Source organism: Phaenicophaeus curvirostris, chromosome Z (genome assembly GCF_032191515.1).
Source record: "Phaenicophaeus curvirostris isolate KB17595 chromosome Z, BPBGC_Pcur_1.0, whole genome shotgun sequence".
NCBI lineage: Eukaryota > Metazoa > Chordata > Aves > Cuculiformes > Cuculidae > Phaenicophaeus > Phaenicophaeus curvirostris.
The window spans coordinates 51,538,989-51,677,381 of record NC_091431.1 but is presented as its reverse complement, the minus strand read 5'-3'; the positions used below and the strand labels follow the sequence as shown (position 1 = coordinate 51,677,381).

General features: G+C 39.6%; 1 protein-coding gene across 2 annotated transcripts; it reads left to right on the top strand.

The window, feature by feature from the left end:
• The first annotated feature begins 18,067 nt into the window (after nucleotides 1-18,067).
• LHFPL2 (LHFPL tetraspan subfamily member 2) lies at nucleotides 18,068-137,908 on the top strand. Of its 2 annotated transcripts, XM_069880744.1 has the most exons (4): nucleotides 18,068-18,203; nucleotides 78,883-78,935; nucleotides 121,963-122,754; nucleotides 137,130-137,908. In XM_069880744.1, exons 3-4 carry the CDS (start codon nucleotides 122,325-122,327, stop codon nucleotides 137,384-137,386), a joined length of 687 nt encoding a protein of 228 aa, XP_069736845.1. In that variant the 5' UTR covers nucleotides 18,068-18,203; nucleotides 78,883-78,935; nucleotides 121,963-122,324; the 3' UTR covers nucleotides 137,387-137,908. The 2 variants fall into 2 exon arrangements, with proteins under 2 accessions (XP_069736845.1, XP_069736846.1); XM_069880745.1 differs by lacking the exons at nucleotides 18,068-18,203; nucleotides 78,883-78,935 and adding an exon at nucleotides 121,706-121,763.
• Nucleotides 137,909-138,393: the final 485 nt, after the last annotated feature.

The following is a 138,393-nucleotide window of genomic DNA, read 5'->3' as shown; positions in this document are numbered from 1 at the left end:
TATAATTATTATCTTCTAGAATAGAGAATACTCTAAAAAATGGGGGCATTTTCATACAGAAAGGGAAGGTTTTATATGCAATGTTTATTCTATTTATAGCACTAAAGAAAATTGCTAGCAGCCATTTTTCTCTCTGTAAAGACTGACTGTAAGTTTAAGAGGCAAGTCTAATTATTAACCCACTAATATTATTGAGGATTTTTTCTCTATTCAATGAATTATGAATTTTATGTTTAACTTGTGACATAAAATATGTATGAACACAATTCAAACCACAAATCCAAACAAAGTGAGTTTCTACTTTATTTAAGTTTGCTGTACTTTTAAGTATCATATTTCAGGTCTTTGGTTCTAAATATCAAGATGAAATTACTCAATGCAATAGCATCTGTTTTTTTCAGAAGCAGTGATAATGCTGAAACCCTGCTACAGCAATGTTGTTCAACAGCCATTCTTTCTCCTATCCTATAGGAATGTGTTTGCAAGCATAATGAGCTACTAGCAAAAGCTGAGTTTTTAGTAGCAATTACTATCTATGCTTTTATATAATGTAATGAAATTTGTATGATGATACATTCTAATAAAATAATATCCTTTTTTTAATGTATGTGCTGCTTTTATCCATAGTTTATTTTCATTTTGCTTTGCGTAAATGTGCTGCTGATATGCATTAGAATAAAAGAAAATGTTTTAGGAACACATGGTTTCATCCTAAACATTAGACAGATTGTAAATGATTATAATACACTGATAATCATCAGCACTCCAGATGTAGCAGAAGTCTGGTGCCGTTTAGCTCCATATCTCTCAGCCCAAAATTCACATGCAACTACAGTGTCCCCAAAGTGTCATTTCCTTTCACTGCTGTCTTAGGAGCTGCTTACTGCCTAGATCCCTCTGTATTGTCAGCGTGTAAGTCAGAGGAATTCCACTCAAAACCATAGCTTCAAGTAAATGCAGTGTTCATGAGAGATCTTTGCCCAGGAGCTGCACTCAAAAGAGTCTTCATTCATTAATGATCAGTTATCATCTGCCTGTCTTAGTTGCCTGTATGACAAGAGGGAGAGAGCAGAATATTGTAATAGACACAGGGCTGTGCCAAAACCAGTGCCCTTTGAAAAAAAATTGTTCAGGCTATTGGTCACGCAAGATAAGTGTAGTCGGGATTCCAATTGTTTTATGAACTGGCTCGGTCCAGTTGTAAAGTGGAATTAAGGAATTCCACTTATAATGTAAACTGGAATCATATTCTCAGTTTGGGGAAAACTCTGATTCTTGTCTGCTGATTGAGTTATATTTGTTGAATCATGGGCTTATTTTTACAATAATCGGAAGATGTGATGTGCCAGTGACTGTTATCCTAGGTCACTCTTGGAAGAAGAGAAACTTACTCTCTCAGTTTTTCTAATATATGCCTATTACACTTTAATCTATGCATACTAAACTGTTATTTAATGTTATTTTAGTTTTTAATGGTGTGTTTATCTTTAAAATAAATGTTAGCTAGATATGACTCCAAAGAAAGATATCAAACATACATTATTCATTTACTGCTAGAACTTCAGTTTCAAAACAGACTTGCTAATATTAGGAACTATAATTATTACAATTTACTGTCTTGAAAATGTTACAATCTTGATTTCGTCATCCTTCTTCTCAAAAACCTGGAAATTAAAGAAGGTTTTTTTTTTTATTGACATCAAATGATAGCTATAAACCCTAGAAAGAAAAAAATATGTTTAAGGTAGAATTTTATTTTGGTAGATCCATAATAAAGCCCATACAGACAGAAAGCCCAGAAAATCTAGCAGATTTCTTTTTTTTTAAAATGGCCCATATTTGGCTTTACGTTACTACTTAGAAATCAAGTTCCAAAAAGCCATAACAGTGGCTCCTGTTATTTTCCTTAGGGTCTGAGCAAGGAAATACAATGTTTTCTGGTCAGCTGTAGGAATTCTACATTGTAATCTGACATTTTTCATTCCTCTCCTCTCAAAGGCAGCAAACCAAAAAATTAAAGGCAGAACAGATTTTCAAGTCATGTAGCATTTGCAAATCATCATGCACCTTTAATGATTTGTTGGCACATACAAACTGAAAGCTTCATGACCTGGCTTTTCTCTTGTCAGTTCCTGCTCTCATCACATCATCTAGTTATGCACTTCACTGAGATCATGCTTTTGCATTCTCTGATTTCAGCCCTATTGTTCCAAACTCTTAGGGAATAGTAAGAGCCATAGAAGAGCCAAGATCTTCATGTTAGTAGGCTGATGCAGCTCTGTGCTAGCCAACTGAGCTATGCTAGTTTATACCAATAAGTACTATGCAGTTACAGAAAGATATTAGTCTTTTTTTTCTCTATTTTTTTATTTCTGGCCTCTAGCAAGCATGTGGCATTGGCATGCTTTGCATACTTATGTAGCAGTAACAATTGGATATTTTCATGCTCAGAGTGAGTAACTCAGTTCTAGTCAGTCTATAATTTCTTTCTGACAGGCTTGTTATTTCTCTGCTGATGATATGGTGATGGTCAAAGCCAGCTATACAATTTAAAAACATTTTTTTTTTTGTCTGAGCACAGTATGGTTCCTCAAACATACTTCTGCCCTAACAGCACGTAAACCTGCTCATTTGATGATGACTGGCTGCAGTTTGTAGAACGTAGTTGTAGATAGAGTGAGCACATTGCTGTACAGTTTTACTCGTTACGATTTCTGTTTATTCTTTCTGTGATGGATATATGTTTTTACCAAGGTCATTGCAAAGTCTGTGGACCCTGAACTAAGAAAATTATCCACTTGTTTTGTCTGCTTGTTCTCATTTAGGATTTGTTCAAGATCATGCTGGTGTCAGCATGCCCTCTGCCTTCATTGGAAGACCTCAGTGCTATTTGAAAAAAAATTCAGATTATTTGCAATGAAAGACTTATCAAGCATGACATGTGCTGCAAACTCAGTTTGAACTGTTTAAATTGCTGTAGGACTTCTTTGTAGTGGGAAGAAATGTAGTAAGAAGAGCAATATTAGGAAATCTCTGGTTGCTGTTCTTTATGCTTTCAATATATGTGCTACACTCTATCCATATATGTTGAATTTATGCATCCTTAGTTACTTCTGTGACTAATCTGTTAGAGCTCCTTTTGAAGAGACATTGATTTTTTGAACATTTCTTAAAGGTGTGGTACTTGCTGGACTTGCATAAGGAGTTCTGAGAATTCCACTCCTGCAGCTAGTGCAAATTTCTTGGGAAATCATAGCAAGGATTTGGTGAATTCTTGCACCTTGAGTTTGATTACATCCCTACAGTTGACACCTTTGGTATATGAGATTTGGCTTGGATCCATGCCCAAACAGTGACAGGGGCTGTTTGTGTAAGTTAGCAAAATAAAAGCCTTCACATTTCTGTATGTTGACTATAAGGAGGTTGCAACAGTAAATTCCAACACAATGGTTTTAAGGTAATTGTAAATGATGTGGGCGTTGTTCATTGCCACACTTATCAGTGAATGTTGTACAGCTGAAATTTATGCATTGCCTACAAAGCAGAGAGGGATTTAGGAGAGAATGCATTGGCGATTACTACACCCTATTCTTAACAGGTCCACCTTTCTGTACCACCTTCTGAAATCAGCTAGTGGGAGGAAGAACACTGGCAATAGTATAACAAAGTGCAGTCTCAGGGTCTGCACTCTGTTAATTAGGAGCCTGAGACTCATGGTTAATGGTGTTCCCTTATGTTTTGCTAGTTTCTTGCTTGTGAGAAAAGATCACATAAAGCTAAATTATTTTAAAATAACTATTGATATTAATTAATGCTTTTTTAAAAAATGAAGTTATTTGTAAATTTGTTACCAACAAATTAAGAATAAAACTCTCATCATGATGTTATTCAACTAAATCAGATGAACATAACTTCACTTAACTATTCTAACTACTCCTTTTTCCCATACTGTGGTTTTATTTTTTTCAAACTTCAAAGTCTCCAAATTCCTCCTGATTGATGCACTGATACTTTAAAAATGTCTTTCTTGTGTACTGCAATCAGACAAGTGCTAATCCCCTTGAGGAATCTGGCAGGGCTGTGGGAATCTTCCAGCCATAATTGTATCTCTATCACAAATGTGATGATATTGTCAGCTTCAGCTGAGTTGACAGAATGTCCTGTTGTTGTTAAGGGTGGATTACACCAGCTTTCTCTATTGACTCGTGAGTCTAAGGGTCACTCATTTATGCATTCTTCGCTGGTAGGAGTTTTTTTGGTGGGGGACTGTTCTGGAAGATGTTGGAGATTCAAATGCCTGCTGTATTTAAACAAAGAGAGACTAATCAGAAAAAAAAAAAAGGAAAAGCCAACAGGAAATCCTAATTATAGAGTTAAAGTAAAATTACTAGAGGAAAAATAGATGGTCAATTATAATCAGAGAAACTGAATTTTAATGGGGTGCTAATGGGGTAAAAAAAAAGACATGTTTCATTTTTATTAGTTTGAACGTTAAGAGAAAAATAAAGCAATATAAAGATGCTGAATGTAGTTCCACTTCCTTTACAATTGTGTCTTTGATTTACTTTTTCAATTGTTTACAAGGTATTTTAGCTGAACACTTTAATATGCTTGTTGTTCTTTAACAGTTTCTAAGTGCAGAATAATTCCATTGCAAACTAGTTCTTGCAGCAAGGATGTTGCAGATGATTCATTAAATGTGTAACCTCAAATTTATTCAGTTTTTGGATCTCTGCCTAAAGATGTGACTATCATTTGTTCAAATTCTGGCATGGACTATCCATTGCTCTGGTGATCGTAACAAGTTTTCCCCAAGTACAGAGAAAAACTTTGATTTTAATTCTCGTAAGTTACTCTACAATTCTTCTTTCTATATATTTACGAAAGAAAAATGGGACATGCCCCTCATTCAAATGAACTAGTAGACCTGTGAATTGTAAACTACTTATTCACTGGATTTTGTTTTCTATGGCTATGACCAGTTTATGAAGAAATACTGTTTGCTGATTGTTTGTTTGTTTGTTCATTTGTTTTAAAGAGTGAATGGTTAATCTATGCTGATTATAATAGCACTAATGGAGGTTCAGGGCCATTATAATTCTTTAATTAAATTGAAAGACAAGAGAGAAAAAGGATTCATACTTCTTTTACCGTATGAACTCTATCCGGGCTCCTGGAGGTCCACTTGGCCTGCAATCAGTTTCAGAAAGACCATGATTTGGCTTCAAATCACGTATTTCAGTTGAAAACCGATAGGCAAAGGCACAAGAGTAACTTGTTAGGACTAGTGACTGTCACAAAAAACACGAATCCATGAGTGGCATACAGACAGTAAGTACAGGATATACATAAAAGTATCTGCTGTACCCTTAGTTTAGGGGTTTGTTAGTTTGTTGCTGTTATATGATTGGGAAACCATGTGCACTTTTCCATATGAGGCTGGTTTCTTTGTTTGCCGTTCCAAACCCAGAATGTAGATTCTCTATTTTAACAGTGGCTTTAATCTTAATTTTCACTGTTTAGTACTTGGTCTCAAACTGCTGCTTGGAACCATTTCTTAATGATGTTGAACCATCTCCTGTCTTCCCGCAGTGCTCAAATGACGTGTACTAAGTAAGTCCATGCCCTGCTGTGAATTCTCAGATAAACCAGGATTTTTCCCATTATTGGAGCAAAGGGGTCTAATTCTTCTTAGTTTACTAAATTATACTTCTAATTTTCTTCCTTTGGAATTTCTCCAAGTGCTTGTTCAAGGATTGTAACCAAATATGACTCCTAGGAAGGATCATTTACTGAATTAGTTTTCATGTTGGTACAACTTCCGCTTACCTGTCATTCAGTGACTTTGCACTATCACTTTCTTGTGTAACCATCCCCCAAGTATAAAATAAGAAAAGACTAGGAAAGAACTTAACAGAAATAGTACTAGCTGAAATTTTTAATTTTTCTGAAACTAACTTCCCTACCAAACCCAAGTATTTTAAAGGTTTCAGTGGGATAGTTAGCCAGGTTTATTACTGTGTGGTGGCCAGAGTAGTATTATTTTGTGAACTACAGCTGATGTTACGTATAATTATTGAATTTAGCTATGATGCCAAGTCCTAAAGTGCAGTTAATAGCTAAGTAAAATTACTAGACAATGAAACTGCAGTTTCTATTATTTTGGCTTTGCATGTCAAAATTTTCTTTATTCACTAAATGTCTTTAGGAATGTTTTGGTAGGGCAGAAAAAGCAATGCACTAGCAACTCTGCAACTTACTCCTAGAATCATAGAATCACTAGATTGGAAAGGACCCACTAGATAAGTGGCTTTTTTTCCTTTATAATTGGTCTCTTGCTTTCTCTTTCCTCTTGAGTTTATTAGCCCTATGATTGTCATCAATAACAATGTTTACTTTTAATCAGTTGTGGTATTTTAATTCTCATTTCTTTTTTTTTTACCTTATTATTACCAATGATTACAGTGTCCTCGCAATATCTGTACCAACTGCAGCTACGTGGACATACTGGGTTTCCAAGCCTTGATTCCACCTTATATGTTCAAATAATGAAAGCAGGAATTTCTAGGACTAATCATGGTAGTGTTTCATTAATGTTATCTCCAGCTAAGCAATTTCATTTCTGTTTTAATGTAGCTCTTTCATCACTTTTTGAGAAGCTAATTTTATTCTTACAGAGATGGAAAACATAAAAATGAAATTTAAATTTTTCTACTTACACACAAAATAGTTGAAGATATTGTGTGACTTGACAGAATCACAGAATCACAAGATTAGAAAAGACCCACAGGATCATTGAGTGCAGCCATTTCTATCAACCACTAACCCATGCCCCTCAGCACCTCGTCCACCCGTGCCTTAAACACCTCCAGGGAAGGTGATTCAACCCCCTCCCTGGGCAGCCTGTTCCAGTGCCCAATGACCCTTTCTGTGAAAAATTATTTCCTAATGTCCAGCCTAAATCTCCCCTGGTAGAGCTTGAGGCCATTCCCTTTTGTCCTGTCCCCTGTCACTTGGGAGAAGAGGCCAGCACCCTCCTCTCTACAACCTCCTTTCAGGTAGTTGTAGAGAGCAATGAGGTCTCCCCTCAGCCTCCTCTTCTCCAGGCTAAACAACCCCAGCTCTCTCAGCTGTTCCTCATAAGGCCTGTTCTCTAGCCCCTTCACTAGCTTCGTTGCTTTTTTCTGGACTCACTCCAGAGCCTCAACATCCTTCTTGTGGTGAGGGGCCCAGAACTGAACACAGGATTCGAGGAGCGGTCTCACCAGTGCCGAGTACAGAGGGAGAATAACCTCCCTGGACCTGCTGGTCACACCGTTTCTGATACAAGCCAAGATGCCATTGGCCTTCTTGGCCACCTGGGCACACTGCTGGCTCATGTTCAGTTGCTGTCAACCAACACCCCCAGGTCCTTCTCCTCCAGGCAGCTTTCTAGCCTGACTTCTCCTAGTCTGTAGCACTGCACAGGGTTGTTGTGCCCCAAGTGCAGGACCCAGCATTTGGCCTTGTTAAACCTCATGCCATTGGACTCTGCCCAGTGGTCCAGCCTGTTCAGATCCCTTTGCAGAGCCTCCCTACCCTCCAGCAGATCAACACTTCCACCCAGCTTAGTGTCATCCGCAGACTTGCTAAGGGTGCCCTCAATGCCTTCATCGAGGTCATTGATAAAGACATTGAACAGGGCTGGACCCAGCACTGAGCCCTGGAGACACCACTTGTCACTGGCCTCCAGCTGGAGTTAACTCCATTTCCCACCACTCTCTGGGCCCGGCCATCCAACCAGTTTTCCACCCAGGAGAGTGTGCGCCTGTCCAGGCCAGAGGCTGACAGTTTCCTAGCAGAATGCTGTGAGAAACTGTGTCAAAGGCTTTACTGAAGTCCAGGAAGATACATCCACAGCCTTTCCCTCATCCAGCAGCCGAGTCACTTTGTCATAGAAGGCGATCAGGTTAGTTTGGCAAGACTTGGCAGCACTCACTTAGCATGTGACAGAATCTGAGAGATATAAAAGGCTGTCTTAGTGCTTCTAAGTGTGTGATCCAAGAGATCTTGAATTAACTGTCTTTAACAGGGATCGCTATTACAGGAACAAGTTTTATACTGCAGAGCGATAAGGTCTCCCTTCAGCCTCCTTTTCTCTAGACAGAACAGCCCTACTTCCCTCAGCCGCTCCTCGTAAGGCTTATATTCAAGACTTCACCAGCTTAGTTGCCCTTCTTTGGAGGAGCTCCGTCCTCTCAATGTCTTTCTTATACTGAGGGTCCCAAAACTGAATACAGTATTCGAGATGCAACCTCACCAGTGAAGCCTGCATCAAAGATCCCAGCAAACAGGGTACAAGGGTAGTGAGAAATATGTATTATGTCATAGAAAAGTATAGCAACCTATGGTCAAGTAGCCTCAACCTTCAGACCAGCAAAAGCTCATGTTTAGGTCTCAGCTACTTATACCAAGGCAATACCCTATTAAGCAAAGTGATAGATTCGGCTTCCAGTGAATAATTGGAGAGACAATGGTCTCTACTGGGAAATGCCATAAAATGCTAATTACCGGGCTTCTTCAGCAGGATTTTCTCAGTCACTGAACTTGTTTTTGAAGTTTGTTTTAGCCAGCAATCTGGTAAGTGCAATTTATTGCTAAAATAGAGTAAGCTCAATTACATGAAATTTAAAACCAAATACTCAATGAATGTTTTCTGGCTTAATAATAAATACAAAGTATTATTCAGTTTAAATATAAAGTTGAAGTATTACTTTACAAAAAATGCCATTTTTAGATGAAAAGGCAGTTCAAAGACACTTTATGCAGCACTATGCTTTCTGTGAAAACAAAGTTTCATGTTATAAAAAAAATAAGAGCTTATTGCATCCACTTGACTTTACATTGTTCAAACAAACAAACAAACAAACAAGAATTCCATTACTTTGTCATTAAAAGCTTCAGGTACCAAAACCATTATAAGTGCATTGACACAAATTTGGAATTCTTTTTCTAGAATCCTGCTCAGGCTTTCTGAACAATTTCTGAAGTTACATGATTTCTTCAAACTTATATAAAAGTAGCAAGTAATTTTCTAGTTTTAAGCAAATGGTTGCTCACTCTTCCAACTTTATTCATTATGTGCTTCCTGAAAGTGTCTAATACTTAGGCTATCTTAAATTTAGTGTTCTATGCTGCACTGCACAATGAAGTCTTCTCATTTCAAGAGCTTTTTCATTTTTAAAGTATCAAGTGTAAAACCCTTTGTAAGTCTTATATTATATTTTCTGTTAAAATTCAGAACACATGGCCATGTCCCAGGCAAGTTAATAGTGTGATACCATGTATTTGCCCCGTTGCCAGGAAATTGCTACATAATTTTAACTTTTAGTCCTTAATTGTGCTTAGTGATTGACAGAGAAAAGCCTCCTGGTGTGAGCTGGTGCTGGAGTGAGTAAACAGGTCTTATCAAAAGTAAAGGATCCAAGGATCCATCATTTTCCCGATGACTTTGCAAATGTTTTCATTTTAGCAAGATTCAGGTTCTTCCAGGTTGTATAGACTGTATTTGATCCTCCACATTAAGGAATCACCTGTTGTGTGCCCTCAGGCTGCTTGGGACATCTGAATCTCTTTAATCTGACGCTTGTCAGATTAGTACTCTAGTTAGGCCATAAACATGAACATGATGTAGCCCCACAGGATGTGAAGGATAAATGAATTGTATTGCAGACTTTTTTTCTGAGACAGTTACTCTAACCTGTAACATTATTTTCAATTAATATTTGATGAGTGTTGCAGGTATTTTGCAGCTGGAACTATCTCAAGGTCAGCTTTCAAAATTATGTATTATGTGCTAAATGCCTTCTGGAAAAATGACATACACTCTCTTAAGAAAGATGACTTGTACAATATGTCCTCCAAAGGCTATTTTTTGAATCTTGAATATATTGGAATAGTTTGTAGCAAGATCCAAGCAGATGGAAAAAGAGTTACTTCTTGGGAAGCTCAAATTTAAGCACAGAACAATTCTTTATGCAATTTTTTTTTCCAGAGTTTTGGTTTAAACCAGAATATATAATGTTGACAAAAGTGCTGGCTTTACAGTTAATAAGCTCAAAACCAGAAAGTGAATACTTCTGAGGGAAAAACAAGGATCAAGGTAAAAGCGTTATTCGAGACAGTATAGCTTACCACATACATATTTAAATGAGAATGCCATCCTTCTTTTACACAGTCTGGAAATAAAAAGCTGATAGATAGAGCCTGTTATGCAATTTCATTTTGGAACCGAATGTGATAATTTCATATTATCTGTATTTAGAAGCAGGGAGGTTTCCAATGCATTGTGATAAGAGCAGAAAAGGAAAACAGAGCGAAACTAGAGCAACATGAGATAAGAAAGGGAAAAGATGTTGTAAGGTACTGTATTACACTGGCTGACCAGTAAAGAAGAAGGTAGACTACTAATTTGGATATCTGGGCTGGAAGGTATCACTATATGTTTTGTAAAACAGTTTTAATGGTGTGCAAGGTGTGGAAATCAGAGAGTCTACTGGACAAACAAAACAAAGAAGGGCAATCAAACAAAAAAACAGAGTGCATCATCGTTTTTTCCTCCTTTTCCGTTCTGGGAATGCCAGAGTCCTGAGCATCCAGATAAGCATAAAATATGCTAGGAATCCACTTTGTGTTCTGGAATGTGGGGAACGTGTGGAAATTAGCTCAAAACCAGCACAAACTACCAGTGGGAGCAGTCAGCACCTGTAACTGCTCTGATTTGTGCTGCTCTAGGTCTCACTGACACTCCACATGGAGCTTAGAAAGCCTTTGTAGAATCACAGTTTAGCTCTTCCCTTGGCAGGATTGCTCAATGGGATGCCCAGTTTAATTCTGAAAAAAATGTTTCAATCTGTTATTCTAGAGCTGGGGTTATGGAGTAAGAAGACCTTTTCACTGAACTTCTTTTGGTATTTTAGGTGAATCTTCCCAATTCTTTGGCAATTTCTTCACGTTTTAAGTTGCCTTGAAGAACTTGGCAGTGTTATAATCTTTGAGGTTTTCCTATCATCTAATGATGTTAGCTTTGATGAATGAAAAATATTAAGCAATATAATTTCAAGAAATAGTGCTAGACTATTGTTTTTATAATTTGTAACATAGCCAGTACGACTGTAGGGTATTTTGGAAAAAGTCCTAGAAAATGCTTAATTCATGATAAATAAGCAAATAGTTGACGAACATATTTGAGTTGCTTTTTTCAACTGGATATATGAGTTAATAAAGTAATTTCAGATATTATATGCATGATATCCTGCTCAGGATCATTAAATCATTTGACTGTATATGTTTTCTCCTAGCACTCCTTAGGGCATGACAAGAGATTTTAAGACATTTGAGGATAAATAGATTAGCATGGCCGGATATTAGTGGCGGAATTTCAATAGATGAGTGTCAAATTTAAAACCAGCCTTTTTAAGTATTTATACCTTATGAATGTCTCGGTCTGTTCAGTAGAAAGGATACTGCTAATTTAAATTCCCATGAACTACTGCCTCAAAGTGCACTTAAAAATATTCTCTATCCTAGAGCCCCAGATTATGGGAAAGGAGATGAAACAGCTGTTATTGCCTTTGTGTCAGGCAACGTTTATTTGGCTAGACAGCTTTTTTTCATACATCTTAGAATAATATGTATTTCAAAAATACAGATTAGACACAGCGATAAATCTGGATCCCTTCAGTGAGCCTGAGTGTCTGCGTTCAATTACAGCCTTCTTAAAAAACAGTGGTGGATTCCTGCTTGTACCACACTGGCTGAGTCCCAAATTAGTTTAACAATTACTGTCCCCAAGACACCGAGCTTGTTTCAGAGCTGGAATTTCAGACCTCAGAATACTTAACCAGGGTCAACAGACATCTCTTGATGCTCACTGAAGTCCTTTGTCTCTTCTTATGGTGCCTTTTTTAAATGTCTCAGTCTATGAGACACTCTCTTTTAACTGACCTTGTTTCTTCAATTTCTTTTTATTTTTCTGAAAGCATGCTGCTGCCTTGCATTGGTCTGCATGTCTGGAGAAGTGTTCTCTTCATCACTTTCCCATCAAAGCTCTATGCAGCTCTGTCTTTTGTCCTCCTTACTTGCTCCTAGTATCAAAATAACCTGCATGCTACAAAACTAACTTTCCTGAGTCGCCCTAGACTTCTTTATCCTGCAGAGACAAGAGTCTCAAGATATCTCTCTGGATACTTTGGAATTAAGTCATCTGTTCAGCTTCAGTATGGTTGAAGACAGCTCCTCACCTTTCCTTCCAAAACTTCCTCCCGTTGCCTCTCTTACTGTAGACATCTCCAAGCTTTCTGCCATTCAGCACTCATCTCACCCTAGGTCCTCACAAGCAGACAGTCTAGATATTGTAAAATGCTCACATAAACTTTAATTTGGGTCTGAACTATAAAATTGTTTTTCTCTGAACTTGACAGATTCAATATGATACTGCTATTATCCACTCAGGATGCTGCTGCACACTTTTATATTATCTGCTAGAAAAGGTGCCAATTTTCAATGTCCTTTTCAGCTTTACCACAAACTTTTCTCATCTCTCATTTTCTACCAAAATGTTCATTGTATTACAAACAATCCATGACAGTCTTTTGGAACTTTTTTTCCTTTTTTTGCCAAAAACATTGATCAGCTGTTGTTATTGCTATTTAGTTCTGCTTGTCTATGTCTAGGCATCGGGGTTTTGGCTAATTTGCCTGGAGTGTAAGATGTTTCTGGCAGGGACACGCTCATTTTAGTCTGTATTTACAGTATAGTGACCATGTACCGTGGTCATAGCCATGACCAATGTTTCTACACTGGAGGAATGAACTACTGTAAAATTAGGTGTCATAATTAAAAGCTTATGGGAACTGAGATTTCTGAGGCTGTGAACAAAACTAAACATTGTAAGAGAAAGATACAATTTCTTGGAGATATATCTCAGCTGATGTTCTACATCTTGCTTTTCTTTAAAGTAGAAGAACAAATAAACCAAAATAAAATAATGCCCTCACTCAATTCCCTCTGACTCCTTAGTTCTTCCAGGGTCAAGTCTTCTCTTTAGTGTATTTCCCACCATTATCTGTCTCATTAATGTCTCTCTTTACATATTCATTGGAGTTCTTAAGAAATGTTCCGATTTTAATGTTTTTTTCCCAACATTATGTTTCTCCAATTAAATTCTTCCCTGTGTGTTTCTGTAGTCAGCCCATTCATTTCAACAGAATATTGAAGTCTATTCCAATCTGCCGCAGTGAGAAGGTTTTGGAACAGCAGCCACTTAAAAACAAAACCCAACAACCCCACCCCCACCCCAAACCCTCCAAAACCCCCCCAAAAAACCAAAAAAAAAACCCAGACAGGAAAGTAAATGCAATCAGGGAATAAATCTAATATGAATATATCTGAACGTTATAAAGTTGAGATTGACTTGCTGTTTAGTCTAACCACTTCTTCTAATTACAGCATGTGTACATGATACTCCCTTTGTTAATTTTCAGCTTTTTGTAGACACTATATAGACATTTTTGTATCTTCTCCAGTATTTTTAATAGTTTCCAGTGACTATTCACAGACTAAGCGGGAGCTTAATTTTGAGCCAAATAATGTCTGTTCTGCTTTCCAACCTATATGTTATTTGGTAGTTATTTAGATGTCGTAGCCTCTTTGGTTGTACTTTCTGCTATCCTGTTTTGTCTTCCCTGTCTATATTCTATTCTTATAATCTTCAGAGAATGTTTTCTGGGCCACATCCAAGGCTGTATTTGCTCAGGTGAACTCCAGGAAATTTCAGGGTAAAGCAATCCTTCTAACAGTCTATGGAGAATTTAAATAGCGCAATCAAAATGATATTGGGTGTTACTATCTGGGGTTGTAAGTAAACCAGTGTTTAAGGGAGGAAAACTGCCTAAATGAAGGGAATACATAGGAAGATCTGTGACCAAGAGGAAAAAACATTACATCATCTTTTCCATCTCATGTATTACTTAATCTAAAGTGTGCTTGTTGGACATCTCAGTTTCCTGTTTGGATAGTGTGTATGTGCTGAGTTCTGCTGATGAGTTGTTTGTTTGTGCAGTTGGCAAGATAAAAATATTTAGAGCTGCACATCAAAGCCCATAACGTAATTAGTTAGCATTAAAACCTTGCTACTTCGATAGAAGGAAATAACAAGTTCCTCACACCCATTCCAGATAAATAAGCATTCCAAATTAAGAAAATTATATGCCATGCTTGGATCTATCAGGGTCCCAATCCTTGGCCTTCTGGGCCAAAATCAGGAGATGTCAGAGTGCTGCTTCCTATCTCCTGATAAAAACTGCATGCTTGTGATTGTTTTTCTAACCCGCAGACTCATTGAGCCCCACAGCCTGATGCACCCAGCTTGCCACACAAGTTTCTGCATCCAGGGTAGAATCATACAATCATAGAATCATCAAGTTGGAAAAGACCTCTTGGATCATCAAGTCCAACCATTCCTATCTGTCCCTGACCACCTCATCCACCCATCTTTTAAACACCTCCAGGGATGGTGACTCAACCACCTCCCTGGGCAGCCTGTTCCAGAGTCCCATGACCCTTTCCATGAAAATTTTTTTTCTGATATCTAGTCTGGACCTCCCCTGCCACAGCTTGAGGTCATTTCCCCTTGTCCTGTTCCCTGTTACATGTGAGAAGAGACCAGCACCCTCCTCTCTACAACCTCCTTTCAGGTAGTTGTAGAGAGCAATGAGGTCTCCCCTCAGCCTCTTCTTCTCAAGGCTAAACAACTGCTCCTCGTAAGACTTGTTCTCCAGCCCCTTCACCAGCTTCATTGCTCTTCTCTGGACTCGCTCCAGAGCCTCAACATCTTTCTTGTGGTGAGGAGCCCAGAACTGAACACAGGATTCGAGGAGCGGTCTCACCAGTGCAGAATAACCTCCCTGGACCTGCTGGTCACACCGTTTCTGATACAAGCCAAGATGCCATTGGCCTTCTTGGCCACCTGGGCACACTGCTGGCTCATGTTCAGTCGGCTGTCAACCAACACGCCCAGGTCCCTCTCCTCCAGGCAGCTTTCCAGCCACTCTTCTCCTAGTCTGTAGCCCTGCACAGGGTTGTTGTGCCCCAAGTGCAGGACCCGGCATTTGGCCTTGTTAAACCTCATCCCACTGGTCTCAGTCCAGTGGTCCAGCCTGTTCAGATCCCTTTGCAGAGCCTCCCTACCCTCCAGCAGATCGACACTTCCACCCAGATTAGTGTCGTCCGCAAACTTGCTAAGGGTGCACTCGATGCCTTCATCCAGGTCATTGATAAAGACATTGAACAGGGCTGGACCCAGCACTGAGCTCTGGGGAACCCCACTAGTAACTGGCCTCCAGCTGGAGTTAACTCCATTTCCCACCACTCTCTGGGCCCGGCCATCCGACCAGTTTTCCACCCAGGAGAGTGTGCGCCTGTCCAGGCCAGAGGCTGACAGTTTCCGAAGCAGAATGCTGTGAGAAACTGTGTCAAAGGCTTTACTGAAGTCCAGGAAGATACATCCACAGCCTTTCCCTTGTCCCTTAGGCAGGTCACCTTGTCAGAGAAGGTGATCAGTGGGTACTGTGGTGCAAAGTAACTAGCAGTCTGTTCTGAGGATCAGACAGCACCTGATGGGGTCCAACTACCTGATAGCCGAAATTAAACTGTTTTAAGCAATGGTTGCCTTTTATATTACAGGCAATACTGTGAATCTGTAAACAATTTATTAAAAACTTTGCCTTAGTGTTCTGTGGGCTATCGTTTTCTTATTATGCAGTGTCATCATTCCTATTAGTAATTACTTTATCCAATTGCTAAGCCTGTACTTAATAGCAGGACTGTGTAACTGTTCCTGCTGTGTAGTTTTAAATAGCAAGCAATTTTTAAACAGTTAATGGAGGAGGAAGAAGAGTGTTCTGCTGCCACTGGGTCTACTGCCACAGACACCTTCACAACATCACTCCTTATTTTGTCAGTTAATTGCAGTGAGACTTAAATGTGATTTGGATACACAAGGGTGTCTATGTTTAGAAGCAAAGTCCATAAAGGAATATAGCAGGGATGCATTAATAATTAATTTCCTTTTGTTTTAAGTAAGCTTTATTGAATCAATAGGCACTTCACTTAATTTTCTTAGGAGTTAATTGATGATCTGTGAGAATACTGATCTTTGCTACAAGAATACTTGCAATATAGGTTTTACGCTTTCTAGTTTCATGTTATTGATGGACTGTCATGATTCTAACACATCCGTTTGAAAGGGTGTGGCACATATATCTTTTTGGAATATCTGTGATCTGAAAGTCATAGAGCCACGTGTTATGAAGACTAGCTCAAACTACACTCAAAAATTGGAATGCAGAAGTTGTTATAACTTTTTGAAAATGAATGTCCATTACATTAGTTTTGTATTATCAAGGAACACTGTGACTGCTCTATTTGTGTGAAGTCTCTAGGGTTAAAATATTCTTTAAAGAGAGGTTTATTTTTGGACAGGCCTATTGAGTTGGCCCCTATTGTATGTTAAAAGTGGCTGCTCCTGGAGGTCACAGAGAGTTCAGCTTTACAAAGACACCCTTATTTTGTAGAAAAATGAATTTTCAGAGTCTTTCACAGGAACAAACAAAAATGCCTCTAATAAAACTTTTTTTGAATGTTTCATTTGATGACTTGTCCAGAAAGAAAGGGGAAAAGTAACATAAGGATACAAGTTTGTACAATAATCAGAGATGAAAGCATATGCTCTCTTCTTATTTAGTGTAGACAACTATAAACTAATGTTTCTGTCATTGGCATATGATTGGTGGAGGGAGTTTGTGCTTGTTTCTTACTTTTAAACTTACATGCTTAGGAAAACATTAACTGACTTTTGATTTTCTGAGCAGCACACACTAATTAAAAAGGTACAGATCCAGCAACTGGACCCAACCAGGTGGAATGTGCCCTTGCTCGGTTGAAGACTGTGGAATCCTGGGAAGTGAGCAGGGGTAATTCAGTGCAAGCAAATGCAATGTTGGTGGAAGATACCACTCTGATAGCTCTGAAAAGAGAACTTACAGGACTAAATAGTCAGTTGGTAAACTGCCCTCCCAGGACAGGAGGAGGACTGTTTTAGCTGCAGCAAAGCAAGTTTTGCATTGGTGTCGCAGTTCATTTATGCCTTTGAGATACCCAGGATGATTTAATTTATTTACCCATTTAGTGGCTGGTTTTGTCTACTGCAACAGCCAGTTCCAGTCTAGCAAGCGAAGATGACAATGAGAAAAGCTGTACGAAGTTAGACACCTGTGATGCACTTGCAATGACCAGTGTATTACATGAGGGCACAAGAGCAGGGAACAGCAGAAGCACATGGGAGACATGACCAAGCCTAAACAACAATTTTCTCCGTGGATGCTCTAAATGAGTATTGCTGCCTGTAGACACGTATGTGCCCAGGGAAGCTGTGGCTGCCCCATCCCTGGAGGTGTTCAGGGCCAGGTTGGATGGGGCCTCGGGCAGCCTGGGCTGGTGGGAGGTGTTCCTGCCCAGGGCAGGGGAGTTGGAGCTGGATGATCTTTAAGGTCCCTTCCAACTCAAACTGGTCTAAGGTTCGATGCGCTTAGCATCAGACAGCTTGAGACACTTCAAAATTTACAAAATTCTGGGAGAGTCTGGGCCGTCATGGAGCTGCTTTGAAATCGGAAGAGTGTTACCTAGGATTTTAAAGGAGGAGCGGTGGGAAACCGTTTGTTCTGAGGGGGAAAAATGTTTCGAAAACAGAAGCTTTGCGGATACTTTTTGATACGTTTTCTTGCCACGGAAGCAGTGTGAGTACTGTCCCAGCTCTTTGCAGAAGGTCCCGAGGAAGAGGAACGTTTGGAAGCGGCAGGAGCCGCCGTTCTCCATCCCCGCTCCCCGGGCGGGAGGCGAGGGAAGCGCGGCGGCTCGGGGCTCGGACCCTGCGGCTCCGCTCGGCTCCGCTCTCCGCCGCGGGGGTCGCGCACCGGGGCCGGCGGAGCGGGGACGTCAGCGCGGAGGGGCCGGTCCCGGCCCTCCCCGCCCCTCCCTCCGGCTGGGGGCGGCCGGGCCGGGGCTGGCCGGGATCCCGACCCGCCTCCCTCGGTGCATGGTCGCGGCGGGAGCGGGGGAGGGCGAGCCCGGTGGGGCGCGGGCCGGAGGCGGCGGGAGCGGCGGAGGTGAGCGGCGGCGGGGGCGGGCGGCCGACCTCCCATTCATTGCTCGCCCGGGGCCGGGCTGCGGATCCCCCGGGCCGGGGCCGGGAGGCAGCGCGGCGGACGGGGCTGCGGCGCCGGCCAGAGCCGCCCCGCGAGGGTCGGGGCGCCCGCGGACCTGAGCGCGCCTTCCCGGCGGGGCTGCCCCTGCCTCCTTGTCCTCCCTCTCCCTGCCTCGTAGCCCCCTCTCCCTGCCTCCGTGTCCCCTCTCCCTTGCTCCTTGTCCCCCCCACACCCTCCCCCGGCTACTTGTCACCCCCTCTCTGGCTCCTTGTCCCTCACCCAGTCCCTGGCTCCTTGTCCCACCCCCCCCCTCCCCGTCCCTGCCTCCGTGTCCCCTCTCCCTGCCTCCTTTTCTCCCCCCTCCCTTGCTCCTTGTCCCCCCTACCCCCCCCCCCCGGCTACTTGTCACCCCCTCCCTGGCTACTTGTCCCTCACCCAGTCCCTGGCTCCTTGTCCCACCCGCCCCCCTCCCCGTCCCTGCCTCCGTGTCCCCTCTCCCTGCCTCCTTTTCTCCCCCCTCCCTTGCTCCTTGTCCCCCCTACCCCCCCCCCCCCGGCTACTTGTCACCCCCTCCCTGGCTACTTGTCCCCCACCCAGTCCCTGGTTCCTTGTACCACCCCCCCCCCCCCCCCCGCCCGGTCCCTGATTCCTTGTTCCGGCCCCCACCCCGCCGTCTACTTCTGTGTCCCCCCCCCCCCGGCTCCTTGTACCCCTTCCTCCCTCCCTCCCTTGCTCCTTATCCGCCCCCCCCGGCTCCTTGTCCCCCCAGCCCCGGTCCCTGGCTCCTTGTCCCCCCCGTCCCTGCCTCGTCCCCGCTCCCTCTGCCCCCCTCCCCGCCTCCTTTGCCCCCTCCCCCTCCCCGTGGTCCCGCGGGCAGCCCGGGGCGGGCGGCTCCCGGCGGGAGGAGGCGGGCGCTGCGGAGCCGCCGCGCTCCGTCCCGTCCCGTGTGTGCGGGAGGCGTCCCGCGCAGCGGGGCGGGGTTGGCGGGGTCGGCTCCGCGCGGGGCTGCGGCACCTGCGCGCTCCCCGCCGGCGGCGGGGCAGAGCCGTGCGGCGTGTTGCTCCTTCCCTCGCCTGCCTGCGCCCAGCCCTTGAGGTTCTGCTCCTTAGGGCCCTTCAGGAAAGGGCAAAAGTGTCCGGCACGACTCGGCAGCGAAGCTTTGTTGGCCTCGCTGCGGGAGAGTAGCGGTAACGCGCTGCTGAGGTCGGGTCCCATAATTCAGAATTTGCGGGTGCGTTGGAGCGACGTCCAATAAAACCTGTGCCCGGAGAAGTGCTGCTGCCCGTCCCGCGCGGCAGAGCAGCCTGGTGGCTCCATCGTAGCGAGTTTACGCCGAGCCAGAAGTGTGCAGACGAGATGCTGTGAGCGTGCGTGTCTTGATGAGAGATGTGTTATTAGCAATAGCTGAGAGAAATTAAAGAGCTGTAGCTGACCTCATCTGGAAGAAAATATTATATGTTAATTAAAAGGTTTGGCTTTCTTAGGGGAACATTCCCAGGCACCGTTACAGATACCGTAGCAAAGATGTCTGGGTCCTGCAGTGGGCTCGGGCTGTGCAGGATCACACCTGCGGAGAGACCTGGCGTTTTCAGGGGGGTCACAGAAAACTTTAATCATGGAAACCTTGTAGAGCTGTAACTCATTGAGGCCTAAATACATACAGTGCACAAAGACTGGCTTATTCCAAAAATATACAAAAATATAATCGACATTAATTTCTGGCACTGATCTTGGAGTATTTTCCCCATGTCCACCCATTGGTAGGTGCAGGATGCAGACAGACTGTCAGTCTGCTCTGTTAGTGCAGTTGTTGATGAGAGGATTTTGTCTGAGGCAGTTTCATGGGACAATGCCTTGATTTTCATTATGTGTACTAGTTGCAGCCACTCCAGCTTTAATCACATTGCTGTTTTCTTCACAAGTTATCTCAGTTTGAGTCATGGAGTGGGTTTAATCAGTGTATAAGAAATTGCTCACTTTATCCTTTTTTTTTTTTTTTTTTTAGTTAATCATTGTTTTTTATTAACCATTATGGGAAATGCTTGTGTGATGATATACCTGTGTGTCAGGCAAGCAACAGTATTGTGTCGTTTGCTTTTAAGAATGTAAATTACTGGGACAGCATTTCTGTATAAGAATGTTATAGTCCTTTTTTACTTTTATCTATTTAACTGAAACTTATTCCTCCACGTCTTCTAAGTCACTCTTTGTTGCGTGGGGCTGGTGAATTTGTATCAGGAATACTGCCAGCAAAGACTGAAAGGAAGCCAGTAATTGCTCTCCTCCTTTTTCACATTCTAGCTTGTAGCTGTGAAAATTGCTTGTGGTGTTCTGTGATACAGTAGGACAATGACGTATTAAGTGCTCTGTGCTACCGCATCAGCAGAACCCAGCTGGACTGCAAGTGACAATATAGCTGGCACGAGGCAAGAAACCCTGTTTTGCACACAGTGTACATTATTTTTAAAATAACAATCACATGAAAAACAAGAATTCATTATTGTTTGGAGTGTGTAAATAACATAATTATTACTCATCAAAATCTGTATTTCCAGAACCTTCTCCTTTGTTAGGCATTCAGTGCCAGTTGGAGGGCTCTCCAGTAAAAGAGAAGCAGTGGTTGTGACGCTGGGACATGTTGAACACGCGATGGCGGCTCCTAGCTGATGTAAGCTGCTTACCCATTGTAGGCAGCAACCAGTTTCTAGGGATTTCACCTTCAGCATCTTAAGGCCAACTTATTAAAAGAGGAGAGGAAAAAACCTGCTCATGTAGGAATAGTCCCCCACCCAAGTGATTGGGCTTCCCTCTCACCAGGCAACAGTCCCAGAGCAGTTTGGTGAAGCTCAGAGTGAGGATAAGGGTGGCTGCTCTGCTGTCCATAACTCCTCGCTTCCCACACTCCTGTGCAATCGTGCAAAGGCTCAAGCAACACGCAGCTCCTCTTGCTGTTTGACCCTTTGCACCATCCAGCCTGTGGGAAGGAGTGCAAGGAACGAATTCTGAACTGCTGACGGCTTTTGGGAATGAGAGAATCCATTTTGTGTCACCATTTCTTTCTTCCCTGTGAACAGGGACTTTCTGCACCATCTCATTTGCCACTTTCCTCTCTGCCTCCCTTTCCGCAACAACAGTTCCCATTTCTCTGTGTTCTGCCTAGGGGATAAATCATTTGGGGTGTCAGCATTTTGAACTCACTTGGGAACAAGGTGGTGTGCAGCTGGAAGGTATTACTGTTTCTCAGAGCCCTTTACTTGATGCAGAGACAATTGCTGATGCGATTATAGCTGACAGGTCTGGTAAAGTGTTGCCAAAGACTTTTGCTTAGATTATTTCTCCCTTCTGGGTTTTCGGCTTTCATAAAAATCGCAGAATTCTCACAGGTTGTGGTGCCTAAATTTTTCCATGGAAATATGGAACTAACAGGGTGAACTCTTCCAAAAATTCATCATCCTACATACAGATGAACTGGAATTAAGCTGAATACAGGATCCTTGTATAGCCTAGACAAAAAGCTGGTTTTGCTATCACATGTCTTTTAGAATAGCTGGGGAGGTATGGTCAGATATTCTGAAAGCTGTGTAGGCAACAGTTCTATTATTTTATTTATTTTTTTTTAACTGTCTTCTAAGTAAAGCAAATAGTTTCAGTCATTTTCACATAATGTTATTGAAAGTAGTTAATGCATTTGAAAGTATTTTACTGCTGATCTGAGATCTTAAATTTTTTTATTGCCTTTGTTTCTCCGTATGTTTAGACTTTAGGAGGTCTGACCTAAACCTCATTTAAGCATTTCAACACCAGCTAATTAGAGAATAATCAATTTTCCTATAAGTGTTTTCCTGGAAGATAATTTTGTGGAAGGTAATTCCAAAGAAAACAAAATTAAAAAATAAAAAAAATAATTAAATTATAAATTTCCTGCAGAAGAAAGCAAATGGTTGCAAATATGACCCATCTGTATCAGTGGATCAGGAATAAATCTGCAATTCTGGACGCAGGGAATACATTTAGCGGTTGAGTTGGTTTATCTTTTCCATGACCAAGCACAAATAAATCATAGCAAATGATATTTAGAGACTATTGTGCTGTTCACATATTCAATAGGATCCAGTTTCTTGATTCAGTATGTGCAATAAAAAATATAAAAGAAATCACCATCTGTTGCTAAGGATTAATTTTTCCAGTTTTCCTTGTCTTCTGGTCTTCGTAATCATGCTGTGTTTCTCTGCCTGGATCAGTGCTGTGAAGTTAGATGTGAGCTCTTCAAAGGAGAGTACAGAAAGTTTAAAACATAGCTGCATGAACAGAGTGCTGCAGTGATATTTGTTCCTTAAAACATTTCGTATTCATTTAATTGTTGTTGGTTAGGGTTTTCTTTGAGGGTTTTTGGGAGGCCCATGGTGAAAGCATGGAAACTAAACAACGAATCATGAAGTTGAAATACTTCAGAAAGAGCGAAACAAGGTCTTGAAGAAAGTGCTGTGTTGTAGCTAGTGAGAGGACTATAATAAATGAACCTAGGCACAAAAAGAAGCCGTGCTTTAAGCTGATTTTTAGATCTTTTTATTTTCACTTTTGTACAGCTTCTAGTGCTTAGGAAGAATTAACAAAATAGTATTGCTGGAGCAGCTGTACAGCCTCCATGGTCTTTGATGTCAGTGGTCCATTTCAAATTACTTCGTCTTAATACTGCCTTATTATCTTAAAGACTGTGGAGATGTTGCTAGATTCATATTTTATACATGGCATCTAACATCTTACTGGTGAAAATGTCTTAGGTTTGAACTAGCTTTTAGAGTTTGCTAATTGACCTTCATGTTTGCTAATATCTGACGCTGCAGATGTTGTGTGTATTTTCATGCATCCTGGATGACAATTCCCCAATAACGGTATTAATGCTGTCACTCTGTTCCAGATGAAGAACAGTAAGTTTTGTAGATAAAATCATATAATAACCTTTAATATTACAATTGATATTTATTTTTGCTGTATTTTTGTCGGCCTTTTCTTCTTGCAAGATTCTGTTTGGTCCCAAATAGGTTCTTCTGTTACGGTGCTTTAGGAAAAATTTTGTAAGTATATTGCTAATAGAAATGGTTAACATGATAATTGCAGCAACTATAACCTGGGCCTGGTCTGAACTGTATGTTGCACTGGTTTACTAAAAGCAGTACAGTTTTTAAACCAGCTTCATTTAAGCAATGTGGCATCTCAGGGGGACTGAGACTTTGAGTAGCTATGACAGACCTTTCTTAGTTCATCTTCCAGCATAATCCCTTAAACCTGCTTGGAAAGAATCACCTGTGATGTGGGAATATAAATTCAGTCTCTGTATTTGATCTTCTGTTCAGATTGCAGGTAGGGTGCCGGTTGGTTACATCTGTGTTTGTAGATTTTGCAATAGTGTTCACTGGGAGATTATCTGAAAGCTAAATCGTTTACATAGGTCAGTGAATTGCAGCTTGCAAGGCTTATGTCTGGGATCATTGCAAACAAATTTTTCAGAGTTTTCATTTAACTTTCATTTGTCAAAACCTAACCTCATCACTGAAGTGCGTGGTGGTTCTAATGCACTGGTTTTACATGCTGGCAAATTCATTTGAGAGAAACTTTATTTTAATGGTTGCATACTCTTGTTTTGTCTCTGTGTGTGTGTGTGCATTGCTTTGGTATGTCCTGTGCAAATAGAAATTTTGTGGAGGGAAATCTGTAACAGAAAAAGTTCTCATACATAGGGGTGGTGGGTTTTCCCCCCCCGAAATGTTAAATAAGTGATATATATGCAGTGGTGTAAATATAGTTGCTATTGCTGCAGTAGAATGCCTGTAAAAGAGACAGGGCTGCAGGTATGAAAACAACTTGTAACATGTCTAGAGTTCTCTAAAGCAAGATTTTTATGGAATTTCACAAGAGAGTTCTTAGTTTGCAAAGAGAAGGGCAGCATCTTTCTGCACATCTGTTTAGTGCTGATGAGTAGTAGGTATTGAATTATGCTTGTAGTAAAAAGAGGCGTGAGTATCTCAAGCAAATGCTAGAGCTCTCTCAGCCTTCTATGGAGCTCACTTATTGCACAAAATAAGGCAGTAAGTGTATGTGGTCATCGTGACAATTTTAGCAGTTGCAACTATTCAAAACAGACACCTGATAAAACCTGAGCATTGTTCTGCCTGCACAGGAAAGTCTGAATTATTTAAAGAGAAAAGTTTAGAAAAGTTTAGAATTAAGTTCTAGTCTAAATATGGAACATACATAGATTTTACACATTGAAATCAGTTGTACGTATGCTAATTTTAAATTCAGTCATATTTGTGGATTTTTTTTCTATGCTTTTAGAAAATTGTTTTAACTTGTTCAAAATTAAGTGGTGGGCCAACTTTGACATGATAGTGGAATTATGGTTTTATGCTCAGTAGAAAATTCCATGTAATGTTATGTCACTTCTTTCTGTGTTGATTTTTCTCAGGAGAGCGTTGCTCTGGGATGAGTTACCTTTCAAAATTTTCTTTAAGCTACTGATAGACATACTGCATGACACCAGGCACCAAAGATTTTCCACAGGCAATGCAGCTGAATGCTGTGCTGAGATTCTAGATAATTTAGCAGAGGTATCCAGTTTGCAGAAATGTGCATGAGGTCTGTGTTGTGCATACATATTTATTCAGTCATTGGTCATGATCATGACTGATTAAAATCAATGCAATTACCTACAACCAGTCTTTATATCTAAGTGACCCAGACCACGTTCCATGACAGCCCTGACCTAGCCTTTCTTCACAGCCATATTTGGAGTACAGAAGGATGTAGCTTTTCTTGAGCTTGCTCAAGGCAAGAATGGTACATGTTAACATGAAAGGGTGAAAGTCCTGTCTAAAATAGACAATGTTCTGCTTAATTTGTACTTGACCAACCTATATAAGAGGAATTTACCTAGTATTTCTGTTGTGCTTTGCGTGCATTGCACAGTAGATGTGCAATCTGTTTTTTTTGGAGTACATCACAAGTGTTCTACATTTCCATATACACTATACTCTGCATAGTATGCATGTTTACAACATGGAGATGTCTGGGGAAGGTCATACTTTCAGCACAATTTCTCTAGCTCTTGGTTGCTAGTCTTCCTTTCTTTCTGCAGGTTTCTTGGAACTGGGTGGGGAGAGGGTCTGGGTGAATAGTTTATGTATGAGCAGGTTGGTTGTAACCTCATTTTTTCCAAGGCAGCCCTGTAATAACACCCCCCCCCCCCTTTTTTTTTAATCACCAAGAAGAAGAGGTTTCCTCAGACCATAAAAAGACCAAACTGAAAGAGGATTTGCAAAATCACCTAGTCCATTCATCTACCTTAGGTTAGGTTCACCCATATCTGTCATCTATGACTTGTTCTGTGGAACTCAAGAGTCTCCCTTACATCACCATGCCCATGAGAAGATTTTCTTGTTGCATTATCCAGTTCACACCTTTCGTAATAGAGTTTAACACTGTAACTAATTATCTTGCATTCAGGGAAGGAAACGTAGAGGAGAGCAAAAATTTTAGGACAAAGTATTTTGCTTGTTGTACAAATGATTTAAATTAGCCATATGTATTGAAGGATCTGTGGAAAGGAAAATTCACCAGGCTTCTGGTAGTCCTGTGGACTGGGAAAAGCAATTCATGCTGATGCTAATACTCGGAGGGAAACCTCCTTTCTCCTTGAATCTTTCCATTGATTTACTGGTGTGGGAGGTAATTATTTTCACAAGAAACTCTTGGCCTCTATCCTTGTCTACTCTTTTAATATTAGTACTCGTTCATTGTATAATCAAAGCCCATTGAAAAATGCACTTTCAGTGGTAGTAACTGTAGTTTAGAAAATATGAGTTTCATGTGGAGGGGGAAAACAGAAAGGTCAGACGCCGGCAGAATTAAATGTCCATAAGAAGGCAAGTTAGTAAAGAATATTGGAGAAAAAAAAGTTCAGGGAATGTAACAGCACAGTAGCAAAACTCAGTGCTTATTTTCTTTTCTGTTCATGTTGGAAGAAATTGATGGAGGTTTCTGCATATGAATTCTTTTTTATGGGAGACTTATTAGAGGGTCAATTTCAAATTGAAATGGTAGCAGGAGAGAGGAGAATTGACAAAAGTGAACAAGAACAAATTGCTACATTTGCATGTGCTAAGAAATTACATAACTGCTAAATGTGCTGTTAATGGATGAAAGTGGTAAATGCATGACAGTTTTAGTGGGATTCCAGGGAAGATTTGGGAACTGCAGAGCAGCATGCTGGCCATCTGTAATATGCAGGTGTACCAAGAAATACAAAGAGTGGACACCTGCATAAATATGAAGTAATGCAAAAGAGATAATATGATATCTTTTTTAAGGGGAAATAATGCCTCATAAATGTGGAATCATATAGATGACGGAGATCAAGTTTTATTTTTAGGGCTTCTAAGATTTCAGAAAGGCTCTTAAGGAAGGCAAGCTACTGTGTGGGGAGAAGTAAAGCTTCTTGCATGGATAAGAAAACAGAAGGATGAGGGTAGATGTAAACAGTTTGTGGTCACAATGGAAGGAAGTTACCAGTGGAGATGCAGATGGATCTGTTGTAGTACCTCTGCTGTGCATTTGTTAATACATGATTCAGAAGAAAGGATTATGGAGTTTCCATGTGCTGTTTTATTATTCAGGGTGGTAAACACCTGCAGAAATACTTCATAAGGCCAAGTAACTAGGCAATAAAGCAGTATATGCAACTCAGTGCTGAATTAAAACTGATGAAATAGCACAGGGTAGGGACAGCAGACCTACCTGTGCTTGTTTTGTTGATGGCCTGTGAACTGACTTGGATACAAGAAAGGTCCTAGGTTTAAAATGGTTCTGCAAGTGTGTCACAGTCAAAAAGCAAACTGTATGTTAGAAATCTGGAGCTTTATAATTCTTTCTTAAAGGAATCGAGCACAAATTCACCATTTGTGTGGATGGTGTACTCTCATTTTGAATGCTGTGTTCATTTCTGGACAAGCATAGGGTCCAAGAGAGCTGGGAAAGACCCCAAGAAGTGCTGCAAGGACAATCATAGGTGTGTATCACCTTCCATCCAAAGAAAAGTTAAGTTGGCAAGGAGTTAAGTTGGGGATGCGGTGCTGGTTTTAGAAAAACATGAACAGTATGGTGAAAATGATAGGCATCATTTGTTCATTGTCTCTCCCAGTATAAGAATTAATGAGCATGGAAATGAAACTAGCAGGTGTTGGGTTCCTAACAGCAAAAAGAGGACTTTTGTTTCAGACACACATTGTTAAGCTGTGCAACTCCACAAGATGTGGTAGATACTGAAAATTTATACTGCTTCAAAGGGAGACAGGGCAAAATGAATGGAAGAAGTTGTCTGTAGGGGATTATTAAATGCATAAGCATGACCTCTGGCTTTGGAAGTCCCTGAGATGCAAATTATTGGAGACTGGAGAGTATTTGGGGAAAGTATGACTACACACTTACACTATTCTTATCCTCTTTCCCAGACATCTACTTTTGCCTGCTCTTGGAAATGGGAGTACTGGATAGAAGATCTGTTCTGGCATAATTTTGGATTTGTCCTTCTAAATTCTAAAAACTCAAGATACATTTTTGTGTGAGTTAGCAGCTGAGGGTAATATCTGTGAATCTTGTACTTTGTAGACTGAAAGCCTCTTATTCATTTTTCTTATAATTTAAGACAGAAGTACATTTTTAACAAAACACAAAAATTACCATGAACATTTGTCTGTCTCCTGCCAGTTGGCATCAACTGCAAATTATGTTTCATTTCAGTCATGCTAAGCTGCCAGATGAGATAATACATATTGTCTCGTTCAGGGAATCTAAGCAGCTATGTCTGTAATCCTAACTTGGTTTTTCTGATTTATTTTCTCCTATATATCTGTGAAATCGTATTTAATATGTAAGTTTTTTGTTTCTCTGCCCTTCTCCCTTCTATACAGATACATTTTAACTGCTGTCATGAACACAAAATATGTGAGATTCCCTACAGTTAGATAAAAGTCTGAAAGCATTTAGATCCCTGATTCAGACAGAGCAGTATAGAGGGAAGGGGTTTCTGTGTTACTTATTATTCTACAGACAGTGATTTACCAACTCCATTTAGAGTTTTGATTCAATAGTAGATCTTTAGGGCACCCAAGAGCAGATAAAAAATGCACAAGCAAACACCTCACATAAACATGCCTTGTCAGTCCAAATTTTGATATTAACTTTGTAGTAGTAGGATTTCTGCTCTGTCAGATATTGTCCATCTCTCTACAATTCTGACAATGCCAGACTAGGTCTTGTCCATCCTTCTTCAGCTGGAGTGCAGTTGGCATGAATGCAGCAACCTGCACTCTGCCAGACTTGACAGAAATATGTTTGTGTCTGCACCCGCTTGGGGGTGAATGTGTATTGCCTGGTGATCATACCAGATGGTAATGTACCAGTTGGCAATCTGGCATTAATGAAGACAGAGCCATGTGTTGCACATGCATTCTTTATTTTTTTTGTCATGTATAAATATATTTAACATGCTTTCACTGAGTTTTTCCAAAGTGGCTGTGAGGGTTCAATTCACAGTGCCTTTCACTCCAGACTGTATCTGCAGGTTTCTTCATGTCTTGCCATCTAAATGTTTCCTCTATTCTTGTAATACCAAATTAAAAAAAAATACCCTCCTCTTCTTTGTGGTCTGAGGCATGGGAGAAAGTAACATTGCTCGGTGGTGGAAAGCCTGTGCAGTGACTATACTGCTGCAGTGGGCTTTTTTGTGCCAGATATTGGACCACTCTGTATTACCAGTGGTTGAGCTCCCAGGTCACCCTGTGCTGCTGCAGTGGAGGCTGGATTAAAGAGGCAAGGATTATCCAGATATTGGGAAGTTCCTTCCTGAGCCTTTGCAGTGTGTTCTTCTGTTGCTGAAGTAGACTGATCGTATTGAAACTACAACTGAAGTGGGCTTCATTGAAGTGTACGGCTATGGAAGTGGGGAAGTAAAGGCAGCATCTGGGTTTGTGTAGGTGAGACTATTGAAGTTTGTTGTAAGTAACTGAGGGTGCTGTTTTGTTATTGTTGGGATGTTTAAATACAGTAGCTGCTTTGACCTCTGCACATTAATGAGTGAACATTAATTAATGTTACTACAGCAGAGTTGTTTTGTGACTACTTTAAGAATAAACTCTAGGAAAACCCAGAAGAATTCTCATATTCAAATATCATCTGGTACCTGCAAATATTTGAATTGATGATGTATTTGCATATAACATACAATTCTCTTTTCTGAACATCTGTTAATGCTGTGCCAAATGCAATTAGGCATAGTCAACAGCATCGCAGCTGGGTATTTCAGAAGTGATAAAGGAAGATAAGTTTTCTGTTTAGACAGGAAAGTTGTCCAGCTCTTCTGTTGAACTAAAACACCTCTACTGTATGTACAGGGGAAGGCTTGCCCGTGTCAATAGCTGATTATACTGAGAGGTTTGCCAGGTAACATAAACCTGCTGTTTAGATATCTAACAGTTTGCCTTTTAGCTGAAGAACAGTGCAAGGTTCTTCGTCAGAGAATTAGGGAATATATCTGAGGGGCTTATATTTCAGATACAATCTGTGAAACAGTTCAGAGAATTGCTTTTTAATGTTTTTTTTTTCTCCATTTAGCCTTTTGCTATTAAGTTATACTGAAAAAAATAAAGAAAAGGAAAATGGCCTTATGTCTAGCAGTGAATCAATTGATCACTGACCTCAGACATAGGAGAATCACTATCATAGATACTAAGATTTTATGTAACCAGACTGTAGGAAAAAACTGTTAAATGCTTTTTATGGAGATGAGCTTATGGAAAGGAGATCATTAATTAAATGAAGTCTTTACTACTATGCTTTCCTCCTGCAATTATACTGATGAAACTTAAGAGCATAGTAGTAGGAGTAATAATAATAATAGTAAGACGTTTGTTAAAGTTGTCAGGCAGTATTTTATTTTTCTTTCTGTATTGTACTATTCCTAAAGATGTCAGAAATTCCCTCAAATGCACAAGATGTTCTAACATTATAAACAGTAATGCAATAACCAATTGACAGATCTTCCATTTGAAGTTTTTTATTCTGTATTCTTATCTATGGCTATAGAGTTCTTTGCCAAGGGCCAGTCTGCATTTGCAGGCACTGATGTTTATGTCTTCACTTCGGTTCATGCTCACTCTTGTGACTAAATAGAATATATTGGTTTTTTGAGTACTTTTTTTTTCCAGTGAGGATGAAGAGTTCAGATTTGCATCAAACAAGCTGGATAAACTGGAAAACAAATGTGTCTCTTTCCACTGTGCATTCCTGTACTGGAAATACTGAACAAAACCAGACACTGATCATAATCAATGTTGTTGTTTCTTACTTGTGGTTTTCTCTGTCTGATAATGTGAAAGGTCATTTATAAGCAGCGGTTAATCGAAATCCAGTGCATCAGACCTGCATCTATCCGTTTGGGCTGAGGCATCATTCATCAGCTGAGGGAGCAATAGATGTGTGGCCATCTTTGCAAACACTTATATTAAGACTCCACATGATCTCTAAAATTCTCAGACATTGCAGCGTATTTTGGGAAGATGTTTGTCTGATAGATGAAGAATAGGCAATTACAGTCCCATTGAGTGGTATGGCAAAACATTTTGCAGTCAAGGGGGGGAATAAAACTAGCCATAACTTTTTTTCTTTTTTTTTTTTGTGGGCTGACTTAGGCTGTTATGAGCCCCTCCTCAGTCAAGTTCTCAAAAACATAGAGTTTATTTCCCAGTTCTTTTTTAGAAAGAAGTGTTTTGGTTTTAATGTTAGTTTCCCATGGTTTCCTGCAATGCCTCAGAAGCTCAAAACATCATTATCTCCTTATTCAGAGAGGAAGAAGGTACGGTCAAGTGTTCTCCTTTTTTTTGTTCTAAATGAACTGTAATTGATAAGAACAGCTAGAAACATTACGTGAAATGGTAACAAATAAGCACTGGTTCCTTATTTGTAGACTTCTTGAAGAGAAATTATAGAAAGAAATCATAGAACAACCTGAGTTGGAAGGGGCTCACAAGAATCATCTACTCCAACTTCTATCCCTGCACAAGACAACTCCGGTATTCATACCATGTGTCTGAGGATGTTGTCCAAATGCCTTTTGAATATTGTCAGGCTTGGCACCATGACTGCTTTCCTGGGGAACCTGTTCTAGTGCTCCACCACACTTTGGGTGAAGAACCTTTTCCTAATATTCAACCTAAACCTCCTGTGGCATGTCTTCCTGCCATTCCGGCATGCAGGGCATTGTTCCCATAAAGAAAGGAGCGGGCAGAAGGTCTAAGTGACGATGCAATGGTGGATGCGAGGGCTTAACAGATGGACTCCAAAATCTGGACTCCTCCTGGCAAAACGTGCAGATCTTTCCTTTCTCCTCAACAGCTTTCAGTGAGCTTCCTTGCTTAGAGCAAGGAGTGGTCTGTTGTCTTTGGATCCCAACAGGCATCTCAATTTTGCTTCTGAGAAGCAAACAGTGTACCTCTTAATCTGTGTTTATCTCATTACCAGATGATAGAAATCGTCTGCTGCTCTTGCAGAGAAACTAATGTCCTGTTTAAAAAATAATAAATATGTCCACCTATCATTTCTGTCTGCTGTTCATAACTACCGACTTCCTAAAATGTCTTTGCTGTACACAACTGTTCTGGTTTTGCATATAACTCTAAATTATTTTACCTTGCATGAGTTATATGTCCAGGTAGCTCTGAATTTAACTAGTTCACATTAAGTGTTTCTTTTATTTAAAATATGTGTTGCTGTTACTCCATTATTGTTTGAGTAATGTAGTAATAGTCTTTGTTTATGAACCAAGGGAGGAATCAAAATTGCTTCTCAGCATTGTCCTTAGTGAGTAGAAGCTGATTGATGTTTTAAGCTTTGAATCTTAATTTTTCCATGCATGCTTTTTTTAGGTTTTGTGTGTGTATGAGTATTCATTTGATTGAGATAAATATTCAAAGGGGAAAACTACTATATATGGCTATAGTCGGCCTGAACCTGAATACGCAGCAGAAGCTTGATTTTTTTTTTTTGTTTTTCCTTTTTTTTTTCTATGAAGTTTGCACGCTCTCACAGTGCAATAAATGATTCAGTTGTTGGTCCTTGTGCCTGGATTATGGCTGTGGGGAAAGCCAAGCTTTTGAATGGCTCCTATTTAATCTATTTTGTTTTGAAGACAGGATACATTTGGCAGACATACTTAACCTGTCAGCCAGCTAGAAGAGAGGCAACCATTGAATGAAAAATTTCATATTCCTTCTCCTGTAATTTAACATGATAAGGAAGTAGTTGGCTTTCCCTTTTGCGTGGAGATTTGGATGTTTGTAACTTGTAGGCTGGCACAAGATGATCTGTTCCCTGTTCCTGTGGTTGCTGAATGTGGGTTAGAGAGTTCTGCAGTTCTGAAAGCTTTTACACCTTGAAATTTAAAAAAAAAAATTAAATGGTCAATGGGAGACTGTCGGGTTGGAATTATTTGGTGTTGCAAACCAGCGTAGAGACTTGTAACTATTCCAGCATCCTCACATGCCACTGGGTTAGTCAGTCTGGCTATGGTAGTAGTTCTTGAGGTGTTGATAACCATTTGGTGAATGTCTGTCTCTGCTTTTCTAGCCATATGTAAGTGATCCGAGTATTGCCCTGAGTGGGTTAGTTCATCATTACTATATGTGACTTTCTGGAGGGAGTGTGTGGTCCAAGAGACCTCACAGATTTCCTGGACATGGCCCACACTGTAGTTGCATCTGTTGTTTATTATATCCTTTCAGAAACAGAAGATAAACTAGTTTCCCTAATGGTTCTGGGTTTTTTTTTCCTCATATGTTTAAATGAGTTTCTGCATGTAGAGGGAAGTTATCTTGGCTCCCTTTCACTTATTTGTCTGTTTACTAATGTTTTTGCTCAGCTGGAAGATTTACCACCTACACATTAGTTTTGCTCCAGCACATGGTAGGTAGCTATTTAAATATGTGAACACTTAAATTAAGGAACACATGCAGTGTCTGGAAAGTATTCTAAAAGCAAATGGCTGTGTTTCATTTTTTTTTGATACTTAATATTTATAATAATGTGATTCCTTGTTACATAGTTAACTTCTGAAATGTTAACTTTTGAGTCTGCTGTACACACAGATTCCTAATTTTGTTTGAAAGCATGTGAAAAAAGTGTTATTTGACCATGATTAACATGACTTCATAAATAATTTTTTAGAAGTCACATTTTACTCTGGTGGAGAACTAATACATTATTTCTCAGGACAGGACTCTGTTAAGAAAATACAGGCAGAAATAGACATCATCCTATAATCCCTCATTCGGCATCAAGCCTCCCAGATTAAATACCAGCAGGAAAAACACTATACTGAGTTTTATCTTGAAAAATGTTGTTTAATACTATGCAGCTATGCAGTTTGAACTAAAAAGCAAATGGATCTGAGCAACCTAAAGCCTGCTAATATTAAAAGAAATGGGAAATACATAGGATGCAGATTTGACATAGTAATGAAAAAAAGGTCTGTTCCAATTGCCTGCAAAATATTGCATAGACCAAGAAAGGGTGGAATGAAAAAATGTTTGTTGCCTGTTTTATAGCACACCTCTCTGTCCTGGGGTATGTTTACATTTGTTCAAATTGCAGGCAGCTTAAGGTACCTCTTATGAAAAGATGTTGATAGAATCAAAGAAATTAAGAAGAAGGTGTCAAAAGGATCAAAGGGTTGGTGAGATGATTTATGAGGAAAACAATACTATTTTTAATGGCTTTGTTAAATAGCGGTGAAATGAGGTCAAAGAAGCAAGGTGATAATAAGATGAAATGAAGAAAATGTGGCCTGTGTGTCAGTCTTAGTTTGTATATTGAAATAATTTTCTCTGGAACTGTTTCCCATCAAATACCAAAAATTGCATTAGCCAGATATGATAAAATTAAATAGGATGCTTCATTAAGAAAGCAATGCTGTAAGGGTTAGTCTTGCATTGACCTGAACTGAGCAGACTGTCTGTTCCCTGTCTTCAGTTTCTAAGAACAGTTTGGGGGTGGGTTTTTGTTTTGTTTTTAAAATGAACTTTAGCTTCATTTGTGCTAATGTTCACTAATTCTTGAACTTCAGTTAGAAGTTGTGACGGAAATTGGATTTTGACCTTAATGTACAGAACCTGGAGGATCACTGCAATACTTACATACGTAGGTTTGTCGTTAACCATTCTACTCTCTATCTGTGGGATTTTTTTTCCTTTTTGTGCCTTTAAACCAGCATTTTTTTCCATTATTTTTTTCCCTTTTATGATTTTCTTTTTGTTTTCTTTATTAATGTGGTTGTGTCTGTCATTCTTATCTCTGCTCTTTCTTGAGGCCCTTCAGTCTTGAGCAGAGAGAGGGCATTGAGCTGGATGAATTGCAAACTGTATCCTGCCTCTGTCTCACCCAAGAGGAGTCCACAGTCTCACCAGGCAGCAGGACTGAGTTCTTGTCCACTGTGGATGTGTGGCCATGTGAACAGAGGGCACTGTGTACCTCTTATGTTAACTGGGACTTATATATTTTGATTGTATGAGGATATATACATAGAGTTGTTTACAACAAGAGCTGTATGTCTTGCAGTAACTGTTGCATTTCATTGAACATTCAGCAGGTGTAGCCATGCAATTCTTTTTATTAAAGCAAGCTCATTTGAAGTCACTGTTATCTTAAAAACATGGATAAATACTGGGGACTTTCATATTTCGGATAGGGACGGTAACAGCTGGTAGAAGAGCTGCAATGATGTGAAGAGGTGGTTTATAAAACCTATTATTAGAAGCTTTTAAATGTAACCAACAGACAATGAAGGGACGGGTGGATGAGATGCTGAGGGGCATGGTTTAGTATTTGATAGGAATGGTTGGACTCGATGATCTGATGGGTCTTTTCCAACCTGATGATTCTATGATTCTATGAATGAGGTTAAACAAAACAGGGAGATATGACCTCTGCTTTAAAAAACAGGGAAATCTTAATGCAGGTTATAAACAGGAGGAACAGGTGAGCTACTTTGATTCCCTTTCCAGTTTCTTGCACCTAAATGAATTAATAAGTACTGCTCACAACATGCTTTTCAGATAACACAGGGACCAACTCCATCTGAGTCACACATTCTGTTGTTTCCTGAAGAGGTGGGATGTGGCTCATTGCCAGGAAGTATGGTTTATTAAATTAATTATCTATGGTAAATGCAAATTTTGAAGTGTGAGGCACTTGCATACTTCACCGTTTTAGACAGCTGTATTCTGGCATGGCTGCTACTGGAAAAGTGCTTCTAAGAAACCTCAGTATTTTGAAATACAACAGAGGGATATTGTTGTGTGATGCATTGTATCAGCTGGTCTTTCATTTATAGCTACAGATTTTTTTTTAACATAATTATATAAGAAAATTTCGGTAAATTTGTAAAACACTTTTGGTTTTTTTCTAAAGCAGACTCTAATACTATCTTCGTTTTCCTCCTATAAATAGTTGAAAATGCAAAATTAGACTTGAAACTGGAGCTCCCTTTGGTTTGACAGAAACAGTGCAGCAGATATTTGAGCCATCTTGGCTCATTGCTGTTAGTTTGTAGATAAAATGTCAAGTGTTGATTTTTGTATTGAAAACTTGCCTGTTAAAGGGAGCCTCTTTTCTTTCAGCTGATATTAGCATGCTTTCTTCGAAAGAGTGGATGTTTACTTTAGTACCTTGTCTTATTTTACCTCCTTCCCCTGCCATTTCCTTAGAGCCTATACTTATTTTACCTTTAGTCAATTGGTAAAGCTTATGTTGAGCGTTTGAGAATGAAATAATAATAATGAAAGGAGATAATAATGCAGATAATAAGTGCAGATAGTAATGAAAGGAGATAGATGTTATGTGAAAGATCTATTACTATTATCAAGGAAGCACACACTGACCTATGTGTTGTGTACACTAATATATTTCCCTTGCGCTCTTTATGTATGTGGTGTACATTCATATACTTTGAGTGTATGGTGCCATTTTGTGGCAATTTTGGTTGGGTTTTCACATCTAGATTTCATTAGTCTCCTCTACTTGATGGAGAACTCTTGAAATTTTATTCTTTTTCCATCCTGAAATACAAAGTTACCTTTAGGAATGTGATCAGTGAACAAGAAATTGTCATCCTTACATCCATACTACTTCTTGTGGATACATCACAATTTTGTTACCTTTATTTTCGTTGTTGGGCTGACTCTTAGAGGACAGTTCTAGACTGCATGTCAGCAGGTTTGGAGAGGGGATCCACTAGAGGGTGGTGGTCATGTGGTACCAAGTGGACAAGGCCTTAAAGCTTCCAAACATTTAATGACCACTTCCATGCTGAAGCTGGGAGTCATGTTGAATCTGTTGTATCAGCTTTTAATCTCAGAACGGCCAAGGGGAAAGCTAACACTCATCTTTTGTCTGTTGCTTTAAATCATTTTCCGAAAGCTGCCATGCCTTTCGAGATAGATACAGTTTGGGAAGTGTTTGATTTTGCTCAGAAGAAGCTGGAGTTGATTGTACTGCCCTAGCTGAGGTCAGGTTTTCTGAGTACTTTGTGAATAGGAATTTTCCTCTGTGCAACTGGGCTGGAAAATAAATTTTCTACCACTAACAGAAACATAATTCTATTTATTTATGTATTTGGTTAGTTAGTTATTACAGCATTGAAGATACAAATTCCAATTCCTAAAACACAGTAAGACTAGGTAATAGTTACACCATGAATTGTCTATGATAACCTTTCAGGTGCTTTTGGGAGAACTGTAGTTGTTAGAGTCATAGGACACAGTTGCCATTTTGGGGCTTAAAAAACCACAACAAAAGTAGGAACCAGAGTATGTTAAATAATGCTGTGAGCATTGTGTGAGCTTCTTTTTCTCTTCTGGAGTGATTACTAATTAATATTGCCTGGAGCTTCTCTTTTTAAGGCCATTATGTAAATACTGAGTTCATGTTGAGAGTATGGGGTCTTTTTACAGTTGTTTCAGAATCTTACTAGCATTTAAAAGATGTAGTCTTCCTTTATAAAACTCTGCTTACTAACTATGGGAATATTGCAGCATCAATTGTAACAGGAACTGCTGCTGGAAGTTTTAATAACTAGAAACGGCCATAGACAGCCTTTAGCTTTATATTTGTATGTTAAGTTTACTCAAATCTGTTGGTCTAAAATGAAACAAAACTACTTTTTCGTAAAAGTGTTCAAAGACAGACTACCCCCCGGCAGTCTCCAGCTGTTGAATGCAGCTATATGTGGATTTCTAGTTTTAAGAGATTCTCAGAGTAGCTCTTTGACAACCACTACATGCAACTCAGAATGCTTCCCAGTGCCATCCATAAATACTAGATCTCTGCTCATTTCTAGGACACACCCTGTATCTGTATTAGGTTCCAAATATACAAAAATAACGTTTTGGTTTTCACACTAATCCTTTATGTTTTCATTTATTAGCATGGGATAATAATCAGTGTTCTCAGAACTTAGTCTTGTCCTTTTTCACCTCACAGGTGACTTGAGTCTTTGGACAAAGAAGAGAAGCCAGCTACAAATCTTACTTAAAAGAAACCAAGACTCTGCCCCATCGATGTGATTGTCCTGATCACGTTGCTCAGAGCTGCTGAGTTTATTCTATGAAGAGCAAATCAAACTGCAACTTTATTGTTGATGCATTATTCAAGAGGAATGGTGTAACCATAAATGAGAGTGTAAAACCAGTAAGGATTTTATAGCTAGTGGTGTTCAGTATTTGGAAGAGACACTGGAGCAGTTTTCACAGGTTTATAACAAAACAGATTCCAGCCCAGTAACACCAGCCATTAAACAGCATCCTTTAAAATCACCAAGGCCAAAGAAAGTGCATGCAGAATATTTGGAAAAGCTGAGCAGTGAGTTCTTTTCTCTGTTAATGCTATTTATTATACACCCCATCCTCATCATGTCTCCCTCCAGTTTATTTTATGCTTTTTTTTTCTTCGATTCTGGAGAAGTTTCAGAGACTAGAATATGACATAAGTGTTTTGTCTCTAGTTTATTAGATTACGCATGATGACTTAATGCTGTATAATGTAGACTTGTGAGCTGTATCTGGGTTTTGTTATGGATGCAGGGAAGGAAAAGTTAGGAAGGCAGCTGGGTGTACAGATGGGTGGGTGGATTATGCTGTCAGCCTGGAACAGTCAGATTGCTGTTGCTGCATAAAGAAAGTAAGAACAGATTGATAGTGGGCAGTGGTACACACGAAATGGTCACTTGCTGCCATCACCAGCAGCTTCAGCCTGATGCTCTGCTTCACAGTGTGGTAGGCAGCAGTATTTTGCTTCTTAAGCAGTAGGTGCTACCTGAAAACTGTATTCTGCATCCTCCTGGGGAAAGGTACTGGGTGGGCTGGATGGAGATTCTGGAAAAGCCAATCTTTAGGGTAGGACATTGTGCCACTTATCATGGAATTGGATTATTAGGAGCTGGAAGAAGTGTATAAAACTAATACTAACTGGTATGGGTTTGAGGAGAATTTATCTGATAAAAGTAACTTGATAATGTTTTTACATGAAGTGAGAAGTTCAGTTGATGGATAACTATGGCTTATGTCAAGTATTTAACCTTTCAACACCCATATTTGTTCATGAGGTAGAACAAGGCAAAATCAAAGCATCTACTTTGTCTTGGCTAAATGACAGGTGCCTAGTATCACTGTAAACATGAAGTTGTCGTCGTGAAGCTGGGTTTGGAGATAAACTGCTGGTTCTTCATTAATCTTTTTATCGGTAACGTAAAACAAAAATCACATTACCCCTGCCAGCCTCTGAAGAGTCACAAAATCAGAGCTTACAAGGCCTGAAATGATCCCAGTGGTCAGGCAGCCTGATTTCTTTGGCAATGGAGGCATTAGGATATTTCTGAGTTAGTTCTTGTTTGAGCATCCCATGCAAATGTAAAAATCACAAGTGATGGAAAAATCATTTTTTTCCCCATCAATGACATACTACAATTAGTGTGATGGCAAACAACAAAGAGACAGTAATGTCAATATGTTGGTAAGCCAAGTGTGGTTAATGGCAATTCTGAAGTCAAAGTCATCCTGATAGGGAACATGAATAACTTCCCTGGGCATGTCCGGTGTGAAGTGTGGCAACTCTGAATAGAGAGTTGCAGCAGATAATCAGCTCAACATGACCTCTGAACATAGCAGTAGGCCTGGAAAGGACTGTTGTGATTCCTGGGTGTTAAAAATAAGATGCTCTGCCTTGGAATTGAGGTTATACTATATATTTGGCACTGGTACAACTGCTCCTGGAATACTCTGCTAATATCCATGAATCATGGATGATGTTGACTGTCACCAGAGAAGAGCCAGAGAAATCTATAGTGGACTGGGAACTTTGCCCTGTAGTGTATTTATTTGGTTTAGGGTGTCAGTAAGAAAGTTATGGGCAATTCTAGAATCTAGATTACACTTATTTCCTCATGAAAAATAAACTGTAATTCAACACTGAATTATTTCAGGGATGTCATATGGCTTGCATTACATTGCAGTCCTTTCTAGCTCTATAAAGTATGAATCTATTTCATTTGCTGGTTATAAGATTGGCTATATTTCTAGCTATGTCTATTTTTACAGAGTCCATCAGACAAAACCATGGTTTTTATGTCAGATTCTGCGCTAAACTGTGTGCCATACAGTACTTATGAACATTGAAGTCCTTTAAGGTGTTGCACTTTGAGGACTCTAGAAAAAATCCTGCCTGAAAAAAAAAAAAAGTTAGCAGTGATTGAAATTGGCTGAGCTGCAGCACTTCTTTCATGCCAGCTGGGATAACCACTGCACCTCTGGCTGCACTTTCTACCCTGGTGAGCATGTTCAGCATAGTCCTTCCTGCAGTGCAGTCATCTACATTTTGGTGTGGTATTGCCATGTTCAGCTGGCCTGATGAACCCCACTAGAGCTTATCTTGGCAGCAACCTGTGGCCTAGAATTTTTCCCTCTCTTAAGTTTGAATGCTTTTTTTGATACTTCTCTTGTATGAAATGATACATCCTTGAAGACCTGAATGTAATTGATAGGCTTTGAAAATAGCATTTTTAGTGCATTTTGTATTTTTACTCTATAATCATCAAGCAAGGTCTGTTTTTCATGTTATGATTTCCCAGTCTGAGCGTGCAATGACTTTCACCTAATAAGAAAACGAATGAGTAGTCAGAGGTTTCTTTCAATTAACTGAACTGCCTTCAGGATGATAATTAAAATGAGTCATACATGTAAAAGGAACCTTTCTCTCCCTTGACTCATTTTTCTTCCATAAATTTGTTTTCAGAATGGCTTGCTTTAAAATTTTGCCAGAAATTGATATGCCAGTATATTAAGTCATAAAAGTGCTGGGTACAATTTCAAAGGAGCTCTGTGTACCAGCCCCATGTAGAGCTGAAAAATTCAGCACCTGATTCACATTACCTGAGCTTAGAGCCTGCAATGTTTGTAGAGAAAGTAGCCAGAACCAGAGATCTCCAAGGGAATGGTGAGACTTACAGAGTTAGCCTGTGAAAAGGGTTGCTCATCTCCTGCCTACCTTTGGAGCACAGGTAGTTAGCTGGCATGTGTACTTGTCATCTCTACCAAAATGGGATCGTCTCCCAAGGACATGTAGGTTATAAAAGATATACCCTGCTCCATAGTCTCACAGTGTGTTGGCTTAAGAGATAATACTGCCACCTTCCTTTGCCTGCTAGTTCGAGTTCTTGCACTAAAACTGGATGACCTGTATTCAGATCTCTCTGCAGTCTGGGTGGCCTATGAGTGGTCACCACCCCCAAGCTGTGTGTCCTCACCACCAAGATACAGAACTGTCTGAGGGAGAGGAGTTGGAGGATTTACCCCTCTTATTGAATCTGACACACCCATGTTAAGAAAAAGAGAGCCAGGAGGAAGGAGAAAATGGTTGAAGAAACCTGGTTCTCTGTGTCTTTTTAGCTGGTACGTGTAGTGGGAAGTGGGGTGTTACAGTTCCTGGTCCCTTTCCTTAGGAGCATGATTCGACTTAGGTGACTTCTTAAATATATGAACAATATAAAATGTCCAAAGAGTCTGTGGAGTGTAAAGAATCACACCCATCTCATGATTTAATCAGAATTTTGGATTGTTTTCTGTAACTGGTGATGAAAGCAGGTGTTGGGCTTCTGGTACATACAGTTCCACATAAGAGGAGTGCCCATATTTTGGCACTGGTGAAAGAAAATTTCCAGCTCAACAATGAGCTGTGTGCTGAGCTGTCAGTGCCGTGGGGTAGGTGGGCATGCTGTCTGCTGCCTCATTGTCTCATTAGACTTGTATTTCAGAAGCTAACTTCCTCCCAGCTCTGATTTTAGGTGCCAGCATAAGCAATTTGATGTTAGCTTTACACACCTAATTACAAGCTGTTTGACACACAGTATCACCATAAAATGGGAATTACATGGTATTTGCTAGTATATTTTGGAAGTATGTGATGTGTTGTAGCCTTTGTTTACCACTGTGAGACATTCCTCATATTCACAGCTTGATTATTTCCAAGGAGCTTGATTATTTCCATGGCGCCAGTAAAAATCAGTGGAAGATGTACTGCTCCCTATCCCTGACTGCTTTTTATCATAGATCAAAGTCAAGTAATTTGGTTTTCTTAAATGTGCTAGGAATAAAGGTAAAATTAATCTATTCTCAAGCGTATCTTTTACTTTTGGTGCTTGCTTAAGAGTGTTTCCTTGGAGCTCTGGTAACGTACGTTAGTTTTTCTGAAAAGATTGTCACAAATGGATTCTTTTTTTTTTTAAATTGTTTTGTTTTCTAAAGATTTGTAATCCTTTTGTGAAGAAATATAAGAAAAGTCTGCTCTCTCTGCTAGTTGAGAAAATGAGGTTTATCCAGCAATTGACTTCAAAACTTTCACCAGGTAAATTTTTCAGAGATTTTTTTTTTCTGTTAGGTAAGATTGTGAAGGATTTGATTGAGAAAATTGGTGTAAATTAGTTTTTCTGATCATCAAGAGTCAGAAATAGCATTCAGACCATCAGGTTCCTAGTTATAATTAAGTAAATGTTAAAAAAGTTACTTCTTGTGTTAATATTGCCACTTGCTTGTGGCTGTTGTATATATTTCCACATCAAACAAAACGGGCTGCAAATAGGTTTCTTAGGGCTAACTGGTTTATACTTCTGCAGACTGAAAATGTTAATGTTTAAACACATGGAATCAAGGGGTTAACTTCTCTTCAAGTGATTCTTCAGAGTGGTTAAATATTTTGCTAATTAAGAAGCATTAGATTTTATCTGGCCCTCCAGAATGGAGTGGAGATTGTTAAAGCTTGGTCACTTATAAGCCACACTTGCTGGAAAAAGCTAATGTTTGTTAGACTGAATTCTTGTGTTTAAGAGTCCTTTTTTCTGAATTACAATGGGATATACTTTTATTTTATATTGTTGCCAGAGTGTGTTGTGGTTTTGTGGGTTTTTTTTTTGTTTTGGTTTGGTTTTTTCTTTTCTTTCCTCCAAAACATTGAAAGTAAAGTACTTATAAGTTATTGGTGCAGTTAACTAAAGGTCCATGGAGCTTTGCTTGCTAGAGATGCAAATGACAGATACAGAGACACAGAAATACATATGTGTTGGAAGTCCATTAATTTGATTGAAAACCAGCTCTTTTGTGGGTGGATTTAAAATGTGGAATATCCTGGAGACTGGTTTGGGTTTATCCTGCATTTGCTGAGAACTGCGCTTCAATGTATTTAGTGTGTAAGTAGTATGTGGGCCACATGAGAATTAATTAAAACTATGGCCCCATCTGATTTTCTCTGCAACACCTGTAGTAGGAGTTTGACATGGAGGGGAGAGCTAGAAAGAAAAGGATAAGGTTAATTTGGCATCAGATCAGGAAAAGGAGTGGGTGGGTTTTGTTGTGGGGGTTTTTTTTTCATTTGTAAGGAGGCTGGTTGTGTCCAAGAAAAAAGAAGCATTTTTTGCAAAGGTAATTCCTGATGTGGCTGGATAGGAGCAAAGAAATGGGATTCTGCTAAAAGCATACAAAATGGACTTTTTTTGAATGGTTTTTTTCCCTTTTATTTGGTATATTGATCATCTCAAAGAACATAATTGAAAAATGCCTTCTGACCTGGGAATTAACAGGATCCAGTGCAGGCAGGTTTCAGGAAGCTTGATGTAGTCAATAGAGCACCACTGAGCTGCTCCTTGATGAGTTGTGGCCAGTGGTTTGCTTATGGCATGTGTGTTGCTGGTCTGAATGCTTTTGTCCTACTTACACTGTTTTTCCTAGTATGACATGTTTTCTATGCAGTATCACTTCATATGTTTTTCTTACTTCCAGGATTACAAGAATCTTTGCGTCTTTATCTAATCTGTTACAAAACCTTTATATTACCAGCTTGTCGTAAATTTGTGAGAACTGTGTGCTGTTCTTGAAAACTTGGAAATTCCTCATAAAAGGTTTTGTTGGGAGGTGGGTTTTTTTGGTAAAGTCTCAGCCCTCTTAAGCTTGTCAGTTCCCTTGCTTGCAAAGAAGGATGCAAATGAAATCTTACCTGAAAAAAGATTCCTTTATCTAGATTGAGACAAGAGGTTCCTCCACTGTCACAGTTTACCTTGTTATCACTTAGCAAGGATAAAGGTCTATTTTACGTAATGGCCAGTTCTTGATGCTTCTTATCAGGAGAGAATCTAGCTTCACAGGGTATCCATCTTTGCAGTAGTGAAGCTTGGGTATAAAGTTTACTCTGACATAATTTTGGCACTCTCAATTAAGTAGGAGTATTCAGATGGTATGAGGCAAATAATTTTTTTTGTTTGCTTTTTTGGTCATTAACCATTGAAGAGCTTCTGCTGATGTTTACGGTGGTAAATGGGCAGATTTTCTTAAGTGCTGTGTAGATTTAACAATCATAATTTATCACTTGGGGTGTACTTCAAATGATCAGATATGCATTCAGATACAGGCAGATAAAGTAGTTTGTTATCTGGTGGATAGGTTTAGGCCATTAAAGTTTGTAATTGCAAACTGCTATATGAAGCACATTTGGTGTTTCAGGAGATCCTAGATGCTTGCCTAGTGGAAGTGAAGGATGCAAGTTTGTGTTTTGTTGCAACATTAAATATTCTAGAAAAGGTAATTAGCAGTTATTATCATATACTTTAAACTTAGTTTTCTCAAGCAAATGAAGATTAAGTGGCAGGCATGAGGCATAATACCTGATGGAAGCATTGTACTTTCTAAGTAAACTGTGAAATGTGTGTTTATCCCTGAAATGGGATAATTTTATGTGCACATTTGTAAACTACATCCATTTGTTGGTTACTGCACAAAATACTGTGACTATGTCTATGTTAAAATGTTTAGGACACATAATGCTAGCATGCCCTCATTACTTAATTTACAGATGTTTTATTTTAATGAAATATATGTGGCAAACCTACAAACTTAACTGTATTTGCGTTACTCAGTAAGAAAACTGTTTTGTTTATATTAAAGCTGTTTTACCCTCCAGTCAGTTAAAACAAACAAGCAAGCTAACAACATTTTTAGATAGGTCTCCCAAATCTGAAAGAATTTCTGTTTATCTTCTGCCATGACTGCTGGAAGCCTAAGCATGAGGAACTACCAAGGCTGAGTATTGTTCACTACTGCAGTCTTAGTAAAAAGCAGAGACATCTGTAGTCATCAGAAAAAAGTAATGTGTGGGCCTGACTTCTGTCAAATGATACTAGGAAAAGTATAACAGATGGGGCAAATTAGAGATGTTTTGAAATGCCATAAATGAAGCAACATTTTCCAATGGTAGCGGAAGAGAGCAGTCCAGTGTCCAGATCACCCAGAACCGAGTGAGGGCACACCCTGGCTCTGTTCCTGGCCAGCCCTCCTCTTCCCCTTTGGGCACTAGCTCAAGAGAAAAAGTATCTAGACTTTTCCATGTAGTGTCATGTTAGGAGGGTCTGTCATGTGCTGGTGTCAGGGAGGGAAGGAGATGGGACTGAGTGGGCAGATGTGGGGCACTGGGGAGGGAGGGCAGATGGAGGAAGGCCTCTGTTGTGTTCTTGTTTGAGTAGCATGAAACGTTCAAACTGTTTTGGCTGCTCCTGAAACCATAGCCTCGAGTGACGCATAGGCCTCTTTCTTCTACCAGATGCCTCCCTTTTGGGTGCAAAAGGAGCTACTCATCATTTTGATCAAAGGAGGTCAGTGGATGCAGGAGTCTATAAGATGTATGGGAGTTTCAGGAACAGATCTCAGCCTTGGCTGCTTGTAAAGGCCATGACATGACTGATACCATGAAACCAGCCTTGTTCTGCTTCAGATCAAAGCTTTGCAATCTGCTCCCCATCTTATTTCTGATTCCAGATAATTGGGGACAAGCACAGCAGGGCACTGTCTGTCTGACACATCTAAATAAATACTTAATGTGGAGAATCCTCTTCAAAGCATTCTCATTCCCCTCGTACCCTCCCTAGCAGTTGTGTTTCCCAGATGGAAGGAAGCCATTTTGTTTTCACAACTTCTGTTGTTACCATTTGGTTCTCCCCTGGGTATCTCTTTTTTCAGGGTTACAGTAGCAGTAATGTTAGTTTTGGAAAGAGGAAAATAAGCCGGTCTGTTCCTGGAAATTGAGTAGTGCTTTATGCAACAAGGAAAGCTGTCGTGCTGTGGCCCTGGTACGTATTAATGTGGATTGAGTAGTGGCTGGTAGACGTGGCGCTGCCACGCTAAGATAAGCCTTTCCAGGTACAAGGTTATGTACTGGAAAAACATTAATGGGAGAGGCAATTGTTGGCAGCAAGGAGTAAATGATACCACAGAAACAAAGTCTAGCTCCCCCTGAGACTTATCAGAGTATTTGCACTCTTGCGGAGACACTCGCTTGTTGAGCTACTTAATCCAGTCACTATGCGTGTCTGCTTTTCCCCGTCTTCATCTGCATTGGGGATCATCCACTTCTGCATCTGCTGATGGTAAAGAGCAACTACTGCTTGAAGGAATCTTCCCAATTCCATTCAGTTTAATGGCATTCGAGGGACTGCTCCATTTACCTGCCGCTCACTGAGGTGTCACACTCTTCCTGCCTAAATGAACAGCAGGTATGCTGGTAGGTATGTTGATACTTGTTGTGGAAGCTGCAGTTATTCCTGACCCTGATACAGAGGAATCAGTTTCTCATTGCTTTGTAAACTGTCCACACACTTCTTGTGTTTACAAGAAAGATAGACTGGCACTTGTGTGATGTTGCCAGCAGGCAGAGCAGCTCTTGCAGTGGAGTGGAAGTACATAGCACATCATGAGTCCTGCCAATGAGTTTGTGATAACTCTCTTTGCATCTGGAAACTGCTAATCATAGTCCCGTTCTGCCAGCCACTGTATGAGAAGGACAGAGTGTGAAGTGGTGATGGGGTTCACCTCTTTTTTTTTTTAAGGCTATATTTGGGTAAGACTTCAAACTTTTACTCGTACTTTCAGTGGTCACCCATAATGGAATAAAAGATAGGACTGAAAGAGTGTCCCTGATACTGTTTATATGCATATTTGACTGGGAAACTTGTTCCTTTTCGGTTTGTCTAAAAGAACACAGAGCCTTTGCAAATGCACCTTGGCAGAGGGACTTCCTGGTGAATAGCAAGCTTCCATCTGGGTTCATATGGATTTAGAAGGAGTGTTTCGATGATGTGGTACATTGCTGAGCCAGGCTCCAGAAAGATGTTGACAAGCGTTGTATTGGTTTATGTAAAGTCCAGCAGTTAAATACCATGTTAAACATGTGAAGCATAACCCTAATTTCTCTTTATGAGAGTTTTGGGCAAAAGTATAATGATATTGTACTAATAGTATTAACACATGCGAGAAAAGTATTATTTGCAAGGATCCTAACATTAAATGGTTCCTTAAGGTACAAATTTTAATCCAGCCGTGCAGTTTATAGATTGTGACTTCATTTCTCCCAACACTGTTATAAAATATCTTGCCATGTCTTGAGATCTACTGCATCTCCACTGGGAGATTAGATTTGAATTTGAGAACTTTCCTAGGAAAAATAAATGTTTGTAAATCGTGAAACCATTCCTTCTAACTTTCATGGCCGTTCACTCTCTTGTATTAATTTGAAAACTGTTCCTCCTTCATTTTACTGTCAATATGGAGTCCTTTAGGAACTTTCTGCCCTGAACAAACAGTTGTTGCACAACTTGAGTAAGGATCTAGTCGTCTGTCAAGTTCTAGTTCAGAATTCTGCATTTTCTTTTTCAGTTTTTGTCCTTATATCCTGCAGATGTTATCAGTATCCCTGATTTCTGAAGCAGCACAGGAGGAGAAAAGCAGAGGGGGAAAGACCTGGCAATGGGGGGCTATGCTTGTTTACAGCATGCTGTATTTCCACACTAGAAAACTATTTTCTGCTCTGCATCCTGAAGGCACAGGGCCCATTCCAATGGACCTGTGGACCTTGATGTAAGGAGAAAAAAAGAACTGTAATGTTTATCTGAAACTTTATTTTCTTTAAAGGATAAGTTTGCATCAACTAAGTCAACTTAGTTAATCTTGCTAGGAAGTGGAAATTGTCCTTTTAGAGTTTGAATTTGTTACTGTATAGAGCACAGCTTGTTTTGCAGAGTGAGAAATAAATTGAAATATGCTTTAAACAATCTGCTATTTAGGAAGGCATTTCTTTCTGTAAAATACAGGGTTTATGGCATGGCTTCACAAAAAGCAGTGATATACAAGGAAAATGACCAACCACACTAACAGATTTGGATACAAGTGGAAAGCAAATAGTTGAGATTTAATTTCCCTTTGTGGGAGTTTTAACTCCTTTTCCATTGCTTATTGGTGAAGAATTTGATCCACTGTTACCTTTTGACTTTTCCAGCTGCACTCTTACTCCTGCCCAATCTCTGCTATCTGTGGCTTCAGGCTATTCCCAGCTCAAAACAGATGAGAAAGCAAACAACCCCTGCCATCCAAAACCAAACTAAAACAAAGCCCCTCTGAAAGAGTTTTCCTTGCCTTTTTTTTCCCCTGCTGTGACATACGTATTCTGTCTTGGGATTTGAGGTATTCTTTGTTCCAGTTTTATATACTGTTCCTACCAAGAAAACTTTAAAGGACTAAGAGTTAGTGCATGATTAATTGCCTTTGTTAGTTAGGTGGGACTGAACTACATCTTTGTGGGATGTCAAAAGCAAATGAGTTTGCTTTATAGTTTCAAAAAGGGGAATGTTTTTATTAAGGAGAACTTTACAGCCAGTGCCTGGAAAATTTCCAGAATTACTTGAGAGGCACAGATAAATTTTTGAAATGAAACCTTGGAATTCAAATGTTGTATAAAGCATGCATTCTATCAGTAATATGCATATATTTCCATTCCATCTTTGTTTTCTGGGCATTTTATTTTTGCTCCTTCTCAAGCTTCTTTATTTTCTTTCCTGTCCTGGAACGACACCATTCTCAGTGTCTTTCTAGTCCTTGAAAGGAGGAAATGTTGACGATAGTGTTCTTGAACAAAAACTGGCAAGTTTTTCCAGGGAAATATGTCAGCCTTCATGTTGTAGTGTTATACCATGTTTAAGATTCTTGTGCTTACTTTGGGGTTTGTTTAGTTTTAAAGCCCAACACTGCCTTCTGAAGGTATTCCAAGGTGTACATTTTCAGTCTGCCCTCAGTTACTAGCAAACTTCTTTTAGAAGCATGTTCCCAGTGAGACAAACTTTACAGTAGGGCACAGGATACCGGCACAGGATACCAGCACTATCTGTTTAGTAATTGTTTAGTTCTGAAAAATGTGGGAACTGTGAAGGAGCCAGTGTTACAAAGTTGATGTAATCAAAACCCAATGAGACTAACAGGGAAAAAAGCCCCAAACGCATACAAAAACTTCACATATGGGCCTAGTGAGATTATTTTTTGACGTATGAATTGATTGAGTGTTATTAGTGACAATTTCTTTGCCTTGAACTGCAACCAATGCTTTGGCAATTCTTCTGCAAAGTGACTTAAAGATTAAATTAGGGTGTTTCACAAGTAATTCTTTTTGTGTCTAGGACTTTTGTTTTCAAGTTCTACAGATATGAAATGAATGAAAAAAATCAAAGTTAATTTTTTTCAGTGTAGTAGTGAAGCAATGCAATGTGCTGGCTATTAAATATATTTGTGGAGAAGATAATTGGAGGCTGCTGAGCATAGCTCTAGAAAATCATTATGTGAATACAAGCACAGTCTTTGTCAAGCTTTATGGATCACCTACTTCTGAAATAGGCCACAAGAGAAGAAAAGTTGCTTATTAAAGAATAGTGTGCTCTATTCTTCTGTGTCTTGAGTTCTGTTGCTTCTGAGATCTGATTTTCTCAAAGCTCTGTAGAGATTACAAGTGGTAAACTGACTGTATTTTGGTTGCTATGATCAAGTGAGGAATTTAAAAATACAGAAAAAAGAAAGCAGCAATTGATCCTGGTGTTACACAGAAACATCTGTCTGGAGTTTCAAAGGCGGCTAGCTATCAGCTAAGGCAGATTTTCTGTCTGGCTCTGTGAGGATTGTGTGAGCTTGTTGTGTCTATATTAAAGCTGCTATTGTTCTCCTGCTGTGAAATGACAGATGGACATGTCAATCCTGAGAGATCTGCGACTTTTGGCTGACTTGCGCTTTCTGAATTCATGCATAATAGAGTTTGCTCTAGTTCTTCAAGAGGAAAGAAAAACAAAAAACAACAAAAAAAAAGCCCAACACAAAAACATATGGTGCCAGGCTGTATTGTGAAATCACTGCAAGGGTATTCCTTTCTTTTTTTTGAAGACAGATAGGGGAGCTATCAGCTTTTGGTTTATTTTTGTAGCAATATAACATATCCACTGCATGTATAGTTTCCTTTGCCTTAGATAAACAACGTTGCTATTGTAGAGACGCCCACATAAACACCCAGCACTAAAACTTGAGATCCTGAAAAAGGTAATGATGGAGGAGACTGAATTCATTGACAGGTTGAGAGGGGAAGGTGTACAAATCAGAAACACATGGTTTGTTTTCTAGTGACATGAATTAACATGTCATTAGAAACTTGTTAATTAGTTTTCTAATCTCATGTGTTTTCTTAAATTCACTAGTAGCATGAATGTATGGTAATTGGAGTAATAAATACATTTTATGTATCTAAAACCAGGATTTGTCTGACAAAATATTCTTATAAACATTAATCTCTACTCTGCTCAGATAAATGCATTTTTTGTCTTGAACTAAATGATTAGAAAAGGAGAAGGAATTAGCACTTGTTTTGGAACATCTATAGGAAAAGTACTACTGAATGCATTGGGATGTTATGAAGTAAAACTACACACTGATGCTTACTCCTCTGTTGCTGTTGTTTAGTTCTAACACTGGCACTTTTGCTTTGATGGTGTTCACTCTGCAAGTTTGTGAATTGTGAAGGTATACTAAGGCAATCTGTTAGTCAAGTGTGCAGCACTGTAATTGCTTAAACTGGGAGCTATAAACCATCTTTATAGACTGAAGGATCTGTTTAAATAAAATGTTTATCTAAGTCCTGTACAAACAAATACATAATGAAGAATTTTATGTTGTAGGAGGAGGAGACATGGAATGGGCTGCTGTTCAAGGCACCCCTTTTCTCTTCCAGGATATTTTGTTGTCATGTGAATAGTTGGTGCTTATTTCTAAATTACTAGAAAGATGACTATTAACTTAGTCAAATATTTGGCTTACCTTTCCTCATGTGATACTTAAGATAGATGTATTGCAGCTCATCCCTGGTTTACCTTTAGTTCTGCACAAAATAGTTGAAGGAACTGGATGAAGCAGTATGATGTCTGTCTATTACACAAATACACCTGGACACATGGTGATGAATCAGTGGAAGCACGTTGCTTCTGAACAAAGGATCAGACAGTCAGTATGTCTCTTTTTTCCGTAAACTAGTAAGACTGTCCAATCAAATTCCTTCTACTGCTATCTTCTGTGCAAAGTGATTTCTTTTGGCTAATACATAACTTTATAAATAAAAAATAATTTATGCAATTCAATGCAGTGTCCGGTCTTTGATCCTATTTAGTAAAATTTTGATTCAGAACCCAAAGGAAGGGTTCCTGATTCCCTAAATTGATATTTGCCAATGTGGACCTAGAACCCTTGCTAGGATTTTCTGAGTTACTCTAAGATATCATAGTAAAGGCATGGTTGATCTCAGCCAAGTATTTGTTGAACAATAAGGTATAAACAGTTACTGCTGGCAAAAAAAAAACCCAAACATTTTAAATTCTGAATTTAATTAATGAAACATGGACACTTGTCAGGAGTAAGCGATAAGAAATGTGCTGAATCAGTCGTCCTTCATCCATGTATGTTATTGTGATTCTGTCTGAAGTGCTAGTATTCAATTCAGTTCTTCTAACTGGGTTTTGGATAAGTTTAACTTCTTTAGCACTCTACTTTCTGGTGTGAGGCTCTGTACTTGCTTGAATCCCATATATTAATTGAACACAGCAAACTGAAATTGTGCAGTGACTCGACACAAGTAATATCATAGACCCTGAGCTGATCAAGCTAAAAGAATAAGTGCAGATATTTTACTGATGAATGGGTGCCGATAATGGGAGTGACTCTATTTTATGGGTTACAGGTAGGTTTGAACATACAGTGTGTTTGTTAAGGTAACTCACCATCTATAGTGGCAGCTAGCATTGATGGAGAATAGAATCAGAGTGCATGAATGCTAGAAATTTTCTGCATTGATTAATTTGGGGAAATAGGTTTTGATTGCTCTCTTTCCCTTAATTTTCTTTCCCTTTAAAAACTTCCTTTAATTTTTCTTCTATTAAAAAAAAACAAAAACAGAGAACAGCACCTTGTGATGTTCCTTCTAGGCTAAATAGGCTAGTTTAACCAGTATTTAAATTAGTGCACATATGATAATATTGGTTCTGGCAGGCTGCTTTAACTGATTAGTGTGTAACTACACGTATAAGTGGAGTAATGTCTTCTTCACATGCTGAATCCAGTGTTCAGACTACCTCCTAGGTAACCTGACGTTTCTTTTACTTGAATTCAAATACAGAAGAAAAGATTGCCTTCTTGCCCTGTTTGCTGATTCTCTGTGTCGTGTCAGAATGTCTTGTGTCTTTTCCATCCCTGCAGCCTAATGGGGAATTTCTTAACTACAGGCCTTTTTAGACACTCATGGTTTGGAAAACTTGGCAGTAAAGAGACAGTGCTAGCTGCAATTGAGAGCTATCAGCAAATTTCTGTTAGCAGAATGGCCCCCTGCTATAGCAGTAAGGAGTGCCTCAGACCAGGAGAATGGAGGCCACTGGCTTCCTGTGCATTCCCAGTGGTTCACCTGAAGGCAATACCCAAGCAGTACCCCACTTACCAAGTCTAGCCAGAGATGTTTACTAAGTTGTTCAAAAATGCATTTTTAAGCATCTATTGAAAGTCTGTTTTATTGCCTCTCAACACTTGTTTGAAGGTAAACGAAAAGGTTAGTGACTTAGGCTATTTTTTTGCTTACAATGTTATTATTTTTTAAAAAACTTTTGAACAACTGGTATTTCCTCAGGCAGCAATCCAGTGAAATGTTTTCATCTGCATGATCTGGAGTCACCAGTATAAGTCCACTTGTCTTAATTTCCTCTGTCCTTTCCAGAGGCCTCAGCATACTATTTACGCATCTGTGTGAGTAGCTTACCATGTTCTTTTACTGATTTTAATAGCTTACTGTGCTCAGGTAAGAACTGAGAGGTTGCGAAACTGAATAGTCATCATTATCCTTCTCCCGTATGTCAGGGTCCCTTTAGTTCAACTCTTCAGAGAGTCTTTGGGAAGCCAGGATGAAATTCTTTATAAGAATGCAGAAAAGCAAATTTGAAACTACATTCCCTACTTCTTTTTCTTTCTCACTCTGGCTCTCTCTCTTTGTTGCTTTCACTCTTCCCCCTTTCTCACCCCCCCGCCCCCTTTTACTTTCCTACTCTCCTCTTTTCCTCCATTTTTTTTTTAATAGGTGCTGAGGAAAATGAATGGAATTGTAAACCAGTCAATAAAACCTTGAAGAGGAAAGGAATTATAAGTTGGTCAATGAAACCTTAATCCCTCCACATTTGTTTAACAAGTTATTAAATAGCTGCTTTATAAGTACCTCTGGGATAATAAGATTGATAAGCAATCAGTATAGATTTATCAAGGTCAAACTGACAGACAATTTTAATGCCTTTATTGGCAGTATAGCCAGCCTAGTAGATAAAAGATTAACAGTACATGGATGAGATATCTTGGCTTTCTTTTATTTTTTCATGCAGTGACTGTATGTGATATTCTTGACTACCTCATAGAAAATGGAGGGTGAATTCTACCTTAAATTGTTGGAAAGTGAACACAAAAGTGGTTGAGGAAAGATCTCCCAGTATTGTCAATGGCTCACTGACAACTGAGAGGACATTTCAGAGAGGTTCAATGTATCTTCTTTTGTTTTTGTTCTGTATGGCTGGTAGAGTACAGAGAATGTATCTGTGGACAGCAGCAAGCTGGGATATTGTGTTAGCATGTTGAAATTCAAGACAAGTTCAGAATGATGATGGTAAATTACTTTTAAGCTGTGGTTCACAGATCCTCTGCATCCACTGGTTGCTTATAAGGAGTCATGAAGGGTAAATGACAAAAGCAAGCCTATTATCAGGAGGCCTAAATTAACTACATGAGGTCCTATGCCTTCACTGGAAAATTCAAAGGGGTTCCCATATGGGGAAAAAAGTTGGTTGAAAAGCAATTATTTTGACAATTTGGAGAGATGGTCCAAACACAATGAGTCAAAATCCAAAAGGTGTGTTTTGCATAAGTATTGAAAGAGGAATGATAAGATAAAGTAGTCTAGCCAGCGAAAACTTTGGTTTATAGTTGAAACACCATCTTGAGACACATGAAAAAGGAATGTTACGTGTAAGAGGACATAGATGTTATTCTCTGCTTAGCACTGAAGAGGTCTCAGGTAGAGGACTGTATACAGCAGCTGTGATGAACTGCTTTGATAACATGACCTGCAAGAAAATTCTGAAGAAAATTATTTTGTTTTGTCTCATAGGAGAAAATAATGGCTGCAGGAGAGAAATCTCATGAAAAGTGAAAAGCTTTACAGGAGATTTTGTCTTCCATTAAAAAAAGGGCAGGAAAAAAAGGTAGTATGACTTAGGATAGGTAATAGAAAAATAAGAACTGCCGCAGGTATGCAGGTTTCTGTGGTGGCTGCCTAATACTCTGGTATTTATGTGATTTGGCCCTCTACACATTCTCACTAACTTGTTTGTATGTGTAGTTAGGCACATTTATATGTGTAGTTTTGTGGAACACATGATTAAAGAAGTTGTGGAATAGCTTTTGAGAATAAAATTTTCCAGAACAGGCTAGAGACAAAAAAGTCTCCAGGAGGGTCTAACTGTACTTGCTTGTATCTCTCAGTAGGAATTATATAAGATGATCTTTTTAAGTCTCTTCTAGCTCCTTCTATAGTTGTACTAGTATAAGAACAACTTGAATTAAAGGAGAACAACTGGCTCTTGAAACAAGGTATAACTCCACAGGAATGCGCATTCACGTGGAAAATCACATGCCAGAGAGCAGCAAGATGGTACGTTTTTTTCAGTGGACTTGCTTGTGACCAGAACCAAGGTTCTAGCATGCATAGGAGTAGAGTTAACTCTTAAGGAGGACAAAGGCATTATCATCCATTTGGAGTAGTCTGTAAGGCTTTTATTTCCCCTTAACTCTCCTTAATAACTAAATAGTTGTGCCAAAATTTTTATCATCTTGATTTTAGTTTGGTTTACTAGAAGGAACAGGTTCTTATGTATCATCTAACCAGGGATCAAGGAATCTCAGTTGCTACAGGCATTTAAGTCACACTAGTTTTCCAGGCTGAAGTATTCTTGTAATTCCTCATGGCTGCTGAGCGCAGCAGTGAATAGAATTTGGGAAGTAATTATCTCCAAAAGAACCAGATCTTTTTTCATGACAAACAGGTGATAACAAAATTATATCTTTGGCAGTTTGTTGATTTTCCCCATAGAAAGGATATCAGACTTAATATCACCCTCATTTTTAGAAACAGTTGTGAAAAACTCTTCTGTACCTAATTATTCTCGTATTATTACTTATGCAATAAGTACTGTAGTACTGAAAAAACAACCAACCAACAAACACCCACCAACTCCTATTCCTTTATAGCTGGATTTGATTGGCAAGTTTACAGACTTCCAGATAAATCTGAAGGAGCTGTAGATCTTGATGGGAATTTAACAGTAAACTGACAGAAAAGTAATATTTAAGACACAAAGGGAACGGAAATCTTGGCGTAAATGACTGGGGACAATCTGTATACTGCACTGGGGCATTCCTCAGATATGGTGTCTGCCTGTCCACTCTTGGTTTCCATTGAGTTAGAAAAGCTTTCGAAAAGTGACCAATATCTAATCTTTTTGTAGAATACAGCCATGGTTTTTAAATCTGGTTCTACCTAATCTGTTTTCCTGTTTGCGAATTGGCTGCAGATCATGGCTTGTTTCCCAGTGATGAATGAAATCACACATATAAGAGAGGTAAAATAATTTTTCTCATTTTTAATTTTTGTTTCTCATAATAATTATACATGACTGTCCAAATCTGTTGTGTTTTAAATCATGCTGTTTGCAGAAATGGTGATGAATGCTGTTTCTGAACTGGGAAGAGAATGAGAGTCTAATGTCTGCATTTGTTTTGTGCCTGTTGGTTTGTCTGCCTTCATCTGGAATTTGGTATGCAGTATTTCATGAGAACAGAACAGTCATGCTCTAGTCAGGCCAAGTGTCCATTTACTTTCATACTCTGTCCAAAGGCAGCTAGTAAAGATGCTTAGGGAGATAAAAGTAAGAAATGCAGTCCCTTAATTAGTGGTTTGGGAACCTCCTTAGCTAAATGTTGCACCTAAGCATTTGTGTTTTAAATAACCAGCAGTAGGTCTGTCATTCAAGAATTTAGTTCTTTTTTGAGTTCATTTGTGCTCTATGTGCACAAGTGAATACGTTATACTCAAGTATACATTGTGAAGAAAAAGAATTTCCTCAGTTGTTACACATCTACCATTTAGTGAGTTAGCCACTAGTTTTTGTTGTGAGAAATGGTTCCTTGTTGACTTTTCCACACATTAGTCATTCTGCCAACACTCTATGTTCTTCTCCTTCTTCCTTGCTGGACTTGTAGTCATTTTGGTTTTGGAAGCTTTGACAGTACTCTGATGGAAAAGTCAATCTCACTGGAAGTGCCTCAGTCCGCTTTGTGGCCAAGGCATTGAATTGTTTTACACAGCTACCAGTAAAACTGACTTAGGATTTCTTTAATCAGCCAAGATTCTGTGAAGACTGGTTAAAGCCTGTGTACATATATTACAGGTTAGATGACATGTATAAAAAGAAGGAACCAAATTGTAGTTACAAAAATAGTGGTAACTTCCACAAGTAGTATATTACTGAAGTTCTTCCCTTTGTATGCTATAGGTAATCATTAATAGTGATTCCTATTATTTGATGAAAGATATTTCCACAGGCAGTTTTTTTGCTAAAAGTACTTGTAATAGCTCTATTTTTATGGTTTCTACTTTTATTTGTATGTAAAATCAGGCAATTTTACTATAGCATGTTTCTTTCTTTGAGAAACATATTGCTGAACAGCTGGAAAGGCTGAGGAATAAGATGTTATGAAAAAATCAGTTAAATAGGAACAAAATTACTTTAGAATTTAAAATAGAGAAAATTGTCCATTTACCTGATCTGCTGAGCCTGCAAGTCGATTCTTTCTAGGCAGGAGTCCTGGCAGTCCAGTTGTGTGTCTCTCTTTGCCCAACTGTATGTGTCCATGTATGGATTATCAAACATTTTTGCGCTCCCCTTTTGGCTGTGTGGCACCTTTATGGCCTTGCACAAAGAAGTGAGGGTGTATTTGGGATACAGTAATGGAAAGAACTGTGGGTATAGCATTGTGGCAAGTTTCAGATGTGTAGTAGCTTTATGCAATGCAGAGGATTAGGGAGCAGTGAGTAGTGTGAAGGGCTGGGCACTGCAGCGCGGCTGAATGTGAGTGTGTTGAACATAAGGTGGTGGGTGGTGGTAGGGAAGTTCAGCAGAAAGGCTGGTGGGATGTGATCAGTGTGGCCTGGCAAAGAAAATGTCCAAGACCTGTTCAGTTGTTCACTCCTGTATTAGGAGCAAACCTCATCACTCTTGTGGTATTAAGTGCTAAGCAGCTTGCATAGCACATAGCCCTTCCTGCCAGCAAGTGTCCTTTGTGCAGCCTTATTGCAAGACGCTGTCCTTCCCTAGCTGTTGGCTTTCTGGCATGGAATCTGTAGGTGCTTCTTTCTCTCTGTAATTTTTTTGTTCATTCAGTTGGTTTCAGCTATCAACAGAATGGCAGACTTCTCAAAGCTGACAGCACACCTCTGTTTTACATAAGTAGGTGGGCAATTGGAGGAGACCCTGTGAACATTCTGTCAGAAGTCCTGATCAACTGAGAAGCAAAATCTGACAAAAATAAGCTTTGTTAGTAGCAAAGCTCATGGGACTGCTAGCTTTAATTAGTTTTCCATAGATGAGGAATACTTTACCATATGAGGGTTTATTTCAGATGCAAGTTTTCCATTAGCAGCTAAACACTATAAAACTTAATAAAAATAATGCAGACTTCACTCCTTCAAAAAATCAATAAAATCTCTCTCTTTGTGCTGTGTGATTTCTTCATATATTGTATTAGGAACCTGAGTGGTGATAAGGATTGGGTGGATGATTCTTCTTACTACTTGCTAGGTTGCATGGAGGATACTATGTATGGACAGTCTGCAGAAGTTACAAGTCTGAGCTAGATCATGTCATTGTCTGCTCCGTGTTATGTGGAGCTACATACCTACAAGGACCTGAACTGGGGAAAGACTCTCTGGGACAGCAGAATAAAGACCAGGTTGGCAGGCAATAGGTGGGGCCAATATATAGCCTGCTATGAAATAACAAACTTAAAATCAAGTGAAAATATGTTATGGGTCTTTCCTCTGCACATTTGTCAGTGTTGTTTTGAGTTACAGAGTTCATAAGAAAACCCCAAGTTTTGGCAGGTAGGCTAATGCTTTCTAGCCCAGTGATCATAAATGATGACTTCAAACATGTTTTTTAAAGCAAATTGTTTGTACTGTTATCTAACAATTCACACTATATTTAGGTTAGATTATTACAATCCCTTGATTCTCCTGTGTGTTAAATTGTAAAATGTCCCTTTCCTTTAGAAACAGAGAATTCTGACTGACAAGGCTTATAAGGCCAATAGATCAAATTTAGTATAGTATTAAAACTGTATTTAAGTATTGTTAGTGTTTCAAAATTAAATTGTTCTACAGTAGCCAGTATTAGCTTAAAGTTATTCCCAGTGACGCAAGCAGGAACAATTGAATTAAATCAGTATTTAGTACTTTTAAAAAATTAACTTGGAATATGTAACATTTTTGTTGTTGCTCTAGTGTGGTTTTTTTTCTTCTTTTGTAGCCAACTGATTTCATATTATAATTTTATGTTTGCTTTGCTGTTGATAAATACCAGCCAAGGAGCAGTGGTTTGGGTGGGGGGTTCTTTGTAGCCTTGTTTCTAGGCATTCTTCCAAAGTACACAGCTAAAATGCTTTATAGGTCTTGTTTAGAGCAGGGCTTTGAAAGCTAAGATCACCACTGAGGCTTTTGATGCAGTTTTGCAAATACTTGATTCTTATTCTTTCCTTCAAACTCAATGTTGCATTTCAGTGGTGGAGTATGGCTGTTAAAAATGCATGTGATTGTCCTGCATACTAAGCTTTAAAGAGGAACAGAGAACTCAATATTTTTTCTGAACATTTGGAGAAATCTAGTAATGAGATAAGAGGAGAGGACATGAGAATTAATTGTGTAGAAGGCTGCAATGAACGTGAGGCACAGAGCTTTGGACTATCTGAATAAGGTTTTAACCTGGTTTACTCCTCAGTGCCCACGACCAAAGTTTATGACGCATGATGGATGCCTTTAGGCAGAGAATGAGCAGCCAGCTTTTCATTAATTTGTAACAGAGAGATTGGTGGGAACATTGTTCCATGCTGTGGAGAGCTTGTAGTGAATTCCTTCAGTGTTAAGGAAGCTAAAAATAACACTCTAGAAAATGTATACATTAGCCAGATCCTTTGTTTTCCACATACCCATTTGAACAGGGGTTAAAACTATGCTATGAAAGCAAAAAAGAGCAAGAAGTATCTTCCTTCTTTTTATTGTAATCTTGAAAGTATTAAGCTGCTGAATACATTTAAGATTTGAAATTGGTCAGTAATGTTTATATAAGAATGGTTTGGGGAATTTGTCTATGTGCAATATAACTATCTTGTTAGAAAATTTGTATGTTTTTGTAAGTTCCTCATATCCTTGTTACTATTTTTATGTCCCTTTCCCACATATTGATTCTTTGAGCGGACTGGAGTGGATGAGCTAGCCCATCTGTCTGTGAATAGGTGCGCTGCTGAATCCATTTGGCTCCCAGTAGGCAGAGATAATGAAGAATTGCACATAGATAAAACCAGTTCTTAGCTGCTATTTGGAGGCATAAAGTTTCAAGAAATTTTAATATCCAAAGGAAGAGAACAAAGATAAGGGTCGTTGGTAAAGCCCTTTAAAAACTATGGTGGAATGGATCATGGAGGGAGAGTTGCCACCATGGGGAGAGAGCAATGAAGGAACAACTGATGGAGGGAGCCGAGACATTGTAGGTGAGGGACCAAACAGCCCAGGAAGGCTGCTTGCAAGGCAAAAGGAAAGCTTCCAAAAAGCAAACCATGACTTGCAAGCAGGGTGTCTTGTCTGCAGACGGATTTCTTGATTCAGTCCCCAGGTATATTCAGGTATAGGGGGAACCAGAGGCAGCAAGCTGATGTGTGGGCTGTAATATTGCTGTGAAAATAGGATGGGTATATGCTATTCTTAAAGTAAATTTTAAAAAAGTAGGTTGTATGTTTCTTCCTTGACTCAAGAGAGCAAAGATCTAAAAATGCTGAATGGAAGCTATATAGATTTGGTTCAGCTACTGCATCTCCCTGAGGAGCAAGTGGTCCATGGCAAGGTTGCTCAGGGGAAGAAACCTCCCCCCCATGAAGGCTTCACACTTTTCTTGGTCAGGAGGGAGTCCTGGATTGGAGCCTTTTCCTGCAGATGAATGACTGTGTTCTTTTTTTTGCAAAGGAAAAAAGAAATGAGGAATTACAGGAGTATTAAGATGCTGCTCTGCTCTCCATCTTTGTAGTAACCAAATAATTAGAGCACTTGGCTCTGAAGGTGTGTTTCTGCCCTTGCTGCAAAGGGGTTCAATTTGTCCCCGCTCTCCTGGCCAGAGAGCTGGAGCTGGCGGGTCACCAGCATGGGGCCCCCTTCTCTAGTCCCATTGAAGCTGTGCCACTGCATAGCTGGGAACCCAGCCCTCTTTGTGACTGGGGAAAGGGAGGTTGGTCCCAAGTTCCTTATTTAGCTCATAGCATTGAAGTGGAGATATCTGCTCCAGAGACTGTTCTTATGGCCTTAAACAGTGAATGGTTGCAAACGTCTCTGTAGATCTCATCTTGATTTAAACATTTGGGGTTTTGTACTTGTATTGGCAGGGGGCTTAGGGGACGGGAAATAGCTGCAAGCTGACCTAGTATCGCTAATTTAACCTGGTATGCGTGTGCCCCAGAAAGGGTATGCAATAGCTGCAAGTATTCCGTTTTTAAACCCGTTTTACTTTGCTAGCCTGGTTCCTAAGGGCAAAGCGGACTTTTGAAATCGCTGTGCTAGCTGGTTGTGATAGGTTTTGGTGGCTGTGGTGTAGTTTGTGTGTCTGGGAACTTATGAGGAAAGAAAACCAAAATACTAGGTGCAAGGTTAGACTGCATAACCCATAAAATGAACTTATGTGCACGTCAGAACATTTCATGGTGTGGAGGTTTATGAATAGAGCTGCTGTCATTCATGTGGATGGGGGTCTGGCAAACATAACTCCTTAACGTTTTCAGAGGTAATACTCTGAAATAACAAGGATGCATTTATCAGAAAAACTCTTCCTTAAAATTCAAACAGGAAACAAATGGAAATCCCATTAACATTGTGTTGAACCAGGAAAGTATTCTTAATGTGTAGATACCTTTTGACTGAATACAGGAATGTGTTTGTTTTGTAAAAGGGGGTAGAAATATTAAACTTAAAAGCTGTTTGGGACAATGTAAACATACTACTTACCCAAAACACTTAAGCTAAGGAAGTGTGCCCTTCATGCTTTCCCTTAGGAATTAATGCTTTGCATTAAGTGGTAGTGATTTACACAACCTATAAATACAATAAGTAGGGTAAACTATAAAGGGCTAAAGGTGGTTTTTTTTATTCCCTCTTCTTTTAAGGAGTGTCATCTCCTTACTGCTCATAGCCTCACTAGGAAAGAGCTGTATTCTGGTATAATCAAAAGCCCTGGTCTGAATTTCATGTTTTCTTATTCTTAGGCAATAGCCTTAAGTATCAGTTTGTACTCTTTATTATTTATGTTAATGATGGCTTTAAGGTCATATTTGATGGCTGTGTAAATTCAATGAAAGCTTTTCATTTGTTTACTTTGGTTTTGTTTTGTAGGAATGATTCTATGAATATTGACAATATTGGCCTTACAGCTTTACTGTGCAACAAAAATTGCTTTGTTTTCGCTGCAAGGACTGAGCATAATTACCATCTTTTGCTGAGTTTTATAACAAAGACTTTTGTTTTATAATCTAGATAAAATAATTAATTTTGTTTTATATAGATTTTCAGAAAATGGGGAGGGACTGTCGTTCTTCTTTACCTTCATGAGCAGTTAAAGCATCTTCTTCCACCTCTACTGGTTTTTTCCTTCCCATTTTTTTTCAATAATTTGTCTAAATACTAACTTAGGATCTTTCCATTTTAGAATATCCTTGCCACAAATCTAAAAATATTAGTTCAAAGTAAATGTTTAAAAGAAATTTTGAACAAGGTTATCCTTCCATAGAGGCACAAAAATGGGAGTCACATCCTTAGCAGGGTAAGACAAAATTCTTGAAGAAATAAAGGTGTTTCATAAAGCTGAAGGCGAAAAAAAGAAAAAAAGTTGCTGTCTGCGCCAATGTATTGGTGTGGAGTTGAGAAGCTGTTTGGCCACAGGCTCTTCAGTACTGAAGCTTTGATTTTACCTGGCTGACAGGCATTTTTAACTTCAGATCCAGCCAGTTCATTCCTATTGAGAAGCTCTTTGGACTGGATCACTGTTCACTTGTAAAGATCCTGAATATCTTCCAGGCTAAATGTGTTGTTTTGTGATTACAGAGGGTACACATTTACCTTCATCTTCAAACAGTGCCAATAGGCTGTTGTTTGTTTTTTTTTTCACTTTTCCACATTTTTTTGTCTTGCCATTCAGTTCTTTGGATGTGAGCAGGCAGTAAATGAAACTCTAAAAAGTTCTAAAAAACCAGGACTCTGCCCTTCGGCCAGTAAGATGCCAGTGCTGGAATAAAGTCTTTGACAAAAAAAGGCAGGCCCAGAGCAGCAGGGTTCTTGAATGTTAATGACTTAATTATTCAGTGGTAGGTAGTTAATAAGGTTATGTAAATTAAAGCTTCAAATGAGCTCAAAGATATGAGCTAATTGTATTCACTGAAATGCTATGATAAACCTGAATGTCATAAATACTTACTTTAATGAAGAACCTACTTCTTGTAGCCTTATGTTCAACTTTACTTTTAAATAAATGTAAATTTTGCATAAGCTCCTCAGAGCTTCTCTTTTTAAAGATGCAGAAAGAGAAGGTTCATGCATCTAAAGAAGCGTAGTCTGCATCAAAAGAGGTGTGGCCAGCAGATTCTGCCCCTCTTTGCTGCTCTTGTGAGATTGCATCCAGAGCACTGTGTCCAGTTCTGGAATCCTCAACATAGGAAGGATATGAAACTGTTGGAATGGGTCCAGAGGGGGGCTACAAAGATGATCCGAGGCCTGGAGCACCTTCCATATGAGGACAGGCTGAGAGAGTTGGAGTTGTTCAGCCTGGGGAAGAGAAGGCTCCGAGGAGACCTTATAGTGACCTTCCAGTGCCTAAAAGGGGTGTACAAGAAAGGTGAGGAAGGACTGTTTACAAGGGCATGTAGTGATAGGATGAGGGGGAATGGCCTTAAATTGTAGAGGGGAAGATTTAGATTGGACATTGGGAAGAAATTCTATATGATAAGGGTGATGAGGCCCCGGCACAGGTTGCCCAGGGAAGTTGTGGATGCTCCCTCCCTGGAGGTGTTCAGAGCCAAGTGTGATGGGGCCTTAGGCGGCCTGATCTAGTGGGAGATGTCCCTGCCCATGGCAGGGGGATCGGCACTGGGTGATCTTCAAGGTCCCTTCCAATCCAAACTGTTCTATGATTCCATGTTTTCCTTGTTTGACAGCAGCAGCTGAATTTCATTCTTGCTAGCTGATAATTGTAGGCAACACATTTTAACAAGTCCAATGAGATACGCATATTAACATTACTCAATGAAAATGTAAAAAAAAAAAAATAATTACCAAGTGTGACCTAAGGCTACGTGAAAGTAAGTCCAAGGCCTTGCATGTTCCTGATTGCTGGTCCGTGTAATCCTTAATATTGTCAAAAGGAATGATTAAGGCAATTAAACTGACCAGGAAGGAGCTTTCCTGATCAGGCTTTTAAGACCACATATAAATATTTTTGGAGCTTGGCTGTAGTGTCATTATGGAAACATTACGTATTATTTAGGAAGAAAATAATGTTGATTATTAGAGAAAATGAAGTAGCATCTAGGTAACTGATCTTTGAGTCTAGAAATTAAAAAAAATACTTGTTTTGGGAGCAAGGTGCTTTTGACTGACAGTATGGGAAGTCATTATGTTAGGCTAGGCCTAAGTTTTGAGAGCCAGGCTTAATAGTGATGTATGCTGTCATCCAAATCTGTTTATTCTCCATTAGAAGCAAACTGTTTAGGGTGTAGAGGGGACAAAAAAAAAAAAGAACTCTTGTTATAGAAATACGCTTCTAGAAGTATTTTTAAACTTTAATGTGCTTTATGGGTAGCTGTACGTGTACTATGACATGTATCCTGCCATGAGATATACTAATTCACGTTAATATCTGAAAGGAATGTTACAAGTGCCTGGGTCATACATCTGGAAATTAACAGTATTTAATATTAGTTTCTTGACTCTTTTTTAGTGCAGTTAAATTTTGAGTTAATCATCAATCTTTCTTCAGAAAAATGGGAGAAGTTACAGAAACATCAATGTTTATTCTAGTATATTGATATCCTTGCTGGGCATTTGGTAATTGTGAAATAAACTAACATGACTATTACTTGTGAAGATATATACTTTCTGTTATTGACAGTGGAAACAGTCTTCCTCTTACGTGCAGGTCATATTCCTGATGTCTATCCTCAATGCCTGATTACGCATAAAGCAAGGGGTTTTTTTAAGATGAATTTGTTTTCTACTGTGCTTGTGGACTAGTCTCTATAACCTGTGTCTTCTTTACATCAAATATTTCTGATGAATCGAAGACTGAAATATATAAATCCCAACTGTTAATGATATGTTTTTGATGTTAATTCAGAATTTGGAAGATAAAAATATGTTTTAGGATCTTAACAGCAGGTGCTCTGGGTTTTAAAAGGATGTTAAGAATTATTTAAGACTTGATATTAGTTAAAACTCTTTATAGAAGAATAGCAGTACTGTCTGATTTCTGGCGGCTAAAAAATAAAACAGTAGAGAAGTAAAGGCAATCCCTTTGTTTCATCTTCCTGGATTTTACTTTTCTATTGCTTCTTTTATTTTTTAAGGGCTATCTTTCTCTCACATTTTGAACAGCTATGCAACTGGAAGAAAACCCATTATAAACTGATCTGTTTCAGGGAGGCTATAATAAGGCTTTTTAATGTAAATAAAATTCATGTTTTGCACACTTGACTGATGTCTTAATGGAGGACATTTTTAGTTTCAAAGAATCTGAAAATGCCATTTTGCACAAGCAAGCTACTTTTGAAAGTTGAAATAGTGTGACAGGAAGCACAAACCAGTCCATTCTCAAAAAGACAAACTTAGAATAACTAGCCTTGCTGATGATTATTTGAATGGGTAGTATAATGAAAGTGGAAGTGGTGTTGAGCATTTTGATAAATTCCTTAGTACATGTGGCAAAATAGGATTTCCTTCCATGTTTTGATTGACAGTGACTGAACATGAGCCAGCAGTGTGCCCAGGTGGCCAAGAAGGCCAATGGCATCTTGGCTTGTATCAGAAACGGCGTGACCAGCAGGTTCAGGGAGGTTATTCTGCCTCTGTATTCTGCACTGATGAGACTGCTTCTTGAATCTTGTGTTCAGTTTTGGGCCCCCCACCACAAGAAGGATGTTGAGGCGCTGGAGCGAGTCCAGAGAAGAGTAGTGAAGCTGGTGAGGGGGCTGGAGAACAAGTCTTATGAGCAGTGGCTAAGAAAGCTGGGGTTGTTTAGCCTGGAGAAGAAGAGGCTGAGCAGAGACCTCATTGCTCTCTACAACTACCTGAAAGGAGCTTGTAGAGATGAGGGAGCTGGCCTCTTCTCCCAGGTGACAGGGGACAGGACAAGGGGGAATGGCTTCAAGCTGGTTCAGACTGGATATCAGGAAAAAAATTTTCACAGAATGTGTAATTGGTCACTGGAACAGGCTGCCCAAGGAGGTGGTTGGGTCACCATCCCTGGAGGTATTTAGAAGACAGGTAGACGAGGTGCTGAAGGACATGGTTTAGTGGTTGATAGGAATGGCTGGACTCGATGATCCAAGAGGTCTTTTCCAACTTGGTGATTCTATGGTTCTGTGATTCTAAGTACTTGTCTTCTTGCTTAGTTATGAAAAGGGAGGTCAGTTCAGCTTTGCACATGAGTGCTCCTTTGATCCGAATCTTCCTCTGATATTTTCTCCTTGTTATCCAGGATATTGGTATAGAGTAAGATTAAGCTCTAACCTACTGTTCTCCATACTGTAAAGTAAGAAACAGTCTCTTCTTTTTTTCTTGGTTCCCATTTTGTTTTATTACCCACTTAATTTGTTATCTGCTGCTTGGTGTTCATCCTTCTTTATTTCACAGGAGGCACTAAATAGCTACTGTGATATTTTAAGCTATGAAGGAAGTCAAATAGTGATTTCTTTTCTCTTTCAGTATGTTAAAATCAATTTGGTGGCTGCAAGTTATGGTGCTTTTCCTCCCCCATTGCTAGGAACATGAGTGGATTAATCTGTCCCCAAATTGCTGTACAAAAAGCCTTTGGTCTTAAGTCAAAAAAGTCAGCGCAGGCCTGTGAATTGTTTTATGAAAATATTGGATTGAGTTTCAGGCTTCAAGTACCTGATGATACATTACATTCTTCATGGTATTGACAGGGGATAGGCAAGAGACCTTTCTTTAACTGGATAAATAGGAGAAGCGTCAACTCCAGATGCCTTGAGAGAGAAACTCCAGACAAGCTTTTGGTACTATTACAGAAGGACAAAGTGGAAGAGACCCTTGGGACTCCTATATGTATTGAATTTCATTTAGCCTTTTAGCCACACTAACGGAAAACAAACCCTATAGGGGTCTTTAAAGTATATATGCTTGCAGTCTTATTCAGTGGTTGCTTTGTTGGTTTTGGTTTTTTGGGTTTTTTTGTTTTTTTTTTATAAGTACATATGTGCATATATATATACACTGTTGTATTTTAGGAAATAGTATTAGCAGAGGGCACACAAGCTAAAAAAATTAGACGTACCTCTCCTCCAGTGCCCGTACCACATGGAAGACAAATCAAGACTCTTCTTTGGGACATTTCTCAACATTTGAAGTAAACAGACTTCCATGGGACTGGCATATAACTGAGCAGCATGGAGGCTCAGCTTTGCTGCTGTCTTGGTATCAGCAGGTTTGGATATACAGGAGGTAGTTTTGTTTCTTCACCTGATATTTCTTTGCAGGCAGTTAATAACTTGTCTAATTTCTCTTACCTGCAGAGAGCTTTCAGTGATCCTTTGCATGAAATAATTTTAAATGAAAGAATAAAACTCAAAGTTACTGTTGTTTATAGTTTGTTGATGGCTATGGTAATGATGTCTGCAAAACCTGCCTACTTTTTAGGTATAAATAAGGATATTTATTGTATTTTACAACTGAGCTAAGGAATATCCTTCTTTTAATGTATCAGTGGCTTTAACTCATATTTGATAGGAACATTTCTTCCAAAGCACAACACGTACATAATGAAATTGAAAATACATAAATATCATATGCAATAGATCATCTGTGCCTTCTGACTTATGGAATTGGTTGTCCTATGCATTTTAAATGGATGTCCTAACCCAGTCATGTCAGCAATTTTGCTGAGCAGAATACTTTTAGAAGCAAACAGTGTCCTTTGCTGTAGAAGGCAGGCTTTTCTTCTTTATCTGTATGGTTTATTTTTATATAAATATCAAACATTCTGTTATTTGAACTTGATTTCTCCTGCATGTTTTCTCCTTACTCTAAGAAGCCTCTCTGGTTCTCATTCAGGTTCTTCATCTGTTTTTATCCAGGGTGATCCAGTATTTCAGCACTGGCCACATGGATTACCCTGGTTTCCACTGCTGCCAGTACCAGCACGGGGTGGGGAACAAAACCAAAAATAATTGCACTTCTGTTCTGCTTTTTTCTTGTTGGGCTTCTGTTGTTGTCTGTATTTTTAGTCCTAATGTCTGTGGAGAAAAGTTTGAAAATGCCTCCTATAGTGTAAGGTAATTATGTATCTCTGACATCTGCAGTTTTAAGAAAAAGACAAGTATTGGGAAGTTCATAGTAACACTGTAGGAGTTGGCAGTAGTATCTGCTTTCTTTGACTGAATCATCAGTTTGGTGTAGTTTGGTGTGATTGGACTGAAATTCTGGCCATTCTTTGAAATGTGTCCTCATAAATGACTAATTGTTACTTTAAGCTCAGAATTAAATTAAATTATAGTTATTAAATTGAAATTAAGATGTGGCTTCCATTTATCCTGAGCCCCTCCCTGAGAACGTCTTTGTTAATCGCTGTATATAATGTCACTCATACTTTTTATGTGTGTAGATCAAATGAAGGTCCAAGGTAATGTCATAAGGCCAAAAATAAAACAGTTAACCAGAGGTTCGTTTAACCCATGATCTGGTAATTGCCAGTGGCCTAAAGTACAGAGCAAATTAACACTGATGCTTTCATAGTCTCGACTGCTCTATATCTTGAGGATTTACTGGGTAAAAGGCAGTTGTTGCATTTGATGGCTGTCAGTGGATCTTTGCTTCATTAACTTGTCCTGTTATTTCCTGAGCAAATGTGGGATTTAACATTCAGAGCAAACTGCGGCAGATTTCTTGAACATAAATGTGTCTTCCCTAGCAAAAGTGCTTTCTTCAGTCTTACGTTCCCCAGTATGCTTTGATGCTGTCAGCACTTGCTGATACAGTGCAGATACAGTGGGGAGTTTCTTACCTCTTCTTCCCTTCTGTGCTTATCAGCATTTTATAGAGTTCAACAGAAGATACATCCTTATCACTTACATGTGTGAGCCATTCAACAGACACTGACTTTCATAGTATAAGAGCCTGGAATGTTCTCTCACAACTGCAGAGCTCCATGATGAAACTGTATTTTTTGTGTTGTAGTTCGGCGGGATTTTGCAACTGGTGCAAAATACAACAGGCCATGATGACTTTTAGGAAGAAAAGCTGCATTTTGCTTTGCCTTTTTAGTTATAGTGGACAACTTCTCAAGCACTTATTAATGATTTCCATCTGAAAGCATCTTATTTTTTTTTATCTTCCTTAGAAAAGAAACAAATACATTCAGTGAAAAAAAGCTTTTTAAACTCAGTGTTTTCCCCTTGCACTTTGGGTTACTACTACACATGCTTGTGATTATCCATTCTGCAAACAATTGTCAGAAAAATTCATCTGTTTTCCAAGTCCCACAGAAGAACAGATGTGGAATTAAGTTTCAAACAATGTACACTTAATCACTTACATGTGAGCACGACACAAACTGAAGCTCAGTGGGAACTGATTGGATGCTATGTTAGTTGAGTGAGGAGTGGAGAATTTACATTTTTCTTAGGCTTCCTTTTCTGAACAGTCCTTTGAAAACAGTACTAAAATATGAACAAAAAAACCCACGTCATTTTCAGATATTTAACTCTTTCGAGAGACTCAGAACCTCAAGAGACAACCTGAATGGAGCTGAGATATATGATGTGTATGAATATGAAAGACAGATTGTGTATATACATATAGTCTTTATTTGAGAACTCTTTTGATGCAGTAAAGGATATTGGAGAGTAAAGTAGCTGCATATCATCTGTTTGCTTTCAAAAGCAATGATTTAAACCAGCCAGCTCTGCCTGTAAGAGATTTCAAGTCAATGTTCAATTGCTGGAATACCATAAGAAAGCAATTATGTCAGAAAACTTATTCCTGTTGTGTTCTAAACCTCAGCCTTCATTGGAAAAATCACTCTAAAAAGATAGTCCACACAAGTACTTTAGAAAGCTCCTTTTGTGGAAGAAAAGGTTAGTAGTTAGGGATTCTGGAACTTACAGCTTCAGACTGTATAGAGTTACGATTTTGAATCTATACATTGGCTAGTCACTGAAGCTTAAGGAGTTGTGTGATTATTGTTATTGTAATGAATTTCTGTGCAATTGCTAAGAAAGCTTATGGAAATGGGGCTATTGATAATAGTTCCGAGTGTGATAAGCCTCTCTCATGTATGTATAGTCTTGAAAAATAACACCTACTAGTGGCAATCTGCATTTTCACTTGCTGCAGAATTGAAACCGTTGTTAAAATGTGTAGCTTATACATATAAAGATTCTTCTCAGTTATATGATCCAATGTAGCCTGCTTTCCTGAATGTGCCAAAAAAGGGGGCAGGGAGAACCTAACAAATTTGTTGCTTCTTAAGTTTTGTCAGACTTGATTAAGCAGGCAAGATTATGTCTTGTTTTAGGGTTTGTAGTGGTTGCTTGGAAATTTTTAAGCCCTCTTGGAAGTTTTAAAATTAGCCTTATGATATTATATTGAAACTTTCAGGGGGTGTGAACTCAGCTACAGATAGTTTTTCTCTGGAAAAATAATGGAGTCATACCCCTAACCTGAAGTGGAGCATGAGGAGATCAGTAGTGATCATTTTCTTGCATTCTAGGTAGTAAGAATAGGAATCCTCCATCTTGCTGCCTTGTCGGTTGTTCCTTAACTTCTCACCTTGACTGTTCATGATTATGTTTATTCTGTTAGCAAGCAAATAGTCAATGCCAATTAAAATGCTTATGTCTAACAAAACAGCGAAATACAGTGTTTTGAGAGATGGAGAGAACAGAAGGAAATTTCAGAAACGTTTGTTATGTTCCAGACAGGTATTGTCTCTTAGCTTGACTGCTGGAGAGATCTGTGAAGCTTATAGCAGAGTTTGTATTCTTTAAAAAAAATCTTTCATATGGATTTCCTGAGGCTGTTTTGCTTGTGCTCTGTGAAGTGACCAATTTCTTCCTTTTCTTTGTTTTTATGGAGGTCTGCATGACCTTAGTTTTTCATGTTTTGTTTCAAAATAACTTTCTTTCATGGATATTCCTTTGTTTATACAGTTTGCAAAAGAAAAGAAAAGATATAATAACATTCAAAATAAACAACTTTGTGCCCCTATGTCTTGTTTTTTAGCCTTTGTCTAGAATGACATAAATGGCTAAGTATTTCATGTTCTTTAAACAACACTTTGTGAATGTAGTTGATGTAGATATCTTGAGTGTGATGCAGACTTATAATAAATGCAGTTGCCTGCTGCCTGTAGTAATCAAAAGCATGGGATAGAGCCAGTAGTTCTGTATGGGGCTGGTAAAGCTCAGACGAGAAACAGCATTTTTTATGTTTAATATTTTAAGAGTATTTTAAATGGACATAGAATGTATGTCTTGGTTTTACCACTGGAACTTGGAGTGGCTTTAAGATATTAAATGCATATTTTCTGGGAGATGATTGGAAGGTATGCCAACGTACTCTAAAAGACATACAGATCTTTAGATGAGAAGGCCCTTTTAAGGGGGTTTGTTCCCTTGTTATTGCAGGCAATCAGGTTGTATGCAATTCCTTTAGTCATGTCATCAGCCTCTGACTTTAAACTAGGAAGGTTTCTTGCCTCTGCTTTTGTCATTGAAAGGGTGTTGCAGAATCTTGCAAGAAGTAGAAATCATCTCTTAGCCCACATCTTAAGAGTATTCACAGTCAAGTCACGGGTTTGTGTTCCTGCTGCTATGTTGGCTTTTACTTTAAGTATATCTTCTTTCTCCTTGCTAATTAGCTGCCTCCAGTAACTCCAAGAAACAATTCTACTTAATTTTTGTCATGATTTTTATTAAGCTAAAGAATGCAAGGCCTTCTATGTTTTCTTAGGTTTTTTCCCTTAATCAATATAGTATTTCTTCCATGTTCCTAATCCAACTTGGATGTCTTCCCCTGCTGCTTACTTATAGATAATAAGAATTCTTTGTAGAGTTCAAAGGAAGATGTCACTGGGGTCTTCAGCAATTGTTAATACTGTCCTCTGGGCTGATGTTAACTCTTTTTGATGGATTCTAAGATCAGACTTGGATTCATCACTCTGATATATTGTTACAGGCATTGCCGAACAGGATCAAGATGAGGTAAGAGATGCTTCTGAAGGTCTTTCTCTTCTCAAAAGAATATATGCATGTTAAATAGCCATTCTCTAGGAATTCATTCTACAGCTAAACTTTAAAACTCTGTGAAACTGGTGGAGAATACCACCTGAACTGTAAATAAGGTTGGGGTTTTGTTTTACAATTCTTTGCTTTAATTTAGAAAATCATTGCTTAATGAGAAAGTACAGTATGTTTTTTTAAAAGTTGTAAAATGAGCCCAAGTTAAGTGAACTGATTCATACTGTCATCTCAGTTTCTCAATTGAAGACATAAGGAAAGCAAGGAACCTTCCATCGCTCCTGCAGTTTTGATAAAGGAGAAGACATCAAAGAATTTCAAAAGTTTTTGCATCAAACGTAAAATTTTGGGTCCGGTAAACCACATCTCATGAATTTCAGTGAAGAACTTCAGGGAGTCATCTTATGATTACCATAAGCTTTCTTGCACACTGAATACCTACCTTTGGGAATGTAAAGGTTAGTCAGAGATGAAAGATAAGCAAGCAGGAAGCTAAATAATGCATATTCAAGGAGAACATGTCTGACTAAAATTTATATTCAGTTATTTGTAGTTAGAATTATACAGGTTGGAAGAAACAACTGGAGACAAAGGTTAGTTTTACCATCACCTGAGAATGAGGGGTAAAAAACATTGGGTAGACTTCTTATGCACCCCGCCCCCAACCATTCCTATTTGAATTGAGTCCTTCATGGATTGTTCTGTAAGCCCATTATTTGAGGCCTAAAATGGCCTGTGACACACCAGTTCAGCCCAGCAAGCACGTTTTATAGGAAATGGTAAAGGTAACAATCAGTATGTCTTTTTAAAGAATTAATTTATAATGAAGTTGAAAGGGGAATGAAAAGCAGAACTGAGAACTCTTTTAGCCCTCTTCATCAGGAGACCTTTTTAGAAGCAATTCTCCTATTGGTGTGTACATCTATATGTGGAGGTAATCTTTCACAATCTTCTTTTGGGTAGTAAAAAGAGTACTAGCAATGTAGGGAAAATAAAACATTATCATTAGGAGCTCATACTTCCAAGAAATTTTAATGAGAATTGTATTTTAACGAATAATTTAAAGAATGTTTAGAGGAATTCGAAGAATAAATAGAACTTCTTACAGTCTGTGGTATGACGGTAATCAAAGAGGATAAGATTGGCTTCGGGAAAAAGTAAGCCCACACATTTTATTTTTTGAATTACCAGGACATTTTCTGAAAAGATCATCTCTCTAGCAATGTTTAAACAAATTGGCTCCAGAGAAAGCTTAAAATGACAAAAAAATAAAAAGGCAAAGGAAAACTACTTTGTGGTAAACAAAACTGTAGTTAACATATTTCTTAGTTGCTGTTCAGTTCCCAGGGCCTAGCTAATTCTTCCATCTGCAAACTGGGAGTAATTTTTAAGTCTTACCAGTGGATAGCTCATTTCCTCACCCTTGGGTTAGCATCAAAGGAGTGCTTGTAAGGTCTTGTTGGAAAAGCAGGCTGGGTGAAGATGGCTGAGATCTTTCTGAAGTCTGTAAAACTGCAGGTTGTTCTCCAGAATAGGAAAGCTGGGCAGATAAGACTTGAGTAAGGATTTTCATTTTGATAATATGGTTTTGCTGAAACACTCAGTAAAGACACACGGAATATTACTCAGGGTCTCATCTTTATTTATTTTTTTCTTTATGTTCTGTTTGGGTTTTGGGGTTTTTTTTTGTTTGTTTTTTACAAGTCTAAAAACCAGTAATAAGACACAAGCTGGAGAAGAGCTGAAAATGAAGAAGTTAATGTGCTTTAAAAATTTCTTGATTTGAATTAAGGTCTTGAGTGCATGATAGGCCTCTTGGTTGGATAAGGTTCAGATATACCATTTTCAGCAGAAGGAACTTTGCTTTCGGGTCAAATTGAATTGTAGTTTAGCAAAATCATTACCCGAATCACTGCAGTGATTTATGATTAAAAAGCAGCTTTTCCCTGGTGGAAGGTCACAGGTAGCACCTGTTCAACAAGCTATGTTTTATGTGGGTTTTTTTGTTGCATCTATGAAGGTGAAAGCAGTGAGGAAGGTGTGGAAATCAGTCCAATATACAACATATGCTTAAGGTAAACAATGTTATTTTCCCGACATTGTAGAGGAGTTTATTCTGAGGACTCTTAACAGCTTGTTTGTGCCTTAGTAAACCAGTCCCTATTTCAGTGTTTGGTTCCTTTGTTAGATATTTTGTCTTAAATGGAAAGGACGTTGAATATTAACATAAATCTCCTTTTGTTTGAGGGGAAGATTACACTTAAGGCATTTTTTAATTTAGGTTGAAACCACAAAATAGGCAGGTTCCTAATTAAATCATGGTGCAGGAGTACTGCAAAATGCAGGAAATTTATAAGGCAATTGGACCATTTTAATGATTGTTTCATTGATTTGTAATAGTCACAGCTTGTGTTGCTAGGATGATACTCTGACTATAACCTTGGCCTGAGAAGGAGGTGTTGGATTGAAAACAAAACAAATCCCGCAGCTTCTGGTTTAAAGGGAGTTTGAAGCGTCTGGTAGGTGACTGTGCGAGATAGCATGTCTTTTTATTCTAGACTATCATGATGTGATAGCTCTGCAGCCATCTGCAACAAGCTCAGGCTGTCTGCTGATTAAATAAACCAGGACGTTAATTGCTTAAACCTTAATAAATCTTCACAGTTGCCATCTCTAGGCCTTCAGAAAAAGATAAGGGAGTTGTCTCCTGTGGAATTGTTCTGTTCCACTTCTGCCAGCAGACAGCTTTGTTTGTAAACTTAGAGTTTTCCAGGCCACAGTGCACGGTAATCTGGGGGCAATAATTCAAATGCTAATAATACTCATCAGAAGTTGTTTTTCATTAAGCCAGCTGACATTTAGGAAGAAGAATAGCCTGAGCTTTCCAAGTGATTCCAGCTCATTGCTGAGGAGCATGATATTGGTTACAGCATTGAATTAGCAACCCGTTGTCAGGGCCCCCAGGGTCCTGCCCATGCTCCTGCCCGAGAGCAGAGGAGGCTGTTTCAGCCCAGCCTAGGGCCATCAGTCCCTGTTGGAACTGTGTTGGCAGCATACCTGTTCCAGTCCCAGATGCTGTGGGGTTGCTTGGAGCCTGCTTTTGCCCGATTACTGCTGGGCTGTCCATGCAACCCATTTGTCTCACCACCTCTACACAGGCAGCAGGTGCCTGGTGGCTGAACAGCGCTGGCCCTCGGATGGAGCTGTTTTCTGAGTAAATTCTTGTGTGATCCCTCTTGGTGGTGGCCAAACAGCAGCCACTTAGATGAGCTTTATGGCCACAATGGAGCCAAGGAACATTTTTAGTGACTGTGAATGTTCTTCCTGGAGATAGCACTGCAGAGCTGTTTGGGTTTGGCTGCCTTAGCCTGGCAGATGTGGCGGGTTGTATGAAGCAAGACTAAGTCACTGGCTGTGGTCTAATGTAGCTCATGGTGTGGGGGTGGGAGGATGACTCACCTTTTTGCTTTGCTGTCCCTGTGACATAGAGGTGTGACTCAAGAAGCATGTTGTAAAGTGACCTTGTTAAGTGCTCTGACATAACCTTTAAAGTAAACAATTTATCTTCTTTTATCCTCATGGGTAACACTAAAGAGAAGAGCTCCCACCGATTTCATAGAATGTGGCTTTGAGCTGCTAACTCATGTTCTGCACTACTAACTTCAAATAAAGTTTAATGCTTAGGTAAAATAAACCCTAGAAGACCGAAATAATTTTATAGAATAATTTTGCTAAAAGTAAGTTTGCATATCTTTTGCTTCAGTTAGTAGTGACTGGTTTGTTAAATGTGGTGATTTGATTCATGAATCACTCAGGTGCTTGTTCTATCAGGTAGCAGGCTAAGAGGGATCTTTCATTCATGGTGCAGGTCTCTTAATGCTTCTGTATTTATTCTGTTTAGTTTTGTGGGAATTTCTAGGATTATAAAAAATGTAATATTTGGTTTAAATGTTTTAATGATGTGTAAAACTAAGCTGTACTTCTTTCTTGGTTAAGGTGGTGCAGTGGGAAAACAGGCATTAGGAGCAGGGATCAGCAGTGTATTAGAAGTACATCTGGCTTTTATTAGGTGTAAACTTCAGTGCAGGTGCATTTTGGTGAAATATCTTTTGTAGTGTGAAAAGGTGAGAATTTTTTTTGTTCTCATTGGCATAGCTTGAAAATTATGTTGCTGTATATGCTATGTTCTTTTGAATTTGCTTTAAATTACATACATATATATGTGTCGCATAATCTTCTAGATTGAACAAATTTGCAAAAAGCAAAACTGGATTTTTCTTCTTGTAGATTTGTGTGAAACAGAATAATCAGCCTGAGAAGTAATGTTAAAAAATGCACTGTATAACTCAAACTGTTACTTTCCTGTGGTGTTTGGCATTGTAATTCATTTAGTGGTCGTTGTGTCTTTTTTTAACTTGCTACTAGTGTATCCCCAAAGAAAATACACTTCTTGTTTTGCTGTTATTTCTGAAAGTAGCTTTAATGACGCCTATGAAGTAGTATGGGATTTTTTTATTTTATACTGTTCTGCATTGATATCAAAAGACAAAAGACCCCTTGAGTGCATTATTTCTATTCATAGTGACATAATTGGTCATATAAACCTTCCTGAAGTAAGTAAATATTTCTTTGATTGGAATACTTGCTGTTATATAATACATGGAAGTATCACACAGTAGTATATCTGAAGAAAAAAATACTTGAAAAGGATGTTTTAAGATACAGCGGATATATCTGTATTCTTTTCTTATTTTATTTTTGTTGGGGAGCCTAAGTATACCCAATTCCTGTTGTGTACAAAGCCAGGGTATGTGACATGGGGCTGTTATCAAAGCAACTGTGTTCTCTTAACATTGTCCAGCCTAATTGCCTCTCCTGTTGACTGTAAACAGTAAAATTTTAAATCAATGGCTCTATTTGATACACAGAGTCTTTCCCCCTGAAAGATTGTAATATTTTCTTTTTTTGGGAGAATGAGTGGGTGTGGGTGAGTTTGTCTGGTTTGTCTCGTTAAATTTACAGCTGGCTGAGTAGAAAGGGAGAACTGGAGATAATCATAGAATCATAGAATAACCAGGTTGGAAGAGACCCACCGGATCATCGAGTCCAACCATTCCTATCAAACACTAAACCATGACCCTCAGCACCTCGTCCACCCGTGCCTTAAACACCTCCAGGGAAGGTGAATCAACCACCTCCCTGGGCAGCCTGTTCCAGTGCCCAATGACCCTTTCTGTGAAGAATTTTTTCCTAATGTCCAGCCTAAACCTCCCCTGGCGGAGCTTGAGGCCATTCCCTCTTGTCCTGTCCCCCGTCACTTGGGAGAAGAGGCCAGCACCCTCCTCTCTACAGCCTCCTTTCAGGTAGTTGTAGAGAGCAATGAGGTCTCCCCTCAGCCTCCTCTTCTCCAGGCTAAACAACCCCAGCTCTCTCAGCTGCTTCTCGTAAGACCTGTTCTCCAGCCCCCTCACCAGCTTTGTTGCTCTTCTCTTGACTCACTCCAGAGCCTCAACATCCTTCTTGTGGTGAGGGGCCCAGAACTGAACACAGGATTCGAGGAGCAGACTCACCAGTGCTGAGTACAGAGGGAGAATAACCTCCCTGGACCTGCTGGTCACACCGTTTCTGATCCAAGCCAAGATGCCATTGGCCTTCTTGGCCACCTGGGCACACTGCTGGCTCATATTCAGTCGGTTGTCAACCAACACCCCCAGGTCCCTCTCCTCCAGGCAGCTTTCTAGCCAGACTTCTCCTAGTCTGTAGCCCTGCACAGGGTTGTGCCCCAAGTGCAGGACCCGGCATTTGGCCTTGTTAAACCTCATGCCATTGGACTCTGCCCAGCAGTCCAGCCTGTTCAGATCCCTTTGCAGAGCCTCCCTACCCTTCAGCAGATCAACACTTCCACCCAGCTTAGTGTCGTCCCCAAACTTGCTAAGGGTGCACTTGATGCCTTCATCCAGGTCATTGATGAATACATTGAACAGGGCTGGACCCAGTACTGAGCCCTGGGGAATTTGTGAGAACATAGCCTGTAGGAATACACTGGGATATTCTTGGCCTTCCTTGCAGACAGGACTAACTGCTGGCTCATGTTCAGGCTACTGTCTGCCCAGAACCCCAGCTTCATTGCAGAGGGGTGAGCCCTGGGTAGTCTGTGCCCAGTGTGTCCAAGGAACTAGCCCAGCTTAGGTACAAGACCTCATATTTGTCCTTGCTGAACTCCATAAAATACATCTGTGAGGTGGTGAAAGGGATTTGGAGGTGCATTTTATGGTCTTCTGGGTTGAACATGCTATGTAGTTTAGGTTTTTATTTCCATAGTTTAGGAACTTTGGAAGTTCTTCCTAAGTCATACCTATTTTTGAAATGTTGTTTTGTTTTTTTTATTTTAAAATTCTATAAGCATAGAATATACAGATAATTTTAATTGTATTTTCAAATCTTGGCATACTTTATTAGTGAAATAGAGGAAGAGAAAAAAATGCAATTTGATACACACTTAGTGGTCTACGTCTTGCTTCTTTACATGGGCTTATTTTTCTTAGCTCCTTAGTGGTTGAAGTGATGTCTAGAGTGCTGCATTTCTAACAAAACAGAGGTGTCCTGGTGGTAAAATGTTACCCATGTGCACGTAATCTCTTACAAGCCCAGCTGTATGATTCCAACCACCAATGCTAATCATAAATATTGTTTCAATGTTTTTGGCTCTGTACCTTTCTTACATTTTATGTCAATTATTTCTCTAGGTATTGCCAGGCGTCTGAAGTGGTTGACCAAGGCCTAAGGACTTGGAACAGTGGTGAGTAAATTAAATTCAGATTATATTGTCTGGTATTTTCATATGCTGTCTGACTCTAAAGTTTCACTGCTGTTTGAAGGATGGAAGATGTGTGGTAGGCTATGTCTTTTGAATATTTTCTTCTGAGCACCAAGTTCCTGTTCAAGGAGGATTCATCTCAGTTTTTTAAACAGAGATTTTAAGAAGACAAAGAGGAGGTAGTCTCAGTGACTGCTTTTTTATATGTGAAAACTCCCCTCTGCCTTGACTTAAAAAATACTGAACTTAAGCTATTTCAGGCAGAGGAGTTCAATATGTGCTTGTTGAAGCAGTAACACAGACTGTGACCCTCTGTAGTAAATGAATGATGCTTGAATCCAAGATGCTTGGAATCATGCTAGTGTATACATTAAGCAATTATAAAATCAGCTATTATTCTAGAATACATGGAAACCTAAGGTAAGTTAATAAATTGGTGTAAGCTGACTTTTCATCTTTCTTTAAACACTCAAGCTTATGTGTCTGGTTCTTAGCTACTGCTCTGCCAACTGTGATGTCTTTTGTAAGGATGGATAATTTTGTTGATCCTCTATGCCCTCTTAATTGCTGATTCTTTGCAGGGTATATGCTAATTAAGTTGTGACTGTATCACCTGTTGTGACTAGTGAAGAATGCAGGAAGGATCTAAGGAAGAACTCTAAACGTTTCAAATATTTTTTAAAGTGAGTTTTGTTTAGTAATGCATTAATAAATACAGTATAGCACTTCCTGGGCTGTAGATGCAGGCTGGCAGAGAGAGCCTTACAAATGCAGATAAAATCATGAACTGTTAATTCATAAAATAATAGTAGTAATAATGATAGAATCATAGAATCACTAGGTTGGAAAAGACCTTTGAGTTCATCAAGCCCAACCACACCTGTCTACTACTAAATCATATCCCTAAGGACTTAATCTACCAGTCTTTTAAGCACGCCAGTGATGGTCGCTCAGCCATCTCCCTAGGCAGCCTTGGGCCCAACTTGTGACAGGTTTCCAGTTCGAAAAGGACCGCACAAATCACTTGCATAGGCTGTAACACATCAGTTTGTCTAGGAGGAGACTGTGGAAACCGTATCAAAAGCCTTGGAGAAGTACAGGTGTACTGTGTCTGCTGCTCACCCCATGCTCCTAAAGACAATGTCCACTTGCTTATAGTGAACAATGTCCACTACACTTGTTAAGACTGTGTCCACCACTCATGTTGTTACACTTATTAAGTGTACAGGAGACGATAGAATTGCACAATTGATAAGATTAGCTCTGTGCGGATGTAATATGTTGAAAGAAATTTGAAGTTATAACTTTTCCTTCATAACAAAATATTTCTCTACAGATGTGCTAATAAGCACAGCAAAGGCCTAGTTGTCTGAGCTTTCCTCATAGGCATTGCATATGTTGTCTTAGGGAAACATTTGTAAATACGTAAGTACTTAATTCCATAAAAATCTTCGCTTCAGTTGCAATAACATAATCAATGAAATTATAACTTGAAGCAAGAAATAAACAACTGAGATAAAAATTTCAAGTACAAAATTACCTTCTGATAAGCTGTTCCTGAAATCTTTGTTATTTTGCTTATTCTTTCCTCTTCTTTTTCCCCTCAAGTTTTCAATTTAATTGTAAGAGCATTCACGTACTTCTTGACTTGTACGTATACTCCTTTTGTTGCAATAGGAGTAGGATACAGGCTTATAATGCCTTTTCGAATAAACATGGGAGTTTTACCTCTGGAAGCCAGAAATAGCTGTAGCCAGTGTTGCTGGTTTTACTTGGCTTTGTTATCAGCCAGAGTAAATAGGAAGTTATATATTTGTACTGCTTTTCCTCTATGAGCAATTTCTTTTCTTTTCTTTGTGCTTTGCCTTTTTTTTCCCCCATGTAATTTATCTTTGTTTACTCCTTCATTGGAGAACTTTAAGGTGATTTTCAAGCAAATCCAAAATTGCACCCCATTTCTGTTTAATAGAAACAAAGCCAGCAGTGGACATTTTTTCACTTCCTTTCTTTTTGTCTGTCATCAGAGGGGCGAGTGGATGAGTTACCAAGTCAGGAAAATAATTAAGGTTTGGAGTTCTTTCCTTGGGAAGGCACTGGGAACTTCCAGATGCTATAAACCACATTGAGCTGATAATTTGCTTATGGAGCCACAAATACAATGGCTGATTTTAATTTTGTTATTTCTGGAACCTAGTGCAGTTCTTGACATGGAGATGCCATGCCACAAGCAGCAAGTAAACAGCAGTTGCATCCAGAGGAAGGAGTGTGGTGTAGGAGCTGCCTCTCCTGACTCTGACATTTGATTTCTGCCTCAGTTATTAACCTGCTAGGTGATATTAAGGCATTTAATTATTTCTTACTCTTTTTGTCTGTTTAGATTGCAAGGCCTTTTGTCCAGATATTGCACCCTGGTTAATCTCGCTGTGCTTTGATACCTGTGGAGTCCTTTAGTGCTTTTATTTTCAGTTGCCGAGTTTCTTTCATGCTGTGACATTAATTCTCAGGAACTCGTGTAATGTGGAATCCTGAAGACCCCTGAATATTCATTCTGCAAGAAGAAAGCTAGTAGTACTAGTCAGAGCATGATTTCTTGTTGCATCTGGTCTTGCATAACTGCGGGCTGATGCCAAAAGGGGCAGTACTGCTTCTGCCTGTTCTTCCCCTCTTGCATCAGCCCTTGGCCCCACAGTGAATTCAAGGTAAGCAGCTGATTCAGTAAAAAACCCTAACTGTTTGGGAAGGAAAACTATATCAGGTAACTATGCTGGCCTGGCATATCCTGTGGCTAGAAAATTACTAGGAACCAAGAGGGAATAAGCAGCTGGGAGTTGATATGGAGAGTAATACCGTTTCTTTCAGCAGCAGGTAATAGATACATCCGATGAGACATAGCATGAAAATCTAGGGTTATAGTTTGCAATGGATGTGACAGCCTGTCTTCAGTTCTGCTGATGTTAGTTGCTGATGTTATGTATTCTTCATTGGAAGTATTTTTTACTAATACAGCTTTATAATTATTTTTGAAGTAGCAATCATCTTTGTGATCCACATTACAATTTCAAGACATGTTTCTGATGCCTAAATATATGTTTGATTTGATTTGATTTTCATTTAAATTGAAGACCACTTGATCTTTCATGTTGGGATGACAGAAGTTGCTCTTCATGTGATATATTCTACAGACCTTTTATTCATAATATCCCTTTTAAACTCTGTCAAGAAACTTTGTTCTTCTTTCAACATTACTTCTGTAATGAGCTGAATATTTGAAAGGCATTTTTCAGCCGCTGCCCTTTCTTGTAAAAATGTGTACATCAGATCAAATTGGTTTCTTTGACCTTACTTTCTTTGTGAGTCTCATGTAATAAGATCTTGTATTGAAGGATCTGTCTCCTTTTCCCCGCTTGTCCTAAGTGTCCATGAAATAAAGAGGTGGTGGATGGGATGGAGGTAGAGAAGTGAAATGTTAAAATGTTTTGGGAAAATGTAGTGACTAGCTTTAGTCAAGGAGCTTTACATAAGAACTCAACATGCTTGCAAGAATGTATTTCCTGTCAATCACATTACTAGGTGAGGTTGCTGAGTAAATTCAGCTAAGCAAGGGGAACAGATCAGCAGCTCAAAAAAGAAAGCATGCCTCTGAGAATGCTGCAGCCTAACAGGAACCCAGGCTCTGAAGCTGTGCAACTGACCCAGCCAATGATGCTGCTGAAATTTCACATCTGTTATTTCTTACTGCCCACTATTCTGGCAAGAGCCAATCTTAATTTTTTCCATTATAGGCAGCTGCTGGAGCTGAAAAGAGCTTGAGCTCATTTTCAGATGTGCTAGATAGACTTATGTTTTACATTCCCCCTCCCCCTCCTTTCTACCAAATACTACAGCACACTGACTTATTTCAAATGTGCAGGATTGGTGCATTGTGCACTCTAGGTGTGTCTGAAGATAAGCAGAAGTGTTAGCCTCAGCATGCAAATAATTTCTTAGAAACAGGGCCATCATGAATTCCAGTAAGAGAGATATTTCTAAAAAAAAGCTGTCAGTGAAAGAATAGATTGACAAGGACTGCTTGTCAGATATCCCTAATATTGTTGTTGTTGAAACTTGCTTTTTTCCCTGGCTGTGATTAGGGTTACCTCATGCAGAAAGCAGAGCAGTGCACAAAGCTCAATGGTGGAGACAAGTACTCCATGTCCAAGTAGAACTGAACTGCTTGAAATAAATAGTTCCTTCTTAATTTCTTGAGGCTGACTTACCCTTCTTCTCTGTGTCCCACAGAGGAATTATTCTTTTACATCCTTCTGGCCTTCTCTAGCTATTGGAACTGTTAGATTACTTTCCGAAGTTATTAAAAGGAGGACTGTATTTGTGCCTCTAAGTAAGCTTGCAGGTAACCTGTTGAAGGCTGTTTGAACTCGTGTGTCTAAATACATTGTGGAATTGAAGCATAAGAAAACAATATGGTTCTTTTTCCTCAATAATTTATGCAGACAGACCATGGAAAAATCATTCAGTGAGAGTTACGAACTGAGAACTGGGCTGCCTGGTGAGCAAATGTTACTAGCTGAACTTTTGATGAATACCAGGGAAGCACCAAAATCCCTACTTCACTGATTTTTAAAACAGTATGAAACCAATAGAGATGCGACTAATACCAAGGATATCTACAGATACACGTAGGCAGGAATCCCTGACACTTGAGTCCTGTGGTCTGATCGTGCCACTGTAGTTCTGCATAGGGGTAGCGCTTCCCTTAGCCTGTTAATAGCAGCTTCCCACAAGGTTATGCAGAGTGACTTAGGACAAAGAGTAAACAATATTTTGAGACTATTACCGACTTCAGGTGCAATGAAATAAATGTGATGAATGGAAGGAAGGAGGTGAGGTAACAGCTAACCCAAAGGTGAACACATTCTTATGCCATATGTATCTCCAAAATACTTCAAGATGCCCATGAAAAACATCTTTAAAATTAGTGTCTTATTGTTCTGAAATCTTAGAATGGTATTTTGGTGAAATATATGCAATATTCCTGATAAAACTGGATGTTGCTGTAATTGAAAAAACCTGCTGTAACAAACGTAGTTTTGCACTTTTTATATCACTCTTACCTTCCTGCCTCTCCCACAAAAGAAAAATAGTTTTGTTTAGTTCGTAGAAAGTTGCAGTTGTCCTTTGCTGGATCATTTTTAAATCCACTTCATAAACAAATAATACAGGAAGATAAATATTTTTAGAAAGATTCTTTTGTGGGTAAAATTTAATACAGTAGAAAATGAAGAAGTTTATAGTCTCTCAAGATGCGTAGATTTTATTAAATGAGGAAAAAGGAAATCCTTCCCTGCAGATAATTTTTTTTTCATGTATTGGAAAAGTTGAGTCTGAGAAGAGCAAAATGAAATTCTATACTGGGGAAGTTAAAAACATCTCCTGAAATCCTACTAGTTTTCCAGACTGGGTTGAGCATATTTCTCTCTGGAAATTGGATACCATTCATATCCCTTCCTGAAACTGTCAAATCCGTTATGAATATGAAAATAAAGTACTCTTGCTTGCACATATGTCAAGGCAACATTATATTTAATGCAATTAAAGCATTTTCTAGATCTGCCTTCTTTGCATTCTCAACAGTCCATTCTCTGATGGCTGGTTATCAAGCTGGTTTTCTTTGTTACTGAGTTTTTTTTGATGACTGTTTTCCTGGCAGCTGGAGAGACACCATCTCAGAAGTACTGCTAGCATACTAATGCTTGTGAAATGTAGAGGTGTCATGGTTTAACGATACTTGGCAACAATCTACTACACAACTGCTTGTCCATTCCCCACACAACCCCACCCCGACTGGTGGGATGGGGAGGAGAATTGGAAACAAAGATGGTAAAACTCAGGGGTTGTGATAAAAACAGTTTAACAGGACAGCAAAGGAGGAGAAAAACAATAACAATAAAAGGTACACAAAGCAAATGATACACAGCACAAACCAGAAACCGATGCCCCATGTGCTTCCAAGCCATGACTACAGAGTTGCAAACTGTACAGCCAGCTAACACCCTTACGTATTGAGCATGATGGCATGATGTTGAATATCTTTTTGGACAGTTTGTCACCTACCTCAGCTGTGTCCTCTCCCAGCTTTTTGTGAAAATCAGCTTTATCCCAGGTGGACACAGGACATATCCACCCCTTATTCTGTACTGCCTACATGATGCCCAGATCCTACACTTTCTCTTTAATCACTACAGCTTTTCCTGTCTTTGATATACACGTACACACAGAGATATCCTCCAGTAGTCTATGGGCCATCCCTCTGAAATGCCTGTTGAGTTCATTTAATCCATGACTTTGGAGTCCATTTGGAATATTGCCAGATAAGGCAACAGTCTTTCAGGGCAGGAGAGATGGTGTGTGTGGTGCTGAATTATTCCATGCTGCATCTGGAGCTTGTGGTTGGTGTATTTTGCGTGGCCCATGGCCCATATCCATGGTCAGTGGGTTGAAGATGTCATTCCTGGGTGCTTGCAAACCCAGTTCTGGTTCCATCACTGCTGCGCTTTGCTCAGTTTCAAAGTTTGTTCTCCGTTAATTGGGCAATTCTTGTTTTAATACTCTTGATATGGTGTATAGCAACTGTGGTAGTGATGACATAAAATGGCAGGTTATTTAGGAATTAACATAATCAATTTAATTCATTGGCACTTCTCACCCAAACCAAATCCCCTTGAGATACACAGTGGACCTCCCCACCTTTCTGCATCACCTGCCAAGTGCACCCAAGGACTTGAGCTGAAGAAGTAATCCCATGGATGGGTTTACCTTTGTGTGAGGCAGCACTGACCCTACCTGTTTCCCCTAACATATTATTTGTGAGTACTATGGGGACTTTATCCCTTTCTACAGTAGATATAAGTTTTGACTGCAAAGGGCCAGCTTGACTCATAGATCCCCTACTACTAACTAACCAGGTGGCCTTTGCTAAATGTGCATCCTGATGTTTGAAGGTCCCGCCACCCATTGCTCTCAGTGTAGCTTTTAGCCATCCATTGTATAGTTTGATGTTCCTGAAGGCTTCTGCATGATAGGGATGTGATATCCCTACTCAATGCCATGTATTTTTGGCCCAGGTGTCTGTGAAGATGTTTTTGAAATGAGTCCCATTGTCTGAGTCAATTCTTTCTGGGTGCCATGTTGCCACAAGTCTTGATTTCCAAGGCCCAGGCTAGTGTTCTGAGCAGTGGCTTGGGGCACAGGATATGTTTCCAATTGCCTGATGCTTGCTTCCACCATTGTAAGCACAAGGCACTTGCCTTGGCATGCTTGTGGATGTGTGATACTATCAATCTGCCAGGCCTCCCACATTTATATTCTAGCCATTGGCCTCCAATGGCTTTAACTGCTTAGCTTCTTTGATTGCAGCATATGCGTCACATTCATGGATAACCTGTGGTGAAAATGTTAATGGTCAAGCCCAGTCATTGATCCTGAGGCCATGTATATCTTGCATCTTTTCCTTGGTGGTCTGAGCTGTCATGGGCCCACTGAGCTATAAATAGTTCACCTTTATGCTGCCACTCCAAATCCACCTGGCCAATTTCAATCTTAGCACCTTGATCCACTTGCTAGTTTTGATGTTGTTCAGTAGCCTAGCTCCTAGGAACATGGGCATCTATGTGATGTACTTTTACAACCGGGTTCTCTAGCTGGGCTGCAATATCTTGCCACATTGGAACAACCAAGATGGGTTTGCCAGTTTCTCCTGTCCCATTGCTGTAACCACCTCCGTGGGTCATTTGCCAGCATCCACGAGTCAGTATAAAGTACATGCCATTTTTTTCATTCAGGAATTTCTAAAGCCAGCTGGATGGTTTTCACTTCTGCAGACTAACTTGGTTCACCTTGTCCCTCGGCAGCTTCTGGGACTCGTTGTGCAGGACTCCACATGGCAACTTTTCACCTTCAGTGTGCTCCTACAATGCAACAACACGCATCAGTGAACAGAATGTATTACTTCTCATTTTCTGCTAGTTTGTTATGCAGTGGGGCGTCTTCAGCACACATCACCTCCTCCTCTGGCAATATTCCAAAATCTTTGCCTTCCAGTCAGTCCATGATAATTTCCAGTATTCCTGGTCAATTGAGGCTTCCTATTCAGGCCCAGTGTGACCCACTTACTCCACATTGCATGAGGTGTGGAGGGGACTCTCTCTCTGAACATCCAGGCCATCACCTGCAGTCAAAGTGCCAGGAGGAGCTGTGCTTCAATACCAACAGCTTCTGAAGCAGCTCAGACTCCTTCATATGCTGCCAATAGCTCTTTTTCAGTCAGAATATAGCAGGCTTCAGATCCTCAACTCCAAAATGCTAGGGATGGATCTTTGGATTTTACCTAGTGCTTTCTATGAGAGCCTCCAGAGCCATTCTCACCAGCTGCAGTGTAGACCACATTTTTAACATCTTGTCCTGCCTGGAATGGACCAAGGGCTACTGCATAAACAATCTCCCATTCAATTTGTTCAAAGGCTTATCATTCCTCAGGGACCTATTTGAAATAGTTCTTATGGGTCAATTCATAAAGAGGCCTTAGAATGTAATTTGGAAAATGCATCCTCCAAAAAGTCATAATGCCTAAGGAAGCTTGTTTCCTTTTTGGTAGCTGGTGGAGACATAGCTGCTGTTTTGTTCATTGCACCATTGGAATCTGACAACACCCATCTTACATTTTATTCCTAAAAACTGCATCTTCTGTGCGGGTCCCTTGACCTCAGTTCGTTTCATGGCAAGTCAAAAACAATCACAGAAAGGGATTCTTCCAGGAAAATTGCCACTCCAGCAGACAGTTCCACAGACGGAGTAGAAAGCTTCACCTTACTTCTGATCCTTGAACGATCCCTGAAGGGATCAGAAGAAGTAATTTTTACAAAAAATGAGTAACAAATACTATGACCAGGATTAAAGGGGCCCTGCCTCCAGCCAGGTGGAAGAAAGGGACAAGCAGCTTTATTGGACTGTGTGGAGTTGATGACCTGGCGTGTCAACTCATAAAGGCACAGGTTGGTTCCCTGGTTCAGCTGCAGTGCCTGTTGACAGGGTTGGAGTAGCAACAGTGTAGGTCATGAGGGTTTGAATAGCCATGGTGCCTGCCTGCCTGTTTTCCTTCTCTTACTCCTTTGAGTGCTGCATAATATCAAGGATGTTTGGAAGATACTGGCCAGAGCCCAGCATAGTGCAGTAAGCTGTGCCTCTTTGGAACAGGCACAGCATTTTCCTTTCAAATATTCTATATCATCAGGATCCCATGGTTGTTTTGGAGTGAAGTTCCACACCATTGGGGATGAGAAATTCTCTAGATATGTGCTCTTATTCTCCAACATGCCATGCCACCCATGCCTATCCAGCCTCAGGGCACATCTCTGGGAAGTATTCTTAAAAACAATTTTTGTAACAATAAACAAGGCCCAAGACATGTTTGGGAGACCTAGTGTTAGGAGCATGCTGGCTTGAGCAGCCCAAGGATATTCCGAATTCTCAAAAGTTCATAAGCCAACAGTACACAGTATGATAGTACACATCAAAATTATAATTCTAATCTTTCTCCTAGAGGTGATAAACAGCACTGCAAGGAGTCCATATAGCATGTAAGGATTTACCTAACACTCAGTTATAGCAAGTTTGTTTTAGCATACTCTGGTCAGATCTGTCATAATCCCAACAGTCCAGACCCTCTGTTGCCCATCAGAAGTTACTTTCGTAATTTAACCCCCAGCTGGCAACAAAGAACAACACAGCTGCTTGCTAACTTCCCTGCCCTGTCCCACTCAAGTGAGGAGAATTGGAAACAAAGAAGGTGGAAGTCATGGGTTGGGATAAAAACAGTTTAACAGGACAGCAAAGAAGGAGAACCCCCCCCCCCAGTGATAACAATAGCAGTAGAAGACTATATAAAATGAGTGATGCACAGGCCCAAACTGATCAGCACGTGGAAACTGATGCCCCTTGTGCTCCTGAGTTGTGATTACTGAGCGCCAAACCAAGCTGTGAACCATGCTGCAAAACCACGTCTCCCTACAAACCACCTCTGATATATAGTGAACATAACATCTTGGTATCAAATATCCCTTTGGCCATTTTGGGTTAGCTGACCCAACTGTGTCCCCTCCCAGGTTGTTGTGAAAATTAAGTCTATCCCAGCTGAGCCCAGGCAAGAGGGATTAGTCTGCTTAGTCTACACATGCAACATATATGTGAATCAGAAAAGAACTGACCAAATGCCAGCATTCTCACTTGGAAGATTTTTATCCCATTTATTTTTACTTCTTTTAATCACCAGTCTGTATGTACAATTCCGTCTTATTAAATGAAATCAGTGAACAGAAATAGAACACTTTAATTTGTGCTATGTTTCAGCAAGTGGTTTCAAAAATTCATCACTTCTGTGTTAGGATGGTACTCAGCTAACAGGAGTGAGATGGGAATTAGGAATAGCAGTGTGAAATAATATTTTCTAATATGTTTTATGGCAGCCTGAAAGATCGCTGTGTTGTTGTAGGTCTGAACATAGCTTCTTTGTATTCATATCTGCCCTATATTCTGGCACTCTCACAGTAGTCTGCATTCACTGCTGTGCCTATAGCAACTCACCTGTCACTCATATTAATGTACCATTGCAAATATATATACTGTGCCAGTGTGCAAGAAGGTGTTCATGGCGAATCAAGATCTTAATCTGTTCCATCTTGGCTGTGTGATGGAAGAGTTCAATCTAGGCAGAGCAGAAATTAAAGTGAGGTAAACGAAAAAAAAAATCTCAGAGGAAATAGAGCAACTTCTTAAAGCATTGAAGATAATCAGCCTTACTAACCTGAAATTATGTGAAATGATATTTTATCAGATGATGGTCTAACAAGGCTATAACTCAAAAGCTATTTCTGGGCGCAAAGATGTGAATAGATCCTTAGTGCTGTTTCCAAATGTCCCTGGAGGCATAGCTCAGAATTTCATACTTACAGAAAAGTCTCTTGGGAGTCTTGAGTGTTGGTTACATTGGCAAACTTTAAACTTTTAATTATTTTACCTGTTGGAGCATCAAATAGCTCAGCATACCATGAGCAACCTTCTAATGCTGACTGAGCTTGATTCAGAATCATTAAAAAGTTTAAAGGGGATACTACTGAAGTGTTTTGCAGTTATCAGAGATCAGAGAAAAGTAATTATTTAACTGATAAATTATTGGCTGATGTTATGGAATGTAGTAACAGGTGTCTGTAATTGAGATGGTCTAAGGAAATATCCAGAAAGGAAAAAAAACAAAGGGATTTCAGTTACCAAGACACATAGGCCTTCCTCCGTGATACTGAAAAGGGATAAGGTTCTGCATTCACTTAAGACTTCCAAAGTCTCAATTTATCCCTAAGAATTGTTTCTATTTTAGAAGATAACTCTGTAGAATTTCACAAAGTTTGGTGAAAATTAGAGACATAGATTAAGAAAGGGAAGAATAACAAACAAAACAGTTAAAAGAAATAAAAGCCATTGGCTAGAGAGTTCTTAAAGAAACAGAGGTTGAAAGCTTTAAATTCCCTGGCTCCCATAAAGTAAGTAACGCCTGTTGTCCCTCCCACACCCTAAGGTGGGAGCTAGTAAACTAACTGTCCAAGTGTGAGGCACATAATATGAGTATTGCGCAAGCTTTTGAGGGGTTTCCAAGGGTCGTGGTGGTATCACTTCAGTATAGCATTGTTCCCAGCTGCTTAGGTGGCATAATATTGAGGTGGAAAGCGTAGAACAGAGCGCGGATCACAAATACTTCAAAAAGTGTTTCATTAAGTCATTTTAAAACTAGACTGTAGAAAAGATGAGAAATTAGCTGTATGAGACATTAATCTGGCACAGATTTATTTTTTTTTCTGGGAAGAAAACTGCAGGGCTTGTTGCTTTCTCAGGCTGTGAGGTACTCGGAGATCTACAAAACTTACAACAAAGCATTAGTTCTCCTAAGACTGAATGCTGATGATACTAAAGATATTACAGTTCATGCTTTGCAAACCATTATGCACCTCACTTAGGTGAAAGTTCTGTCTTAAGGTGCGATTCTCCTGTAAGTACACAGAGTGAGTCTGTAGAAGAGGGACCAGGACTGGGACTGATAATGAGCTGGGCATTGCTCTGTTCCATTTTTGCTTTTTCTTATGGAGAAAAAAAAAAAAGTTATTCCTAATTTAAATCACTGAAGTATTTTGCATAAGTAAAGACCTAAGTTTGCTCAGCTGTTGTGATACTTACCTTTCTGTAAAAATATTTTTAATCTAATAAGGGATTTTATTCCAGTGTTTTTTCCTTCTTAGTAAACAAAAAAATACAATTTCATAATGCATCATCCAAAAATTATATTTTCACTTTGAATGAATGATTCACTTCATTTTTGCCATGATTGTAGCCATACTTTCCTCCAAGATTGTTAACTTTACTGACCAGAAGAATTCTGAAGCCTTTACTCCTTCCTTATGATCACTGTTATTACAGAGCCACTGATAAGTGCTTTAAGCTCAACCCAGTTGCAAAGGCCAAAAGCTTTATTTAGGGCTTGTTCTCACAGCTTTAGAGCTGAATTTTGTTGAGTGCCATTGAGTCATATGCAGTCCATTTGTTCTGCTAACAGCCCAGCTGTGGATACTTAAAAACCCCTTTCCTTGTTGCTCCCTGCAAGACAAAGTTTAATTTTTACAGGCTCATAGGAACCAATTAGATTAACAGATGTTAAAGGGAGCCAGTTACAGGTCTTTGTGGGAAGCAGTAATTTGGGAAGACTTGTGTAAGGGCTTGCTGACATGTAGGTGATGAGTGTCTGTCTTCGAGGATGTAGGTGCCGTGAAAATTGCATCACTTTTCTCCTCTGTTTGCTGAGGCCAGATGGGGATGTTTATAAGAAGACCAGCTGGAGTGCAGTCTAGGATATTGTAGCAGGTAATAGCATACTATAGAAGATCGTCCTTGGTTTTGTTTCTTGCACTGCCTTCAGCTCTATGGAATCCTCAAATTCACGCTTGCTTGAATTTGCTTTGTGGACAGAGTTTACTTTGGGGTCTTTTTGGTTTTCCTCATTAAATGATGAGTTGGTTAAAATGAGGAACATTGTCAAAATCTGATGTGAGAGAAACCATTTACTTCATCTACTTAATCCATTGCTGAAGCAGATTGCTTCCTGCAGGTTGCAACCTGAGAGAAAGCTTTAATACTTTCAGTGTTGGAAACGAACACAGGAGAAACTTTTTTATTTTCTTTTTTCTCTACTGATTTAAACTATTTTTGTCATTGCTGGAATAGCAGTACATGCTTCAGACAATGCTCAGGATTTACAGAGATTTATGTGAACATTGAAAGGCAATTCCTTTGCACCAGCTTCTTTTAAAAAACTTAGTTCTGAGAGTATTCAGAAGAGATTAATTGAAAAAACCAAGCATGCTTTCCCTCTCATTCCAATTTAGATAACGTTGATTCTTATGTGACCACTTGCATCTTGAATGGCTTTTGAATACTCTTGAAATTATACAACAGAATAACTGTTTTTAACAACAGAGGCCTGGTCAATGTTGTTTTCTTACCAGTACTACTTATTAAATTTATTTGGTTGACAAAGGGAAAAAAAAAAGAAAAAGGCAGAAAATCTAACTTCATCTAGTTCTTGCACTTTTTGACTTATGCCAGCCTACTTGTGGGTGGAATGGCATACCATTGCTATTGTAAGCTGTCCAATAAGTAAATACTTGTTTTTCTCTAAAAGGGAAAAAAAGGGGCTTCTCTCATTAGTGAAAGTACTCAACAAAGAAGATGTGTTGAAATTCATTCATGTGGATCTTAGTGCAGTGTCACTAAGTGTGAAAAGCAGTTTTGTAACAATTGCCTGCTTTTTGTGCAAAAAATCTGGTAGCCAGTAGTCTAGCACAGGGTGTCATCTGTATACTTCATGTCTGGATGCATATATATATATAAAGCCAGATTCCTTTCCCTCTCACAATAGTAATAAAATTGTAAAATTTATTTATGGGCACAACTGCTGTGGTTCCTAAATGTATGACTCAAGGAAAACACTAGATGACTCATGATAAAGTCACAAGAACTGGAAATCATCTCAGCTCCTTTAGTTTTGTCTGGTATTGGCTATAGTTGCATATTTCTTTACAGGATCATACTTGTAGATCCATCTAGCAGCATATTTTTGTGGTGTTGTCCATGCTAACAAAAAGGAAATTATTATCACTGGGGACTATGCAGTGGAATTTTGATGGTGGAACTTTCTGTGCCAGGTGATGAAATGATAAGTATTGATTTAAGTAATTATACCCTTCCTTCACTAAGGGGCACTATAAGTTTGACTTCATGTTGGTTAACTATAAGATATTAAATACCGTGACACACAACTGTACAGTTTGATTAATTGGAAGCTAGTGTATTGTAAAATATCATATATTTAATAAAAGGATCACTTTCCAAAACAGTTCCATAAAACTGGGCTTTTGATCTTGTATGATTATTTACATTCTCATCCACAAGAAATGAGAGTTGGAATAGCAGACTTGTAGATGAAGAGAAAATTAGTCTATTTCCCAACTGAGTTTCATCTACAGATTTATGCTGTGTTCTTAGCTGCTTGCGTGCGTGTACTAGTCCTGTTAGCTAACTGGCAAAGGGTGCAATGATGCAGTGTCTCTCTTAAAGGTCCAGCAATTTGCAGCATGCCTAAATCAGCGAGAATTATGTGAAGTTATGTATTTTGTCAGATTTTCCTACCAGGGTGGCCCAATCCACTCAGGCGTTTTAGGCATTTTTAAAATGCTGGTTGTGTTCAAACTTGGAATAATCAGCAGAACTGTAAGGGTCGTTACATGATCCACCTGGATTTAATGCTTGAAGTAAGAAACAGCTGTGGCTTTTTTCAAGCGCTATTTTTCTGACCTTTGTAGGCATGCAATTAATTTTGAGGGAAGGAAGGTATCTTTGTATCTGTAGTATCACTGGTATAATAACTCTTTCCAGAGTCCACTGAAGGTAGGTGAAACAATGCTGTTGGCTTCAGCGAACAGTGATGATGGCCTTAACAGTGGGAGTATATGTTGAAACACACCTCATCCTAAAAAGCTCTTCTAGAACTTCACAGAATCTGACATTTTATTTGAAAAAGCCTGCAAAAAGATTGCTACTAAAACACTATTAAGCAGTTCTATTTCCTTCACCTCATTATATTTGAGGCATTTTTTTCTCACCTCTAGAGTCTATAAATCAGTGGGTTAAAAAAGAGGCCTCGAGAGAGATGTAACAAATGTTAGTCTCAAATATTTTAGAAGTCTTGTAGAAGAAGAGAGAAGTGCTAGTAGATAAAATTTTGGACCTTTTGTCAATGCCATAATAATTTTTGAAACAAAAGCAATGTCTTCTTGGGGACATAAATGTATTTTGAGGGGAAAAAGCCAGTTAAATTGTGAACTGCTCCAATTCACCTGGTTTTTTAAAGTAGTTTAAAGCTTACAATTTCATTTGTTTAAATTCTCTGACTTGAGGACAAAGAAAAAGAGCTAGTCAGACTCAAATCTACCTCCAAAAACCTTAAAAGTCTAATGTTTCTATGGCGAAGTCTAGAACAAAGTCTATTGACTAAAACCTTTATGATTCAATGTACATTTATGATAACAGAATAGATGGTTTTGCCATGGAGAAGTTATTTAAACAATGATGGAATGGAGTTGGTTTGATGTTTTCTGAAGTGTGGTGAAGTACATGCTGTAGTAAAGGACATATTATTTTAATTAAATCGATGTGCAAGTCTTTGATCTTTGTATTCTGATCATCTTTTGATAAAGGTCTAGACTGAGTTTTCCAGTTGCAAAAGCATTTTGCTGACTTGTGCATGATGGTTTACAATTGCACAATAAGGGTTGATGGCAGCTATGCTGATTAACATACTGCCTTTGTAATTTTAACAGAATAAGAGAGACATTGTTGCAGATTATTATCATCATCTTTAATTCCTAAATGTTAGCATTAGTGTTATCTAATACTACTGTTAGCTATAGCCGGACAGGATTGCCTGCTTACTAGTTTTAAAGGTAAATTGAATTGTGCCTCTTTGTTCCAGAGGAGAGCTCATTTTTCATACAGAGGAATCCTTGGTAGGTGACTTGCCCTTTGTGAAGTACAAAAGGCCGTGGGGAAATAGGGTTTTGCAGAAGGAAAAAAAGAAAAACTTGGGATTCTAAATCACACAGACATTTTTGAAGTAGTGCGCAGCATATTGAATACTGCTTTATCAAGAGAAGATTCCAGCCTTTTCTTTGCTGAGTGGAAAGCCTTCCTGCGGTGATACTCAGAGAAAAGAATTCAGTGTTTCTTAACTTCTGCTTCTTTTCAGCTGTAGCAGGAATATCCTCTGGAGTTTGCAGTGTTGTAGAAACTATAAATTATGTACTTTCTTTCAGTACAGTATTCTAGCACCATATTTTTTTTACCTCTAGCTGCCACATTTGAAATGCAGAGTTGCTTCATGCATTTCTTTGTTCTGTTATCAGTCGACTTTTACATGTTACAAAAAATAACTAATAGTCAAACACTGATTTTAGGTCTGAAGGACAATATGTAATTCTTCCTCTAAAAAGAGGGTACTATTGTGACTTTAATGAAAGCAACAATTTTTATTCTATTGTGGCATAGGACTGGAGAGCAGATAGTGAAGCTTGATCCCTAAGTTAAGAGTCTCTTCCTGAATGTGAATGATGGGTTTGTTATTTTGTTTCATCCCAGCATTAATGAGATAGCAGTAGTTCTTGTCAGACGGTTGTCTCAGCTTTTAAGTCATACTGCTGTCCCCTTCACATTTTAAATATGACTTTTAGCTCAAAAAGGGAAGGAAAATAGAGAAGTGCTGAGCAGATGGGAGGCTGATGCATAAGCTCCTATAGCAGTGGTTTGAATGTTGGTCAATAGTAAGTACGTGATGCTTATTTGGAAAATGATATTGGGCCAAGAATGTTTTGAAATGTGCTTTCATCAGATCTGTTTCTAAGTTGTGTGAATTATTCTCCAGAACAGTTCGCAATTGTTTCAACTTGCCATTTACCATCTGATGCTGCTTGATATCAAACTGATGAAGAATTTTCCATGAACTTTCTTAAAACCTGCAACTTTATAAAATCAGTATTTGTCATAGGTTCTTACTACAGACAAGAACGGAATTGCTGATGCAAACAAGTTAGATCTGTTTGCTCTGAAACAGCCAACAGGAAAGAAGCTGGTCCCCATTTCAGCCGAAAGTGCTGACTTGTGCCCTTGTTCACTGATATTAGGTCAAGATCTTGGAAGTCTTGTCTGTGTTTGAAGTGATTATTCTGTGCTGCTGGCTTTTGGACAAAAGTTTGGATTGTTTCTCTTTCCCATACACTTTTAGCTGTAGTGCATAGAGGTTTTTTGTTTCATTTTATCTTATATATTTTGTGGGTTTGGATTTTTTTGTTTGGTTTGGTTTTTGGTTTTTTACAAAGCAGAGTTCAGAATTTTTTGTCAGGAAAGGAGAAAAACTGTCTGACAGACAAAAATATATTGTATGCTAATGGTAAAAATACCTAGAATTACTTCCAAAAAAACATCCTGCTTTGTTAGTTAGAAAACTGGGTCATCTGTGTGCTCCATTACCATGGTTTGATTTATATTGCCTAGTTGCAGCTAGCTTTCTGGTGCTTTAGAAACGTTCATTCCATTAGGAAAAGCAGTAGTTCTTTGTTTAAAGTAGAAAAATTTCTGGCGGGAGGCAAGGAAGGCTGTAAATACTGCCTGTGTGGGTCCCATTTTGTGTGTGTACATCTTCATAAAATTGTCACTGAAAAATAAATGTCTACATACTCAGAGGCCGTTATTGTAGGCTGTTGGCTGGAAGCAGTTTGAGTCCTTGAATAGAGTACATCAGTCACTGGAATTGTGTTCCTCAGTACAATCTGTTGTGTTTGATTTAATTTTTAGTCTATTTTTTTAAATAAGAATGAGGTGGCTGTATTCGTTCTTCAAGAGAAACAGGAAAATATTTGATGAATTTTGATAAAGGGACTTGGCAGGGTTTTATTTTATAATAAAACATTATTTGAAAGTTTGGATGTCTGAATCTTACATCTTGATTTCTGTCTTGTGTTCAAAGCACTCTTTTGGAAAATAAAGTAGATGCCTTTGCTCAAGGACGTTATAGGCTAGGATTTGACCAGCCAGATAAGTGCTGGTCAAATCTATGTTGGGGTGAATTTTCGTTACATTTCAGCGTGTTAAGTTCTGTATATTATTTTGTGCTGTCAGACCTTGTCGACAATGTCTCTGAGGTGATGGGCATTACTGTCAGACCAAGCCTTCACTCTGTGTTTTGGTGTGCTGGCCACATATGAACAGAATGCTTGGCACTAAGAGGAGGCAGTGTTGCTGGTGAGTAGTAAGGGCTGTCTCTGGTACATGATGGTGGTGAGTCTTCTGCAACACTTTTATTGAGCATGCTGTTTTGCCTGTTTTTGTGAGGGCAGCAAATCTGTGGTGTTGTATACAGTTACTCTGTGGATATCAAAGGCTGACCAGAAAAAACATGTGAGGAAAGAGAAGTTTCCAGGTCATTTCACTTCTATAAACTTCCTGGTTGTTTGTATTAATTTTGAAGGAGACATCTGGAAACCCTGTCTCCAAGAATATTAAAACTCAGCAAACAGCTATTAGTAAATGTACAGAGGGGAACATCTGCAGCAACCTCAGGACACGTTTCTGTGCCTCTCCTCAAGACCTAGCTTCTATGACAACTTCACTTACAAGCTACCTATTAAGACTTTGATATAGAAGAGACACAAATGTATGATATGATCCTTCTGAGTTATTAGTGGGTATTGCAAAGGAACAGAGGTACATGCAACTTACCAGCTGCTTCTAGTTAGCTGTGACTTCTTGTGTAACTTGGTCGTTTAATCCATGGAGGGAAGAGTATGGGTTATTCTTCCTCTAATATAATGCAAATATTTCTGCAGAAGAAAAATTATTATGTAGAGTGTTATTCTGTGAAACTGTAGCCCCCAAACATAGAATCACAATGATTATATTTTTTGAAAAAGAACTGAATATTTATTTTCTTAAGTTGAGGTTACATCTCGCATATACATGACCTATCTGCATTGTCTCTTCCAGGCCATTAATATCTTTGTGTTCGTTATTTCATCCACTGACATGCTTTCTGTTTGCACTATGCTTTCTCCCATTTTCACATAAAGCATAGCATATATCTTCTCAGTTTGTCTTGTTTTCATCATCAGTTTTTCATCATTTTCCTTAACTCTTCCAATGCTAGCAAAACTAGAGATATTTCCTTCTTCTATCCATAGCTAAACATTATGGATCTCAGAGTGAAGGGGAAGAATGACAAACAGGACAGGCAGGCTGAGTGATAAGGTGAGCTTCTGCAGTCACACCAGCTGGAAAACACTCATGATAAGTTTTGCAAAAGATCAGGTGAGCCAGAAGCAGCAGAGCTTTTGTTTGGAGGATAAGGTACATGAATACAAAGAAATTGTACCTTTGCTTAGAGATGGAAAAATTTTGTCACTGTTTTTCTTTAAGTTAATGCAGGATCCTTCTGAGAGAGCAGATGTTGCAGTGGAAGCTTGTTTCTTCTTATGGATTTGTTACAGAGATGTGTTGGTAGGCAGATAGGTTGAGTAGCTGTGAAACAAAGTGTAAAGAGCATCCACTGGCAAAACATTTAACTGCTTAACTTCTTTTGCTATCATTGTGGTTCAGTGGTCCATGTTGTGATTACACTGGTAGACCAAAGTCAAAAACACCCCTACGGAAGTGTAAGGGGACTTAGATAATCTGTTTATTAAGTGCTTGTGAATTGGATCTGCATTCTTCTGCCTTATTTATCTGTTCAAATGTTCTTGAACTAGCTATTGAAGGAGGCAATTTAAAGTTTCTGTGAAGATGTCGAAGTTCTTCCTATTGTGAGAACCAAGTTCTTGGCTTTTAATGCAATTTTCAACAACTTGCAAAACAGCATAAGGAAAATTTAAATTAACCTTGCATCCTTCCTGCTTAAAAAAGAAATATAACTTCAGGCATCAGCTTTTTGTGTAAGGAATTATCTTTCACTTGCCGAAAGATAGTCTTAAAACACAGGAGTTTTTCCTTGCTTTTAGGATAATACCAACAACACTAATAAATGAAGAGCTTGCGAATTTCACTTTGTAGGGGAGAGGCAAGTGACAGGAGGGGGACGTAAATAGAAATATCAAATCTCTAATATTATAACTCTATAGAAAGAAGCTGTATAGATAGAAATTGAAAAGTACAGATTAAAACGGCAATGAAACAGAAATATTTTCACATCATGTGAAAAATAATGTGTCTAAAAGCCGAGCCAAACTTATAACGCTGTACATATTTTTCATATGTCACTTTCTTTTAACTCTGTGGGTTTAGAGGGGATATATTCTCCGTATGCTTTAATGAAAGTGTGCAAGCAGTGCAGGTACTCTGGACAGAATGTGTCCATTTTAAATATTAATTTCACATTTGTTTTACACAAGTGTTAGCACTAGCTGTTGACTGCAGTCAAATAATGGGTTGTTTTCAGCTTTGTGAATGGTGTTCTTCAGATTGTGGACTTTGGGAGCATCAGAATTCAACTTGCAATGACTCATCATAGCAGAAAAATTCTCTCCAAAGTTTTTTTTCTGAGTTGTTTTCTTTTTTTTTTTTTAAGTAGCCCACTATAATCTTTATTCCTGTAAAACAGAGGATTAATTCATTGCTATAGATACAAACCCCAGTCACATTTGTACGCTTATAATGTTAGTAAGTAGAATTTAAAAAAGGCATATTCTTACAGGCTGTTATGGGAATGATAATGGCATTACAAAACAGAAATCAAGGAAAGCTGTTACTGCCAGAGGCTTTTGTTAAGGAGAATGAGGTGAATGGCTGAGAAAATATCCCAAAATATATTGTGTAAAGTTCCACTTTCACATAGGGTCTTCATCTCTTTTGGCATGCTTAGCTATTGATCTGAGTCATGTCGCATCAAATGGCAACTTAGCCTACCCCAGAGCACCTTCCATGTTTTCATATACAAGTGCAAAGATCACTCCCGCCAATAAGCTCTTCCCTATATGAGCCATTGTGTTGCTTTCAAGGGTTTTTTTTTCAAATTCGATTCTTCAGCCTGTATTCTATTATGAAAGGCCCTGAAGGGCAGTCTTCTGTCTTTTGCTTGCGTAACTGAAAGAGGGTTTGTTTTATACGAATTAACACATGGCTTAAGTAAGGGAATATTTCCTCAATAATTGTGGGTTTTTTTCAATCCCAGCATTCTTTTTTCAGTCTCTGTGGCTAAATCAGTGCTAAAAGATTTTACAAAATGTGCCTGGAAGTATAATTTATGATTAGACCTGAGAGATGAAGGCTAACTCAGCAACTCAGCAATGTATTTCACATAAACAAGCACTTAGCATTGTTAGTTGGAAAGATAGGTTACCAAGCACAGAGGCATTTTATGACATTTTACAAGCCTAGAGAAACTGAGACAAAAAAAAAAAAAAAAAAAAGGCTGGAATATTTCATGCTCTGACTTGTAATTTTAATTGTTTTGGGGCTTTTGTTGTTCTCACAAAGGCTGCCGACTTTCTTTTAGTTACATTCTGAGTTAATTTGATGATCTTCCGTAATGCCTCTAAATCCAACTTCCTGAAAAGAAACGCTAGCTTTTGGACTGCCTGGACTCTTCTAGGAACAGAAGCAACTTTTTCATTTCAGTGGCATGGTACAAGAAAGGGGTCAAACCCAAGTCCACCTCAGATTTTTCTCTTGCAGCTTTGAAATCTAAAAAGCGGCTGAACATGCTCTTCCCTTTAAAGTACTCTGGGAAGTGGGTTGAAGAAGTCAACCCTGCCTCTGCTGGACTTAAAAGTAAAATCTTGCATGTCTTTCAAGTCTATACTTGGTATTGTTAAGTTAGGGTTGAAACATGTGTCAGTAGTGAGCACACTCAGGTCCCTCATGAAGAACAGGAATACAGCTGTTTGTCTGGTGGTTCTGGACAGTCTCAGGGGAAAAAAGTCATAGAATCATAGAATAGTTTGGGTTGGAAGGGACCTTAAAGATCATCTAGTTCCAACCCCCCTGCCATGGGCAGGGACATCCCACTAGAGCCAGGCTGCCCAAGGCCCCATCCAACCTGGCCTTGAACACCTGCAGGGATGGGGCAGCCACAGCTTCCCTGGGCAACCTGTGCCAGTGCCTCACCGCTATCATTGTGAAGAAATTCTTCCTTATATCTAGTCTAAATCTGTCCCTCTCCAGTTTATAGCCATTGCCCCTAGTACTATCTCTACAAGCCTTTGTAAACAGTTCCTCCCCAGCTTTCTTGTAGCCCCTTTCAGGTACTAGAAGGTCACTATAAGATCTCCTTGGAGCCTTCTCTTCTCCTGGCTGAACAACCCCAACTCTCTCAGCCTGTCCTCATATGGAAGGTGCTTCAGCCCTCTCTGATCATCCTTGTAGCCCTCCTCTGGACCCATTCTAACAGCTCCGTATCCTTCTTCTGCTGAGGATTCCAGAACCAGACCCAGTACTCCAGATGAAGTCTCACAAGAGAGGAATAGAGGGGCAGAATCACCTCCCTTGACGTGCTGGCCAGGCTTCTTTTGATGCAGCCCAGGATAGGGTTGACCTTCTGGGCTGTGAGCGCACATTGCTGGGTCATGTTGAGCTTGTCATTGACCAGCACCCCCAAGTCCTTCTCTGCAGGGCTGCTCTCAATCAGGTCTCTACTTCAGACTCTTAGACTGACATAATTTTGCTTATCCCTTCACTTCCCCATCTAACACTTTACACTTTCACTAGACTTCATTATTTATCCGCTCAAATTAAACCAATGGTTTTTATGTTGAAAATAATCGAGGGACTGACTCCAGGTATTTTTCCAACAGATAAATGCATAATAGCTTTGTGTCAGATAGATTTATTTTCTCTTATTTCATGTTTGAGTCCATAAATAAACTTGAACAATCTGCAATTTAATAAAGTTTAATCTTTTCCCCAGCACCCACAGGAACTGCCACTAATGCAAACATTTGGGAATTCTAATTGTATATACAGCGTTACCTGAATCCTTTCATCTTTCTCCAAGAAATTATTTTCTGTTTGTTGTATGAAAACCAAATTACATCAGTTAGTATTGGCTCTTCCTGAAGGGAAAAATGAAAAAGTGATTTTTTTAAAAAAATACAAATTTATTTAAGTTCTTAATAGTTGCTTGCTTTATTGCTTGCACCTAGATGTGCTTTGTTTTTCTATATGTGATTTACAGTTGCAACATTTATTAATATTTTTAATTACATACTAATTCTAGTTGGACCTTTCAGATGTAGGTGTTTACATTTATTCTTTAAAACTCTGAGAGAACACATTTTGTATTTCGGATTGGTATACCCAATTTATGTGACTGAGAGGAGAGGTATTGCATCCCGCAACAAAATTAATGTCTTGAAGATAGGAACAAGTGGCTGAAACAAAGTAGATTGCTGGAACTGATGGATGAATAAACCAACTGGACGCTCATTCTTTGAAAATTTCCTTGGACAATCTGTGTGTATTTAGGTTTTTTTTTTTTAAAGTACATATGTGACTGCAGTTTCTAACTGTTGAGCTTCCATGAGTAAATGAGCTTTGAGATGGGATTTGGAGAATAGTCACGGTAGATGAGGTCAGAAAGAGAGTTAGGGCCAAAAAGACCCTGAATGCAGCATAAGAATAATGTGGTGCAAGAATCTTTCATTCTTGCTGCAGACTGCTTGGTGTGTGGTGGAGTTTTTGTTGCTTTTCCTTTTTCCCCAAGTGTACAAACCTAACCTGTCAGCTGGTGTGATGAATGGTTCCAGTCCGTAGCTGGGGAGCAATGTGGCAATCCTTTCCCCGCGCCAGGACACTTCATGCCGCATATCTGTGATGCAGACTCAGCTCTGTCCAGGAGGATGGGGGAGGGGAGAGGCCAGAGCTAGATGTGTATGGCTGTGAAATAAGGACTGAACTGCAGGGAAGTATTTGTGAAGCTCAGTTTTATGCATCTTTCTGTGTGCTCCATGATGGTCACTACCTTCACATTTACAATTGGCATCCTTGCACTGAGCCTATGGCATGGGGGAATCTACGCTTCCCAGGTCTCTCTGCAACTTTAGGAGGGTCTCACCCAGCACCAGGGTTTTCCAATGGATGTCTTGCAGCTGGTGAAACCACAAGGCTTCTGTTGTGCCACCACCAGAGTCACTGGCTCTGGTCACAGCAGCCCTCCTGCTTAGTGATAGACCCCAGCAAAGGCTGGGCTATTGCATCAGGAACCAGAGGCACCGCTTCTCTGATCACCTTTTATTTGCAAACACAATCATTAAAACTGGCAGATGGATCACTGACCCCTTATTTGAGATAGGTTTAAATATGTATTTTTGGAAGATTTTTCAGGGGTTAGGGTGGGGTCAGGAGACTGTTCAGGAAAAAATTGGTAAAAAGAAAACTTTAAAACTTTATCTGGAGTGTACTGTGTGAGTATGAGTTCAGTTGTAATGTGGGTCAAGGAGGAAGAACTTTCTAATGAAAACAGAAGGATTATTTTTCTAGTTTTAATCTTGAAGTAGGCAGGGTGCCCATTGGGTACAATTGGACCAGTGTGACTTAAGTACAGAATAATAAGAGAGACTAAATAAAACTTATGTTGTTTTTGAACAGCATAGATATGAGATAAGCAGTAAAGCAGAGTTCTTTGTGGAGTACATATTGAACACCAGCCTGTGAGTCACTGTAACACCACTAAAGTGAAACAATTTCAGCGTGTGACTCTGGAGTTGTGACTGTGAATGAAGAAATAGTTTTGTCATGTTTTCTGGAAGAAGCTTCTGTCTCTAGGAGTCCTAGTCTGTGGAAAGGATTAAGCAATTGTGAGACATTGCTTGTCTATAAACTGAGATAATGGCTTAACTTTAGGTGACCCAAAAGTATTCCTGCTCCTAAAAGTTTGATGTGTCACGCTGTAATTTTTGTAATAAATATCCTTTAACTTGTGATGCCGAAGGCCATCATCTGTAAAGAAAGGGGAGGTCTTGCTCTCCTCCTCACCCCCTCACTCCCTGTTGTGTGGTCCTGCCCCTTTCCTGCTGCCAGCTGGGGTACTTATCTTCACAGGGAGACAGTTCAGCTTGCTCACTGAGAAGGTGCCTATGTGGTTGCTTCCTATGTTTTTTTCCTCCCCTTCTCTTTTACGTTTTTGCTGGGTTGGTGGATTCAGTCACCCTATGGAGGGATCTAGTAGCCAACCAGAATTGTTGAGGGAAGTGGAAGAGAAGTGTGTCTGGGAATGAAAAGAAGTCAGGGTTAGCCTCCAGGGTGTCCCTGCTAGGCTGGCTCAGCAATAGTATCTGAGTTTACTCTTCACAGTAATGCATGTGGACATTTTCAAGTAGTATTGCAGGTGCAGAACGAGGGAGCTTGAAGAATGCTGTCATGCAGAGTTTAAAAGGGTAAAGAAATTCTGGATTTTTGTTTGCTTGTGCTAAATAAATTCTGTGTACTTCTAGGTACTTTTCACCTCCTGGTTGTTCTCACTGATTAAGCCGGTTGGGGTGTTCCTTGGACAGACTCTGTCTGATTCGTCAGTGAGTCCTAGTTCCCTGATCCAGACTCTCCATCTTCTTACAACTCAGTTCATTTCTTCAGCCCATCCAATCTGCAGCTGTGACATAGTTGTTGTTATTGTTTGTGCCTGTTTGCTTGGTAGGTTGGTTTTTTGGGATTAGTTTTTAAAGCTCTTTCACTATCTCCTTACAAAGCAGCCCACCAGCCTGGCTCTCTAGTCCAGTCACTGGCAGAAGAGAGAAAAACATACCCTGTCTTCAGGTCTCATTCCAGCTCTGGTCAGTCGTAGTGCATGGCTGATTGAAATCACATGTTGTCCCCAGACGATGGTGACTCTGCTTTGCAGCCCTGATCAGGACTCCAGCTTGAGGGAAAGGTGCACAAAGTGAGGGTGTGGTCTGTTTAGGTTTGAGTCACTAGACAAACTTAGGAGAGGCTTGAAACTGCCACATCAGCATAGATGTGCACCCCACAATGTCACATACCAACTGATGGAACAGATATTTTATCCCTGTTACTTGCTTCTCTGTCCAGCTAACAGGCATTTGAATTCTGTCGGGAATGCATTTCCTTCTTGAAGAAAAGGTCATCAGAAACTTTTAATGCTGAAAAATATAGCTTCATTTTCTAAACCTCTGAACCATTTGATGAAACTTGCGCAAGAAAATTTAGCCTCAAGCAGGCATCTGGTGTGGAAAATTTCAGCCTAAACTGCTATTCTGGCTAAGCTGTAAGCAATGAAAATGTGTTTTAAGAGTGGAAAATGTTGAACAATCTCTGTACTAAGGCAGAACTTATATTTTGGTGGATAAAGGGAACCTGTGCTGGAGTTTTAGACTGAACAGCAACAACTTTCATTCCCCTTTACTGTAAGAGGAAGGCAGTACCCAACTTGAAATTCTCAAACAACCAACTGTGTCAGTTGAACATTTTTCTAGCACTTATGTAGTTACTTTCTTCGGACTTAGCTGTTACCAAGGGAAGTGTGGAGAAGCTCTGTGTTGGCATAACTAAAACTTCAGGAAGAATATCCTCTTCACTCTGTGTTTATAGACTTGATTTCTCTTTCTTGCTACTTGTCCTCATGGAATATTCTCTTATTTATTTATTTATTTCCATTTTATCTTGTACTTTCAAGAAATAACTGAGTAGTGTTCTGTGTTACCACTATGTCCAGATTCCTGGATGCTTCAATTATTTTTTAAAAATAAAAACTAAACTTCATTGATCATCATAATTTCCTTCTGACAAGGAAGAGAATGGGATGCTTTTGAAGTATGGCTCATCCTGATATATGCTGTTCCCCCCCTCGCCCCCTTTTACTTTTCCTTTACCAGAAACATTCCAGACCTGTCTGTCTGCATTCTTCTGGACATCTGAGCAAATATTTACATTCTTGCAATACAGCAAAAGATTATTTCCTTCTCATGTGCCATTTTTGGCTGAGAAAGCAGCAAAGCTGTTCCAAAATGTGTAACTATTCTATTACTGAACTTCTCCTTATGTAATCTCATTAGTGTTATTTAATTTATAGTCCTTGATATGTACCAAGGCTTAAAGTTCATTGTGTTTATGATATGTAATTGCCATGAACAGGTCGAATTGCTGACTTTAATTTCAATGATATCCCTCTTGAATTCCTCTACTTAAGATCGTGTCTGCCTTACAGTGACAGGTTGTAAAAGTTACCTTTGATTTAATCCATTTCAGCTTACTGTATTTTTAAGTGTCTTTTCAGATGTGTCTGTTTCTTTGAAATACAGCCTTGGAAAGCCCCTGATTGTTTGTACCTTCTGGTGGCTGCTTGCTGGATTTAGGGTAAACCAGTATCTTGGCTCACAATATTACAAAACAACACAAGAACTTTTTGACATAGGTGGTCTTCTAGTGTAACAACGTATATGGGCAATGTGAATAGAATGTAGGCATTGGTTTTAATTGTGAAGCAGAAAACCAAATGCAAGCATTCCTGTTTTTTGGAGAGAGCTGGCACTCAGCCTTGTTGTGTTCTAAACATTGCAGTCAGAATGTGACAGAAATCCAGAGATACGTTCACACTCAACTAAGTTTCTCCATTACCTGTTTTCTTTAAGAAGCTGTTTCCCAGTGATTTCATGGTACATGTTTATTCTTCTGAACTTTTAAAAGGTCACTCATCATTTCAAGGGCTCTCTTGGATGATGAATAATCAGTCTCACTTCCTGAATACCAACAGACCTAAGTGAAAACATAGTTACTGAGTCAGTTTGTTTTGTTTCTAAGATTACAGTTGTAGATGGATGTTAATGTCTAAAAGAAGCTTGTATTCCTGTGATCAGATAGCAAGGAAAGCCTCATGGAAATGATGAGTTCATCAACAATTGGCAATGCAGTTAGAATTTTTAAATTATACTGAGCATTTCTAAGTATATTGTAAAAAATCATTCCGCTCAGGAAAAAAAAACCTAAATGCATTTACCATTTCAGAAGTTTTATTGTGATTGAGAATTGTATTTACAGCCTTGATACTGTGTTCTAGTTTCTTCTGGGAGCTGAATTCAAACTATTATAAGCTGGAGAAGTGGGCTACGAGCTCGAGAAGTTGACCTGTGTGAACCTCATGAGGTTCAACAAGGCCAAGTGCAAGTTCCTACATCAGGGTCATGTGAACTCTAAAAAGGATTCTCAAAATCCTCAAATCATGTGGATTCTCAAAACTGAGAATCCACAGTTTTGATGCAGGCTGGGAGATGATGTAATCGATAGCAGCCCTGCAGAGAAGGACTTGGGGGTGCTGGTTGATAAGCGCAATATGAGCCAGCAACGTGCACTCACAGCCCAGACGGCCAACTGTATCCTGGGCTGCATCAAAAGAAGCCTGGCCAGCATGTCAAGGGAGGTGATTCTGCCTCTCTATTCCTCTCGTGTGAGACCTCATCTGGAGTACTGGATCTGGTTCTGGGATCGTCAACATAAGAAGGATATGGAACTATTGATGATGACCAGAGGGCTGGAGCGTCTCCCATATGAGGACAGGCAGAGAGTTGGGGTTAGTCAGCCAGAAGAAGACAAGGCTCTGAGGAGACCTTCTAGCGACCTTCTAGCACATGAAGGGGCCACACGAAAGCTGGGGAGGGACTGTTTACAAAGGCTTGTAGAGATAGGACTAGGGGCAATGGCAATAAACTGGAGAGGGCCAGATTTAGACTAGATATAAGGAAGAATTTCTTCACAATGAGAGTGGTGAGGCCCAGGGAAGTTGTGGCTGCCCCATCCCTGCAGGTGTTCAAGGCCAGGTTGGATGAGGCCTTGGGCAGCCTAATCTGGTGGGACGTGTCTCTGCCAGTGGGTTTGGAACTAGATGATCTTTAAGGTCAAACAATTATATGATTCTAAATTACTAACTGATGGGATTTGTGTCTTAATGTTCCGGTGGGTTCATGAAAGCATTTTCCCAGCTGAAAGTTCAGTGTCATTGTCTATATTTGTTTTGTCCTTCAAGCCACAATTTTATTTTAACTAAGAGCTAAATAATATTATGAACAAGTTACTGCAGAATATATCTAGGAAATCTTTTGAAAACAAAACACAGGCACACACCCCCATCACTCTTCCCTGTTGAGCATCGCCTGGATTCTGTTCTTGGAATCAAATTAACTTTCTTTTTTTGCTTCCATGTCTGGGGAAAAAAAGTGAGAGGAGTGTGTTCTCTGCTTTCTCTCTGTCTGATTTTCACAGTGCATCTATTTTGACAGCATGCATAGCAGTTTATCAGGACTGGGATAACATTTACCTCCATGAGATACTGTCATGGAATATGACTTTGAATTAATTTGGATGTACATGTAGTGGTATTGTCAGACTTCAATATCTGCATTGTGCTAATGCATAATTTTATCAAGTTAAATACAACTATTTTTTAAAATATGTGCTCTTTGTATGCTACCTTACTTAACCAACTGATTTTAAAGTATATTTTTAAAATCAGCATAGATGCTTTTAAGAAAAGTGCAGTTATGGAAGGGTTGCAATGTCCTCTGTTTTTCACTACTGATGCAAATATGGCTTATGTCTACCAAGGCAGGGAGGGGGAAAAAGACATTAATTGTTTCCATGACTCATTTGTCTTACAAAGGCATTACTTCTTTTGAGTGATCAAGAACCACATATGTACATTAACAACAAACCTAAACAAATACTTTTTTCTCTGCTGTCTCAGAAAACAGAGTTGAAAATGGATGTCATCTTTGGTTTTCTCAGTATGGTGCTGCTAAACTGTTTATTTTTGAACCATTTTAAAACCAGGCTTGAGGTACTTGTTGCCTTGTAACTAGTAGTCATGTTTGCTCATCATTATCATAAGAGCATGGATCTACAGTGAGGAAAACTTCTGAGTCCTAGCAGCTTGAATGCTTTGCTCCCCAAGTTCTGAGTTTCAGTGGTAGCCTACCCTTGGGAAACTGGGTTGTTTGGGGTCTGATAAAGGGGTATATCCAGTTTCAGCCTAACTAAAGTTGTCTTCAGCAGTATCCTTCTGTGCATGTCTTCCTCGTATTTCCAGGAGAAAAAATAGTTTAAAATGCAAGGAAGAATAACTGCCTGCTTGTCCAAAGACTTTTCTTGATCTTTTCCTCCCAGAGAAATAGTAGTTTAAACTTTGGATTTTACACTTTCATTCTAAAGGAACACACCACGGAAGGGTTAGACTTACTACTATAATGTCATGTTCTTTGTGGTTTAAGGCAATTACTTATAAGCATTCATAGGTGTCCTGTTTCTTGGCTTTAGTTGAGGCTGGGTTGATTTTCCCCAGCACTACATTCTTCAATGGTGAAACTTCTTTTTATGTGTTCCCCAAGATTTTCAAAGGTTAAGCCATCACGGATCATTCTTTTTAAAGTATTTCAATTATCTGCCATTCTTCTATATCTTCTTACAAAATTCAGTGTCCCGTTTCCGAGGTCATCATTTAACATTGGTATTAGAAGACTTCTGGTTATGTCATTTCTTGTATTGGAGAGTGGTATAAAGCATCTGCAGTTCAGAGGCACCTGGTGTGAGGGCACCTTCCTGTGTGAAACCTGCCTAATGTCAGGGCAGTGTTGTTTTTCTCCAGTGTTACCAAGAAGTGGTGGTGCTGCTGAGCTGCCCTTGACTATGAATGAGTGCATTGATCTCCACACGTGTGTAACTGAATGTTCATAATTTCTATCATTCTTCTTCATATTTTAGTACATTTTCATTGTCTTTGAGTATAGTAGTAGTGCACTGACCTGCTTTTAGGTGTGCAGTTCTCCTGTGCAGGTTATTGTAGCAGCCTGTATTTGCATTTCCATAGTGTGCTTTGTTCCACCATACTCTTCCTCACACTAACCAATTCCTATTTCTTTATTTTCTTTTTAATTGTATTTGCATAAAGACATAGATGTTTCATTGTTACTTTCCTTCCTCACCAACTCACAACTGCTCCAGATCTATATTTAGTATTTCACCTTATCTCTTCCTTGCATTTGCTTGTGGTTCAAGTTCGTTCTACTTATTGTTTCTTTTTATAGCTTCCGGTAAAAATAATAAAAAAAAAAAATCCCTGAACATAATGAGTTTGAAAACAAGGGAGAGGATTATTTTACTAGATATAACTGTAAGCAGCATTACATTTCAGATGCGCATGCTTAATCTAACCTAGCCTAACCTGTCATATTTGTTTGGATTTTTTTCTACAACTCAATCAACTTGATTTTTATACAATCTTATTGTAACAGCTTATAAAGAAACAAAAATCTGGTACACAAAAGTTTTTGCACTTCTGGGAAAAGAGCTATATACATACTTTTTGCAGCATATTTCATTGCAGTTTCAGCTCTTTTAAGCCCTGATGTGTACAAGACAGTGTCTGTGGAATAACAAAGAGAATCAGGGTTGCATCCCCAGGAGTGGCTGCTCTAAGATTCTCTCATATCTGTCTTCTAACAAAGCCATCTTCCCAGGACAGCTACAGGAAAATCTACATTTTGCAACACCAATTATGTCATCTCAAATCACTTGGCATTTTTGCAGCTGCAGTTCAGATAAGATCATTATCCAAATGATAAGTCAGTCCTGTTAAATCTTTTGGCATGTTCTAGTTGTGCTGCAAATGGAGCAGGCTCTACCAAAAACCTTTCAGAGCTTCTGCTCTGTTACTTCTATACCATCTCGACAGCTCAGACAATACACAGATGAAAGTGATTCTGGGAGTAGGGACTGAGATGATCACTTCAAGCTGTTTGTGTTTTTTAACTCTGAAAGCTGTGCTTTACCCTAGTGCAGAAAGCGTACTGCACACCAACCAGTGTGTTTTTGGAATTAATCCTATGCAAAACACTGAACATACCTGTCAACTCTTACTGTAGCCAATGAAGTAAAGTTTAAAAGAAAAACAATACCTCATTAGAATAGCCCCTTGCTTTTTTAAAGATGGTATTCACGGAACACAGATTAATTAATCTGATGTCTGGTTTCATGTAGAATTCTCTGCTGTGCCATTTCACTGCAATAGGTGCCAAATTGATTATCTCCTGTGTATGCTGCAGACTCATTCACTGATGCCTGGAGACTGGCAAGGTACTGGATATGCATTCAAGCTGCTTTGTTTTGATTTTGATTTACTTGGTGGATTGTTGAATTCATAACAGAAATGTTATTTTCCCTTCATGCTGTGAGAAGATCATAATTTTTTAAGTTTAGCCTTTGATATAGATATTTTTACATGTTAACTCTAAATAAAATAAAAACTTTGTGATGTCCTCTAATCTTTTCTCTGGTATAATGAAAAATGGATAGATCTCCTGATTCAACTTTTGTGCAGGAAGAATGAGGAGTTATTTTGTAAGGAGAGAATGTTGAAATGAGTGAAATGAGTTGGTTTTCTAGGAGGGCATCTATTAGGAGGTGGAGATAAATTTTATAGTTTGCAACCACATATTTTAAAGAACCAACTAATGCAAATAATTGCCATTAACAATTTACAAAATGCAGTGCATTTTTTAGAACTGTTCCGAAACAGCAAGTTGCATGACAGAGAGTTAATAAAACAATTTCTTGCACTGAAATTAATTTTGCACTGAAGTTATGTACTTACATAGAGCTTGAAATACAATAAGGAGATCTAATGAATACTCCTTGTATTTAAAGATCGTTTTCAGAATCCAATTAAATGTTTGCAACTTACAGAGCAGGCAGATTTTCTTTATGCTGATAGTATATAGAGATTTTTTTTAGTAGTAGATGTCTATCTAGACATTGGGAGATCTTCAGATATGCAGGTTTGGTTTCGATTTAATTAGCATGCTCCAAGGGGAAGACGACTATAGCCAAGAACTTTCCACCTTTTGGCAACATTATAATCAGATGCTACATTTACACTAGTTTGTAGACTGCGTTCACTTTCAAAAGGATTAATGTTAGTGAAGGCTTTAAAAAGAAAATTTACCAACCCCAAACATGAAAGGGCTGTCTGTCCTGAAATAAGTTCACTCCCTATAACCTTGTGTGATCTGTTAAATACCTGCTATTGTACTATAGCTTCATTCTCTTCAATAAGGTATGCATGTGGGCAGAATAATTCCCTACAGATAGTATGACTGAGGTCATGTTCTTCTCTTAAGTACAAATAGAGAAGGCTAGTCATAGAGGTAAGTTTTTGGTTTTTCACAGGTGAATTTGTATTTACTGGTATGATGGGCAAGCTGTTGTGGCATGTTGCTATGGGAATTACCTATTTGAACAGTAAACATATTAGGAAAAAAATACAGTTTAATAACAAAATTGTTCTTCAGTGACTAAGAAAATCAAAGTTACTGTTGGACAACACGATCATTTAATTTGGTATCATTTGTCTGTAGTCATACTTGGGGAAGAATGACTACCTTTGCAGGCACTGTATCAATGCTGAAGATTCAAAGTTGCAGATAAACAGCGGAGGTTTGTGTTTGAAGTAGGAGAAGAAAAGTGATTGGCACAGTGCATAACACTGAGGGGTATATCAGTCCCCTTCCTCTGTATTTCCCGTGCATCTAGGTGGTGGGAATGTGTATCACTACCTAACCTATATGCATATCCTCACACATGTCTAGAGTTTTGTTTGCTCCATTAAGTGCTGCTGTGACACAAACTGCAGGACCTCAGTGGCAGATAGAGCGTTTTCAGAGAAAGTGAAGCTGAGAAAGGTGCAGGTGTTTTTTCTCCCTCTAGTCCTTCTCAGCTTTTTTTTAAATTAGTTATTTATTTTCACAGTTGTATGCATTTTGAGGACAGAAAGGACTTTTACACCTAGTCTAGCAAGTTAAAATGTGTAAAACAAGCCAGAATTTTGTACATGGTGCAGCTTGCAGAATTATGTCCAGTCTTGGCTTTAGGATTGATTCCAGTTGTTAAAACGAATCCCCTGTTTCTTTTTGTTTCTTGATCTGAAATGGGATTTCCAGAATTTGAATTATTAGTCTAAATTATTCTAAGCTCTTTGCAGTGAGCTTCCACTTTAAAGTTTAGAGATCTCAATGAACACAGCATTCTTGTAATTATTGATTAATTAAATATGGAGTATCAGAAACATCTCCTTTAGGTTCTTCTCTCTTGGCTGTGGTTAAGTGGTTAGCCATTAATAATGGTGAAAGCCCACATTCAGTGGAACTTCACAGAGATATTGCATGTCTTTGTTTCTCTGAGTAAATTGCCTTTTTCCAGAAGAGTTAAAAGGATTTTCATGTATTTCTAATTGTTGCACGTGGCGCCCAGATACTTTAGATGTGTACATGCCTTTCTAGTACGGAAACATGGCAGCCATCATAACCCTTTTCAGTTACCTTGAGTCACTACTGGTTCTTAGCAGCTCTAGTACCATGAAAAGTAAGTGTTTTCTCAATAAAGGTGCTGCTGCATGTACATTTGTATGTCTTACTTTGCTGGGCTGCTCCTCTGTATTGATTATTTCTGAAGGATGTTTCCTTTTCAGTTTGAATTGAGAGGAAGGAACATCAATGAATACATATATTTTGAAACATGATAGGTTCTCCATCTTATCTGTCACTGGTATCTTTAGCCAGGTAGCTTGCTGTATGGCCTGAATTCAAAGTGTACCCTCTCTTGCCAAAAAAATGTGTCCTTTCCACACTATGGGGGCACTATGCAGCTGGGAAACAGTCAATACTCGTGTGGTGACTTGCTAACTGGTAGACTTCTGGAGGGACTGACATAAAAGATTGTTTACAGAAATGTGCAGTGAGTAAAAGTGCAGACACTTCTGGGTCCTTCGTGCTCACAAAGGGCACTCCTTGGCTCTACAGCCTTAAGTCTTGTCTCAGCAGAAGAATTGCCCACCCTGGTCTGTTCAGACAGGCTGAAGATACATCATAACCTTTGTGGTTGCTCTTCTAATGCAGCCACAGCTGTGGAAAGGAGATACAGCAGTGGTTTCCATTTGAGAATTTAACTGTAGCAGTGTTTCCTTCATACGAAGAACCAAGGTTGTTTGAGGGGTGTCTGCTCTGACTAAGGACAAATGAGGGGCCCAGTCTGGTGTCACATGTTGGCCTAACTTCAACAGGCACCTCTATTAGGTGCCTTTTTCTTAAGCTTGTTTGTCGAAAACAGCTTCTCTTCCCTTCAGTTTAAGATACTGTTCCTTCCTAAACGGTCCTTGCATCTTTGATCTGCTGTGTTTGCAAGGCTTTTCCTGTCTTAGTATTGTCTTTTTAGTAAGCTATTCTCCAGAGTTTGCTAAGAAGTGGTATAACTGAGTCATTCTTTCCTTTCCTGCCTGTTTTTCTCACCAGCCTGGTATTGAACAATAACAAATATATTAGTATAATAAATATCTTAATACAATATTCATAAATTATTAAGAGCAGTTCCAAATCTGCCACGGCGAACTCATGGGTGTAAAATGCTTTTAACAACAAGCACAGATTCCAAGTCTTTTGTGTTTATGCTGTAGCTCATGCATGCACTGTTAACTATTTAAACAGCCGAAGTCTAGCTTCCTTTTAAGGATGAAATCCTTAGTCTAAAAGAATTATTTGTTTGCTACCAGATACTAGTAATACTTTCCTTCCGACTTCCCATTTTCCCCTTAGCGACACTTTTTCCCCTGCCAAAGTCCTTTTGAAGCTGTATTTAAGTGTTATTGTATGAAGTAATCACAATGACAGTGAATGTTTTGAGTCCACTTGGCAAATGTGATAGTGTAGGTAACAGTGAAAGAGGTCTTCAGATGAGACTTTTGAAGACTGAGACTTCATAAGCTAGCGAGGAATGAGAGTAGGAAAGGAAACTTGTGATTCCACTCCCAGTTGGTAAATTCCTGAGCAGTTAGGCTATCACTAATTGTAGCCAAGATTGCTCCCTTAGTGATGATTTTTGATGCTATATGTAATTTTATTTTGAGACAGCATCAACAGAAATACTACACTTTATCTTTTCTTAGCTTCATAGGTTTCAATAAGTTTTGGAATTGCAAAAGATCTTGAGTAAGTTTTCAAAACACAACGTAATGCCTGTAGGTTTAAGGAATTTTGTAAGTCAATAAATAAGGAGTAATGGAACAAATCTCCTGCTTGAGAATTTGTGATTCAAAGGAGATGCTGGAAATCTGACTTAGCTTGATCTCCTCTTGGGGGAAGGGCACAAGAGGGGACTGGCAATAAGCAAAGTTTTGTCGGGATAAGGGAGGAGGGAAATGAATCCAGTGTTTAAACTTGCCCTACAGCTGGTCTGAAAATTTGGAAACTTTCATTCTTCTGGTGATTTTTCAGTGATGTATTGGCCCCATTAATGTCCGTGGGAGTTTTGCCACGGCTTTTAAAGAGGTCAGAGAGAGAATAGTGTATTTCAGCTGTTGTTTTTTATAGTTGCAAATAAGTTTTATATTAGTTTCTTTTACAGTGATGTATTCTAGAAATATTACACCTGCAATTACACCTGTAATTAGATGGCATTTTCCATAGCCTGATAGGAAGACCACTTGCAAGATGGGAAGCAATAACCATCCCACACTGCCTCTGAACAATAGTGACTCTCAGCACTTTTTTGTTGTTTCTTTAATGTAGTTTTTACTTTTGACGTACATAAAATTTGGGCATTTGAGCACATGAGGGATAGTTTAATTTAAGTTTTTATATCTACAAGATCTATCTTTGGTAAGAGAAGGCTGAAGTGTAAGATAAGGAAGTAGGTATTTGACTAGGATATTTTGGGGAGTTTTAACTGTTTTGCAAAATATTTTAGTGATATTTTACATCTTACATTGTGTGACCAAGATCAAGACGCAATGCATTTTAAGTCTATATTCCTTCTATTACTAGGGAAATGCATCGCTCTATGAATGCAGTATGGTATGTCACAATAATGCACTCATTAATATGTCTGTGTGTGTTTATAAGACTTAAGTATTTATTAGATATGCAAATGATTGCTATCCTCCTTTAATTCACAAGTGGTGACTAATCAAAGCTTTACTTTCTGTTCTTCAAGTAAAAAGCTCTGGTCTGGAATATTGTTTTAGTAGACAATAATTTGATGAAAATATGAAGGTGGATGAAGGGGGAGGCAATCCTTTGCTTGTTTGCAGCTGTTTATATGACGCTGTGCAACCACTTCAGCTTTAAAGCATCTTCTCCTGTTTTGTTATCTGACCCTGAATATTTTTGATGTCATCTTTGAAATATGTTGCATTTAAAAAACAAAACAAAGACACACTGAAGTATCTAAATGTCCTTCCCTTGTCTTGGTCCAGGTGCTTCCCGTGGTGAGTGTGCACTGCTTACCAGAAATCAATGCTAGCAGACGTCCTCATGGTCTGCAGAGAAAGCTTAATCCAAAACTTTTGGGACAACTTGTCTTCTCTTAAGTCGCTATTGTTTCATGACAAGAGAGTGTGATGAACATACCTTTTCTTATATTTGCAGGTTACCTATAAGTGTGTGGGGACAGACATGCAAAGGTGCACCTTTAGCAAGAGGGGTTGGTGTTCATCATGGTATGTCCTGAGAAATGCTGCTTGGTGTCTGGTCCACTACTTTGAAGACTGAGTGAAAGTCAGCAGGAGTCTGCCCCCTCCTCCTAGGAAGCAGCTCCTGGAAGAATGCACCTCCTGTGAGGGGACAAAGTGGGAGGAGAAGTTTATCTGCTCACATTTATCACTCACAGAGAAAATGAATAATCTGTAATGCTCATATGGCATTGCCTAAGTGTTGTTCCTCCTGCCTCCATGGGTTGGTGGCTTCCTCACTGTGCAAGGCAAAGTGATCTCAGAGTTGAGTAGCTTGCTTGTCCAGTAACACCTAGGGAAGGAAGCTGCATAAAGTGGGAGTTCATGCTGACCTGGGTGGGAGTTAGCTTGAGGTAACTGAGTGTATGAGCCTCTTTCTGTTTGTTTTAAATAGTGAGTCTGCAAACATCAACATAAGTAGGAGCCACTTCCACTCTTGTAGTTCAAAGGATTTTCGCAGTGTTTATAACAGCAATGAACAATGTTTCAGAGAAAGCAGAACCCAAGCTTCCAAGATCTGCACATTTTGAACTAGGAGATGCTCAAGCTTGTTTATTGTAAACAAGGTTTAGAAAGTCCTCTGTGTGCTTGTGTTTTGGACTGTAGCAAGCTTTAGAAGAAAATGTCTAATTGTGCCTGGATTTTTTTTATAAATTGGGACCATTTCAGCAGTCTGTGTGGCCTTCCATTCATCTGTTTGTTTAAGCCAAGCCAAAAGCCACTTATCTAAAGATGATTTATTCTCACTCATGAGCTAACAGCACCAGGCTGGGAAGAGTGAAAGCTGAATTGTAGGGTTTAGTCTGAGCTCCTGTCTTCAGTCAAACTATAAAGGGAGCATGAAGGACTGGCCATAACATTGTTCTGGAAAGTACTTGTGGGTCCCTTGTACATTGCTTGTAGCATACCTTTTTAAAATAAGCAGCTGTGGTATGTGATTGACTCAGATTTGAACTTCGCAGCTGTTCCTTCCTAACTCTCTGTATGCCAAAGCAAAACCCTGCAGCTCAACATCTCTAAAATCAAAACATTAATTCAAATATTATAATTTGTATCAGCTTCTGACTTTCTGGGTTTGGCAGCATAAGCGGAATGGAGGCAAGTGTGTTTCTTTATCTAGTTTAGAAAAATAGATGTTATTTATTTACTTTGAATCATAGAATCCTTTAGGTTGGAAAAGACATTTAAGATCATTAAGTCCAACTGTTAACCTAACACTGCCAAATCCATCACTAAACCATGTCCCTAAGCACCACATCTACACACCTCCTGAATACCTTCAGGGATGGTGACTTAATCACTTCTCTGGGCAGCCTCTTTCAGTGAACAAATTATTCCTAATGTCCAATCTAAAACTTCCCTGGTAGAACTTGAGGCCATTTCCTCTGGTCCTCTGTCTTGTCATTTAGAAGAAGAGACCAACACTTGCCTCACTGCAGCCTCTTTTCAGGTAGTTGTAAAGAGTGGTGAGGTCTCCCCTTAGACTCCTCCAGAATAAGCAGCTCCAGTTCCTTCAGGGCTCCTCATAAGGCTGATGCTCCAGACCCTTCACCAGCTACTTCACATGTAACAATGTTGTGTAGTAAAAGTTAACAGCTGAATAATTTGAGGAAGATTATATGGCTGTCAAAATTGCATGAGAAGAGGAAGAAACTTTTAGTGATATTTTAAGATTGTTTGTTTTGTTAAATTAAAATAACCTAATAATGTTTGCATTCAGGAGCTCAGTTTTATTCTCTTCCAATGCTGTGAGTTATCTGATGTTCTCACAAGCATCTTTTTACTGTGTTAGACTTCACTTAATGCAGAGCAGGGTACAGGGAGCAGAGTAAATCAGGCTGAAGGTGTAGTTTTGACTTGTCCAAGAGCTGTGCTGTCCAGCCAGGGAATGGTGGGTTATGTGGTAGGGTACAATGGTGCTGCTGTGGTGTGGCTTATGTTGCTGCTTGCCATGTAGGGATGTTTCCTTCATGGAGCACCCATTTGCCCTGCACAGATGGCCTCTTTTCATACCATGTACAATTGAATGCAATAGGAAAAAATAGCGGGAGGAAAAATAGGCCCAAATGACTAAAGGGCAAGCCTACTTTTTGTAGTCCACTTCCTCGGTGAGAATTATTTTGAATGTGTTAATACCAAAGGGGTTAAAGAACTGCTGTGTATTTTGAATTTGGGCTGTCAAAGCAAATATTTTGACAGTTGGTCAGAAGTGGATATTGAGTGGCATGCTGTGAAGAACATACAGTTCTGTCATGGAAAAAACTTCTCGAGGCAGAGAACACTGAGAGGAGGAATAAACAACTAGTTCTTAGCCTTGCAAGGGCCTAGTTTGAGTTTCTGTTGAGCAGAAATGGAAGAAAAGGAGTGAGCAAAGTGCTGGAGTGAAGCTTCATGAAGTAGTTATTTAGCACAGTTGGTATCCAGAAAGGCTTTGATGTACAGCATAAACATGCTGTTGGAGCCCTATGAGAATTTATTTGGTTCATTTGGAAAACCGAAGTGGAGTATGTTAGAAGGAAAAGATTAACTACACAAGTGTGACTAAACTGTAACTTAATTCCAGTAATTCATCTGCAACCTTTCCTTGCTAAGTCTTCCAAAGAAGAAATGCTTTTGCCCCTCCTCTTGTCGGTGTGCCATCCTACTTTATGTAATACTGTCCATCCACTCATGAAAAGGATTTGAGGATGAGTGGCGCTTCCATTCCAGGGCATCACTAGTGCAAGAATAAATTTATGCAGGAGTTCCTCTATGCATAATGATACATTGCTCTGGAGATATGTTTTGTACCAGAATAAACTAGTTGTTACCAGGGAAAAGCTGAATTGTGAAGGTTTCATTGGAAAGTAAAGTATATTCTGTTGAACTGTAGTTATCAGTGACATTTTCTAACCTTTAGATGCTGTGAAGTTTCCTTGTGTTGCAAACCAGGGAAGTAGCTGTTCCAGTCAAGTCCTGAGATTTAACACAACTTCCGTATCATCTTTAGACAGGCTGTTTTTCTTATTCAGTGACTTTTCTGGAGATACTGTGTTTCAAAATGAGTTTATTTATGAGTTTATAAATTGTGTTTATTTTACACTTTCATTTCAAATGCTAAAGAAACCCATGGTTCAGTCTTTACTTCTGATTCAAATATAACGTCCACATTTGTTATCAGTACCATGGTTTTATGGCTGCCAGCATTCATCTGGAATTTCCACCTGCTTAAATAAACATGAGCTTTGTTCTCATCTGTGTTGAATAAACAGTATTTTCTGTTCAGCAGGTACACAGTAAGCAGTAATAGCTATGATGGATGTTCAACTCTTATGTCCCTTGCACCTTAATTAAAATCCTGGAATCACCAAGATGTGAGTTTACACAGGTGCAGTACTTGCACAGAAATAGAGATTCTAGAGCTTTTTGGAACTTCCTTTAATATATAAAGACATTTTCTATTAAATGCTCCTTAATTGTGCAGATATTATCCAAAGAATGTAGGTTTATAGTGGACATTTCCTGCATTCCAGTTGTTATTTAAAGTGGAAATACTGAGAGAATTAACTTTTTTTTGGCAGGCTGACACTTCAGTTCTCTGTTATTACAAAGGGTGTATTCAAATCATCAGTATGTCAAGTTGCTTGAAAACTTTAGGTGTTCCCCCCAAAAATGGGGAATAAGTGGAATTGTTATCTCAGTATGTCTAAAAGCACAACTAGATGTGTTTTGCCTTTTTTAAAATACAATAATGTATCATCAAACTAAAGGAGACAAAACTGAGTTGTTGGTGCAGCAGCCTAGGTCCATGTGTGCAGAGGAGTCAGCAGATCTAGATATGAAAGAGTAAAGTGAATAAATCTTGTGGAAGATTCACTCCAGCTAGTTTAGGAGGGAGTAAAAATTGCTGGATGAAATTCCGAATGTGTTGAAGTTGTGTGTCTGTATGTTTTGTTTTGCATGTGGTGGGATTAGGATTCAGCCAGTGGGCTCAAAACTCCTAAGCAGTTGACCACCAGCACTGTGACAAAGCTAAAAAAAATTTGGGGTATCTATTTTTTCTGCCATCTGCTGATCTCTTTGTGCTTGGCAGCAGTGCAGCCGTGAGGTCCAGATGTTGTTCTCAACTCTGTTGCCTCCAGTTAGAGTTTGGTATTTTGTGAGGAAAATTTGGAAGTGCTACGCCCTCATCATGGAGTGGATAATGTGAGGGTATTTCCAGGTCCCCTACCCCTTGCTTTCAAGTGACATCATTTCAGTTTCAAGTGCAGGGCCATGCATGTGTTATGAACCGGTTTGTTATTTTAAGGCCAATATTTGGATACAAGTTGGAAGTACAGTGATCCCCAATTGCTTCTTGTACTAAGATAAGTGTAACTCTGGGAATGTCATCAGCTGCTGTTGAAAAGCAGCATAAAGGCTTAGGGAAATCCCTGGGGAAGGTTTTGCTGCAGTCCCAGCATGCACAGCACTGTGGAAGTAGGAAATCAAGAGGAGTTGGGAAGCTCAAGGCTTGACTGGCAATCCTTCTCACCAGGGCGCTTGGCCACTTGGCAGTGACTGGAGCATTTTTCTGCAGATTCCTGTTTTCAGTGTTGTAAGTCACTGGAGGCTGCCAGTATTGGTGTCGGTTCAAGATGAGGTGTGTGACATGCCTGCAGGCAGACTGCTTTTCTGAAATACTGCTGCAAAGCTGGATACAGAAACCAGGGAACCACCCCTCCTGCAAAACCCAGTCTTCAGAGGGATGGGCTACTGCATCTTAGAGTGGCAATCCTGTTCCCCTCCTCTTGAGGCCAGGGTTGGCTCAGCTGCAGTCATAAGAAGCCCAGAAGGTTGGAACAAGGTTCCTTTATCGTCCTTTGCCCCCAGATGCCCATGATAAGTGGAGTTGTACCCACCTTCCTTCCTGCAGGCACACTGTGCCGACTCCCCAGACTGAATGCAGAAGCTGTACAGCTGTGAAACCACTTAAACATGTACAAACATTTTGCTGGGTAATTGCCAGCAACCTTGGTAGTTTCGACCAGAGGAAGATGATGGGGGCGTGGTGGTAGGAGTGGGTGGGGTTAGTGGGTGTTACTGAGACCTTTGCTTGCAAAGTGCTTAACAAACACTCGCCATGGGATGGGGCAGAGCAGATACCATAAGTACAGCTGAGCAGTGGGAAATTAATCATTTCCCTGGGACAAACCTGCGAGATTTCCCGCAGGCTGTTTGATGGACCCTTGTTAAGAGTTTTTGTATGTTGATGTAGACCTGCATGAGGTCTTGGTGTATTGTGGGGGTGGAAACAAAGATTTTTTTTCTCATTGTTGATGTGTTGTCTCTTTTTTTTTTTTCTTGTAGGTGTGTGATGTAAAACAGTGGGCAGTCCTTGCACCCTCCCCCGCCAGCCTGCAGCATCATGTGCCAGCATGAATATTAAGAAAGAAAAGCATACTTCAGAGCTCAGAATCTCAGAAAGAAAAAAGGAGGAACTAAACAGAGAGAGCAAATGACTGTACTGCTTGCAAAACTTGGGGCCGTTCACATTTTCTCCTGAGAAATTTCATCTTGGCCTTTGTGAGAGAGCTGAAAGAGCAGGCAGAGCAGCCACAGTGATTTTCTTGGGGTTCTTTTTTTCCTTTTTTTTTTTTATTTAAGTTTTTGGCCTTGTGCCTGGATTTTAAGACTGTCGGCTGCACTGATCACAAGCACTGGACATCAATATGTGTCATGTAATTGTAACTTGTCGGTCAATGCTGTGGACTCTCCTGAGTATTGTGGTGGCTTTTGCAGAGCTCATCGCTTTCATGAGTGCAGACTGGCTGATTGGCAAAGCAAAACCTTCAAGCTCTGAGGAGGTGGACAACAGAACAGGAGGGTCGCAGGAGCCTTACCATCCAACGCTGGGCATCTATGGGCGCTGTACCAGAATCTCCCACATGCAGCTTTCTAGACGAGACACGCTTTGTGGTCCTTATGCCGAAACCTTCAGTGAGATTGCCAGTGGGTTCTGGCAAGCAACCGCTATTTTCCTAGCTGTGGGAATCATGATTCTCTGTGCCGTGGCATTTGTGTCTGTCTTTACTATGTGTGTGCAGAGTATTATGAAGAAAAGCATTTTTAATGTCTGTGGGCTGCTACAAGGGATTGCAGGTATGTGTACTTTGAGAGCAACTAAAATATTAATTTTCAGGTTGTTCAGCTGAAAAAATGTAGTGATTCTGACCTGTCTACAGACAGACCACATTAGGCAGACCCTAAGCGGTTCTATACACTGGTGTTTATTCAAACACAACTGAAATTTATAGCTACACAGCATGTAACGCATTGACGTTGGCAGAAGAATTGAAGCCCAGTGTCTGCCAAAATGAACTGACCGGTGTTGCTTTTGTTTGTTGTTCAGTTTTTCCCCCTCTGTTTGAATTTCTTAAAGTAACAAAAACCCTCTTGCTACTTCAGTAATTTTTCCATCAGCTGAAGGCAATTCTCTAGGTGTCTCAGAGGCTTCATGACTGTGGTAAGAGCCAATTCCACCCCAGGGACAGAACAGCCTGCAGTCGTGCTTCTCCAGTGCAACTTTCATGCTAAGCAGCCTCCTTCAAGGCTCTGAGCTCGACAAGCGATACCTTATGAAAAACCCTTCCTTTAGTCAGCTTATTGTTCAGCCCAAAGAGCTTATCTTTTCACTGTCCAAGTATCAGCTGTGCTTTGCCTGAAAAGATGAATTGGTTCTAGAGATTTGGTGTTTCTACTTAAACCCATGGATTTTACAGAGATTAGATGACGGTTAGTAACCTGACACTAGACAGCGCTAGTTAGAGAAGTATTTGGCTTTCTGTACTTGCCATGAGCAAACCTAAGGAGAACCTGTTCTATGTGCAGGTTTTCATCTATTGTGTTGTGTATGCGTGTGGTCATCTGGAGGAGTAGAGTGGCCTTCTGCCCTGCCTCTGGCAGCCCTCAGAGACTTGTGAGGAGGGAGGGCCACCTACTCTTTGCCTCTTGGTGGTGCTCTTAAGCAGATGTTTTCAATTCATTAAATGGTTTAATTTCAAAAAAACCCAGGAGTTTTAACTTGTTTGCTTGAAATGGGAATCTTCTCACTTCCTCATCTCCACTGAATGTCCTTTAGATAAAAATTACAGGTTTAGCTGTAGTCGCTCCTGCTTGGCGGAATTTGCCAGAACCAGTGCAACAAGGAAGCAGCTCTGCATTGCAGATTAAGCCAGGGGAAGGTTTTAGCTTCTTGCTTTCCTATTCACTACTTCAGAAGAAATCCATGAAACTTGTTTTTGAGGAGATGACATTACTTCTTTTTTGTTGGAGGGGTATTTGTATGGGAGAGATTGCTTAGCAGCATAAGTAGATGTTTGGCATGTCAGACTTGGGTCTGTTGTAAAGATAAGGTTGCTTATGACTCTGATACCATCTCAAAATCTAGTCTAACATTAAGATCAGCAGTAAGTAGGTTCTTTTGTCTTGGAATACTGTTCTGGTGACCATGCATTTGTTAGAAAATATGTGAAAAGGTAGTTTTATGATTTATTATCAAACCGGCTGTACCTGTAATGGGACTTGTGGCCTCAAGAATTAAACCGTTCAGTCGACAAAGCATTTATTACATGTTTGGAGATATATCAGTACTTTTTTGAGCTGTACTAAGGGTAGAAGTACTCCCCTTCTTATAATTCAGATAAATGACACAGCATGAAACCGGGTAACAGAAAGGTCACACTACTGAAACCGTTGCTATGAGAAGGCGGCCTGCTAGTATTTGCAGCCAGGCGTCTTGTGGCTAGCAACTTGTTTTCTCAAGATTAATTTTATTGGGTCCACTGCTGGTTTTGCGCCAGTAGCATTACAACATCTGCTTACTTAGTTGAAATTATTTTCCTTATGACTTACCACATCTGTTAATTTCAACTGTCTCAGTTCCTGAGTTTTGAAAAATGCTTAAGCAAGTTGCTGAAGAAAGTCAATTGTCGGTATGGTTAATCCATACAGAGATGTTGGTAGCTAGTCTAGTGCCCTGACCAGAGAACAAGATAGAACCCTGCCTTAACTCTCTTAAACATAAGGTCATTCTTTCAAATGTAAACAATTATGTTTTTAATAAGTGTAGAAGGACTCACAAAATCATTTTGTTTATCAGCCTTTATCACTCCAATATTGGCAAGTATGACAAACATCTGTTAGAGATGAGATAGCCCCATAGTAGAATCATCTACAGGGGAATTCAGGATCTTGCAGACTTAATGTCATTTTAAATGTCTGTATCTTCATAATGGATATTTAATATGATTTAAAAAATACAACAAGTTAATTTATTCCTGCAATTCATAATGAAAAAAACAATAGGCACCAGATATATCTTTTCAGTCTAGCAACATGGTTTGGGACCTGGATGATGCTTACAATGCAATTACAGAACAGAAAGCAACATGTCTTCAGTTATGGCCCTTGGACACATTTGCGAACTCCCATGTAGGTCAATGGGAACACATTTCTGGTCCATAGAAGGGTTTGGTTTGAATTTTTTTTTGTGTGTTTCAGAAAATTATAACTATAAAGCCACAAGGGAAGAAAATACAACTCTTGCTTAAAATCCCATAATTCCTTTGTTATGGAGCGAAAGGTTCTACCACTGGTTTTCAGACTGGAGTGCCTTTCATTCTGGAGCTGTAGAAACAGTAATCAGTGGCCTTGTTTTTGGAGATGTTTGAGGATTGTTTCATCTGTAAAAGCGTCTTTTCTCTGCAATAGAGAGTACAAAGAATGGAGCTCTGTAATTAAGTAGATAATTGCCTGCCACCCAGCAGCAAGACGACTGGGCAGACTTTAATTTTGTCTTTCCCAAAAAGTATTTTATTTTTGCAGTCTATGAATCACTTGAAATTCAGAGGCTGGAAGAGGCAGCATGTTATTATATGGTAGCTGGTAAGAAGCAATTAAAAGTAAAGTTTCACAGTAATCATCTACTTAGAGGAAGTAAACAATTGGTGATCCCCGACAAACATATCTTGGTGTGCATGTAGGATAGGTAGGATAGTTGCCGATGCATTTACAAGCTTTATTTGGGCTTGGGTACTTCACTTTGGTGCTAAGTAATGTAATTTAAAAATAACCTGGCCTCAAAGGACAGTAGGGTGGAGCTTATGACGTAGGCTAAAACAGGTTCGGCTCCCACCTCTGACACAGTTTCCTTTATGAAGTTCATCTTCATCATCTGTTCTTGGGTTTTGTTTTGGTTTTTTTACCCTCCAAGAGCACAGCTGGGCACAGCTGGCCCCTGGTGCTGTGTCTGGGCAGATACAGCCCCCTCCCCACAGTCAGCACCTAACATAGACACCTTGACCATGCATGGGGAGGCAGAAGCAAAATTAGAAGCACATATATTATCTCAGCTGCAAAACCTGAGCAGGCCCCCGTGTTTCCTCATGGGGAGCTACTCCATCGTGTGCTTGGAAAGTCTCTGTGGAGACTAGAGGGGAAAGAGTGCTGGTGTGTCAGGAAGGTAGATATCTTTGGGAGTTCAGTTTCTGTTACTCCTGCTTTACTGTGCTGGAGCGGGGCTGGATTAGCAGGCAGATTTACTGAAAGGTGATAAAATAGCTTCTCTTCTCTAAAGTCTTTCCAGAGGGCTGATGGCTTCAGCTGGGAAGGTTCTTGCAGGTCACTCCCTTATCACTGCTTTCTCTATTCATAGTCCACTGTCTCCTAGCTCAAATGGGGCTTGACTAAACAGAATTCAGACTGAAATGTGAAGAAGAAATAAAAAAAAAAAGAGGCATGTAAAAATTGGATTGTATCAGTCAGAAGACCAGCTGCATCCCAGCTGCTTCCTAACGGGTGCCTCTGGTTTGTCAGGTGAATGCATGGCTGCATTTTACCATCAGGTGGCTTAGAAGGCTGGGCCACTGGCAGTTATGCCTTTAAGAGACAAAACAGAGGTTTGTGTCTTCAGAGGTTGCTGCAGATGGGCCGGGAGCATTTAGTTCCCACAGCCACTTCATTGGAGCCTTTCTGTTTGGGCCCAGACGCTGCAGGCTTGGGCTTCCCTCCTTAACTCTGGCAGTTCCTTCCCCAGCATTCCTGGGGCCTTCTTCTGTTCCCAGGTCCTACTTCAGTAGTCTCCTCTCATCACCCAGTGCTGAGATTTCCTTAAGGTTTCACCCTACTTTGTTCCTGCTGACTATGTCCTCTTGTACCCCTGCCTTGTTCTGGGAGACTGTTTTTTCCTGGTGTTTGTCCTGCTCAGGCCCAAGTAATGAAGTCTCTTCCACAGTATTTTCTGTTTTCAGGTATCTCACAAGATCTCCTGCATTCATTCTTCGGTTCCTTCCATGTTTCTTCCCTTTATTACTGTTCATGTCTTCTCCTGTTCCCTGTGGTGGTATCTCAGGGGGTTCCTCCATCAGAAACTACTGCAGTGCCTGGGCAATAGTTACATTCTAGGAGCGTAGTTTCACCCTCAAATGCAAGAAAACTCCGTTTTCTAAAATGAAGAGATGAAATCCAGTTTGGAGCCAGCTGTTTCTGTAACTTGGTGCTGGAAGAGTTTGTTTTAGGTGTCTTACACTAAGAAATAATTCGGTGTGTTATACTTATTTGTCATCAATTCCATTTGGGAGGCTGGATGATTTGGGAAGATGGCCGCAGCAACTCATGATAGAAACCATCTGAAAGGGAAGAGAGTTGGAGCTGTTTGTGAGGGTGTGGGAACTAGGATCCAGCTGTGCAGGATGGGCTTGTGATGTGTGGGGCCCTGTGGCTGCATGCTCCTCTTGATGCTGGAAGGTAAGGAGACCACTGGGAGTTGTGGAGGAGGAAGCTGAGGAGGGAGTGGGAGGTTGGCCAGAACTTTTCATGGAGACGAGAGAAAAGGAGAAGAAGCAAGCTGCTGGGGGTCGGGCATGAGGCTGCTAGAGATCTTTGGCATGCAGAGCATGACATGGAAGGTTAGGATAGTTGCAGAATAGTTGTAGGCAGCAGCATCTTGTAAAAAAGCATTAATTTGTCTGAGAAAGGGCCAAGCTTGCAAGCAAGGAAGAAAGCACCTTGTGAGCTCACATTGCTTCCTGTGAGCAAAGGAAGTTACTACTTAGCCAGGGAGCCCAGGTAGTAGGAGACCACGGTAACAGTAGTTTTCCCCTCAAAGGCAAGGAAGCTTCTGGTTTGTCTTTCTAAAATGCAGAGCATGCGTTTTTCAAAAAGCATATTTCCTCTTGGATTCAGCTCAGAGTTTTTCTTTTCTGATGCCAGAATTCTGAATTCTTGGGTTGGGAAGAAAGAAAAACGGGGCGTGGGGAGGAACAGTATTTCTAATGGAAATCCTGACAGTCTGCACTGCTTTTGCTGTCTGTGGTATAGTGTTTCCTGTAACCTATATGGCCTAATGCCAGCACAACATCTAATATACACTTGGCCGCTGAAAGTTCAAGTGAAGGCAACTGCTGTGTTGGAATATGCCAGGGAAGGAAAATAGAGTTCAAGCGCTAAATTGCTATTGTGCCTGAGGGAGAGTATTAGTAACTTCAAAGAAATAAAGTGAAGATTTCAGTGTTTTGTTAGATTTGATGGTTGGCTTATCTCCTGTGCTACCAAGGTGGGCACATGGGAACCTGTAGACACACAGGAGACAGTAAATAGAATAGAAAAATAAGCAAAAAAAAATTCAGGATTTCAGTGGCAAAATTTGGCAGCTGTTTTTCTTGGCAAGCGTATATCTTTTCTAAAAAACAGTGCTCAGTGTGAGACTTAACACTACCCACAGAGAAGTGCTTTATTGTGGCAAATGTACACACTGAGATCCCTTACCCCTATTGGGGTGGCTGAGATGGTGAGAGCTTCTTGATACCCACTGCTCTGGTGATGCAGGGTAAGAGAGCCCCCCAAGAGTCCAGGGGGACAGTGGGAGGTTAGCGAATCTCCCTTTCCATCAGATTTTTGCTCCTAGGCATCAGAGCCAAGGTTGGTGCTGCTGTTTGTCTATAGGATGCAAACACTAGGAGAGTATTTAAACTCAACAAATGCTGCATTTTAACTCAGACGTGAGGAAAAAGAGGAAAGCAGCTCTTTCCAGACAGAAGAGTTTCTTTCTAGCTTCTTTCTAACTTATGCTTAGCTTCTGTCTTTGGTGCTCCTGCTGTGGTGGTGAAGGAAATTGGTGGGTTGAGTTTTGCTTTCTTCCCCAACTCAGATGACCTGCACTCTGCAGCTATATGACCCATAAAGTCACCAAAAATTCTCCCCTTCCTGTATTCCCTTTGCCTGTTCCTTCTTCTTGAGCCTTAGCTCCTTTGGAGCTCCTCCCCTCTGCACCCTTGACTTTTTTGTGCTGCTGGGAAACATAACTAAGGAAACATAATGCCATGAAAAAGAGAGCCTGTAGCCCTTTTACCTTGGCTTAACCAAGGCAGTTGTTGCTTCAGCCTCCCTTACAGAGCTGTGGCTAGGAGGTGGTGGTTTTCATCTTTCTTCTGGTTCAGTTTAAGTGATGGATTGTTTGGAGGGCACAGCATTCACCGGTCAAATAGTGAGTGGCATGAAACATACTAGGTCTTCTCTCCTTCTTTAATGGAAAGAAAAATTGACACAGCCTGATATTTCCTTCTTAATTCAGGAAGCTCCCTAATTTACCACTCAAAATTGAGTTTCTCATTTAGTAACTTCAGGCCTTTTATTGGGTTGTCCCAGATTAAAAACACTGAATGCATCATTGGCTTTCATGGTAAAATATGAGAGGTGACCAACCTTCTTGGCTGTGCCTGAGCATTGGCCCTATGAGTGGAGAGGTCTTTGGTTACCTCAGCATTGCTGAAAACTTATAGACATTTGGCTTTTAGCCTATAAGGTGCTTTATCTTCACTTAATTACAGGGTTAGAATCCGCCACAGGGGAGACCCTGTAGTGTAGTGACATGAGTACACATGACAGGCAGCCAGCAAAGAGGCAGTGGTGCCATTTCATGTCTTGGCATTGATCTGACTTCAAGTCTTCACATTTCCTTGACTCCCAGCTAAGGAGGACTCTCACCACATATATAAAAATTATTAAAAGCTAATGGGGAATTTGCTATCTTATCTCCTAAAAGCAGAAACCTACAGGCTCACACTTTTGTTACAGAGAAGTCCAAGCAGTTAAATCATATCAATATCAGAAAGACTAAACCATTCATTCCCCTGAATCATATGTCATTCTGCCAAAGCAACCTAAATCAAGCTGATAAACTGACCTGGTTTTGGCTTTTTCTTTGGGTAGCAAAATATACAATAGTTGAGTCTTCCACCAGTAGCCCTCTGCCCTGTATTCCTGTCCCTGTTTCTCTATTCCAGCATTAGTAATGCCATCAGAAGTTTACACATGCTTGTGTAGGTTTGGTTATAAATGAGCATCTTTGATTTGCTTAATAAATGGGAAAAGACACATGAACAAATGGTATAGTATAGTTAATTTACTGTTGAAAAGAACAGAGATCTTACCCTGTGCTTCAACTTGAGGAAGGCAGTGGATAGGGAACTCCTTTTTCTTCTAGTAACTACTTACCCTTCTAAGAGCCTGAGACAACTTCAAGGGGAAAAAAAATTATCTGTGCAGGTTTTGAGCCAGCGCCTGCTAATAGGTATAAGCAGTTCATTTTTCTGCCTCAGCTTAGGGTGTCCCAGGTACACTGAAATCTGTGTACAGCCGCAGTCCCCTGCAGTGACAGCAGGTACAGAGGTACAGACCTTGTCTCAGTGCACTGTCCATCAGCAACCCTCCCTACCCTCAACAGCTATGCTTCCAACTTAACACAGGTTCCCTCTGCTTGTGTGAAACTGCACTAAGTGTTGTGTCCAGGTAGGCTTTTTTAAGCATTGATCTTTTTAATGTTATGCATTTTAATTTTGCTTGTTTTGCAGCATTTCCAAATAGGCCAGAGACCATCTCCAAGGCACTAGAGCTTGCAGTCTCCCCTTTCTTATTTGGGGAAAGATCTTGCCTCTGGTCGGCTGCTTGTGTTTGATGGGTCTGGCAGTCATACCCTGGATGGACAGCAGCCACAGAGTCAGGTCTGGGTCACTGTGCTGTGGGTACCACAGAGTGCCCCTCAGCGTCTTGGCACTACCCTCATCCCTTTCCTATAACCAATGTGGAGTGCTGAGACCACCTCATCAGCTGGACTGAATCCACCTCATTAGTGTGCATGTTATTAAAATGGTATTACTGAATCATTGCACAGGTCTGAAGGTGTCTGTTATATAGCTGCTGTATAACAGACCGTCAATTTGGTTCTCTGTCAGTGGATTAAGTGGTCAAAAGCATGCAGATGGTAACCTGGTAGTATTCCTTCTGGGTAGGGGTTTGTCAGGGGGAATTTACCTATATGAAAGCCTCCTTGGGTTAAGCTGGCATAGTACATATGTACAAATATTTTACACATGAAATTGTTCAGTTGCTCAGGTGGCACATTGACATATGTGGAAATACGATCAACAAAGTCAGGTTTATTTTGCCTGGCTGGTGCAATGAATTTGGGCTTGAGTGTTAACCTCCTGTGGTTGCACAGAAGATGAGAGTGATCAGGATCACTGCAATTTGGTTGTGCTGGCAGCCTGGTGTTGTGCAAGGCTTAATCCCTCTCCACCTTTACCCTTTTTCTTTTCCTCTCTTAAAATGTTGTTGCTCAGTTGTGCTGCTCCACGGGAGCCCACTGCAGTGCCACCTCACTGATCACAGCTGCTTAATTTCCTGTTTCTTCAGAAGCATTTAAAAGCTTTTTTTGCTAGTTTGCTAGGAAATGAGAAGATAGTTTCAGGCTTTGCAATGGAAATTGGCTTTGTTAGTGTATGCTGTTGTTTAATATGGCACCACAGCAGCTGCGCAGGAGACTGTCAAAACTAAATAGCATGTTTTCACTTAGCTAAACAAGCATCTGCCTAACCCCTGTCTCGAGGGTTACTTCCAAGGATGGAATGAAAAAGCTTTTACTTGGATCTGACCCCAGCACAAAACGTGACATAGAAATGCCTGTAACGATAGACCAATCTCCTGGTTTCCCATGATGTTAGCATGGCAGCATTACTGTACTGTATAAAAACCAGGCAGAGCACTTGCTTACTGCAGTTTCAGGTCCTTAAAAGGGGAAAAGTTGCTGGTGCACAAATACAAAAGGATTATCCTACAGAAAAAGCATTAATGAGCTGTCTTCAGAAACATTGTGCACAGCAGTGCAGTCTGCTGTATTTATATTGACATTACACAGTGTTCTGTAATGTTTTGCTTTTGTATTTTAGGAGAAAGAAGTTGCTTTTACATCATTTGAATATAGAAATATTTATGTTTAATAGGTTGTCTGTGTTGTAATCAGGAAACACATTTTAGTATAAGAATCCCAGTAAAATCTAAATCTCTTCTAAATTTTGTATTTCTTAATTACTTGTTTTCAGAAAGAAGCCTTAGAGATTGATAATGTTTTGTGCACGAAATTCCTTCAGTGGAAGATAGGAAAATGTTCCCTGCTGACAAACTTATACCAAAGAGTTTTAGGTGAGGTCTCTGGATAAAAAAGTCTTTTAAATGATTTTCTGTTGTCATTCCTAGGCATCTGGCAGCATTGAGTAGCATTCTTTCAGACCTCTGTTTTAACAAATACTAAGAAAGAAAGGTAACTGACAGCTGGCAACAAGTAACAACAAGTAATATGTAATTATGAAAAATTATTTAAATAAGTGAGATAGAGCTAATTAAGAAATAGAATCAAGAGTATGTGTATAGCAGAAGCTGCACTCTCAGCAGTGCAGCTGTGCTCAGGGAGGTGTTAAGTCTAGAACAGAGCGAGCCTGTAGAGAAGCATAGTGGAAAATAGCTGTTTCAAAATGAATTTGTTCTTTCCAGCCAGGGGAACAAACAGCAGTAAGTCCAGAGATAGATTGGCTATGCATTAATACTATCACTTACTGTACTTCAGAACAAAGAGCTGAAAGGATTTATAGCAGAAACCTTTTCTTCAGACAGAGTACTCAATTTTAGTTCTCTGTTCTTTCTCTTGAAAATTGGCTTCTCTTCAGAGACACTGGGACAAGAGCAAAAGCTGATATATTAAGAAAAAGGAATCTCTGCCACAGTTATTTACTGTCCTGCCAGATACGTCTCAAGGCAAGCTGTCAACAGGAGATAATTGTTGCTCTGTCAGATTATGCTGATATAATCTGAGTTTTGTAGTCTTAAAACTAACAAAAGCTTAAGTGTTTTAATCTTAATTTACAGCATCAAATGGCTTAGAAGGCTGCACAATACCAAAATAATATTTGAGTAAGTCAAGTGTAAGAATAACTGAATCAAATTCAAGAAATCAGAGAATTATAATAGTTAATCAATCCAGACAGCATCTTCTATACACAAAACTGTAGATTGGTCTTGGGTTCCTGTGCAGTCTAAGTATAAATGAATGCCAGAGTAAAGAGCTTGGCTTGCCTTTCCAGGCCGCTGTGTTTCATTTGCTGGCAAGATACTTTGCTCCTGTATAGCCCATCTAATACCTTCCTCCACTTTCCCCCTGAGGTTCTTCAGAAAAAATACCCAGGTGCTTCCATGTAGCCATGTACTCTCCACAAGCAAATGAAAATCCGTTTCTCTTCCTCCAACATTTTCCTCCAGATTGACTTGTTGTAAAGCCTGTACAGAGGAAACTTGGTAACCATCAAGCTATGGATTTGATGAAGCTATTGCTGTTATATTGTTCAGGGTTATCTCACTTGTGCCTTGTGTTCCATCTCAGTGTCTTGTCTGAAAAGCAGATTGTCAGCTATTGGAGGCAGAAACCATGAGCAGAGTTGTCAGGCTCTGTGGTAATGCAAATAAATAACTAAATCAAGACAGCTGCAGGCAGGTGAGCCCGAGTGACTGATCAGAGGCTACAAAATGGCAGGGACATAGGGAATTAAGCTTAAATCTTTATTGAAGAAACAGAGATGTAAGGGGCCTGATCAGGCTCTGCTCTGTGACACTGGTATAAGAAATCAGCACTGAGAATTTACCATGTGTTTTCCTCTTGCGGATTGTCTCGCCACAGACTCACCTTTAAATGGTTTTTGTGCAACTGCAGCTGCTTGTGCATGTGTTAGATGTAGATCAAGGCTATGCTATTAGTTGTAGAAGCAGCCCTCTGGCTTTTTGTGCTGCATAAAATGGGTATACAGTGCTCGGTAGGTCTGAGGTGGAAAAGCATGGAGACTGCTAAGTTATTTGTATGGCATTTAACCATTTTGCCTGTTTAAAAACAGACCATGACTTCCCAAACAGCAACACAAACTCTCCTGCCCTTGCTGCCCCTACGATAGCTTACCTTGTCCTTTCCACATTTTTCCTTTCCTTCCCTCTGCACTCAGGTTCCCAGGAGCACAGAGGTTCATTTTCGGGGGTCTCTGGAGGCTGTTGGACAGTTAAGCACTTCGAATTGCTATCTTCTGTTTTAGCCCATGGTTTGCTGTGTTGGTGGGTGGTAAAGTATCTTCTGTCTGTTTAGTTTAAGCTGCAGAAGTTATTGTGAGGAGTCGTGTGTAGCCTGTGACCATCTCTTCTGTAGTTACTGTGAAGCAGGAAGCAAAGGTCCTCTTGATCTTCTTGTTTGAACACTGCTTTTTAGGCAGGTGGGGAGAATCGGGAAGGGATCTCTGCACCGTGCACAGCTCAGCCATTGCTCCAGGTAGTGGGACTTGGAGGTGAATATGTGATGGGGCGTCTGTGCCTTTCCACTTGCTGTTAGCATGAAATTGGAGAAGTGCTGTTTCTGTCATGGGTATATTGAATTGGCTTAATTGAATTATCTTTATTCACTTTTCCTAGCAAGTAGGAACCAACTATTAATGAAATGAGAAATGATAAATATAAGTGACAGTGAGAAGAGGTGCATATCCCAAGAAGCCCTCTGTCTGCACTGAAATTGGAGTAGCAGAATATAGGTTCAGTAGTGAAAATGTTACTTTCATAGAATCATAGAATAGTTTGGGTTGGAAGGGACCTTAACGATCATCCAGTTTCAACCCCCCTCCCACAGGCAGGGACACCTCTCACCAGCCCAGGCTGCCCAAGGCCCCATCCAACCTGGCCCTGAGCACCTCCAGGGATGGGGCAGCCACAGCTTCTCTGGGCAGCCTGTGCCAGGGCCTCACCACTCTCATAGGGAAGAAATTCCTCCTTATGTCTAGTCTGAATCTGCCTCTTTTCAATTTATAGCCTTTTATTTTTTTTTTTACTTTTTTTCTTTTTATTATGCTAGGCAGTATAGGATTCACAAAGTTAGCTATCTGAAGGAAAAGTCAGGTGAGACTCTGACCATATTCAAGTCCATAGTTGATTTTTCTCCAAATTTTGTTTTCAGCTGTGAGAAAACAGTTGTAGATTATCAGACTGTGGGCTGTAGTTGGTATTTCTCCAGGAATTTTCTGTGCTTTTAAAATAAATCCTTAATTCAGTCAAGTCCTGAGCACACACTGCACTGCTGCATCTTTGGGGAGGCTGAGTTTCAGGTAACAGCTTTTCAGCTTGGAGCATACACACCATGAACCAGTAGCTTTCAGAAGTTGTTCAGTGCTCTAGTTTGGGTTAAAAGGGATGGATGAAGCTTCCTAGTCCTGCTTGTGACTCAGTCATAAACCAGGTTTGCTGTTAAACATGGGCTCTCTAGGTTTACGAGTGATGGAGTGGTAAACTTTAAAAACTTCCTTGTTGGCAGCAGCTATGTTTGCATTTAAGATCTGGCTTCTTAATTTAGTGATGGTGATTTTTAACTATGAAAAGACTTGTGATCGTTAGAGAAAATGGCAACTGGCCCATGCCAGGATATGCTCAGGAAAACAGATAGTGTGGTCAAGCCAGTTACACAGAATAGGAAAACGGTGATGAACAGGGAAGAAGGAACTGCTGGTGTTTAGTCTGAAACAGCTACAGGGCTTAGCATGATGAAAGCACAGCTTATCCAGGTCTGTCCAAGATAAAGCCATACTTTATACTTAATGTAGTTTGCCCAATCAGCCAGGAAACACTGCATAAAATTTGTCATTGGTTCTTAAATGTAAACAGTGATGAAATCCCTTCACAGAGAATGGATATCACTCACTAATGGATTTTGCCGCCCCAAAGAATAATGCCATTGAGTTCATTCATGCCCGTGGTGTTATGTCATCATTAGAAAAACGCTGGAGGAAGGAATTTCTTTTGTGAAATGTCTGGCATTCATAGACATTAATTTTTAGACAGTCGGATGATGGGGTTTGCATTTTGTGTATATTAGCTGCTTGCTAGCTAGGACCCAGCTTTCTCAGTGAGGAAGTTTTCTTGTGTCTGGCACTATTTCTTTAAACAAACAATTAAAGAAACCTGATGTACTGCAGAACAAGATAGTCTTAACTGCATCGAAGAAGATGCAAACAAGTCTTCACAGCTGTTCTTGGTAATCTCTCCACACAGGAAAAAAAAAGAGGACTGCTTTCTATTTTATTACTTGGTAGAAATTTTGGGATTAGATGAAATCTACTGGGTAAACCAGCACCATATACAGAAAGCACGACTTTCAGCCCACTTCTGGAAGGTGGCAGCATCATGTTTTTGTGAAGGTGCTAGGTTGAGTAAATGGCTTTACAGTGCAGGACAAATAAATCAGTAATATTTATGGAATCTGGAAGGCTTTATTAATTTTCTCGATAAGGTGGTTGTGTTTAGGCAAAAACTATCAATACAAGAGATGATCAGATGGGCAGAAAACCTAGTCTGAGCTTTTTACTTACAGCCTGAGGCACAGCAGGTTGTTTGGGCAGTTTAGCAATTTGAGGAGTTGAGGCTTTTGCTCCTTCATCAGTGGAAAAGTCCTTCCCTTCTGCAGTAGTCGCTTGCCTGTTTAGAGGCAATCCCTGTGTTACCTGTGCACGGGTCCACAAGTACTTAGATCTGTTTTTCTGGGTCTTCCTCCAGAATCCCTTCATTACAAACGTATCTCACATGGACTGGCTGTATTATTTGTGGCCTAATGTGGCCAAATATGCACATGCAGTGTGATATTTTATTTCTTTTTCCCCGGCAAGAAAATCAACGTAGGAAAAATATAGAGGACAAAAGGCAAAATTGTTTATGCTGAACAGCTAAATAAAGCTGAATGAGAGCTAGCTACACTCAAAATCAAAAGTGGATGCAAACATTCCTAAGTATTTTAAAAGTGCAGGTATAAACAGTAGGCAAAGATGTTCAAATGTTTTGCAAGCTCTGTGTACCTAGCAATAATGTGTGAAAACAAAGGATGTAGAGGGAACACAGAAATTAAAATTACAAATTAAGCCATTATGCAAAATGAGCCTTTTACAAGGAAAATCACAGGATTGCTTCAAGTTTTGATAAAACACTGCATGGTGTGTAGTAGGAAACAATAAGGAGGGATTGATACGGAAGTCTTAGGTACTTAGGAGTAGTGACCATGATAACCATAACTACATGTGGTACATTTTGTGTAACACTGATAATCTGTTAAACTTCTGTCTTTCTGTTTTTATTTCTAGGCCTCTTCCTTATTTTAGGCTTGATACTGTACCCTGCAGGTTGGGGATGCCAGAAAGCCATAAGCTATTGTGGACATTACGCTTCTGCTTACAAACTAGGAGACTGCTCCTTGGGCTGGGCTTTCTACACAGCTATCGGTGGCACTGTTCTGACGTTCATCTGTGCAGTCTTCTCAGCGCAAGCTGAAATAGCCACATCCAGTGACAAAGTGCAAGAAGAAATAGAAGAAGGAAAAAACCTCATCTGCCTTCTTTAACTCCAGTGGGGAAGAATACCAGTGGCTGGATCCTCATCTGCTCTTCCATTGACTGGATAAGCAGATCCACCTACCTGTTCCTAGCATTTGTGTGATTGAGCCCCATGCATTCCAGCCCTGAACTACTGAAATGGTCTTTTATTCCTTGCTGGGCAATGAGGATCAGAGGAGGATCCCAAGAAAGCAGAATGTAAATATTTGGGGATATTTTTAGTTTCATTCTATGATCAGGAAACAGTAGAATATATTAATCTGACTGGGGATGTGAGGAATCACGTGTACATAGCAGGAATGTTGTTACAACTGACAAATTCTGATCCATCGGATTGCCTTACCCACCATAGTCACTTTGAAAAATGTGGATTTAAATTAATAAAAGCCAGCACATTTTTTTCCTTATGCAAAACAGAAGCCTATTTTAATTAGGCTTTGTTTCCAAGGGCTCCCCTCACCTGTGACTATTTCACCACCACCTGGTTTGGTACTTTACTTTTCATTGAGGTGCTTTTTTATACTGAACTTCCTTAAAGTACAGTGCCTTCTCAGATAGTAAGTATATGTTGGAGAGAGCAAAGCTCATGAAACGCAGTTTACACCAATTGTTAAGCATTTAAAAATTTGAGTCCCTGCCAGGTTTCTTTGTCTTAAAAATTGCAGCGCAAGGTGTGTGCCATTCATTACTCAGCAGGCAAATGATTTTGTTTCTGCTGACTAGAGAGAGAAGCTGTTGTTACAGTGGCTTTCAGCCAATTCTGATAAAATTGTTTGAATAGCCATTGTTAGAAATATTTATTAAAACTTCTGAAATCCCAAGCAGATGAGAACTCCCCACAGCATAGCTGGCAATTATCTTGTGAACGCCAACAGCCTGGCCTGGGCTGTAGCCTCTCCTATTCTTCCTCTAGCCAGTGAAAACTCATTCCTAGGCTACAGATCAGTCTGTCTCATGACCTAGAGCCACACAAGTCCTTAGGAAATCTAAAATTTTCAGTAAGTTTTGCCAAAAT

Bases quoted from the DNA above. Each gene is read 5' to 3' on its own strand.
- LHFPL2 (XM_069880744.1), top strand. From the start codon at position 122,325: ATGTGTCATGTAATTGTAACTTGTCGGTCAATGCTGTGGACTCTCCTG. The intron at 122,755-137,129 runs GTATGTGTACTT...TTTTATTTCTAG, and splicing joins GCTGCTACAAGGGATTGCAG to GCCTCTTCCTTATTTTAGGC.